Below are 144179 nucleotides of genomic sequence, written 5' to 3' on the forward strand. Positions count from 1 at the left end.
ATTTTCTTGGTCTTATGAGGAAATTCCTAGCATATATCCTTCTATTGTCGAGCATGAGATCAATATCTATGACAATGTTAGGCCTGTCTGCAAAAGACTCCAACCAGTTTACCCCCACAAAACTGTCGCTATCAAGACTGAGGTGGAAAACTTATTAAGTGCTAGTTTTATCTAAATGTTTCCCCTAACGAAATGGGTTTCCAATTTGGTTCTTGTAGACAAAAAAATAGGGTACCATCTGAATCTATGTCGACTACCAAGATTTGAACGCCGCATGTCCAAATGACAATTATCCGATGTCATTCATTGACCAGATCATCGACAATTGTGTTGGTCGCAAATCCTTCTCCTTCATGGATGGTTTCTCAGGCTACAACCAAATTTCCATAAAACCTGTGGACCAATAAACAACTTCCTTCATTTGTCCTTAGGGCATATTTGTGTATCAGAAGCTCCCCTTCGATCTGAAGAATCAAAGAGAAACCTTTCTGAGGGCCATGGACTATGGATTTAATGATATCATGCACATTGTTTAAGCTTACTTGGATGGTATTCTGGCTCACTCAAAGAAGCGAACCCAACACCTAGTTCATCTTCGAGCAATCTTTCTTAGGTTTTGGTACTATAACATTGGTCTAAATCAACATAAATGTGTATTATTTGTTGAGTCTGGATGCCTACTTGATTTAATTTTCTCTAAACATGGGACAAGGGTTGATCCCAATAAGGTAAAGGTGATTACTCAATTTCCCGTGCCAAAATTCATCTTATAGCTCCAAAGTTTGCAAGGGAAGGAAAAATTCTTACGATGATTCATCATTATCTACGCTAAACTAAAAAAAGGTTTTATGCACCTACTAAATAAAGGAGTACCATACTTGTGGGATGATCAAGCCCAACGATCATTTGATGCCTTGAAATACACACTCATATATGCCCCACTACTTAGTCATCCTGACTATTCGTAAAACTTTCTCTTATACCTAGCATCCTTGCCATCCTCCATTGGTATGGTGTTGGTCCAAACCCACGATGATCTCAGTGAGAGCATGTGATCTATTATATCTCGAAAGGCCTGGATGGGCCCAAACTCCGATTTTCACATGTGGAAAAGTTATCCTTGGCAGTTGTCTTTGTTGTCAATTTCTTCTGACATTACATACTGCAGCAATGGAGTACTGTCATTGGCTTGGAGAATCCCATGAGACATATTCTATCTCATCAAGTCATTGGAGGAAAATATTCCAAATGGATTGTTATCCTCCAACAATTTGATTTTGTTTTTGCCACTGCCAAGGCTAAAAAATCCTTAGTCTTCGTTGAATTATTGTTGGAACTTCCCATAGTCGATCCAGATGAGGTATCCCATGATCCTCTTCCAGATGAATCTGTATATCTGGTTGACTCAACTGATCCTTGGTATGGAGACATTCTTGTCTACCTCCAAATGCAACGGTTCTGCCCATATCTCTCGTCAGACGATCGTCATCACATCTTCCACCAAGATAGGCATTATTTAGTGTTGAATGGTACTCTATATCATCATGGCATTGATACAATTCTTCGATGTTGTCTCACTCATGTCGAGGTGGAACACGTTCTAAAAGACTGCCATGCTGGGGCATGTGGTGGTCATGTTTCTGGCATGGCTACCGCACAGACAATATTGCATGCAAGATACTACTCGCCAACCTTGTTTAGATATTGTATTATTGCAGTCCAACAGTGTCATCCTTGTCAAATATTTACCAAAAAAATGCACACACTCCTAACCCCCCTTCACTCGATTATCTCCGTCAACCCCTTTTCTAAATGGGGCATTGACTTCGTCACCTGCAACCCCACTTCCTCTGACGGACACAACTTCATTATTGTCATTGTGGACTACCTTACGAAATGGGCAGAAGCCATTCCCACTTTTTGCATTGATGGAGAAATTGTTGCGTTATTCCTATTCAATCAGGTAATTTGTCGTTTCGGCATGCCCTGCACGATCATTACAGACCATAATTCCCACTTTTATAAGCATATGATATCTAAATTAACATTTTTTCTAGGTTTTAGGAAAGAACATTCATCCTCCTAATACCCACGGGTTAATGGCCACGAGGAAGCCATCAATGGCATCCTAGAAACCATGATCCGTCGGTTAGTAGGCAATCATAAAACCCATTGGCACTGCATGTTATATCCTACTCTTTGGGCGTACCAAACATTAGTCAAAACTACTACAGGCTTTACATCATTTTAACTTTCTTTTGGTCTAGAAGCAGTTCTTCCTATCGAGTGCCAGATCCCCTTCCTAAAATTAGCGGTTGAACTCCTGCGCAACACCACAGTCGAAGAAGAGATCTTACTAGCACTTAATCAGCTGGATGAGACTTGTCGAGATGCCGCACTGGTTCTCGAATCACATAAGCATCGAGTCAAAGCCCAATATAGAAAAAAATGTCAAGCCTTGTTCTTATCAAGAGGGCGACCTTGATTTACTTTACGATCAAAAGCATGATCTCTTGGGGGCAGGTACACTTCAACAATTATGGGTTGGTCCATATGTTTTTAGTAAGCTCCTATCAAAAGCTTTTTATGAGCTTCATGAATGTGATGGAATTCCACTCGCGGAGCCCTGCAATGGGCCCTAACTGAAAAAGTATTATTCCTAGTGTTCCACTAGGCATTTGCTTTGTAATTTTATGTATATAAGTTTTTCTTATTTTGGTGTGTCTAGATTTTTTGGGTTATTTATGGGTATTTGTATCATACACGTCTCTCATTCCACAGATGTCCTCGTCACCCTTACCATACGTTGGATATGCACATGGTGCCAGTCATCACACATGGCACAATGCATCAGCTGCTTGGGTCATTTACACACCTGAGTTGGAACTACTTAGTTCCAGGGGAGTTTTTCTTGGAGCTGCCACCAACAATATTACTAAGTACAGGTCCATGATCGAACTCCTTACTGAAGCCTCATCTTGGGACATCACCAATTTGGTAGTAAAGTCAGACTCTCAACTAATCGTTACACAATTGACTAATCACTATCACATCTGCAATCCAATATTGTTACGTTACTATTTAAGGGTATGACTCTTGGAATGTCAATTTGAGTTTATTACATATGAACACATTCCTAGATAATCTAATGCATTAGCTGACTAATTGGAAAATTATATATTGGATTGGCATATGTCCCATTCTTTATAGTTACATGTATGAATGTAAAGTTTTCCATAGTTAAAATATTTATAAAAAATCAAAACAAGCATATACGCCATGAATCACCAAATATATATATATATATATATCGAGTCCAATATTTTACATAAAAAAAACCCAAAACTTGGGTGTTTTTTAAAGTACGAAATTGATGTACTAAGCCTTGCTATGACACCCGCTGGCTATACCCTACTCCTGCTAAGCCTGCTGCTCATGATAACTAATGGCTGCTCTAGCTAACCTCCTTAGAGGAACCAAAAATTTCTCTATCAAACCCACTGTGTGTCATTTCATATGAGTCAGTATCTCCCTCATGGGAATACACATCACACTCATGCTCAACCCTTCTCGGTTCCTAGAAACCTTGCGGAGACGATGTGTGTCATCTCCCTCTTCGGAGGTTGCTGCACCTACTGCTGCGCAACCCCCAGGTAGCTGATCACCCCATCTAGCATGGCGGGGCATAGGTGCAGGATGTACTGGTGCCACATTTGTGTCAAGAAAACATTTTATGTCAATACTTTCACCCATAAACAAAATCATTACATAAATTTCAACAGTTGAAAAATACTTTTTGGTACTTTAATCGATCTTTTTACCTATGGCCCCCACTAAGTTCCAGGTGGAAATATCAGTTTTGGATCCCCTGTATAATCCATGCTTGCATAATCATAATCATTAATCATCAGGATCTGGCCGCTAAGCCACTCGAAGAAGTGTCTAATCGATCCCCCTCTAGTACGAGGTGCTAGGGAATCCCATCACTCCTGTCTTGGATCCATGGGATATGCTATGCCCAGACTCATGCATGGCCTCATCATGGGTGATCTCTCAGGAATAAAGGACATGATCAAGGTACCGTATCCAAAATCCCTTTGGGCCTGAGTCTTACAAGCTGTCAGCTGTACTTTCACTTGACAGAGGACTCCCTCACACTAGTTGAATACCCGTGGCTGTAAGAAGCCTATTGCTAGTAGAAATTGGGCCTTTGTAGCTACGTGCTAGCTCTTGGACCCTACCAAGCAGATGATCATTCATAAAATGGTCCTCATCGACCTAGTTATGATATGCTCAATGGGAACCCTGTTGCTCACTAGCCCACTGCCTGGTCTATAGTGCGTCTGGACCAATTCCACGGTGATTCTTGGATCCACTCTCCCTCCTGTCACATTTACTCGTGCACCTCAGAACAATAAACTAGTAAGGAAGTAAATGTCATCTCTTTCGATCGATATCTCATGATGCCCAATCCAGGACACACCTTGGAATTCATCCCACTTTAGGATAATCCAGCTAAGTAGATCCTCTTGACCCTTCATCAGGTCTAGCCTGGCATATTTCAACAACCTACATCTTTTCAAAAATTTTAAGCAAACTGGATCATTTAGCATTTGTATTTCCTCAGCATCATGGGTTCTTTCCCTCCATAGTCTCATTTTGCACGCTTAATTCCTACATAAAAACACCCTTGAATTAGTCTTTTGCTTGATAAAATCCCTGGGAATGCAAGAAACCATGTTTTTCCTTCCTCTTGGCCGGCTAACGCGGCCCTCCAGAGCCCACAGGGCATGCTAATGCCCCTTCCTTTCACGGACAAGGCATTTAATGTGGCCCCTAGCCTGAGCGACCGTGTTAGCTAGCCAAGCCACCTAGGGCTTGCCCAAACCTTAAAAATTATCTCGGAAATTGGCTGAAAAAGGTATTAAAATGCAATCTAAGGATTAGGAAATATACCTGGAACTAATGGCGCGTCGAATGGTAGCTTGGATTGCTCGTAACCACTTAGGAAAGTATTACTTCTTTTTCTCTACAAAACACTCTCACAGAACTCAAAAGAGTGAAAATGAGGGCCTCTAACCCTTCTTATAGTCACTCTGGAGGTATGACTCACTCTAGCTAGTCATCAAAATTGATTTTTTTCATTCGTATATTTCAAACATTTTCCATATTGATATGATGTCAAAATTACTTGTGCTCTGATGATATTTTAGTTTCTCTCTACAGAATTGACCAAGTTTCACTCTAGATGAGCACTTTCTTTTTTGGGACCTTTTATCACTCTTGAAACTAAAAATCCCCAAGTTAACTTCTTCGGGCTCATAAAAATCCTATGAAGAAGATATGAGCACTTTATTTTTTGGGACATTTTCTCACTCTTGAACTGAAAAAATCCCCGAGTTATCTTCTTCAGACTCATAAAACTCCTACGAAGAAAGTCCGAGTAGTTCTTTTATCTCTTTTTCCTCACTCTTTAAACTGAAAAAGACATATCGAGCTTTCTTCATCTGACGCGTTAAAATGTTATGAAGATCTATTGATTTTTTCTTCGTCTGACTCCTTAAAATTCCACAAAGAATATTGAGTTTACTCTATCCCCTAGTACTCGTAACAAAATGAGACAGGCGTCTATTGAGCATAGGTTTATCACTTTATCCAGACTTGGTAGACTAAATTACGGAAAATGAACTATGACATGTATACTATTAAACCTTTGTCGCATCTAGTTATCAACCATGATAAAGGGACCCCGTCGAGTTTCTCTTTAAGACACAGAGTTTACCCATTTGGACTTGTTAAACTTAATCAGATGGGAACAATTGGACAAACTAGTGACTAAATATCTATATTCAGAAGGATTTTTTGGCAGAAATCTATCCCTTGAACATGGCACTCCCTCAGCAAACCCCTTTTTTCAGCCTCTCACTGAACCTTACCATCATATGAGTTTAGCCTTCATACTCTGATGTTCTTGCATCCTTGTATCCTAACACTCTTTGGTGTTCATGAGTCTAAATCTACCTGGTAAACCTTTATGTCATGCCTTTTATTGTTCAAGGGAACCATTTATCATCTACTTCCTGTATCGACCATCCATCATATACTTCAAAAATTCCCTCCATCTGTTTGACCCATGGATCAAAATTTATCTCTAAGACAAATCATTCTTGTCCCGTATCATGTCAACTAATGTAGGATACCTTACTACCTACCTTTTGACAGATCTCTTCATATCAACTTCAACACTCTATCTAGGGAGAAGATCCAGAAACATGTCAATACCCTGGAACTTGCAATCATTAGTTGTAGGTTACCTTGTGTGTTATTGGGGGTTTTCATCATCGGCCCCCAGTTGAATGATTCAACGACTGTTCGTTGACAACATCCTTTTCACACTCTCTAGATTGTATTGGGAATCTTGGAGACCATCATCATTATCGGTGGCCATCCTTGCGTCTGTTAACAATTTCCATAATTGACTCGTAATCAGATGATTTCTCATATTTTTGACTTCAACTCCTTTATTCACATGTGAAGAAATATGTTGTTTAGATAAACGATGACCAAGACCTTGGGTAGAGGCTTACATCACTCAGCCTTGTTTCCTCTCCCAAGTTATGTATACTATTTTCGGAGATAAATCATCAGGTTGATCATATTATGACATAGTTCCACATTGTGCTTATCAATACACATGATCGTAAGATCTCTTTTTGGGAAATCACTTTGACACAATTATTGAGCATGGGAATGCCCGACTCAAGACCAGATCTTATGTTTTTTAAGATATGTGGTTTGCTTTAGGTCTCGCATAGTCCCAAAGCTCCAATCCTCTCTCTCTTTTCCTACGTTATTTATAAAATATTTCAGTCATCATTTTCATCTCCGACCTCACACTTTAGGGGGCATCCGTTATACAGGAAAATGACCTCCTCATCAGCTCATAGGAGAAAGACACATTGGATGGAGACTAGAGCAAAATAACAGGCCTATTTTCTAAGGTAGCACACCCCAAAAACAGACAAGAAGAGTTGTAGTGCTCTCCATCTGTCAGCTAGGGGTGTTAGTGTTGGCATTATGATACAAGTGTTGTCCTTGATGGCAATTCACTCACATGTCAGTTCAGTTTCGATGAAAGGCAACCCACTATGTAATAGATCCATTCAGATGTAACAGGGCATTGGTATAGTAGAATAGGAAGATGGAACTAAAGTTTACTAATCAGAATGAAGAAGTTGATGGTAAAGGATGGTGAAAAGTAGTTTAAGATGTATTCGCAAGTCCACTTAGTCAAAACAATGTATACACATAGGTCCACAGAACAAAAAGCGCGTATACGTATACACACACTCCCGCAAGAGGAAAAGTTCGTGTAGGTTAGAAAATCAAGGAATTTCAAGAGTAGAGAATACTAGGGGTCAATACCATGGTGTTAGCCCATAATATTGAGTGGAGTAACGACTATTTGATCCCGCCCAATAATACCATGGGTCTTAAGTGGTTTTGGTATGAGGTATTGAGAAAGGCCTAGTAAACACATTGGCTAGTACAAGAGCTAAGGGGTTGTAGCTTCCTTCCAGTAGAAGCTGGAAAATGAGAGAAGGTTTTAGCCTTCTGCAAGTGGGTGCCTACGTACTGGTATGAGTCTACACCAATACAAGATTGTAAATAGATTTTCTTATTATTAAAAGAAGACAGAGACGACAGCAGTAGGTGGTTTTCACCAACATTGGGTTTCTACCTTAAATCTTGGTGTTCATGTGTGTTGCTTATGTGTTATGGTTTATTATGTTTTTACTACACTATTTAATAATTTACCGATGCACTGGTTATAGATCAACACATGATAAATTAACTAAATCACAAGTTCGCTGGGTATACACTGGTTTCACTAATCACAGTAGTGTGTTCACACTAGTTCACTTCACAGAAGTAGCGTATATAAATCTATTTGGGAAATGAAAAATTGTTGATCTGATAATATTGATTCACCCCCCTCCCCTCTCTGTATTATTTCCAATAATTGGTATTAGAGCAGGTCCTTCAGAAGAAGCTTGATTGCTTGAAGGAAGATATTTCAAGATGAATAATCATGAAGGCATGGGGATCCATCAGACCACCAATATTCAATGGGAGCAACTTAATATATTGAAAAATAAGAACCAGATCCTATCTACAATCGCTTGGAGCCGATGTTTGGGAAATTATGGAAGGAGTATATTAATTTCTAACAGCAATTCCTACAGACTCTGCCGGTAAGAAGTTATACGAAACCAATGCCAAAGTTGTCAATACGTTATTGGGAAGTTTGTCAGAATCAAATTTTGTCAAAGGCATGTAGCTGAGGACAACCAAAGAGATATGAGACAAAATCATTCAAAGCTATGAAGGAGACTCTCAGTTAAAACATGCTAAGCTTCAAACTCTTAGAATTCAGCATGAAACTCTTAAGATGCATAGTGATGAGAGTGTTTCTAGTTACTTTTTATGTATATATGAATTCTCTTAAGTGGCCTGCTTATATAAAACATGGAATATCCTCAGTACATCACTTTAGGTGAATAATAAATTTAGCACATTAAAAGATAACGTTACATTGCTGACTTTTTCAAAAAGTCGCATTATAGACCACTCCTTCCTTCTGTGGATCATAATAAATTTAGCACATTAAAAGATAACGTTACGTTGCTGACTTTTTCAAAAAGTCGCATTATAGACCACTCCTTTTCTTATCGCCCATAAAATTTGTACATAAGTCAAATTGCTGGCTGGACAGGCAGGTGAATAGATATGTGAAGATAAGGGTTTCCGCTGCACCGGGGTTCGAATCGCAGTGCAAGCTGCGTCACGGATGAGAGAGTTTAGGAGCAGCTGCGTGGAGGCTCGAGAGCGAGAACCATGATCGCAAGGAGAAGTTTCCGGAGTAATTTACAGATTGATAAAGGTTTGTCTTCACTCTCTAGGCTTATCGTGAGACCGATTACCATGTTCCCAAGCGGAAATTGCAGAGTAATTTACAAATTAATAAAGGTGTCAGATTTATAGATGACTTTTAACCTTTGACGTTGAAAGGTAAGCGCTTTGAAATTGCGGTTTGGGCGTTATGAGAGTTTGGTTTAAAAAATCAAAAAGAGACATTAATTTTATATATATATATATATAAATTTTTAAAAAATTATAATTTATAATTGTTTTTGTCATAATATTTTTTTTTTTACACATAATATATTTAACTTTTAAAAATATGTTCTTCAATGTAGTTTAATTTGTGATTAAAGTAATGTGAAATCTGTGAAAATTGAGAGATCCAAAATTCAAATCCTTTGTTTGTCACAAAGAGAAAGACAAAATGTAGAATTAAAATTTCTAAAAGTATCTAATTTTAATTGTTAAAATATTAAAATCAACCTACATCCATCTTAACTCCCAAGAATTGAGAGAGATCAAATCTTTCTCTTGAAATGCAAATCTCTTTTAGAATAAAAACAAATTTGATCCCTCTCCACAATTTATCTTTTATTCAAACTAATTTATAACACAAACAAATAATAATCTTATACTTCATTACACTTCCTACTAATATAACAAAATATAATGACATGAATATTATATAAATTACGAACCAATCAATTGTTTTCTTTACATTTAAACTCACTTACATTTACATTTATACTTTTCTATTATGTACATATATCCCTCGCTGAATTATCATCGAAATACTAATATTACTTATATTCTCACAAAAAAGGTTAGAGGAAATTACTTCAATGCTAAACTTATCTTAACTTTGTGTACTTACCCTTGTTAAGTCAAAGAGATACTAAGTATGCTAACAAGAAGCCCATGCACAAACATTCAACAACAATTTAGAACAAAAACTAATGTTAAAGTAGTCTTGCCATCTATAAACCTCTTTGTCTTGACCTCTCATAAAGGTTTTATAAAGTTTGATATAGATATTGTATGATTTTCTTTTTCCAAAGAAATATTCTGGCAGATCAACCCTAGATGGATCCTCGAATTAGTATGTCTCGTATCTACCCGTGAAAAGATCTCATTACAACGCTTGTTGTGAGGCCAGACATGGATTTGTCTGAGAATAAGTCACCCACATATATAAACACATAAAACATGGAATCCTCACCACAACAATAATGTTGCAAGCACATCTGTTTTCTTGAAGATAATGGAGAATATCCTAAAATAGGTAGAGTTGGTTCACGTAGCCTCAAGATAGGAATTGGTTTCTATCTCTTAGGATGCTGTTCTAACTTCCCTAAAACCATGTATTCTATTTAATGTGTACTATTGATGAACAATGTAGAGCGTTCTGCAAAGCCGGACTCTCCTGGTTCAAACTCTCTTTCGTAGAGCTGACCAGTGGGTTTTATTTTCTTAATACAAACATTACCATTCTTATCATGGTATCAGAGCGTCAGGGCTGAGGAACCTGTACGTTGGCTGGTGGGTGGTTCTTTGAACCGAAATCGTCGCAGGTTTTGAGTGGATAGCCGCGACGATAGCACTATTACACTTCTCGAAATTTTTATTTTTCGATCGTCGCAGTTTTTCAGTGTACAGCTGCGACGGTCTCAAAAAATTGATGTAAAACTACGACAGTCTCGGATATTGGGCGTATATCTGTGACGACGTCTCATAAAATTGATGAATATCTGCAACAGTCTCAGATATTGGGCATATATCTGCGACGATTGTGTAAATCAAATAAATTACATGAGGGAGCCAAGAACAAGGCTGTAGCTGTCAGAGAAGCTGAGTGGAGAAGCCAAGAACAAGACTGTAGCTGACAACAGGAGATTGTCTGGAGGCTGAGAAGAAAGCCACGGTGATCTGCGCGTGTGTTGCGAGATCAAACAACAGTGATCTGTCTCTGTCATAGATCCGGGGTAAATTTAACATCTTTTACCTGTCGATTTTTTTTTCTTTTCTAAATCGCCAAGATGAATAACAACATATTTGAAGCATGCATGAACGAGCATAACAAGCTCGATGGTTCCAACTATGCAAATTGGAAGTTTAAGATGCAGACCCTGTTAGGAGCGCAGAGTGCTTGGACGATTGTGAATGGGGATGAGCCAAGGCTCGCGGCTGGATCAACATCGGTCCCGGATTGGGAGAAACGAGAAAGCAGAGCAAGGACAATGTTAAAGATGTCAGTGAAAGACCGTATTATACCGCACATCAGAGAAGGTAAGTCAACTAACGAGATCTGGGGAATTCTGAAGGAGTTGTATGAGATCAAGAATTCAAATCGTCTTCTGTTCCTCAAGAGTAAGATCCTATCCATGAAGATGGAAGAGAATGAAACGATTGCTTCATTCGTAGCAAGGATCAAGGATCTGAAAACCAAATTATCAGATATTGGTCATACAATGGACGATACATATCTTGTGACCATTACAATGAATGGTGTCGCTGATGATTATCAGATGTTCATCACTGGGACCAATGCTAGAGAAAAGATCCTGCATTTTGAAGAACTGACAGGTAAACTGATGCAGGAAGAACAGAGGAGATCGACTCTGAAGCCCCAGAGTGTCGATCTTGCATTGGTGGTGAGGAAGAACTTATACAAAGGGAAAGGAGGTCCACAACAACAAAACGGAGCAAGTTCACATAAACGGCCAAATCTGACCCAAGGTATGCATCCGAATAAAAACTACTTTGAAACAAAATGTTTTTATTGTGGAAAGTTGGGTCATATTGCGAGGGAATGTAGGAAAAAGAAATATCATGAAGAAAAACAGAAGCCAAAGAGACACGCAGGTCATCTCGTGAACAATAATCAGGTGCAGAATTTGAGGTTGTTCATGGTAGATCGTGTTGAAAATGTTGATGCAGACATCTGGTATGTAGATTCAGGAGCGTCAACACACATGACAGGGAACAAGCACTGGTTGGAGGATTTTAAAGAGATCAACGAAGGTGCACAGATTTACTTAGGAGATGACATAAGTCATCAAATCAAAGGATGTGGGAAAGTTTTTGTCATTCTACCTGATGGTAGTATCAAACAAATCTATAATGTTATGTATGTGCCTAGAATAACAAAGAGCTTGATTTATGTATCAATGATTACAGATCAAGATTTGAAAGTTGAATTTTTAAAATCTAATTGCTACATTAAGGATCTGCTAGATGGAATGAAGACAATTGCTACAGGAATTCGAACAGGAGGACTGTACAAGTTGGATGTGAGACCTGCACCGGTTCGAGCATTGACAGTAGTGAGCCTGACTACAAAAGGGCGTTGGCACCAGAGATTCGGCCACATCAATTACGATGATTTGCTGTTACTACAGAGGAAAGAAATGGTAAGAGATCTTCTTATGCTAAAGCAAGTACATAATGATTGTGATGCTTGTACTTTAGGAAAACTGCATAGAGAAGAATTCCCTGTTAGAGTAGAAAAGAAACAGAGGGATATACTGGAGTTAGTGCACATAGGTCTTTGTGGTCCCTTGCAGACAAAATAATTAGGAGGTGCAGTGTATTTCCTACTGTTTATTGATGACTGTATGGAGTTTTCTTGGGTGTATTTCTTAAGTAAGAAGAGTCATACATTCGAATACTTAAGCAGTTTAAAAATATGATTGAAAGACAAACACGGAAATAGATAAAAATTCTCCGTTCTGATCAAGAGGGAGAATACAAGAAAGATGAGCTGATCAGATATTGTAAAGATCATGGAATTTTGCAGCAGTTTATAGTACCCCATACTCCACAACAAAATGGAGTAACAGAAACGAAAAACAGAACTCTGGTGGAATGTGCGAGAAGTATTCTTAAAGGTAAGAATCTTTCAAATGGTTTTTGGGCTGAAGCAGTGAATACTGTGGTTTATTTAAAAAATAGGAGTCCTACAAGAAATCTTGAGTTTAAAACTCCTTTTGAAGCTTTATATGGATATAAACCTGCAGTAAAACACTTAAGAATATTTGGATGTAAAGCATTTTCCCACATACCAAAGGAAGATAGAAAGAAATTAGACTCGAAAGCCATAATATGTACTTTTATAGGGTATTGTTCGTCATATAAAGCATACAGATTATTTAATCCCTCTACTCACAAGATCTTTGTTAGTAGAGATGTTAAATTCCATGAGTAGGATAATCAAGAAACTAATGAGCACTATGATGGATGGGACATCCCGTACTTTGAAGAAGAAGAAGTAGAGAACAGTCAAGGACAACAACAGACAAAGGCAGAGGATGAACAACAATAGCAACAGCAACAGCAACAACAAAGAGAAGTGTGGTATATAAACAGTGGAGCCTCGTGGCATATGATGGGAATCATGGAATTTTTCTTAGAATATCGAGAAGAGAAGATGAACTTTCAGATCACCATGGGGAACAAGGCAAAGTGTACTCCAGTAGGGAAGGGTACCATAGTCTTTCAAACAGAATCGGGAGAACGGTTCCGTGCTACAAATGTGCTGCATGTACCAGGATTGGAGATGAACTTATTTTCCGTGTCGCAACTTCAAGGCAAGGGCTATGACGTCTACTTCATCAAGGAGAAGGTATACGTCAAACACCCAAGCTGGAAAAAGAAAGTGCAGATCAGGATCAAAAGTAACAGGTTGTATAGATTACAACTAGAATCACCAATGGCACTAATAGGCAGTCATGGAGACAAGGACTTGAATGAACTATGGCACAGAAGAATGGGTCATTTGCACCATGGAGCTTTGAGAATTCTCAGGAGCACTGTAACAGGAGTTCTGAATCTGAGTACGGAACGAGATGATGTATGCAAAGGTTGCGCTTTAGGAAAGTATGCCAAGGAAACATTTCCTAGGAGAAAACATAGGGCCAAGAGTGTACTAGGATTGATACACTCAGTGCCGAGTATTTCCTTACTTTCATTGATGACCACTCAAGGAAAACTTGGATCTATTTTCTGAAAACCAAGGACGAGGTTTTCTGTCGATTCAAAGAGTTCAAGGCTCTGGTGGAAAATCTAACTGGGAAGAAAATAAAAGTTTTGCGCTCAGATAATGGTGGAGAGTATGTCGATAAGGACTTCACTGATTGTTGCGCTGAGGAGGGCATCAAAAGAGAGTGGACAACTCCCTACAATCTAGAGCAGAATGGAGTAGCAGAAAGAAAGAATAGGATTATTATAGAAGCAGCTAAGGCCATGATGTATGATCAGGATATGCCGAAATGCCAGTGGGCGGAAGCATGCAACACAACAGTCTATGTTCAGAACATGACTCCTCATCGAGGGTTGGGCAAGATTACTCCAGAGAAAGTATTCACAGGGAAGACACCTTAAGTCAGTCATTTCAGGATATTTGGGAGTTTAGCATATTGCCGTATACTAGAGGAAAAGAGGAAGAAGCTAGATCAAACTATAGAAAAGGGATATCTGGTGGGATATAGTGAGAACGCTAAGGCATACAGAATCTACCTTCCGGGGAGCAGCAAGGTAGTAGTTTGACGAGATGTAAAGTTCATGGAGGATAAGGCTTTCAGAAAATCTCGTGAGATGCCTTCTGAGGAGCACTCAAAAGAGGAGCCACTGGTCAAGCCTCTTCAACCAACGGAAGTAAAAAATTCTTCCTTGGGTCAGGAAGATTCTCAGGATGAGGAGGAGGAGCTAATAGAAGCACCTGTTGGCAAAGTAAGAACTAGCAGGGAACTTCGTTAGATTCTGCGAGATGTAGAGGACTTCATCGGTGCACTAAGAAACAATAAGAGGGAGCGAAAACAGCCAGATAGATATCAGGCATTAGTAGCTCAGGATGGGGAGCCTGCCAGTTTCAAGTAGGCAGCTCAACATCACGTTTGGATAGACATGGTAGAGGAGTACAACTCCATAATGGTGAACGATGTTTGGGAGGTATTGCCAAGGCCTCAAGACAAATTAGTGGTAGGTTCGAGATGGATCTACAAGATCAAATACGCTGCAGAAGATAGTGTTAAGAAATACAAGGCCAGGGATGTGGCTAAGGGGTATGCTCAAAAGGAAGGAATTGGCTACAAGGAGACCTTCACCCCAGTAGCCAGGTATACGTCTATTAGGACCGTGATATCTCTTGCAGCTTAGATGGGATGGGAGATTCATCAGATGGATGTCAAAACGACTTTTCTGAACGGGGTAATAGAAGAATAGGTATACATTGAACAACTAGAGGGATTTGAGACACATGAGAAGAAGTCTCATGTATGCCGGCTGAAGAAAGCCTTGTATGGGCTGAAACCGACACCTAGAGCATGGTATGGTCAAATCGATGGCTACTTGCAGAAGATGGGATTTGCCAAGAGTGACGCAGATCCAAATCTCTACTATCTGGTTGTAGAGAATAAGCTGCTAATCTTAGTATTGTATGTGGATGATCTCTTTTTGACAGGATCATCCAGGCTCATCGGGACTTGTAAGAAGAATCTAGCCACAAAATTCGATATGAAGGATTTGGGACAAATGTATATTTCCTAGGGTTGGAGGTTTGAAAGCAAAAGGGAGAGATCTTCCTTGGGCAAGGGAGATATGCTAAAGAAATCCTGAAGAGATTTAGGATGGAGGACTGTAGACCCATGGCTACTCCAATGATCACCAACTAGAAGAAGATCGATGCATCAGAAGACAAGGATGTTGATCCCACCTTATATAGGTAGCTCATAGGATCCCTGATGTATTTGGTCAATACCAAGCAAGACATTTGCTACGCTGTCAACACCCTTAGTCAGTTCATGGTGGAACAAAAGAGGACGCACTAGGCAACAACCAAACATGTTCTCAGGTATTTACAGGGAACAGTCGATTATGGACTCTTGTACACCAAAAGCAAGGATATCAGATTGAGTGGATTTACTGATGCAGATTGGGCAGGAAGTTCAGTGGATCGGAAAAGTACCTCTGGGTACTATTTCAACATTGGATCAGGAATGACCTCTTGGTGCAGTAGGAAACAGAAGTTTGTGGCTCTGAGCTCATCTGAGGCAGAATATATGGCGATAAGCACAACTTCATGTGAGGCAATATGACTTAGAAAACTGCTTGTGAACCTATTCAGAAAGAATATGGAGGCGACTAGGATCATGTGTGATAATCAGAGTTGCATCAAGCTCTCTGAGAATCCAGTGTTTCATGATAGGTCGAAGCATATTGATATCCGGTTCACTTTGTCAGGGATTGTGTCCAACGAGGAGTTGTATAGTTGAGCTACACTTCTATAGGAGAACAAGTGGCGGACATCCTCACCAAGGCCCTTGGAAGGAAAAAGTTTGACTACTTCAGGGAAAATATGGGGATGGTAAAGAACCTGTTTCAGTAGCAGAAATGGGAGTAATAACATCATGGATGCAGAGGGAGTTGCAATGTTGGGAGAAAGGACCAGCCCAGCCCAGAATACTCTGGACAAATGTCTCCCACTCCTCGAAGACTGCGTTTAGGGCGGTCCTCACCATCAACTCCTGATCCGGCATGGCCCCTATGGAAGTCAGTTGGTCCCAGATCTCCTTCAATCTACCGAGGAAGTGATCTATCTGCTCCCCCTTCTGCATCTGGTATGACCGCAGCTGATTCTCAAGTAACATCTTCCTCTGCACGGAAGTGTGCTCATACAAATTCTTCAAGGCGTCCCACATTTCCTTTGTCGTTTCCTTCTCGACAATATGCTGGACCACATGATCCTTGACCCCATCAAGGATGATGCATTTCGCCTAGCCATTGCTTCCTCATACATTTCATTGTCAGCTGGGTCAACTGGGATAGCCATTTTTCTCAAGGCGAAGGCCTTGATGCGATGTCTATCTAGAATGGACAGGATCCTGGCCTTCCAGACCACAAAATTGGACGCTCCGTCCAGCCTGTCCTAATCCCTCAGTCCATTCATGGCCATCTCTCTGCTCTTCCTTTCGACTCCTCCGAGTCTCTCTACTTCCCTCTGGAAGTTCTCTCTTCAACTCCCACTAAGTCTCTCTACTTCTCGCCTGGAATTTCTCCGCTAGACTCCCTCTGAGTCTCGATTTCCCTCCTGGAAATCCTCCTACCAATCATCAAGTCACACGTCTCCAATCTCCTATGCAACTGCAATACTGATCCGGATTCCTTGGCTAGAAATCCACCTCGGTAGCGACTCCCTCTACCTTGGTTTTGCCCCGCTAGGCACTATTCTGTCTCGGCAGCAACAACACCCCACCAACTTCACTCCTCGCAATCTGCCCACAGCTTCCTAAGCCCCAGCAACCGAAGGACTGAGCCTCTAGGCTCTGCGCAATCCTGGCACTGGCTGAAATGCTCCACTAGCCAACTGCGTCAACCCTCCTGGTCTCTGCATGGCTCTTTGTGAGCCTTTTCTGCCCTCCTCAGCCTCTGTGCTGACCTCTCTCTGGCCCTGAACTGATGACGCAGTCCCTCTGCATCAACCCTTCTTTGCTGCTTTCTGCTAGGAACAACTTCTGTCGCTCGGGACAGTTGTTTCTGCTGCAAATGCTCTGCTTCAGTTGGTGCCTTCAGCTCTCCTGTGATCTGCAACCACGCTCTGATACCATGTTGAAATTTCTAAGTCTAACCCGTTAGAAATTTTATCTGTATTCTCTGGTTTATTTCTCCTACTTGTTAATTACGAACAAGTTATTTAAACATATAAATATCGAAATAAACACAATACAGTCTCAACCATCTACAGATCAACAACTGAAAGAAATAGTAAACACACAAGTGACATCGTTATTTTTGGACAGCTCGTCCCTGCAAAACCCCAACTTGAAAATCGATGCGGCAATTCTGAGGGTTATTTTATTATGCAGTCTATTTGAGTACAACTGGGTGCCAAACTGGCTCACTCGACAGAGAAAACACTCTGGCAGTAATAACTCTCTATTCGGAAGCAGATATTCAGAAAATTAGCCCCACGAAACCCTCTCCAACAACCTCTAAAGCTCAGTGTCATCCCACCTAGCCTCTGCATCAGCCGAGAAGCCTCTGTGTCAACCCTCTGAGGCACTGCGCAGCCTCTCTGGCCCTCTGCGTCACTTTTGCAGCATCTACGTCAAGCACGCAAGCCCTTTTGGCCTCTGCGTAGTCACTGTTGACCTCTGCGTGGCTCCCTTTAGCTCTGCGTCTGCCTCTCTGCCTTTGCACTTGTCTTCTGGCACTATCTCTGCCTTTCTATCTCATACTGACTGCCCCTCGCTGCAACTAGTCATTGATTTGACTTTTCTTTGCAAACCCTGCTCCAGAAAATCAAACCAACTGATCACTCTGATGTATTCTCCAACTTACCCTCAAGCCTCCTCTTATACTTTTCTTGTTGGTCCTTCAATGGTCGAGATTAAATCTCTAATCAACGGCTAAGATTAAATTTGGCTTGATCCATGTCTTTTAGAACCTTCTAACCCAGTTTTATATTAATACCCATTAATATTTTATTTTTCCTAAGTTTAGACTTAGGAACTCCATTAAAAATATTAATTATTTTAATATCTCCTAAACTGGGTAGAATCTACCCAAACCATTTTCAGGTCTTGGAGATCTCATGTGCTTTAGCCTCTACGCCAATTTTCATGGTTAAAGCACATCTGATGCTACCCCAGATTTCGCCTGATATATTTAGCATGAGTAGTTCACCCTTGAACCAACATTCCTATCCTATTTTAGTTTAACAAAAAAGCTAAGTGACTGCCTTTTACACTGAAAAATTCATTTTTGACAGACGTTGCCATCACAAACTGCTCCAGCAAATTTTCTGTGGTGAGGAAAGAAAGCTTCAAAATTCATTTAAAGCTTGCCAATACTGCCTGAAAGCCGAACCAGTGTTCCTTCGCATGCAAGAATAAATGAGTAACTACCACATCACGCCTTACTTTATCGACAAGGGTAAACTGCTAATTCCATAAGAGACATTAAAACTCCTTTCCTTCTTGGTAAAACTTGGAAGGAAACTAGGGGTTAAGACAACAAAATTTACGTGTTGAAAGTGTCAAAAAATAGGGTTTGAAGCTCCAACCACTTGGAAACTCTTATAAATGTACCCCCCAACCAAACTGCCATGTGTCACATTGGAAAAGGAATTCAACTACTCAACATTGCTCCTAACTCATCATTCTCCACCGACTAAAACCTTAATGTATTCCCTCCAGCCAAACTGTCAAGCGTCACACTGGAAAAGGAAATCATCTTCTCAACATTCCTCCTAGAGTCCTAACTCATCATTCTCAACCCACCAGAATCTTAAACCACTTCACCACTACACAATTAGAACCATGACACTCAACTTATGTTTGTACCTGCCACAAATAGAAGCTACTAACTATAGACATGCCAAAAAAGCAATCTTCCTTCGGAAAAAAGCAAAAAAGCGGGAAGCAATGATCATGAAGGGATGGAGTAACAACCTATCTTCTAAAAAAGCAAAAAGAAAACAACAAAAAGCAAGAAAGGATGAGCATATCACATGCAAGCAAAATTATTCTCATTGGACCTGCTTTCTTAAAAGGAATCCAAATATGTGCCTAGAAACAACATGCAAGCCCTGAAAAGCACAGACCTAAAAATAGTAGGTGTCATGAACTTGCTTGCATGTTACCGAAAGGGCTCACTAGCATCATCAACATGCAAGGACCAATAATCCGTACAAATATGACATGCGGGGCCTACATCTCCAGCTACTAGAAAAAAGGTAAATTGCTAAAAATAGTAGTTTCTTAGAATCTAGTGAAACTAACTTAAAATAGCCTCTAACAACTCCAAATGTCTAGATGCTCATGTAATGGAGCTAGCTCGACAAAATCTCATTGGATTTTAACCCTCTACTTGCATAAGCAATCTAGGGGTTAACAATAGCGACTCAAGGGGACAACGTCCCCTTGTGGGGTGTTGAGAACCACTAAGTCTCTTGAGAATGTACTACTGTAGGATTCTTCTTTCTTTATGTTATTTTCAACATTTTCCAAGAGTTGCACTTGTTGACAAAAGTAACTAGTGTTGGTATTCATAATTATATTTGAGTCATGATGTAATAAATTTGTCAAAAGAAGGAAAAATAAAATTATTATAAAAAGATTTATTTTTATGTGTATGGGTTTCATACTCTATGAATTTTGTTTCTAGGTCAAGACTCCAATGAAGGCTTCTAGGGTTGAGTCCTTGTCATCATGTAATAGACCCTTATTGGGCTTCTTAGGTCAAGAAATATTTATTATTGGTCATGTAAACTCTCCTCCATCAAGTCGGCCTCAAGCATATCTAGTCGGCCTCAAGCATATCTAGTCGGCCTCAAGCACATCAAGTCGGCCTCAAGCATATCTAGTCAGCCTCAAGCACATCAAGTCGGCCTCATTTATGGAGCTACAAACAACTATAAATACAAGTGCTACTTGACTCATTTGGAAATCAATCAAACATACCTTCGATCTACAATTCTAAAAGAAGAGAAAGAAGTATGAATATCATGTCATGAAGTGAAGAAAAGCCTAGCAAAAGAAGAAGGAAGTCAGAAATATGTCTCTTGTTGTCACAAGTGTGAAAGGATCGAAGTACAACAGAGCCAAAGGTATAGGGTTATGATTGCAAATTAGAAATTGCAAAAGGACCGAAGCCTTATATGATTAGTTTAAGGGTTGGACTAAGTTATCTCTTTGATAGATTCTAGTCTTGGAGGAAAATTCATGAGGGTTGGCTTGATGGAGGAAGAGTCTTTGTCTAGATCAAAAGTTCAAGGATGTCTCATTTGATTTGGTTAATGAAAGAATAAAAGAATTTTGTTGTTTCTCCCCTATAAGAGGGGTTTTGCCCTTGCTGAGTGCCTACATCTTGTGTTCCCTTGTTGTCTTTGTGATCTTCATGGTTTTGGCAATTGCCTTGATGATGAACATATAATAATAAAGAAGAACAAATAATAACAAATCACAAGAAGTTGTCAAGATAAGAGAAATCAAATTTAAATAAAACCTAACGATGTTGCCCTAAGGATTTCTCAACATGGTATCAAACTTAAGGTCAGTGGCATAAAAGGCAGCTAGAAGATCACTGATGGTTGTGTTGCACTCAAATTGTCAAAGTCCCAAGGAAGTCGAAATACCATTTTTTTTCAACAAAGATCGGATCACATATTAGCAGTCCATGATTCATGGTTATCCCATTCTGCAAGTTATGTAATTTAAATGATCTTAAGAAAACCTTGAGTCCATGTAAAAACCTAGGTAATCCTATAATTTTGATGACAAATTCCATCCTAAAAGGTTTTTTAACCTCGTTGATTACCTGAGTTTTTAGACACAGCTAATCAGAAGAATTTTTTCCCTCCAACTTAAACCCCAAAGCTAGGGTGAAATATATTGTCAAATTATTAGGTGAGTCCTAGTGTTTTTAGTTGAGTTTAATCTAAAAGTGGTTTGGGAGGTAATTTAAACTAGTTGGCTTATTTATTTTTTTACAAATCGCTTGATTTACTAGATCATATTGTGTCGCAGATGGGTTATGTGTTTTGAGGGTCTAAGACAAATGTGTATTCCCTCTTTGAGTCTTCTACATGAAAAATCTTATGTATTAGAGGGTTGGAAAAATAATTAAATCCTCTCATGTGTAAATTAATTAATTTTTCCGGCAAAATAAAATTAATTCTTACACCAGAAAATTAATTAATTAGAATCAAATTTAAATTGGCTTAGGAAAATAAATTCTCCAAATGGAAAAATTTGTGGATCTTAAAAGAGAATTTTTAAAGGTCCTCCACCAAGGGAATATTGTACATTTCAAGAAAATTTGGACCCTTGGACTTTGGTGGTTAAGTCAAAGTCAATTTTTTTAGGAAATTAGCTCAAAATAATTAATTTTGAGCTAATTAAAATGGAGCTAAATGATAAATTCGAAAATTCCTCAAAAATAAAAATTCAAGGGCTAAGATTAAAAGATCTTGAAGTGTTTATCAACAGTCAAGATTATTTTAACAAGGATCAAAGAAACTAGCCGTTATTTTTCCATTTGGAGGATTTATCTATAAATTAGAGAGTCAATTGAGTCTCTAGTCATCTTGATCTCTGGATAGAATATTGTTGCTGAAGCATTTTGTAAACTATTGTCCTGTTGGGAACTATTTTTTTGCTATAATAAAAGAATTTGGGGTGCAACTCGAGGTGTTCTTGTTCGTTGATCTATAGTAGGTATTAACTACAGGTTTCCTATGTTGTGCTTTATGTGATTATTTTGAGATAATACATAGTGTTTGCGGGTACTCAATCCTTGGTCTCCAAGTTCACAGATGTTGGCAAGGATCATTTTGCTTGGATCCCTAGTTTTTATATAGTGGATTAAATTTATGCTAAAGCTATAGTGAGCTTAATTTTTTTGAAGCATTCTAGTCATTCTTCAAAGAAAAAAAATTATAAAAGTTATTCTCTCAAAATTCATTTAAAAACCCTTGTATAATTTGTAAAATAATTTTTTAAATTTATATTGTAAATTATTTTGCTAATTGGGGTTTGGGGATTTTAGATTTTTTGTATATATTTGGGGTTTGGGTGTTTTATTTTTATTTTTGCAGGTTGGAGTAAGAAATCAAGTGGGAGAAAAGCTAGATCTAGGCCCTTGTGGGTAAGATCTAGTCATCAAAAGGAGGTGTGCTAGACCTCCCAAAGTGTCTCAAGCTATGTTGCAGGAAATACCGAAAATAGTGGCATACCAGTACTTGGGACGGACCAAAACGTCGAAGCGGCCTTGAAACAGAGCAAAAACTCTGCCACCTATACCATTAGGCATTTCGCGATTTTGAAACGCCAATTGTACTGGCCGGTGATGTTTTGGCCTCATTTCGGCTACGTTTCGGGCAACAGAAAGGCAATTTTCATTTTTTTTCTTATCGCTTTCGGCCAACCCAAGGGATGAAGAAGGGTGTGGGCCCCATCTAACACCAAAATACATCAATACAACAATTTTTTCTCTTGATATTTGCGCCAGTGGTGATGCAAGTGCAACCAGAAGCAGTGTTTTCAAAAACGGTCGAGCTAACTCTGACTTGGTCGAGCTAGACCGAGCCAATGCCTATTCGTGTCAGCTTGGTGGTCGAAACGGAATGGCTGATCAGTTTGTTACCAAGTTGGCCGAGCCGTTGACCGGCTCGACCACCTTGGTAACAAACTAGTTAGCTCTGTTGAGCCCGAGTTAACTCGGTTGGCTTGGTCACCAACGCAAAAGCACGGACAACGAATTTTTTTGGGGAGAAAATTGGACCCCACAACCAATTCTAATTTGCCTTAGGATTATTTTGAGGTCCATTTGCCTCTCCCAACCCTATAAAGGCTACCCAAGCCCTCTCATTTCCTCACAGCTATCTCATTGCATTTGTGTGAGAATTTGTGAGGAGTTTGTTTTTGGAGCAGCAATGAGGAATCTTGGGCAAGCATTGGAGCAGCATTGAGGATTTGGTTTGTTGGAGCAGCATTGAGGAGGTGGTTTGTGCCTAGAGGTATTTTTTTTTTCACTTCTAAAATCTATTTTTTCTTATTTATTTTTTTCTGCAAATCTGGAAATTGAAAAGAGTTTTTTTTGTAAAAGAAATGAACATTGAAGCAATATATATATATATATATATATATATATATATATATATATATATATTTTAGATTTTTTTCCTTTCATTTCCAAGTCAAAAAATGGCTCCTAGAGTGAAAGATGTTGCTTGGGCATATGCTAAAATGGTTGATAATCAAATGCATTGCAAATTTTGCCAATAGAAAATTAAGGAGGGTCCTGGGGGCATTCATAGGTTGAAACAACAATTGGTTGGTATTAGAGGCCAAATTACTCTATGTGAATCACCACAAATTGGGGAGATTAGGAAGGAGTTGTTAAATAGCTTTGAGAAGTTTCAGGAAGAAAAAGCCAGGCAAAAAGAAATAGAGGCTGAAATTGGGAGGAAGAGAAGTATACAAAAAATGATGGCTACTAACCCCCATTTTGATTTTGAGGGCTCTTGACCTATACCTTGTACTAATGCATACAACCCCTTCCGCTATGTTCCTCCCTCTTTGGAGACCATGCAAGAAAAAAAGGGTAAGGGTAAAATGAAAAAGAAGGGTGATGTGAATATCAAAATTTATTTCACTGTCACACCCTCCTCTCCATCATATGCACATGGTCCTCATGCTAGTAGAAGTATATGCAGCCCACATTAGATGACCATTGGAAGAAAGAATTGAGGGAGACTGCTTGTGATTCCATAGCTAGATGGTGGTATGATGTTGATATCCCCTTCAATGTTTCCCGTTCACCATATTATGAGCCTATGTTTGATGCCATATTTGCTGCTGGAAAGGGCTTCAAAGGCCCTACTATGCATGAGTTAAGGGGGCTCGTTTGCGAAAATAAATTTCCTCCATTGATGAGTATTTGAAAGATTTCAAAAACACATGGGAAAAAATAGGATGTACCATCATGTCAGATGGATGAACTGATCAAAGGAACCGTACCATCATAAACTTTCTTATCTTTTGCCCACAGGGAACCATGTTTCTAAAATCACTTGATGCATCTAATGGGGTGAAAGATGGACAATTGTTGTTTTAGTTATTGGATGAGGTTGTTGAGGAGGTGGGGCTGGTTAATGTTGTTCAAATCATCACAGATAATGCCTCTAACTATGTTCTTGTTGGTAAACTATTAGAGGAAAAACACAACCATCTTTTGGACCCCATGTGTTGCACATTGCATAGATCTCATGGTTGAGGATATTGGAAAATTAGATTGGGTCAAGAACACTGTAGAGCATGCCAAAAGCATAACAAAATGTATCTACAACCATTCATGAATTTTGAGCCTGATGAGGAGATACACAGGGGGTAGGGAAATTATTAGGTCTACTATCACTAGATTTGCAACTCATTTTTTGACATTGCAATCTATGCTTTCCCAACATAGAAACTTGCAAAAGATGTTTTCCACTGATGAATGGAATGAAAGCCAATGGTCTCACAAACAAGATGGAAAAGTTTTGAAAAATAAAGTTAATGAAGAAATATTTTAGAAAAAGGCAACCGAGATTGTGAAGGTTGTTGAGACATTGGTTAAGGTGTTGCGGTTGGTGGATGGGGAAAGATTGGCTATGGGCTTCATTTATGAGGCTATGGATCAAGAAAAGGAGAAAAGAAAGAGAACATACAAGGATAGAGTGGCTAAGTATGGGCCCATTTGGGCAATCATTGATGAAAGATGGAACAATCAACTCCATCGCCCTCTACATGTAGCTGGGTATTTTTTGAACCAAAGGTATCATTATAAAACTCTGGAGGCAGGAGCTTTGGGTGGGGAGTTTACAGATGGATTGATTGACTGCATTGATCGCATGATCCCTATGGAGAGTGATCAGATGGAGATACACTGACAGATCACTTGTTTCAGCAAAGCCCCAAGTACCTTGGGCAAGAACCTAGCAAATATTACAAGGGAAGCAAATGAGTCAGGTAAACAAAAATTTCAATTTTCAAATTCTTATTTTGTTAAATTGTTTATAATTTGAAATTTGGATATAATTTTTTGAGCTAACTCATTACACTACTATGTTTTTTGCAACAAAATGGTGGGAGGCTTTTGGTAGTGATTGTCCTCAATTGTAGAAGTTTGCAATTCATATTTTGAGTCAAACTTGCAGTGCTACTGGGTGTGAGCGTAATTGGTCTGTCTTTGAGAAGATTCACAAGAAGAAGAGAAACCGTTTGGATAAAAAATGGTTAAATGATCTAGTCTATGTCCAATACAACCTTTGTCTCAGACGCAACCAATTGCTGAATAAAAACCTGATTCAGATCCCATTCTGTTAGAAGATATTGATCCAACATCAGATTGGGTAGTGGAGAGTCATCCAGCAGAGTTTGATTCTTATGGGGAACTTGATTTGGATTTACAAATGGAGGCATTAGTTGAACAAAATGTTCAGTGGAATGCAGTTCCATTTGTACCAGCCTCAGGCCTAGCCCCAAGTTGTAACAAACTAAATTTATATAAAAATAAACACAAATAATGTAAAAACAACAAATAAGATTAAATGATTAATTAGTTAGCAATTAATGAAAAGGTATGTCCCTAAAGGACATAACTGTTCGTGAAAGGGTACTTACCTGGCTATATATACAGGACCCTCATTCTCATTGTATCATCATTCTTCATACATTTTAATATATAATATTTGTATCCTCAATGGATATCTTTATATTCCAAGTCTTCTGGAGTATTTAATGAGAAGTACGAACTTTGTTCGCTTCATTTGGTATCAGAGCTTCGTCTGATCCGGCCTTTGGCTACCAACCTGTCGTCAACGGTGTTACTGTCCTGATTCTAGCGTTTCACTACTAGTTTTGGAGTTTCTCCAGCTTGCTGTTAGGCCTTTGGCCATTTAAAAAAAATAAAATTATATATATATAACAAAAGCCCAAACGCAAACATGTCTAAATTCTACCTGCGCCTTACATTGTCATCGTCGCAGACCACGCCGACCAGCTGCCACAACAAACTTCCCTCGGTCAAGTACACCCCAATGCTACCGCGACTCAACGTCACTCTGCGAACCACATTTTTGTAGAATTGAAAATAAGATCATTTGTCGCAGCAATCAAACAGTCGCCACTATCACCAGGGCCCCATCGCGGCACGCAGCCACTGGAGCCTCACCCCGTCACCCCGTCCGTCGACACAAACACCTCTTCCCCTGTGATAGTTCTCAATTCATCACTACTTACTAACCCTCAAATGTGGCTTACAAATAAGCCCTCGCTTCCAGACCAACTCGAATGACCCTGTTGCTATAGGGAAAAGACCTCAAAGGCACTTGCTGCCTCAGGTAGGGAACTATGTTGCCTTGAATGATTTTGTTAGCCACTAAGAAATCACTTCAAGAGGGACGCTACCACAGACCAGGGTATTAACCTTCGAATAACTCATTTTTTTTGCGGCTATGCTGGTTTCGTCGGAATTTAACCTCATCCAATGCAACCAACATGTTTCGTTGACCGCCCCATACATCCATGAAAGGTTGTTGTTCATTGTTCCACATCCAAACAATTCGTACAGTCGCCCTATTAAGTCAATCAATTCCATACAGTCGCAGATCAAAAGACGTGACTTACACCGTGTGTTTTTTATCTATACTTAATACCATATTTAACTAAGGTTTAAGGTTTATACGCTAGACCTACTCCATAAGAGACATAAGGGAATATAATAAAAAAATTTATTTAAATTATATATAAATATATATATCATAAAAAAAGGGTTTCAAAGCCTCAATTACATATGTATATAGAGGAGAGAGAGGTTGTTACTTTAAAATATTTATTAAAAAGAAAGTATAAAAAAATATTATTATTAATATATATATATATATATATATATATATATATATATATATATATATATATATATATATATATATATATATATATATATATATATATAATAAAAAAAAAGCGATTACATAATACCTTAAGTCATATCGAGGAAACAAATGGGATCAATCATTGAAACAAAAATGATGGAGCTCAATTTTAAAATGAGAAAGGAAGAAAGGTTTTCCTATAATGGTCTTTCAGTTATAGATCACGGAGTAATTACATTAAAGGGAAGTATCCAAGGAAGAGAAGTTAACGTCACTATCAGCCCAAGCAATGAAAAAAATTATATCAACATCAACTTGGCAAATCAGCTATTAATTCCAGAGCTAAGCATTCGTGTAATGAAAAATATTTTTGACCAAAAAGAGTATAAAATTAGTGATCTACAAGTGACAATAGGTCATTATGAGTACATATCTCAATTTCATGTTGTAAGGATGGATAAAAACACTAACATCATACTCGGTCAAACCTGGTTTAAGGATTTGGGTACATTCATGTTAAACATAGAGAAACAGGTTTTGATGGTTCCTTATAAAGGGAAGATGGTCACGTTTCAAGACATAACAAGTAAATCCAAATCAATAAAATCTTCATTAGAATACCTTAAGGATATCTCAAATTTGATGTTTCAAGATAGCGAAAAAAACTAGATCAAAGAAGCAAAATGAGCTTGAAGAAGTCATCTGCAGCAAAGACAAAGAAATTCTGCGCCTCAGAGATCACCAAGAAAAACAACTCAACAAGTCAAGAAAGCTAAAGCATCAAAGAAAGAACTCAAGGAGTGTTTGTTAGAACAAGAAGAAGGAAATTTAAATTTAAAATGCCCTCACCAAACATTAGTAGAACAAACCAAGTGTTTAAAAGACGAGAAGCGTGAAGGCCAAAATAAATTTTACTCAGAGAATGAGGAATGCTTACGTCTCAAAAATCATAATCAAAATCTGCTCAAACAGATTAAAAAACTTAAGGACGAAAAGAAATCATTGACAAATAGGTTGAAAGAACTTGTCGCAAAGGAAGCATCAAAATCTCCAGATGTAGCAGTACAAACTGAAGAAACAAACATCAATACCACTAGTCTCGCGGTTCAGGTAAATCCAAAAGTAAAAACGTACTCAGAGGTTGTCATTCAAACAGAGGACACCCCAAATAAAGATTCAGTAGGTAAGTCAAAACAACAATGCTTGATGGAAATCAAGAAACTTTCATAAAAACATTGAAGGAAGTTCAAACAAGAAAAATTTCATGTTGTAAGGATGGATAAAAACACTGACATCATACTCGGTCAACCCTGGCTTAAGGATTTGGGTACATTCATGTTAAACATAGAGAAACAAGTTTTGACGGTTCCTTGTAAAGGGAAGATGGTCAAGTTTTGGGACATAACAAGTAAATCCAAATCAATAAAATCTTCATTAGAAGACCTTAAGGATATCTCAGATTTGATGTTTCAAGATAATGAAAAAACTAGATCAAAGAAGAAAAAAGAGCTTGAAGAAGTCATCTGCAGCAAAGACAAAGAAAATTTGTGCCTCAGAGATCACCAAGAAAAACTACTCGAACAAGTCAAGAAAGCTAAAGCATCAAAGAAGGAACTCAAGGAGCGTTTGTTAGAACAAGAAGAACGAAATTTACATTTAAAGAGCCTTCACCAAACATTAGTAGAACAAATCAAGTGTTTAAAAGACGAGAAGTGTGAAGGCCAAAATAAAGTTTACTCAGAGAATGAGGAATGCTTACGTCTCAAAAATCAGAATCAAAATCTGCTCAAACAGATTAAAAAGCTTAAGGACGAAAAGAAATCATTGACGAATAGGTTCAAAGAACTTGTCGCAAAGGAATCATCAAAATCTCCAGATGTAGCAGTCCAAATTGAAGAAACAAACATCAATACCACTAATCTCGCAGTTCGGGCAAATCCAAACCCTATTGAAGAAAAAATGTACTCAAAGGTTGTCGTTCAAACAAAGGACACCCGAAATAAAGATTCAGTAGTTAAGTCAACAACAACAATGCCTGATGGAAATCAAGAAATTGCCATTAAAACGTTTAAGGAAGTTCAAACACAAAAAAATTTGTATCTACATCCGAATCACAAGAGTAGACACCTCAATAAATCTATAAATCTATATCACACAGAACATAAACAAAATTATGTTCCGAAGAATACTGAAATAAGCTCAATCTAGTCATACGATAACTATTTACCACACATCTCCAAGGGTCAGAAGATTTCCCAGAAGATTAATCTAGGATGGTCTGATCCATTTTCAGTACGACAATTCTGTCTATCACTCAGAACATCATATCGTCTTGTATCAACAAAGAAGAAAGCTTAGAAATAAGAAGATACGCTGATCAACAAAAGAGAATCGTTCCTTCATCAGTAAGCTTTGAGGACAAAGCTTTTTGGAGGGGAAGGCAATGTAACAAACTAAATTTATATAAATATAAACACAAATAATGTAACAACAACAAATAAGATTAAATGATTAATTAATTAGCAATTAATGAAAAGGTATGTACCTAAAGAACATAATTGTTCGTGAAAGGGTACTTACCTAGCTATATATATAGGACCCTCATTCTCATTGTGTCATCATTCTTCATACATTTTAATATATAATATTTGTATCCTCAATGCATATCTATATATTCCAAGTCTTCTGGAGTATTTAACGAGAAGTACAAACTTTGTTCGCTTCACAAGTCCTCCAGTTGCAGGTGCTTCCTCTACTCAACCACGACGGAAGCGCATATCTTGTCTATCTCAGCGTGCAGCTGCTGCGCAGCCTGCAATTGCTACCACTTCTACAATTGCAGTTGGAGATTATGATAAGGAGAAGCCATGGGTTTCCCTATCTGACTCTGATTCAAAGTTTGAGCCAAATGATGTTGGCTCCTCTAGCAGTAGCTAGTAGTAATGGTGACTAGTGATGTTTCACAGTTTACTTTTGTTGTAGAGGCCATTTCTAGCCTCCTTGATTATGTGTTTTCATTTTTATCTCTATATCATCATTCATGTATGTATTGGACAATGCACTGGGTGCCATTTTGATATAATGGATATATTTATGAGCCTACTTTGATCATATGTTGTCTTCTCTATATATTCTAAAGCTTTGTGTATGGAAACATGAATGAAAATCTTTAACATTATGTTTTTTTATAAAAAAATAAATATTTAAGATATTTTTTATAACGATCGAGTCAGTGAAATCAAACCGGCCAAGTCGATACCGAGTCAGAGTCAGAGTCGGAGCCGACCCTCGGTCGTTTCCTAACCAAAGTCGGAGTTTTAAAACATTGACTGGAAATACTAGAAGAGTTGCCTCTTCTACTAAACAAGCATCTTGTTCTATCTTTGCTGATGAGGATGAGGAGTTTTATTAGTACTGATATGTTAATGTAGCCATAATTGTCTTTAGCTCATGTTTTATTTCAATTTTAGCACCTATTCCATATAGCCTCACATATAAAGGTTGATTTTGGAGTTTTGGATGTAAAGCCTCATCTATAAAGGCTAATTTTGGATAATTGCATCATGTAACCATCTGTTGGAGTTGATATAAATTTGGGGGTCACATTTTTGGTCGTCCTCGTTTCAGAAACTTCTAAATGTTTCGGCGCTTCGTGCTAATTAGGTCTCAAGTGATCACCATCCTCATCTAGGCTCTGGAACCAGGCAACGCCCATCAAGAACGTACAAGGCCCGCCTAGGGGTATTCTAGGTCCACTGGGGCACATCATAAATTATGCCAACAACCAGACTTCTTTGCTCAACATTTCAACATATAGAGGTGTAACATGGGTCATACATCCATGTGGAGGCTACCCTAGGGCCAACGCTCATCTCTAGAGGAAACACTATGGTTGCAAGGGTACAAGTGCTCTTATTGTGAGCTAGACGTCCTCTTCAATGTGCTACAGAAGGGTCAAGCCATCCCTTAAGGGCTATCCAATGCATCTAAGATAAACCACATGAAACATGCCCTCAAGATCAAGTGAGATCAACATCAAAACCACATGAAACATGCCCTCAAGATCAAGTGAGATCAACATCAAAACCACATGAAACATGCCCTCAAGATCAAGTGAGATCTCTCAAGGAATCTCTGTCCTTTTTCCCACTTTCGGCACTAGGCATAAGCCTGACTCGGTCTGTATCCTAGTCCAAGGCTGGCCCACTCCCTCCACAACTACTAAGGTGCACAACCCCAAGCATCAAAGTCCTTTACATCCCTTCCAAGCTTCGGCATCCCAATCCAATAACAGGCACCTAGCCTAGAACATCAGGCACTTGGCCTCCTCAAGATGGTCCCATAGCCCTTCAAGAGCTATCCATCAAGAGCTACACAAGACAAAGGAACCACTGGCATATGTAGTGTTGATTGAGTTTGTCCCCAGCCCATATGGTGTTACTTATTCTCCCTCGTGTGTATGGGCTCGCATGAGATCATCAAATAAATCGGCCCTCTTGGCCCATTTGTGGAGTCCTGTCAATCATCACACCTCAACATGCAACCAATGCATTAGCTATACCATCATAGTATCATAGAAAATAATCCACATGCCAAGTTTTTCATGTCATCGTGAGAACATTCATCATTTTAATCGCAACATTATGAATGATAATGAACTGCATGCTCATGCATGTCATAAATTTGTACGCAACTATCACATGGATTCCTTCATAAGCAGAACATCAACATATTTGCATCAAGACATATCATGACTTCACATAATAACTAAACCACATGTCAATAACCTCATATTATAGCATCATAATTCCTATGCCATGTTATGCATATCATATCCATCATGAGTATTCAACATTAAATATCTATAATCACGTAGTAAATGAATATAACATCATAATACCTATGCATATCACTATCATCATAAGGATACATCATCACTATAAGAACCACATGTACATCATTATCCTCCTACCATTATATCATGAATCATCGTCAATATGAGAAATATCTCAATACTTATCCAATATAGAATAATACTCTATAAAAATTCTTATCATGATTCATCAGAAAAATCAATTTCATTTACTTTACAAACATTCAACTATGAACTAAGATTATTCAACATCCATCTAGGCTCTATGTTATCTCATCAGTGTTATGCTTTCATCAAGATACCAATTAGTTTCTCAATGATCCTTTCCACTTCTTTCAACATGCAACCATTTACACCATAGGTATAATCATCTACGTACATTGCTAAATCTCACATGAGCCTCATCATCTTGAGTCTTAATCTCTTCCCTAAGGGAATTCTGGTGAATTTCATTTTTTTTTAAGATATTACTAGTGATACCATCATTATTTAAATCATCTATCTCAGAATTAAAATCCCTTGATTTTACATCCATTTACCCTTTGGCTTACTGATTCCAATACCGCTATATGCAATTGCATATAAATACTAGGTCATCATGATTTAATTTTATATCATGCGTAATTTACTTGCATGAGGGTTTGTTGATCCATGTTGACTTATACCTACATCATTTAACAATTATCATTTTCATCTAAAAATATTTCCTTATCTCGTCAAGTTCCTATCTCAATACCACTTGATTGCTTTATCGTAAATTCACTCTTCATCAAGTTGGACAAGAGATTCTTGCTCATTAAATAGTATATTTATTTTAGATTTTGAAACAGTTGGAAATACTACTACTATCATTGTCCATGAAAAATTTAAATGTGTGGTGTTATGTGGAAACAATCCTCTTTTAATGCTTTGGGAACAAAATTTCTTCACATTTTGAACTATGTAGATCATCACTGTGACCATTACCAATCATGTTTCTCACTATCCCTTCAATATTAAATGGATACTATTTTAAGGGCTATAATTATTTCTTCCAATTTGACTTCATTTGACGTGTACTCCTTAGGGGAGTGTACTTCTATTCTCATAGTTGTGTAAGTAATCAAGTATGGTTCTCATAACCCGATAAAACCATGCAAATGACAACAAGAGAACCATACACCAACATGCAAATCCATGCATGTCTAAACCAACTAGGAAATCACACATGCAAAAGGTTACCTGCAAGTATTCATGTTGAAGTTTCTTGATCCTGCTCTTCTTCTTGATCCTTTCTTTCCTTTCTTTTCCTTTCCTTTCCTTCCTTGATCCAAAGCTAGAGTGCTCCAAGAAAACTCTAAGTGACCAAGAGTGATAAAGAGAGAGAGAATAATGAGAGAGATCCAAACTTGAACCGACAAAAGGTTAGAAAAATCTTGGACATTGATCCTCATAAGTTTTTTTTATTAATGAGGCCTCTAATTTCTTCATTTTCCATTATTTCCCTTCATTTTCCTCCTTACATGCAACCTGTGACCTTTCACCTTGCTTTTCTCATATTTTCCTTTATTTTGATTAATAAATGTGTCAAAATGCCTTTTTTCCTTTTAATGCCTTTGCCTTAGCATTTGTCAATTCTCCTTAGCCAAAACACACATCTAGTGATGCCTAATAGGATATTGTTTCCTAACATTCAGCTTGGAAAAAGTGTCCCTTAACCTTGGTCTTATTTTTCTTTATTACATTAAATTTTCACCAGGGCTGTTACAGAACCCTCCCCTTGGGTAACACCATCCTCAGTGTTAAACCACACCATGAACTCTACAAAACTACTGGAAATAAAACATACTGCCCATGGAGCTTTATAACTTAGCTCGTTGCAGTATTTACAATGAAAGACCTGCTCAAAAGAAAAACATCATGACAACATGACAATATAACAACCATAATAATATGACAACCATACCGCTTATTTGAGATTTATAACTTATCTGATGGTGGTATTTACATCCATATACATATACATACATATACCAAAACATCAACAAAACATATGCCAAACATATACCAACATCGATCCAAAACCTCTTTTCCTGAACCGGTAAAAAATGAAGGATAAAGGGCATGCAAATGATCCCCATCTCCCATGTAGCTTCTTCAGGCCCAAAGTGCTTCCGCTACACTTTAACTTGCTCTATGGCTCTATTACTGAGCATGAGATGTTTCCGCTACAATATGCATTGAGGCTTCAGCTGGAACTCTCCTTCTTGCTCCACCTACAATATAGACCAATCAACAACATGATCAACATCCTTTATATACTTCTTAAGAAATGAAATATGTGAAATATCATGGACTTTCATTGTTGAAGGCAACGCAAGTCGATATGCCATTGGTCCAATCCTCTCAAGGATCTCGAAAGGCTCGCAATACTGTGGTGCCAACTTGGCACATGAACCAATCCTCAAAGAGATTTTCTTGGGCTTGATGCACAAATACACATGCTCCCCAACCTAAAAATCCTTGAACGCCCTGTGTTGATCCACATAACTCGTATGTGTATCTTGTGGTTCCTTTATAATCTTGTTTATAACCTACATTTCCTACTCCATGTCTGCCAACATGTCTACTCCAATAAGTACCTTGTCCACTGGATCACTTCAGGTGATGGGAGTGTTACAACTCTATCCATACAATGCCTCTAAAGGATTCATCCTCAATGATTCCTGATAACCATTTTTGTATGCGAACTTAGCCAATGGAAGGCACTCCTCCCATTTCTTCTGCTGGTGCATCACGTACATCCCCAACTTATCCTCCAAAATCCCATTGACCCTCTCTATCTATCCATCTGTCTAAGGATGATAAGTTGTACTAAAGGCTAACTCTGTACCCAAACCTGGAAATAGTTCCTTCCAAAACTTGGAAGTGAACTTTGCATCCATGTCTAACACAATCTTCTTTGGAACACTGTGTAGTCTCACTCTCTCTCTAATAAACACCTGCGCTACCTCACTGGCTAAATATGTAGTCTTTACATGAATCAAGTGAGATACCTTACTGATCCAAAATGGATCCTAAAACCTCTAAGTCTTCATATATATTAACTATTGGAAACACTATTGGAAGGAAAAACAATGAAAGAATGGCGGAAAACAGAGCTAAGCAAAGGTGGAAGTAACGCTGCATAGAAGCTGTCGGATCGGATCGATCAATGGTCCAAATCTAATCGGAAATATCGCAATCGGAAGAAGTCTGCGGAATACATTGGAGAAAACCCTATGGAAATCGCAATAGTGATCAATGCGATTTAACGAGGACCGTTGACAGGGAAAATTTTAAGAACCCCCCTAAATTTATAAATATAATAAATGGGCGAATCTCCATGGTATATAGGAAAAATGGAAGGTGATTTTATCAATAATATAATATGTATATATAATTTTTTGGCGAATCTCTCACCAGGCATGGCGAATATTTTACTCAATTATAAAATCTTGTAAGATCTTGGCGAGTCTTTCACTAAATAATAAAACTTTGTAAAGTCCTAGTTAATCTTAGCATAGGCTACATGCTGGTTTAATTCCCCCATTTAAATAGGCTAAATTCCAAGTGAATACCATGGGTCAATACCATGTGCCATTTTGGTGAATACCATGGGTCAATACCATGTGCCATTTTTATTTTATTAGAATATTTTACTCAATTATAAAATCTTGTAAGATCTTTGCGAGTCTTTCACTAGATAATAAATCTTTGTAAAGTCCTATTGAATCTTAGCATAGGCTACATGCTGGTTTAATTCCCCCATTTAAATAGGCTACATTCCAGGTGAATACCATGGGTCAATACCATGTGCCATTTTGGTGAATACCATGGGTCAATACCATGTGCCATTTTTATTTTTATTAATTCTAATATTAGGGTTAATAATGGTTTTTTGCATGGTATTAACAATCTAGTCCATGGTATTTGTCCCATAGTATTTTGGCCATAGGTTTCACCTAAATATAACCCATTTTTTGAGTGTTCGTAAATATAAGGTGACTTATGGAGTAAATATAAAAAAAATGTTTTATTTGTTTACCATACCTCTCATTTATTTATATTTTTATTAATTTACCATACCTCTTTTACAAATATGGTATTTGGCCCATAGGATTCACTTAAATAAAACCTCTTTCTTGAGCCTTCATAAATAGAACGAGGGTTATGGGCTAAATATAAAAAGAGGTTTTATTTATTTACGATACGTCTAGTTTATTTATAAATTTATTTATTTACCATACCTTTTGAGTAAGTATAAAAAGATGTTTTATTTATTTACCATACCTCCACTTTACTTATATTTTATTGTTTACACCCTTACATGTATATAAGGTGACTTATGGAGTAAATATAAAAAATGTTTTATTTATTTACCATACCTCTCATTTATTTATATTTTTATTAATTTACCATACCTCTTTTATAAATATGGTATTTGGCCCATAGGATTCACTTGAATAAAACATATTCTTGAAAATGGGCGAATGGATTCACTTAAATAAAACCTATTCTTGAAAATGGGCGAATGGAAGGTTGTAAGTCCTAATTTGAAGGGCTAAATTTACCTTTTTTACCCTCTCCCTTAAAATAAGGTGGGCTATTTGAGGTGATTTGTAAAAATGTACTATGATACAAAATATTGGCCCACTAAAAATTTAAAACCCCTTAATTTCGCCAAAGGGCGAACATTCGCCCCTAAAATTATCCTTGACCGTTGATCAAGCGTGCAGGTCAACGACCCAGATCAAATTGCAATATCGCATCGCTATAACACAAAGGGAAGACTTACCGGAGGCCCGAAGACCATGCGATATGCGATTGCGATATATCGCATCGCAATATCACATCGTAGCGATACAAAGGAGCGGGGCCGATACAAACATGCGACTTGCGATAACCGGACCTGACGAGATTTATAAATGCGGCTTGATAAATTTTGAGTTCCGATAAAAAGGGATTTGTCGTGTTTTTCTATGTATTTACCCATTTTCGTTAAAAAACTGAAATACAAAGGAAATGCGCTCGAAGCGATAAAACCAAACCTGAAAGGTTTATAAAAGAAGCTTTATATTATTTGAGTTCCGTGGTAAGCGGGATTTCGGGCAGGCCTCAGGCAGTAAGTGGTATTGGACGGGCTCCGCCCGAACCCATCCACTGGCCGACACGTGGCTTGGTGTAGGAGAGAGAAAACCGCCTTTTCGGGCGAGTAATCTCCGTGCACATAAGCCGCCCGAAATGGATATTAGCCGTTGGATCAGAGATCACACAGATCAATGGTGGGCTTGTGATAGCAACCAAAGGCGGACCCGATAGGATTATAGGGCGGATTCGATATTATTTGAAGTCCAATAGAAAGCGTTTTGTCAGATTTTTCAGTGTTTTCTGTGTATTTCTCTGTGTAAACAGAGAAACGACTTTTTGGGATTTCACTCGCGCCAGTGGTCCTTTCCATTACAAACAGGTGGCCACCATACCTTAGGGCATTTAGCAATGATTGTTAAACACTCCAGAAGGAGAGGAAGGGACAGTGGCTAGAAGCCAGAGAGCCTGAAAGGTGAGACGAACAAACAAGCACCGATAGCATTAAAAGCCATTCAATGGTAGAGACGGAGGAGGCAGTTGTTGAGACAGAGAGAAAGCAGAAGACAGAGAGTAAGAGGGAGAGTCTGTGTACTCTTGTAGACTTGAGGATTTCAAGTAAATCCTTGTTATGTTGAGACTCAGTTTGAGCTCACACTTGTAATAATATGCTCTTGAAGACATAATATAGAGGTCGAACACTAAAAGCTAGACCAGGAGACATAGCCAGGAAGTCTGGTGAACTCCTTGATTATTTGTTGTGTTAATGTGTGTGACTGTTATGTTTTATAATTACTCATTGTCTATATTATTTGCAATATTTTTGATCCGTTGCACTAAGTAATATAGACATTCCTACACATGAGTCTGTAATACCTTTACATTGATTTAAGATCTCACTTTTAGATCAAGTGGTATCAGAGCATTAGGTTTTGTTAAGGTTAGACAAGCTTGTGCTAGATTTTGAATGCTAACTAGATTAAAGCTTAGACTAGGAGAAGGAGAACTTGTTGAGGCTAATCTAGAGATTGGAAGAGTCTATTCTCAGAGAAGAATGGCAGAAGAAACTCCATTGAGATCAGAATCTCAATTTATGGAAGGTTTTAAGGCCATGCAAGCCATGGTGGAAGAGATGTATCTGGAGTTTAAGAAGGGTCGAGGTGAAAGCACCTCAACACCTAAACCAGACAAAGGAGCAGAGGAACCTTTTCTAGTTGCCTCTCCAGAAGGCAAAGGAAAAGGAGAAATGCCTTCTCCACCAACTCCTCCATCATCACCTACCTCATCATCTTCTTCGCATAAAGCTAGCCCTGATAAGAAAAAGAAGAAAACTTCTTTGATTAAATTAGATGTGAAGTTTGATTTGCCAATTTATGATGGAGAACTAAATGCAAAGAAGCTAGATAATTGGATAAGACATATTGATGTATATTGCAGGGTGCAGAACATTGATTCAGAAAGGAGAAAGATTCAGCTGGCTAGCCTTCAACTTGGAGGAACTGCACTAGTATGGTGGTAAGGCAAGACCCAAGTTGATCTAAAAAAACATGGTAAAATCCTTTCTACCTGGAATGACTTTGTTTATGATATAAAAAATCAATTTTATCCTTTGGCTTACATGCAACAGGCAATGATGAGTTGGCAAACTCTTTGCCAGTTGAAGGGTCAGAGTGTACAAAGTTATACTCAGGAATTTAGAAAGAGAGATTTAACTCTAGGAATATTATTAGACTCACCTGAAACTTTATTGAAGTATATAGGTGGTCTTCATAGCTATTTAAAGCATACTATTCTCATGCTTAATTCCACTAGCTTAGATGATGTATCAGTTCATGCCACACATCTAGAAGCTAGAGGTAAGAATGTGAACCCAGATATTGGGGGAACATCTAAATATTCTGTAAGAAAGAGCAAGGAAAATAAGAAACTGAAATGGAAGGAGAGGAAAGCAAACACTGTAAAGAAGGATAAACCTTCATGCACTCATTGCAATAAAGAAGGACACGATGAGGCACACGATTGGTTTTTGCATCCAGAACTGAAACCAAAGAAGTTTGGTGGAAAGGAGAAGAAGAATGCTGCTTCTATTCAGAAAGACTTGGGGTCAAATTTAGGTGATGAAACAACAATTACAACCACGAGTATTAAAGGTAAATATTCTGAAGCATCCACTAGTAATTCTGCACAATACGTTAATAATGAAAGTAATGAGAGAGAAAGAAATGAGCTTTTTCATGTTAGAGTAATTTCCAAGCATAATAAGATTGATACTTTGTTTGACAGTGGATCACAAGTAAATTTGATTTTTGAAACAATTGTAAAGAAGTTGGGATTACAAACAAAACCTCATGAGAAGCCATATCCATTAGGTTGGGTGTGTGATAAAACAAAGCTACATGTAATGAGACAATGTAAACTTAGGTTTGCTATTGGATCAACATTTGTAGATGAGTTTGAGTTAGATGTAGTTCCATTAGATATATGTGGTATTATTTTTGGAAGTCCATACTTGTATGATAAGAAATCTATTTTCTATAGAGCTGAAAATAAGTATCAAATCACTAAAGATGGAATAAAATATTTTGTAAGAGCTCATAAACTCAAAAATAACTATTCTCTCATAAACTCAGGATATATGAAAAGAATTGTGAATTCAAGTAAGCAGTTTTTGCTTATGGTTGTAAAGGAAAAGGATCCTGAAAAATCCAATGCATTTGAAGGTTGTGATGCTAAACAGAAAGTTGATTTAGTTAAAGTTGTTTCAGAGTATGATGTTCTATTTCAAGAACCAAAAGGTTTGCCACCCAAGCAAGAAATAGTACATGATATTTGTTTGCAACAAGATGCTCCATTACCTAACATTGGAATGTACAGGGTATTAGCTTTAGAGAATGCAGAGATAAAGAAGCAGGCACAAGAGTTGCTCGAAAAAGGGTTTATATGACCAAGCACATCACCATGTGGATCTCCAATCATGTTGGTGAGAAAGAAAGATGGTTCGTGGAGAATATACATTGATTATAGAGCACTGAATAAAATAACGATCAAGAATCATTATCCTCTTCCTCGTATTGATGATCTATTAGCTCAATTGAAAGAAGCAGTTTACTTTTCTAAGTTAGACTTGCGAAGAGGCTATCATCAGGTCAGAGTTGCAAAACAAGATGCATGGAAGACTGCTTTCAAGACAAAGCAAGGACTGTATGAATGGTTGGTTATGCCTTTTGGCTTAACTAATGCTCCTGCTACGTTTATGAGAGTTATGAATGATGTACTTAGACCTTTTATTGATGATTTTGTAATTTGTTATTTAGATGACATTCTTGTTTTTAGTAAGACATGGGAAGACCATGTAAAGCAGACTTTAGATGTTTTAAAAAGAGAAAATCTCTATGTAAAACTATCAAAATGTGAATTTGGAAAAACATCTTTAAATTATTTGAGTCATATTGTAGGGGGTGGTGAATTGAAGATAAATCCCTCTAAGGTTGAAGTCATTGTGAACTGGCCTAAACCCAAATCTGCTACAAAGGTTAGAGGTTTCCTAGGGGAAGCACAATATTGGAGAAAGTTTATTGCTAACTTTTCATTGATTGCAGCTCCATTACATGCTTTAACAGGATTGAAACAGGTGTTTAAGTGGGGAGGCAAACAGCAGAAAGCCTTCGACACCTTAAAAGAAAAAATTAGTACAACACCAGTACTAGCACTGCCAGATATTCAACATCCATTTGAGATTGAGACAGATGCCAGTGACTATGCCATGGGAGCAGTGTTGATGCAACACGGTAAACCCATATGTTATCATTCTGAGACATTTACTTCTGCAGTAGTTAATTATCCCACATATGATAAAGAATTGTATGCATTAGTACAAAGTGTGAAAAAGTGGAAACATTACCTAATGGGTAAGGAAACAATCATACATAGAGATCATCAACCACTTCAATATTTGCACTCACAAACTAAATTGCAACAATCAAGACATTATAGGTGGATGGGTTTTCTATAGCAATTTCATCTTGTCATCAGATATAAGAAGGGCATACATAATAAGGTTGCAGACATGTTATCAAGACCAATCATAAATGCATCTACTATACATAAGCATAACTCAGTAATGCATGAAAGTTACATTGAACCATATGCTCAAGATATAGATTTTAAAGATGTATATGCAGCTTTAAGTCATGGCAAGCAAGTAGAAGAATTGGATTATTATGTAAAGGACCAACTCTTATATCATTTGGGAAAGTTATGCATTCCACAAAATGAAAGAGTTTACATGATTCAAGAAGCACATACTTCTCTAATATCAGGTCATTTTGGTGTAAGTAAAACAGTTTCACAATTGCAAAGGTTTTGTTATTGGCCAAGAATGCATGAGACAGTTTATAGATATATCAAAGGGTATACCATGTGTGCTACAAGAAAGCCAAGTAATAGAAAATTAGGCTTGTACACTCCACTTCAAATTCCTTCTCGTCCTTGGGAAAGTGTTTCCATGGACTTTGTTGGGGGATTGCCAAAATCTAGGAAGGGTCATGATTATTTGTATGTTGTTGTGGATAGGTTCAGTAAAATGTGTATTTTAATACCACGTAACAAATAGGTTATAGCTGAACAAACAACCAAGTTGTTCTTTCAGAATGTATGGGTTCATTTTGGTTTACCCACTTCTATTGTATCTGATCGAGATTCTCGATTTGTTGGGAAGTTTTGGTCAAATCTATGGGAGTTGATGGACACCACGTTGAAGAAGAGCATAGCATTTCATCCACAAATAGATGGTCAGACAGAGGTGGTCAACATGACAGTGATCCAGTTGCTCAGAGGCTATTGCAGCAATCATCCCAAGCTTCTGGATGAGCATTTGTGGTATGTGCAGCATGCTTACAACCGTGCCAAGCACTCTTCTACTCAGAGATCTCCTTTTGAGACTTGTTTTGGTTTTATACCAAAGTCTCCCTTGGATTTTGTCTTTGGTAAAGACATAGCAGTTGATGGACACAATGATGTGGACAAAGCAACCAAGTTCATTGAGCAAATCCAAGAAATTCACCGGGCAGTATAGGAACAACTGGAAAGAAGTCAAGCCAAGTACAAGGCAAGACATGACAAGCATCGGGTTGAGCATAGTTTCCAAGTTGGTGATCAAGTCTGGCTGTACATCAGCAAAGACAGAATGCAAGGTGAAGGTAAGAAGCTAAAACCAATAAGGTATGGACCTTTCAAGATACTTGATAAAATTGGTGAAAATGCTTTTTGCCTTGATTTGCCAGCTTATATGCAGATCTATTCAGTCGTTAATGCAGAAAACTTGAGATTGTATGAACCTTCATTGATTGAAGATCCTGAAGAGCAAAGTCAGTTGCCTTCTATTGAGGATTTGTTGCCTGAATATCTCAATGAGTTACAAGAAGATACAGTTCTAGACAAGAAGGTGAGAACTATGTGTGGAGGGGATGTTGAGTACCTGAGAATAGGGCTCAAAGGTTCAAATCCAAGAAAAGCACGATGGATAGAAGTTAAACAAGTGAGGGAGTTGTATCCTCACTTGATTGATGCCTAAAAACCAACTTTTGGTGGTCCAAAATCTTTTCAATGGGAAGGCGTGATCCAAAATGGATCCTAAAACCTCTAAGTCTTCATATATATTAACTATCGGAAACACTATCGGAAGGGAAAATAGTGAAAGAATGGTGGAAAACAGAGCTAAGCAAAGGTGGAAGTAACGTTGCACAGGAGCCGTTGGATCGGACCGATCAACGGTCCAGATCTAATCGGAAATATCGCAATAGGGAGAAGTCGGAGGAATACATTAGAGACAGCCCTATGGAAATCGCGATAGCAATCAACACGATTTAACGAGGACCATTGATCAAGCGCGTAGATCAATGACCCAGATCAAATCGCAATATCGCATCACTATAACACAAAGGGAAGACTTACCGGAGGCCCAAAGACCATGCGATATGCGATTGCGATATATCGCATCGTAGCGATAGAAAGGAGCGGGACCGTTACAAATGTGCGACTTGCGATAACCAGACTTGACGGGATTTATAAATGCGGCTTGATAAATTTTGAGTTCCGATAAAAATGGATTTGTTGGGTTTTTCTATGTATTTATGCATTTTCGTTAAAAAACCAAAATACAAAGGAAATGTGCCTGAAATGATAAAACTGGACCCGAAAGGTTTATAAATGCAGCTTTATATTATTTGAGTTCTGTGGTAAGCGGGATTTCGGACGGGCCTCAAGTAGTAAGTGGTATTGGACGGGCTCTGCTCAAACCCATCCACTGGCCAACACGTGGCTTGGTGCAGGAGAGAGAAAACTGCCTTTTCGGGTGGGTGATCTCCGTGCACATATGCCGCCCGAAATGGATATTAGCCATTGGATTGGAGATCACGCAGATCAACGATGGACTTGCGATAGCGACCAAAGACCCGATAGGATTATTGGGCGGATTCGATATTATTTGAAGTCTGATAGAAAGCATTTTGTCAAATTTTTCAGTGTTTTCTATGTATTTATCTGTGTAAACAGAGAAACGACTTTTTGGGATTTCACCCGCGCTAGTGGTCCTTTCCGTTACAAACAGGTGGCCACCATACCTTAGGGCATTTAGCAATGATTGTTAAATGCTCCAGAAGGAGAGGAAGGGACAACAGCCGGAAGCCAGAGAGCCTGAAAGGGGAGATGAATAGACAAGCACCGATAGGCTTAAAAGCCATTCAATGGCAGAGACAGAGGAGGCAGTTTCTGAGACAGAGAGAAAGCAGAAGATAGAGAGAAAGAGGGAGAGTCTGTGTACTCTTGTAGACTTGAGGATTTCAAGTAAATCCCTGTTGTTTTGTCACTGTTGTGTTGAGACTCGGTTTGAGCTCACACTTGTAATAATCTGCTCTTGAAGACATAATATAGAGGTTGAACACTGAAAGCTAGACCAGGAGACGTAGCCAGGAAGTCTGGTGAACTCCTTGATTATTTATTGTGTTAATGTGTGTGACTGTTATGTTTTCTAACTACTCATTGTCTATATTATTCGCAATCTTTTCGATCCGTTGCACTAAGTAATACAGGCATTCCTGCACATGAGTCTGTAATACCTTTGTATTGATTTAAGATCTCATTTTCAGATCACTTACTCAACCTATAAACCATGACCATAATAGAAGCATGTTGCTTTACTGTCCTTGGAAGAACTATGATGAAATCTGTTAGTGCCAGTCTTTCCAGCCTTCCTCCAGTGATCAAATCTGCTCTTACAAAGTGATTTTGAAGTGTCAAGGTCAAATTTTGTCATTTCAAAGAGTTTTCAAGCAAAATTTGGTCACTAGGCATTAGGTCTAGGGTTTGCTTTCACTCCTTCTAAAATTGCCCAAATTCCAATCTATGTCACTATTCAGCTGAGTCTATCATCATTCATAGGGTTTTCATTATCATGTCAGTGTCTAATGAGTCATTTTACACCTTGTCCATACTTCAGTTGCGCCTAGGTAAGGTCATTTCCCTCTCCTAGGGTTTTGAAAGCTAATTTCTCTTGGACGGTCAAATCATCGGCAAAACTTGTATCCAGATGTTGATACACCTTCCCCTATCCTTCATATACCTTATCAAATGCTTCCCATCACTGAGATCCCCCAAAATCCTCATTTTTGCACAAACCCTAGTTTCTAGCTACAACTTGGCAATTTTCTAGGTTGGGCCTGTGTTTTGCCCTTTTGGACCCCTTCCCCTCACTCAATCTCTGAGATTCCACTTTCCCCTGCTTCCTAACATCCCTCCCCACTCCCAAAAATTTCCCCAAGAATTTAGAAGCCCCCTATCCCCTTCATTTCGCTTCATTTCCACAAAATCCCTTGTTCCACACATCGGGATCAGTCTCACTCAAAAACCGTTTTAGAGCAATAAAAAATGAATTTTGGAAAACTAAGAGAGGTTTTTGTCCACAACAGGCCAAGGAAGAAAAACCTCCTCCACTTTTTGCACAGGTGTCATGGTTTTAGAGAAATTTCAAAATTACAATCGCCAGATCCAAGGAGGTTGGCCAAGGCACTAAAACGACGGAAAAGGCCCGATCCCCTTCACATCTTGGCTGAGGCTTCCTTGAAGGAGCATGATATTAAATGACCTCACTACAGCACAAATTTCAAAAAATTTTGAGCATTTTTGTTCACTTATGAATTTTTGGGCAAAAAACAGGTTTTTCTCCTTGATAGGTCGCGCGCCGCGCGCGACCTATTCGATGGGCAACTTCTTTTTGGAAAAACTCAGCATTTCTAGATTTTTCATGCAAAGATACACCTGTTCAGCAATTACCAAGAGACTTCATCAAGTTTTGAGCCTCAAGAAGGTCAAAAAACATGCAAAAATTGACTTTCTGCCACCTTTTTGACAAATAGGGAGCAGTCTTGGGAGTTTGGAGGGGAAAATGGCCACCAAATTCATAAATTCTAGTTGGGTTGGAAAGTAGACATCCAGACCTTTCCAAAAATCCCACTTTTGCCTCATTTGGACACCTGGAAGTGCCTCAAACGAAGCTCCAAAGAAGCACGACCTATCAGGATTAGGGTGCGACGTATCAGGCAATTTTCATAATTTTTCACCTACAGCTCAGGAATTCGCCCAACTTTGGCTAGTTTTGACTTGGGATGGGATTTTTCACCCTCTTTGATGTAATTAATGTATTTTCATGTTGATATGACACTTATTTACCTATTCTAGAATATTCATTCATGAAATAGCAAACATTTAATGAATGAATTGGTTTCCTAGCTTATAGAGGCAAGTTGTTTTGACTGCCTAGATTTTAGTGCTTAGTTTAGAATTAGTTGAAACAACTCCTAGAAGGATGAGCTCGACCCCTAGAGGCAAGGAAAGATGTTAGATTGCCTATATTATGTACTTTCTTGGTCATTTTCATGGTTGGACTCTTGAGGGAGAAAGCTCTTTTGTATTATTCATTGTATCTCTGCAATTTTGGCAAAGGAAGAAAGACCAGGGTTTTGCAGTCCTTTTTGGGATTCCTGTGGTTACATGTATTGATGGTGTGCTTCTCTTTGTACTTTTAAGTGTGTTATGTGAAATCATCCTCTTTCTTTTTCTTCTGAAATTAGGCAAATGAAGTGTTAAAGTAGAATTCATGATTTCCATGCTCTGCTTTTAAATTTGCTTAATATCAATGTTTTCAACTGTTTAAGGGGAATTCAAGGTTATTGCTTGCTCTCCTTAACTCCTCACCGGTCATTCTCATCCATCCACCTCTATCAAAGGCATCAATACTGTCTCCTACCTTGCCCCAAAGAACCCCCTGCAAAAACTGTGTCCAATCCCCGCACCCGAAATTGCCATTCCCCAATTTTCCACCAAAAACCTAAAAATCCCAAATCAAACCTCTTGATCAGTTTACTAGCCTAAAATCAGTGTTTCCCTATTGGTTATCTCGCCCATTGAAGATCTTTACCGAGATAAACCGGAGAGAGCCCTCTCCTGCCCCGTAGGGCTAGCTACGAGGCTAAGTGGTTTGATGTTGCCTTGGAGTTTACCTTTCTCAGCCTGAGGTGAAATTTCAAGCGCTAACAAAATCCATGGAAATGACCTCCCATTTCCATTCTGGAATCGTTATAGGTTGTAGTAAACCACTTGGATGCTTTCATTCCACCTTGACCTGCTAATAATATAAACATCTAGCAGCGAACTCTGCCACTTCCTTCTTCAGATTCAGCCAATAGTAGAACTTATTTACCCTCGTCAATGTCTTTTGATATCTTCGATGACCCGAGCATGGCTTGGGATGAAATTCCCTCAAGATAAGCTTCTTGAGCTCACTGCAATTTAGCACATAGATCTTGTCTCTAAATCTCACCAAACCATCTGCCGTGAGACGATAGACTGCATCCTGATCACCTGTACATGTACATGTACTTGTACCTACACCTATACATGTATCTTCCTCCTAAGAGCATATGCAACCGGATTCTCCTTCCCTTTGATGTATTTGATCTCGAAGTCAAGATCACTAAGGGTAGCCAACCATCTAGCTTTCCTGGCATTCAGATTTGGCTAATGAAACAAATATCTCAACCCACTTTGATCGCTTATCAATGTAAGTCTCCAGTCAAGAAGATAGTGCTTCCACATATTCAATGCATGTATAATCGTTGCTAGCTCAAGATCATGCATTGGATAGTTCTGCTCGTGCTCATTCAATTTTTGTGACTCATAGCACACTACATGTCCTTCTTGCATGAGAACTCCACCAAGTCCTCTCTTGCAAGAATTTGTACACACTACAAACTCATTGTCCGGATCTGTAATCTTTAATGGTGGTGCATGTGTCAACACCTACTTAAGCTGCTCAAAACTAGCCTCACATTATTTTGTCCATTCGAACTTCTTACCTTTCCGCTATAATGATGTGATAGGATATGCAATTCATGAGAAGCTCCTGATGAACCTCCTATTGTAACCTGTCAATCCCATAAATGATCTCACCTCATCCACATTCTTAGGAGCTTTCCACTCCATGATGGCCCTTATATTTTTTGGATCCATTGTTATGCCATCATTGGAGACAACATACCCCAAGTAATGTACCTCAGTTTGAAAGAAGCCGCACTTGCTAAGATTAACATACAATTGATGCTCTCTTAGCAATCTCAACATTATTTCGAAATTCTCGGCATGTTCTTCCTCATTATTAGAATATACCAGTATGTCATCAATGAATACAATAACAAAGTTGTCTAGATAAGGACACAACACACTATTCATCAAACACATAAATGTAGTTGGAGAATTAGTCAAACTGAATGGAACAACAAAAAACTCATAATTCCCATATTTGGTCTTGAATGCAGTCTTGAAGATATCCTCTTCCTTGATGTGTACCTGATGGTATCCCGATATCAAGCCAATCTTAGAGAAAACTACTGCTCTCTTCAATTGATTAAACAAATCATTAATCCTTGGTAATGTCTACCTGTTCTTGATCGTTACGTTGTTCAACTACCTGTATTCAATGCACAATCTAATAGTACCATATTTCTTCTTCACGAACAACACTGGTGCACCCCAAGGCGATACACTCGGCCTAATGTACCCCTTGTCCAACATTTCCTTCAGTTGCAAATTTAACTCAACCAACTCAGGTGTGCTCATCCTGTAAGGTGCTTTTGATGCTAGGGTTGTCCTTGGCACCAACTCAATAGAAAAGTCTACTTCCTTGGGAGGTGCAAACATTGTAATGTCCTCAAGAAATACACCCCTAAACTGTTGTAAAACCTGGTACTTGCTCAATACATCTGCATGCTCAACCTCCTTACCCTTGTCACTAGAAATGTGTACTGCAAGCATCACACAACCTTTTCTACAACTATGCATAGCCTACATAGTGGTAACCATCCTCACTGATGTAGGATTCTTCTTCCCCTGCAGATTCCTCTTTTCCCCATTATCATCCACACAGTCAATGGCCTTGTCGAAGAAATCTAGTTTGGTTCTGTGAAGGTATATAATATCCATACCCAAAAGAATATTATACGAATCCAATGCTAGTACATTCAAATGTGCTCCTGTAGGCATGCCATTTAACTTAAATGCACAAGATTTTACCTAATGGTGAACTCTCTTCTTCGTACTTGTAGCCAACTGTACCAACCAAGATTCTACATGCACTTATTTTCTCAAACCACACTTATCCATGAGGTTAGGATTAATATAACTATCTTTAGATCTAGGATAAATCAAAATAGAAAAAATGGATCACAAAGCTTACCTTTCATCTCAATAATTGATGCCTGATGATCCACCTTCCTATTGTACACAACTGCATATATTTGAGGAATGTTATGACCAACATCACCATATGTGCCTCCTAAGCAATGTAGATCTGGGGTCTACCACCACTCTGATACTACAGACACTCCCTCTTACGATGATCCATACCACATATCCAACACTACAATGGTTCCCTACCACCACCTCTAGCTTGTTGCTCTCCATGTCCCTTCTCAGCTGTATTGAATCTCTTATAAGGAACTACATTTTCTTTCTCACTTTCATCCTGAGGTCTTCCTCTCTTTGGTGTACATTTTCCTTTAGCTTTCTCATTTCTTTTCAAGTCATGCTTAGGCTCAACTTGGCACTTCGACTACTCATAACAATGCTTCAACTTTCAAATGGCCTCCTCCAACAATCTAGGCTCATCAAACTCAATATGGTCTCTATATGTAGTTGGAAACCCACTGATGAATCTCTGAACCTTGGCCTTCTCCTCCTTGAGGTAAGGCACATATCTCAATAGTTCCAAAAATATGCTAGTATACTCATCATTTGTCATATAACCCATCTGCAACTCATAAAACTCCTTAGATTTGTCATCATAGTACCTTTTAGACAAGTACTTATTCTTGAAAAGCCTTTCAAATGCATGCCAAGTCAAATCCTCCTCATATATAACTTTGACATTCTTCACGTCTTCCCACCAAATATCTGCTTTACCTTTGAGATTGAAAGTGGTTATCTTTGCTTTCATGTTTTCTAAATAATCATGCAATCAAAAGAATTTCTTCATACCAAGAAACCATGCTTTTGTATCCTGTGACTTCTTCATCTCTCCATAAAAAGTAGGTGGCTTTGAATTTTTAAAATCATCCTACAAGTATCCCCTATCACTCCTCTTGTAAGGATGATAATGATGATGTCTATTAGAACCAGAACTGTAATAGTGCCTATGCCAATCACCTCTTCGATCTGTAGTGTCCAATAGCCTGCCATCCCTAATCGTGTCAGATATATCTAACCTATGTCTACTAGGAGACCTACTTCCATATGCCCCATTATTTTTGTCCTCATTTCCATGGTTGATCGGAGTGGTCCTTATCCTTGCAAACCTGACAAACTCTGAAGTAGTATCACATTCACCTCTGCTTGTTTCTCTTGTGCCTTCATGATTTTGTCATTGTATATTTTGTAACTCCTTATTTCTTCCTTTAGGCTTCTCAATGTGTCTTATAAGTTATAAGAGTGCCCCATACCATGATTCCCATATGATGCATAGGGAGGTTCTATGTAATGTACCACCTTGCTAGCCATCAGATCTCTTTCCCAAAAGCATAATATGTCCATTAAAATGCTAGGTCCCTAAACTACTAGTGTAACCCCTTATTGTTATTAGTACAACCCACTAATTATATTGTTGTGCCCATGTAGTTCCCATATTGTTATTATTGTGCCCCATAGAAGCCCACTATTGTTATTATTGTCAATGTTTTAAAACTTCGACTTCGACGCTGACTCGGCCGAGGGTCGATTCCAACTCCGACTCCGACTCGGTATCGACTCGTCCGGCTCAATTTCAATGACTCGGTCATTATAAAAAATACATTAAATATTTTTTTTCTATAAACAAACATAATTTTAAAGATTTTCATTCATGTTTCCAAACACACAACATTAGAATATAGATAGAAGACAACATATGATCAAAGTAGGCTCATGAATATATCCATTATATCAAAAATTAAAATGGCACCCAATGCACTTTCAATACATATATGATGATGATATAGAGAACAAAACAAAAACACATAACCAAGGAGGCTAGAAATGGCCTCTACAACAAAAGTAAATTGTAACCAGTACTACTGGCTAGTGGATATTGCTAGAGGAGCCAAGATCATTTGGATCAAACACTGGTAGCATATATACATGCTTCATAGTTTGTAACTCATTTTTAATCTTGTACCTTCATCAATCATCTTAGACCATCTCACCAAGATGGATGTTAATAGATGTATTCATGAGAAGAACTACAAAGCAAATTGTATGTGACACAGTCTACAGATCAAGATATAGGATCCCTAATGCCAAAACTTCTGCATCCACATCTACATGCAGTCATGACAGACCCATCTACACTCCATAAAATATTTTGTGTCTATTCTCTAGTTTTAGGATCCCTTGGGGCAACTTCAAGTTTGTTCCCATCAACTTTGTAATATGTATAAAGATAAACTGCTATCTTCCAAGAGAGAATTGCACCTATAAACATTCTAACTAGGATCACATGTCTGATTCGCATTCCAATTTCATGTGCCCTCTTTTTTACATGGTTCTCAGATAGTATCATTGTTTACTTAGAAATTCACATTGTTCCTTGAGGAATTTTATACAATGAAGGCAATAGATGTCTTGCTCCATTCTTACAGGAGATTTCATGTTCTTGGCAGAAAGTTCACAACATTAGATCCTATCAAATTGCCAGCACCAGACTCATCACTTTCTATTTTCAAGAACTAAACGATTCATGCCATAGGAAGCCGAGTGAACAAGTAAAAAAGCCTATGAAAACAATCAGCTAATGTGGAATTCATGTGTTCGCCAGCTTTTAACACAAATCTCTTCACCAAAAAGCAAGTAAAAAAAAATCGTTGTTTTTTTGAGTTTTCAGGCCATTGTTACTGAGCCGGCTGAGTAGGCTCGGACTCGACTAAGCCGGCCGAGTAGGCTCGGACTCAGCTGAGCCGGCCAGGTTATTACCAAGCCGCCCGAGTTGTTAGACAACCTAGTCGGCTCGGTAATAACCTGGCTGGCTGAACTGGTTTGATAGCCAAGTCGACCCGTTGAGGGCTTGACTCAGACCAACTCGGTTGAATCGGTTCTGAGCTAGTCAGTTCTTAAAACAGAGATTATTGTGCCCTCACATTATTATTGTTATGTCGGCTCTGATTGTATTATGACCCCTTAGACTCATATATATAGAAAGGAGGTTTTGTCATTTGTATCATCTAAGAATTGCTCATTTGTGTAATGTAAAGGAGGTTTCCCCCTCGAAGAGGCTTATTTCTAAGGTATTGATCTATCTTTTGTATCTTTTTGTGAGCTGGTTTCATAACATTTGGTATCAGAGCTTTGGATTCTAGGGTTTCACTTTTCCAAACAGGTCATCGTCACATGTTTACTATAACTTTTTTTCTGCGACATTTCAGAAGATAAAAAAAAACGCATTTGAGTCGAAATCTCGCTGAACCTCGGGTCCGAATGTCAAATCTTGTCTCACCATATTTTTGGAGATATGATATAAGGTAGGGTTTTTGCAAGCTCCAAAATCTCATCTAAAATAGGTCATCGTGGAATTTTCGCTATAGTGTTTTCGCTACAAAGTTTGAAATGCTAAAAGAAACCATGTGAGAAGAAATTGATCTGAACCTCAGGTCCGAATTTCAGATCTTGTCTTGCTATATTTTATGATATATGATCTAAAGAAGTTAGAGTTTTTGCAAACCCTCGAATTACATCCTAAACATGTGACCTTGGTAAAATCGTCATAACTTTCTTTCTGAGCATCAGATTGAAATTTCGTAAGAAGTTACAAAAATAGGACGGACTGTATTCTGTTTGGTTACAATTTTCAGAACCTAAGGTTGAAACAGTGACACGGGGAACATCGTACAAATTCACTCTATTGAAGTATCCTATAACTAGGTCATCGCGAGAGATTGGAAATAAATATTTTTTTGGGAATCCAATTGCGATAAGAATTCTTGAGTTAGAAAGAGAACTTGGAGGGCTATTACAAGCCAAAATTTTAGAACTTAAAGATCTGAAATGACAGAGTTACAGTCGTTTCACGATCGAGCTCGTAAAATTAAGAAAAAGCGAGACGAGGAAGTTTGATGTCAAGGATCCGGTAAATTGGATACTACAGATGGAGAAATATTTTGATTTACATGGTGTACCACTGTTACAAAAGGTACGTATTGCATATAATTATTTAGAACCAGATCAATTTTTATGGTATAAATGGTTTTATTCTCGTAAACCACTTGTTACGTGGTCAATTTTCACGGAGGAAATGATAGCACATTATGAGGATACAAAGCGAAACACCTTCTTTAGCCAGTTGATAAATCTCAAACAAAAGTGTTCAATGGTAGAGCACATTGAGGAATTTCAAAAATTGAATATAAGAGAAGATGATCTTCCAAAGAAGTAGAGGATTGATGTCTCTGTAGGGACTTTAAAGGATAACATTCAACATGAGGTTCGTCTTTGGGAACCCGATTCATTGGAGAATGCATTCAGGTTGGAAAGAAAAGTGGAAAGCAAAATTATGGCAACAAGGAAGTCTACCCCTCACAACTATAAAGATGGAAGTGTTGTTTCTCCTAGTCTTCTAGAACCTACAAGGTTGACACCACAACAATTGGAAGAAAAAAGAGAAAAAGGGCTTTGTTACAATTGTGATAACAAATACATTAAAGGTCATAAGTGTGCTAAGAAGAAATTATTTTACATTGATTGTGAAGAGGATCAAGAAAAGGATCAAGAAGCATAAAAAAAGAGAGGATATACACCACAAATGAACCCCAGAGAAAGAAGAAATGAATCCGACCATATCTTGTAAAGCATTCGGAAGAATTACCACTCCTCAAAGTCTCAAGATAGAACAACATATCAAGAAGAAAAAGGTTCAAGAAGTGAAAGATCACGTTGAGAAAGAAGAAATGAATCCGACCATATCTTGTAATGCATTGGCCGTAATTACCACACCTCAAACTATCAAGATAGAAGGACATATTAAGAAGAAAAATGTTCAAGAAGTGAAAGATCACATCGAGCATCAAGAAATGAATCCGACCATATCTTGTAATGCATTGGAAGAAATCACCACTCCTCAAAATCGCAAGATAGAATGACATGTTAAGAAGAAAGTGAAAGATCACTTCGAGCATCAACAACAAGTTCTCCAACTTTTAAAGGATAATGCCACTTTGGTGCAGAGTCGAATGAAACAACAGGAAGATCAACATCATAGTGAGAGAAGTTTTGATGTAGGTGATTGGTTATTTTTACGGCTACATCTCAAGCAAGCTATTTATGAGAAGGAAATGTTGGCAATACTACATGCACTTAAGAAATGCTGACCTTACCTAATGGGAATACACTTCAAGGTAAAAATGGATCATGATATTCTTAAATACTTTTTAGAACAACGATTATCTTTAGAAGAAAAAAAAAATGGGTCACAAATATGTTGGGTTATGACTTTGAAATCATCTACAAAAAAGGGAAGAGAAATGTTGTTCCAGATGCACTCTCAATGAAGGATGAGGGTGTGGAGGCATTGTTATGTGTTATTTCTATTAGCCAACTAGATTGGATAAACAAAGCAAGGGATGAATTGTAGAAGGACAAAGAAGTGTGGCCACTCTTTCAAAAGTTGCAGAAGCTCCCAGTTCAAACAATATTACCAGAACTTGAAGAGGAAGGAAAAATCATATTAGAACCTGGAGCAATCACAGAAAAAAGAACCCGACAACTATGAAATCGATCAATTTCAGAGTATCTCATCAAGTGGAAGAACTTACTCGTTGAAGATTCCACATGGGAGGACAAGAATTTTATACAGAAGCATCAAGAACTACTCAAGCGTTGAGGACAACGCTTTTTGAAGGAGAGGGGCATGTTAGGTCCCTATACCAATAGTGTAACCCATTATTGTTATTACTACAACCCCCTTATTATATTTTTGTTCGCATGTAGTTCCAATATTGTTATTATTGTGCCCCATAGAAGCCCACTATTGTTATTATTGTGCCCTCACATTATTATTGTTATGTCGGCTCTGATTATATTATGACCCCTTAGAATCCTATATATAGAAAGGAGGTCTTGTCATTTGTATCATCTAAGAATTGTTCATTTGTGTAATGCAAAGGAGGTTACCCCCTTGAAGAGGTTTATTTCTAAGGCACTAATCTATCTTTTCTATCTTTTTGTGAGCTGGTTTCATAACATAAAACAAATCACAATAAACCATTGTACCTTAGCATAATTCGAGGAGGATACCTTGTCTACAAGATCATCAAATTAGTGTGATACATGTATAACATTATTATAACATCATATAGACATATATCGAATAAGTGTATCAACACATAAATATCATTCTAGATAGGGTCAAGTCATCAATGCAAGGTCATATCAATAATGCATGTTATGACTTCATGCATGACAACAAACATTACTCCATTGCACACATTGCCACATGCAACTATCAGCATGCATAAGCAATTCCTAATCAGCTACACATGCGTATGAACGCATGTAGTTGAGCATAAGTGATCAATTATTGTAATCAACCTAGAAGACTGATACATGTAATAAAAACATTCAGGAATGCACCTGACATACAAGGATGTATTCAAGTGACATATAATCAACATGTAAGTGACATATAACCATATGAAACCAGTCATAAACTTCCAACGATGCATTCCACAAAATCACATCAGGCTCCTCATGATAACCTTACTACAGCCATGATCAAGATTATGCAATGCACCAAGCACATGGAATGCAAATGTAAGAGACACACTTGCGATTGACATGCACACATGACTAAGGAGACATGTCAGCCACTCAGACAGCCTGTCCCCGAGTCCCACTAATTATTTAATCCTTTTAACCCAAAGTCTCTCTCATGCTATAGGCATGACAACGACCAACGACTCAAAGTCACTCTCATAGGCCTTTGTGCCAGCGACTATGGACTTTTCTCAACAAACCTGTGCCAGTGACCCTGAGATTTGAGCCACATTTCTAGCCCAGAATCTTGGCCTTTATTTTATAGGAAAATGACCTCCTCATCAGCTCAGCGGAGAAAGAAACATTAGATGAAGACCAAACAAAAATCACAAGCCTATTTGTGAGGGTAACACACCCTAGAAATAGACAAGAAGAGTTATAACGCTTTCCATCTATCATCCAAGGGTGTTAGCACTTGGGTTAATGCTCTATTTTTCCTAAAGTGTAATGTTATTGAATATTTGTGAGATCCCGGAGGTCAAATTACAAGTTAGCTAACTGACACTCCGCTTTTCACTCAAATGTTAGCTCGAAAAGCAGGAGACATCTACTTCTGACCTAACTATGGACATTGTTATTTCTAACAGAGTCTCATGGAAAGGGAAAGAGAAATAAAGCAAGGAAATATCCTAGCTTTTGACTCAATGGAGCTCATGAAATAATTGGCAAGGATAAGCCTCTCATCATCTATATATTTGATGCTTGGTCATTGTGAAAGGGGTCGAATGGTTATCAAAACTTTGAAAGAGATTTAGTATTGTTATGCTACCAAGAAGTTGCGAGAGATAGAGAGGGGCCAAAGGACTAGAGCAGGCTTGATCCTTTGGGACCAGTTTTGATTCAAGTAGCACCTGTACCTATCATGTCTTCAACAGTACCAACATCCAACATCCCCCCGATGACTAATGGGTCATGTTATTTTGTGGACAACTTTGGGCCACAATCACTTCCCTCGCCAATAGTCAGTGACACACAACTGATTGGTTACCCTACTATCCAGACTATCCCAAGTCTGAGAAACCTAGTTACACCTACTATGAGTGGAACCCAATACATGCCAGTTTCTACCCCTTTTGTGTCTACTCCTAGACCTTTGGCTATCACTCCTAATAGCGTAGTTAGCACGACTACCTTTAGTAATCCTTTTGGTTGGAACCCTTTGCTAAGTTCAAACCCCCAGGCTCAAATGCTTGGGGGAAATGTTCCCAACATGCACATACCGGTCGGGGGCATCACTATTCCCCCTCCACCTATAGGACAACCTGGACCATCATTGATTGACTTACCTCCCCCAAGTGGACATTATTCTAGTGTCAGTCATGTACCTATGGAAAATTATATGGCTAGTGGAATCCCTCAACCAGGTCCTGCTCTGTCTATTTAGGCACCCCCTCCTCAACCTCAATTGAGTCAAGGGGGCACTCTTTATCCTAGGAGAAACCAGTCTTTTTCCCCCTAGACTACTATCCCTTATGGACCGCCACTGTATATGAGCGTTACACCACGTAAAGCAGGCTATTATCTAATTAATCTGATGTATCCTATTGAAAACAACACGATGGGTGGACCTTAGAGTCCTTCAAGTCATTCTTCATCACCCTGGTCAAAATTGGGGGGCACTAAACACTTTTCCTTTCTTGGATACACTTGATATCCCTGATATGTATAAACTTACTAATGATCCCATCTACCATAACCTGCATTGGCCCCCAATCACACAAACAATACCTGCCAACATCACAAATTTTTAAGGGAAACAAGGGGATGATCATGGTACACATGCCACCACCTACCATCTATGGTGCATATCGAACTCCATGGTGGATGACAATATCTGGCTCTGGCGCTCTCCCCACACCCTTACTGGCAATGTTGCCAAGTGGCACATTGAGTTACCACGCACGTCAGTTAATACCTTTAGTGCCCTAGCAATGAAATTTTTAAAGTACTTTTAGCTTCCCATTTGCTACGAAACCGGAATGAAATTCTTACTACCCTGTGCTAAGACACTTCCATGCACATCTCTAATCACATTCATGAATGGAGATGTAGGCGGAGGTTAGTCAAGGCCACCATTCCAAATAACCTATTAGCAAATTGGTTCTGCAAATTTCTTCTTCCCCAAATTTCCAAGGATGTTTCCTTAGGTGGTGCGGTCATAGAAGACTAATCCATTCGTCATTCCTAACACTTCGATAAGATTTATTCATAGTTAGGCACACTATATGATGCAATCCACAATTCCTCCCGAACTTCCAACACCCTCACTACTTAGCAACAAGGTGCGCATGCTAACAGTCCCACCAACGAAACCTTTGGGACTGTTGTAAAGTAACTTAGCGGGAACATTCCCAAGTTGTCTGTCGATACCACTACTTATACCCAATAGACTGCTCTTCCAGCCACTGTTATAAAATTTGTGCATTCTACACAAAAACCCAATCGAAAGAACAAGAAGAACAAGAAAAGGACATCTTCTTCTAAAGAGCATCCCGCTACGTAGCCCAATCCCAAATAGAAAGTTGCTCCCAAATGTGAGAGTGGAAAGGAAAATGTTTTCAAGTTCCCTTGCAAAATTTATGTGGAGGACCAGATGACACACAAATTTCCACGTCTCCAAGAATGCACAAATCTTCTTGCTCAAAAGGATATTAGTCAGACCCCAACAAGTCCTCACAACCCTTTTCCTGATCAACAACAACAACATCTTATTTTGAACTCACCGCAACCCCCCCAAGGGGAAAGCAACATTTCAAACCGTCCTTCCTCTAGTGAAGGATTTTCAACTGTTTACACCTTTGAAATGGTTTATCTTCAAACACGAGCTAAAGCTTATGGAAATTATGTCTCTAGCACTTTGGACACTACCTCGAGTTTAAATCCACCACCGCCTAACAATCTTCATATCGAAAGGCCTGTCGTTGATCTTGTGATTCACCCTCCTAAAGGGGCACTTCGCCACATGACACACGATACCTCTACATGTGCTACTGATAAATATAGTGTTGTAAAAGATTTGGCATAATCACCATCAACCATGTTTGCACTTGACGTATTGCAAACCTGTCTAGCACAATAGAAAGCTTTGCTTTCGGCCATTAGTGGAGTTAACCCTCAGAATTCCATGCTAGAAATTTTCAACATGGATAAATCTAAGCCTCACCTTTTGCACCAACTTGCATTTCAAGTGCAGGTTATTTCAAAAGGAAGAGCTATCCACATAATGGACATTGACAAAGGAACTTTGACCTGCATCATGTCTAATTCATGTTGGCTCGCCTTGGCTTCTCCAACCCTAGCTCCTTTGTCAAATTCCCTTAAAGAATTCGATGCCCATACATTCATACCAAAAGGATACCTTACCATCTACCCCATCACTCTGAGTTGGAAAACCCTTAACAATGGACATTGAAGTCATAGATCATCATAATCTTCTTTTGGGGTGTAGTTGGACTTATGCCATTACTGCCATTGTTTCTTCGGTCTTCTGCCTCATCCTCTTTCCATTGGATGGGAGAATTGTCACAGTGGACCGGAATTCCTTATGTACCCTAGATTACTCCCCATTACCTAGCGGCAACGTTCCCTTAGTGGGTGGCATACCTGACTCTTACGTCAGTGTTGGTACTAATCTTCTAAAGGGTTCCTCCCTGTTGGGTTGCTTTACACTCCCACCACCAGAGGTTCCACAGATCGTTTCTATGGTCTCCATCATTCCTCATGAACCAACCGATCCCTGGATCCTCTTGGCCCCTTCATACATTAACTCTTATGGAGAACAAATGCCACTTTCACCAGTCGAATTGGCTTATCAAGCCATTCAATCTGCATCTGATTCTTCCACTACTTTGGTTACAACCAATGGTACCACCTCCTCTCCCATAACGACTCCCTCTAATGATCTCCTTAATCAATTCCTACCTTCAGACGAAGCTATTCGAGATATCATGTCTTTAGAGGAGCGACCTTGGGAAATCTCTCACCATCGCGCTTTGATATCATATTCAGACACGACATTGGTAAAAAACCTTCCTTATGACCCACCTAATGTTCTTCCCTTGATGTATACGATTGTCCAAACTTTGGATTCAGAAGGGAACATGGGAAATATTTGAAAAACAATGCTCATCGATATCTCAGTCAAAATTGGTATTGTGGAAAACATTCAGATCAAAGTTGATTGCAATCCTGAAAAAATTGCAAGATTCACCTTCCTTTTCAAAGAATTCCGCGATATATTTTCTTGGTCTTATGAGGAAATTCCTAGCATATATCCTTCTATTGTCGAGCATGAGATCAATATCTATGACAATGTTAGGCCTGTCTGCAAAAGACTCCAACCAGTTTACCCCCACAAAACTGTCGCTATCAAGACTAAAGTGGAAACATTATTAAGTGCTAGTTTTATCTACCCCATTCCCTTAACGAAATGGGTTTCCAATTTGGTTCTTGTAGACAAAAAACCAGGTTACCATCTGTGCCTATGTCAACTACTCCAAATGACAATTATCTGACCTCATTCATTGACCAGATCATCCACAATTGTGCTGGTTGAAAATACTTCTGCTTCATGGATGGTTTCTCAAGCTACAACCAAATTTCCATAAAACCTACCCACCAACAAAAAACCTCCTTCATTTGTCCTTGGGGCATATTTGTGTATCAGAAGCTCCACTTCGATTTGAAGAATGAAAGAGAAAAATTTCAAAGGGCCATGGACTATGCATTTCATGATATCAGGCACATCGTTTAAGCTTACTTAGATGATCTTCTGGTTGAATCCAAGAAGTGAACCCAACACCTAGTTCATCTTTGAGAAATCTTTGTTATGTTTAGGTTCTATAACATTCATCTGAATCAACATAAATGTGTATTATTTGTTGAGTCTGGATGCCTACCTAGTTTCATTTTATCTAAACATGGGACAAGGGTTGATCCCAATAAGGTAAAGGTGATTACTCAATTTCCCGTGCCAAAATTCATCTTATAGCTCCAAAGTTTGCAAGGGAAGGAAAAATTCTTACGATGATTCATCATTATCTACGCTAAACTAAAAAAAGGTTTTATGCACCTACTAAATAAAGGAGTACCATACTTGTGGGATGATCAAGCCCAACGATCATTTGATGCCTTGAAATACACACTCATATATGCCCCACTACTTAGTCATCCTGACTATGCGCAAAACTTTCTCTTATACCTAGCATCCTTGCCATCCTCCATTGGTATGGTGTTGGTCCAAATCCACGATGATCTAAGTGAGAGCATGTGATCTATTATATCTCGAAAGGCCTGGCTGGGCCCAAACTCCAATTTTCACATGTAGAAAAGTTATCCTCGGCAGTCGTCTTTGTTGTCAATCGCTTCTGGCATTACATACTGCAGCAATGGAGTACTGTCATTGGCTTGGAGAATCCCATGAGACATATTCTGTCTAATCAAGTTGTTGGAGGAAAATATTCCAAATGGATTGTTATCCTCCAACAATTTGATTTTTTTTTTGCCACTGCCAAGGCTAAAAAATCCTTAGTCTTCGTTGAATTATTGTTGAAACTTCCCATAGTCGATCCAGATGAGGTATCCCATGATCCTCTTTCAGATGAATCTGTATATCTGGTTGACTCAACTGATCCTTGGTATGGAGACATTCTTGTCTACCTCCAAATGCAATGGTTCTGGCCAGATCTCTCGTCAGACGATCGTCATCACATCTTCTACCAAGATAGGCATTATTTAGTGTTGAATGGTACTCTATATCATCATGGCATTGATACAATTCTTCGATTTTGTCACACTCATATCGAGGTGGAACACGTTCTAAAAGACTGCCATGCTGGGGCATGTGGTGGTCATGTTTCTGGCATGGCTACCGCACAGACAATATTGCATGCAAGATACTACTCGCCAACCTTGTTTAGATATTGTATTATTGCAGTCCAACAGTGTCATCCTTGTCAAATATTTACCAAAAAAATGCACACACTCCTAACCCCCCTTCACTCGATTATCTCCGTCAACCCCTTTTCTAAATGGGGCATTGACTTCGTCACCTGCAACCCCACTTCCTCTGACGGACACAACTTCATTATTGTCATTGTGGACTACCTTACGAAATGGGCAGAAGCCATTCCCACTTTTTGCATTGATGGAGAAATTGTTGTGTTATTCCTATTCAATCAGGTAATTTGTCGTTTCGGCATGCCCTGCACGATCATTACAGACCATAATTCCCACTTTTATAAGCATATGATATCTAAATTAACATTTTTTCTAGGTTTTAGGAAAGAACATTCATCCTCCTAATACCCACGGGTTAATGGCCACGAGGAAGCCATCAATGGCATCCTAGAAACCATGATCCGTCGGTTAGTAGGCAATCATAAAACCCATTGGCACTGCATGTTATATCCTACTCTTTGGGCGTACCAAACATTAGTCAAAACTACTACAGGCTTTACATCATTTTAACTTTCTTTTGGTCTGGAAGCAGTTCTTCCTATCGAGTGCCAGATCCCCTTCCTAAAATTAGCGGTTGAACTCCTGCGCAACACCACAGTCGAAGAAGAGATCTTACTAGCACTTAATCAGCTGGATGAGACTTGTCGAGATGCCGCACTGGTTCTCGAATCACATAAGCATCGAGTCAAAGCCCAATATAGAAAAAAATGTCAAGCCTTGTTCTTATCAAGAGGGCGACCTTGATTTACTTTACGATCAAAAGCATGATCTCTTGGGGGCAGGTACACTTCAACAATTATGGGTTGGTCCATATGTTTTTAGTAAGCTCCTATCAAAAGCTTTTTATGAGCTTCATGAATGTGATGGAATTCCACTCGCGGAACCCTGCAATGGGCCCTAACTGAAAAAGTATTATTCCTAGTGTTCCACTAGGCATTTGCTTTGTAATTTTATGTATATAAGTTTTTCTTATTTTGGTGTGTCTAGATTTTTTGGGTTATTTATGGGTATTTGTATCATACACGTCTCTCATTCCACAGATGTCCTCGTCACCCTTACCATACGTTGGATATGCAGATGGTGCCAGTCATCACACATGGCACAATGCATCAGCTGATTGGGTCATTTACACACCTGAGTTGGAGCTACTTAGTTCCAGGGGAGTTTTTCTTGGGCCTGCCACCAACAATATTACTAAGTACAGGTCTGTGATCGAACTCCTTATTGAAGCCTCATCTTGGGACATCCACAATTTGGTGGTAAATTCAGACTCTCAACTAATCGTTACACAATTGACTAATCACTATCACATCCGCAATCCAATCCTGTTACATTACTATTTATGGGTATGACTCTTGGAATGTCAATTTGAGTTTATTACATATGAACACATTCCTAGATAATCTAATGCATTAGCTGACTAATTGGAAAATTATATATTGGATTGGCATATGTCCCATTCTTTATAGTTACATGTATGAATGTAAAGTTTTCCATAGTTAAAATATTTATAAAAAATCAAAACAAGCATATACGCCATGAATCACCAAATATATATATATATATATATATATCGAGTCCAATATTTTACATAAAAAAAACCCAAAACTTGGGTGTTTTTTAAAGTACGAAATTGATGTACTAAGCCTTGCTATGACACCCGCTGGCTATACCCTACTCCTGCTAAGCCTGCTGCTCATGATAACTAATGGCAGCTCTAGTTAACCTCCTAAGAGGAACTAAAAATTTCTCTGTCACACCCACTGTGTGTCATTTCATATGAGTCGGTATCTCACTCATGGGAAGACGCATCACATCCGTGCTCAACCCTTCTCGGTTCCTAGAAACCTTGCGGAGACGATGTGTGTCATCTCCCTCTTCGGAGGTTGCTGCACCTACTGCTGCGCAACCCCCAGGTAGCTGATCACCCCATCTAGCATGGTGGGGCATAGGTGCAGGATGTACTGGTGCCATATTTTTGTCAAGAAAACATTTCATGTCAATACTTTTTCACCCATAAAGAAAATCATTACATAAATTTCAACAGTTGAAAAATACTTTTTGGTACTTTAATCGATCTTTTTACCTATGGCCCCCACTAAGTTCCAGGTGGAAATATTAGTTTTGGATCCCCTGTATAATCCATGCTTGCATAATCATAATCATTAATCATCAGGATCTGGCCGCTAAGCCACTCGAAGAAGTGTCTAATCGATCCCCCTCTAGTACGAGGTGCTAGGGAAGCCCATCACTCCTGTCTTGGATCCATGGGATATGCTATGCCTGGACTCATGCATGGCCTCATCATGGATGCTCTCTCAAGAATAAAGGACATGATCAAGGTACCGTATCCAAACTCCCTTTGGGCCTGAGTCTTACAAGCTGTCAGCTCTACTTTCACTTGACAGAGGACTCCCTCACACTAGTTGAATACCTGTGGTTGTAAGAAGGCTATTGCTAGTAGAAATTGGGCCTTTGTAGCTACGTGCTAGCTCTTGGACCCTACCAAGTGGATGATCATCCATAAAATGGCCCTCATCGACCTAGTTTTGATTTGCTCAATGGGAACCCTGTTGCTCACTAGCCCACTGCCTGGTCTATAGTGTGTCTGGACCAATTCCACGGTGGTTCTTGGATCCACTCTCCCTCCTGTCACATTTACTCATGCACCTCAGCACAATAAACCAATAAGGAAGTAAATGTGGTCTCTTTTGATCAATAGCTCATGATGCTCAATCCAGAACACACCTTGTTATTCATCCCACTATTGGATAATCCAGCTAAGTAGATCCTCTTAACCCTTCATCAGGTCTAGTCTGGCATATTTCAACAACCCACATCTTTTCAAAAATTTTAAGCAAACTGGATCATTTAGCATTTGTATTTCCTCAGCATCATGGGTTCTTTCCCTCCATAGACTCATTTTGCACGCTTAATTCCTACATAAAAACACCCTTGAATTAGTCTTTTGCTTGATAAAATCCCTGGGAATGCAAGAAACCATGTTTTTCCTTCCTCTTGGCCGGCTAACGCGGCCCTCCAGAGCCCACAGGGCATGCTAATGCCCCTTCCTTTCACGGACAAGGCATTTAATGTGGCCCCTAGCCTGAGCGACCGTGTTAGCTAGCCAAGCCACCTAGGGCTTGCCCAAACCTTAAAAATTATCTCGGAAATTGGCTGAAAAAGGTATTAAAATGCAATCTAAGGATTAGGAAATATACCTGGAACTAATGGCGCGTCGAATGGTAGCCTGGATTGCTCGTAACCACTTAGGAAAGTATTACTTCTTTTTCTCTACAAAACACTCTCACAGAACTCAAAAGAGTGAAAATGAGGGCCTCTAACCCTTCTTATAGTCACTCTGGAGGTATGACTCACTCTAGCTAGTCATCAAAATTGATTTTTTTCATTCGTATATTTCAAACATTTTCCATATTGATATGATGTCAAAATTACTTGTGCTCTGATGATATTTTAGTTTCTCTCTACAGAATTGACCAAGTTTCACTCTAGATGAGCACTTTCTTTTTTGGGACCTTTTATCACTCTTGAAACTAAAAATCCCCAAGTTAACTTCTTCGAGCTCATAAAAATCCTATGAAGAAGATATGAGCACTTTATTTTTTGGGACATTTTCTCACTCTTGAACTGAAAAAATCCCCGAGTTATCTTCTTCAGACTCATAAAACTCCTACGAAGAAAGTCCGAGTAGTTCTTTTATCTCTTTTTCCTCACTCTTTAAACTGAAAAAGACATATCGAGCTTTCTTCATCTGACGCGTTAAAATGTTATGAAGATCTATTGATTTTTTCTTCGTCTGACTCCTTAAAATTCCACAAAGAATATTGAGTTTACTCTATCCCCTAGTACTCGTAACAAAATGAGACAGGCGTCTATTGAGCATAGGTTTATCACTTTATCCAGACTTGGTAGACTAAATTACGGAAAATGAACTATGACATGTATACTATTAAACCTTTGTCGCATCTAGTTATCAACCATGATAAAGGGACCCCGTCGAGTTTCTCTTTAAGACACAGAGTTTACCCATTTGGACTTGTTAAACTTAATCAGATGGGAACAATTGGACAAACTAGTGACTAAATATCTATATTCAGAAGGATTTTTTGGCAGAAATCTATCCCTTGAACATGGCACTCCCTCAGCAAACCCCTTTTTTCAGCCTCTCACTGAACCTTACCATCATATGAGTTTAGCCTTCATACTCTGATGTTCTTGCATCCTTGTATCCTAACACTCTTTGGTGTTCATGAGTCTAAATCTACCTGGTAAACCTTTATGTCATGCCGTTTATTGTTCAAGGGAACCATTTATCATCTACTTCCTGTATCGACCATCCATCATATACTTCAAAAATTCCCTCCATCTGTTTGACCCATGGATCAAAATTTATCTCTAAGACAAATCATTCTTGTCCTGTATCATGTCAACTAATGTAGGATACCTTACTACCTACCTTTTGACAGATCTCTTCATATCAACTTCAACACTCTATCTAGGGAGAAGATCCAGAAACATGTCAATACCCTGGAACTTGCAATCATTAGTTGTAGGTTACCTTGTGTGTTATTGGGGGTTTTCATCATCGGCCCCCAGTTGAATGATTCAACGACTGTTCGTTGACAACATCCTTTTCACACTCTCTAGATTGTATTGGGAATCTTGGAGACCATCATCATTATCGGTGGCCATCCTTGCGTCTGTTAACAATTTCCATAATTGACTCGTAATCAGATGATTTCTCATATTTTTGACTTCAACTCCTTTATTCACATGTGAAGAAATATGTTGTTTAGATAAACGATGACCAAGACCTTGGGTAGAGGCTTACATCACTCAGCCTTGTTTCCTCTCCCAAGTTATGTATACTATTTTCGGAGATAAATCATCAGGTTGATCATATTATGACATAGTTCCACATTGTGCTTATCAATACACATGATCGTAAGATCTCTTTTTGGGAAATCACTTTGACACAATTATTGAGCATGGGAATGCCCGACTCAAGACCAGATCTTATGTTTTTTAAGATATGTGGTTTGCTTTAGGTCTCGCATAGTCCCAAAGCTCCAATCCTCTCTCTCTTTTCCTACGTTATTTATAAAATATTTCAGTCATCATTTTCATCTCCGACCTCACACTTTAGGGGGCATCCGTTATACAGGAAAATGACCTCCTCATCAGCTCATAGGAGAAAGACACATTGGATGGAGACTAGAGCAAAATAACAGGCCTATTTTCTAAGGTAGCACACCCCAAAAACAGACAAGAAGAGTTGTAGTGCTCTCCATCTGTCAGCTAGGGGTGTTAGTGTTGGCATTATGATACAAGTGTTGTCCTTGATGGCAATTCACTCACATGTCAGTTCAGTTTCGATGAAAGGCAACCCACTATGTAATAGATCCATTCAGATGTAACAGGGCATTGGTATAGAAGAATAGGAAGATGGAACTAAAGTTTACTAATCAGAATGAAGAAGTTGAAGGTAAAGGATGGTGAAAAGTAGTTTAAGATGTATACGCAAGTCCACTTAGTCAAAACAATGTATACACATAGGTCCACAGAACAAAAAGCGCGTATACGTATACACACACTCCCGCAAGAGGAAAAGTTCGTGTAGGTTAGAAAATCAAGGAATTTCAAGAGTAGAGAATACTAGGGGTCAATACCATGGTGTTAGCCCATAATATTGAGTGGAGTAACGACTATTTGATCCCGCCCAATAATACCATGGGTCTTAAGTGGTTTTGGTATGAGGTATTGAGAAAGGCCTAAAACTATATAAGGAGGAGAAGATCATAAGGCCAAGGTGTGCAAGTGAAAAGGGTTTCTAAGGAATACTTCTATCTGAAGTATATTTTATGTTGCAGGGGCTATGTTGGTGATTCGATCTGAAATATTTTGTGCACCTTGAATTCAATGTTGGATTAGGATCATGAGACCTGAAATGACTTATCATTGAATTATCTGATATTAGTTGGGCCAGATCTAATTGTGTACACCTATTTTATTCTTTTAATGTCATGATCTGGGTTTGTCTGAAGCCCAGAATAGCAGTGAAGTTATGAGTTAATATTAACAGATCTGTACGCTAATTCGCTTTGATGAAGTTGTGTATACACATCAGTTAAGCTCTTCCCCGTAGCATATGCAAAATAAAAGTTTCTAGCTTCAACACATTGTTCTGGTGACAGTGATCTCATTGTTCAGATTAACTGGTTGTTGGTTGATGTAGTTTGAGTTTCAAAGTTTCTGATGGGTCCAGTATGAAAATTTGATGAAATGAGGCCTTCATGTGTATTGTTGTGTACCAGGAGCATCCAGTCTGAAAATTTATGAAACGTGGTCCCTGGAGGAAGAGAGAAGGTCGTAGCCTTCTATAGGTCGGCGCCTACGTACTAGTAAACACATTGGCTAGTACAAGAGCTAAGGGGTTGTAGCTTCCTTCCAGTAGAAGCTGGAAAATGAGAGAAGGTTTTAGCCTTCTGCAAGTGGGTGCCTACGTACTGGTATGAGTCTACACCAATACAAGATTGTAAATAGATTTTCTTATTATTAAAAGAAGACAGAGACGACAGCAGTAGGTGGTTTTCACCAACATTGGGTTTCTACCTTAAATCTTGGTGTTCATGTGTGTTGCTTATGTGTTATGGTTTATTATGTTTTTACTACACTATTTAATAATTTACCGATGCACTGGTTATAGATCAACACATGATAAATTAACTAAATCACAAGTTCGCTGGGTATACACTGGTTTCACTAATCACAGTAGTGTGTTCACACTAGTTCACTTCACAGAAGTAGCGTATATAAATCTATTTGGGAAATGAAAAATTGTTGATCTGATAATATTGATTCACCCCCCTCCCCTCTCTGTATTATTTCCAATAATTGGTATTAGAGAAGGTCCTTCAGAAGAAGCTTGATTGCTTGAAGGAAGATATTTCAAGATGAATAATCATGAAGGCATGGGGATCCATCAGACCACCAATATTCAATGGGAGAAACTTAATATATTGAAAAATAAGAACCAGATCCTATCTACAATCGCTTGGAGCCGATGTTTGGGAAATTATGGAAGGAGTATATTAATTTCTAACAGCAATTCCTACAGACTCTGCCGGTAAGAAGTTATACGAAACCAATGCCAAAGTTGTCAATACGTTATTGGGAAGTTTGTCAGAATCAAATTTTGTCAAAGGCATGTAGCTGAGGACAACCAAAGAGATATGAGACAAAATCATTCAAAGCTATGAAGGAGACTCTCAGTTAAAACATGCTAAGCTTCAAACTCTTAGAATTCAGCATGAAACTCTTAAGATGCATAGTGATGAGAGTGTTTCTAGTTACTTTTTATGTATATATGAGATTTTTAATTGTATGAAGAATCTAGGTGAAGAGATAAAGGAAGCTACTTTAGTTGAGAAAATTTTTAGATATTTTTCTTCTAAATTTGAGTCAAAAGTTTCTGCCATAGAAGAAAAATAGGATCTTCAAACTATTACTGTGACTCAACTCCATGGAATCCTAACTACCTTTGAAATGAGAAAAGGAGGTCCATTAGATATGAGAGAAGCCGCTTTTAAAGTGTTAGCAAAGGGAAAATAAAAGGAAGAGCACAATGAATCAGAACACATTTTAGAAGAAGAAAATGAGGTAAATTTTTCCAAGAAGCTTCAACGAGGTTCCAGAAGATTTGGAGGTAAGATACTTTTCCAATGCTTTTCTTATGGTAGAGTCGGCCATTATGCTACCAAATGTCCTCATAAAGATAAATATGAAAAAGGAAAGGAATATGCAAAATGAAATAGAAAACAGGTTGTGAATAGAAGGAGTTACTATACGCATGAAGATAGTGATGGCTTATCCAATAGTGATGAAGATGAAACTGACCAAGATTATAGACTACTCATGGATTATGAGAATGATGATTTTTTGGATGCCTTAGAAGAGGAAGACTTTCTTGAAGAAATTACTAAACTCAAAATCTTTTTAGAAGAAAAGAATATGCTCATCGATACGTTGACACACCAACTCATTGAAAGAGAAAAACACAATGAAAATCTAGAATGTGAAATTGTGGTTTAAGAAAAGAACATGAGAAGACAAAATCTCTTAATATTAGATTTCCTAAGGGATCTGAAACTTTAAATGAAATCATCAAATTTCAGCGTTCACCGTTCTCCTCTTATAAAGACAGGTCTTGGATATACTGAAGAATCATCTCAAACACAGAAGCCGTCAGCCTCCACTAGAAGCTGTCTTGATGCAACAAAGACCAGTGAATAGTGTGTCAATCGTCAGCAAGGGCCTAAAATTACTCATCAATTAAATCATACCCAATTCACTCCAAGGATGAATATCTGTAGAAGCTTCAACCAACAAGTAAACAATGCCAAAAGATTCTATGATCGCAGAAACTTCTTTAAAGGGAAATGTTTAACGATTTGATGCTCTCAAATTGTTAAACGATAATAAGAATATTATTGTTCTCAAAGCCGACAAAGGTGGTGTTGTGGTTATTATTGATAAAGATGATTACCATCGAAAGATGTTGGATCACCTCCAGAATAGCAGGAGCTACAGGAAACTCAACAAGGATCCTCTGAAGAAGATTTCCAAAAGTGTGGAGCTTGCAAAAACCCTACCTTAGATCATATCTCCAAACATATAGTGAGACAAGATTTGACATTCAGACCCGAGGTTCAGCGAGATTTCGACTCAAATGCATTTTTTTTATCTTCTGAAATGTCGCAGAAAAAAAGTTATAGCAAACATGCGACGATGACCTGTTTGGAAAAGCGAAACCCTAGAATCCAAAGATCTGATGCCAAATGTTATGAAACCAGCTCACAAAAAGATAGAAAAGATAGATCAATACCTTAGAAATAAGCCTCTTCGAGGGGGAAACCTCCTTTACATTACACAAATGAACAATTCTTAGATGATACAAATGGCAAGACCTCCTTTATATATATATGAGTCTAAGGGGTCATAATATAATCAGAGCCGACATAACAATAATAATGTGAGGGCACAATAATCTCTGTTTTAAGAACCGGCTGGCTCAGAACCGATTCGACCGAGTTGGTCCAAGTCAAGCCCTCACCAAGTCGACTCGGCTATCAAACCAGTTCAGCCAACCAGGTTATTACCAAGCCGGTTAGGTTGTCTAACAACTCGGGCGGCTTGGTAATAACCCGGCTGGCTTAGCTGAGTCCGAGCCTACTCGGCCGGCTTAGTCGAGTCCGAGCCTACTCAGCCGGCTTAGTAACAATGGCCTGAAAACTCAAAAAAACAACGATTTTTTTTTTACTTGCTTTTTGGTGAAGAGATTTGTGTTAAAATCTGGTGGACACATGAATTCCACATTAGCTGACTATTTTCATAGGTTGTTTACTTGTTCACTCAGCTTCCTGTGGCATGAATCGTTTAATGCTTGAAAATAGAAAGTGATGAGTCTGGCGCTGGCAATTTGATAGGATCTAATGTTGTGAACTTTTTGCCAAGAACATGAAATCTCCTGTAAGAATGGAGCAAGACATCTATTTCCTTCATCATATAAAATTCCTCAAGGAACAATGTGAATTTCTAAGTAAACAATGATACTATCTGAGAACCATGTAATAAAGAGGGCACATGAAATTGGAATGCTAATCAGACATGTGATCCTAGTTAGAATGTTTATAGGTGCAATTCTCTCTTGGAAGATGGTAGTTTATCTTTATACATATTACAAAGTTGATGGGAACAAACTTGAAGTTTCCCCAAGGGATCCTAAAACTAGAGAATAGACACAAAATATTTTATGGAGTGTAGATGGGTCTGTCATGACTGCATGTAGATGTGGATGCAGAAGTTTTGGCATTAGGGATCCTATATCTTGATCTGTAGACTGTGTCACATACAATTTGCTTTGTAGTTCTTCTCATGAATACATCTATTAACATCCATCTTGGTGAGATGGTCTAAGATGATTGATGAGGGTACAAGATTAAAAATGAGTTACAAACTATGAAGCATGTATATATGCTACCAGTGGTTGATCCAAATGATCTTGGCTCCTCTAGCAGTATCCACTAGCCAGTAGTACTGGTCACAATTTACTTTTGTTGTAGAGGCCATTTATAGCCTCCTTGGTTATGTGTTTTTGTTTTGTTCTCTATATCATCATCATATATGTATTGATAGTGCATTGGGTGCCATTTTAATTTTTGATATAATGGATATATTCATGAGCCTACTTTGATCATATTGTCTTCTATCTATATTCTAATGTTGTGTGTTTGGAAACATGAATGAAAATCTTTAAAATTATGTTTTTTTATAGAAAAAAATATATTTAATGTATTTTTTGTAATGACCAAGTCATTGAAATCGAGCCGGCCGAGTCGATACCGAGTCGGAGTCGGAGTTGGAATCGACCCTCGGCCGAGTCATCATCAAAGTCGAAGTTTTAAAACATTGACAATAATAACAATAGTGGGCTTCTATGGGGCACAATAATAACAATATGGGAACTACATGGGCACAACAATATAATTAGTGGGTTGTACTAATAACAATAAGGGGTTACACTAGTAGTATAGGGACCTAACATTTTAACGGACATATTATGCCTTTTGGGAAAGAGATCTGATGGCTAGCAAGGTGGTACATTCACAGCACATTACATAGAACCTCTCTATGCATCAGATGGGAATCATGGTATGGGGCACTCTTATAACTTATAAGACACATTGAGAAGCCTAAAGGAAGAAATAAGGAGTTGCAAACTATACAATGACAAAATCATGAAGGCACAAGAGAAACAAGCAGAGGTGAATGTGATACTACTTCAGAGTTTGTCAGGTTTGCAAGGATAGGGACCACTCCGATCAACCATGGAAATGAGGACAAAAATAATGGGGCATATCGAAGTAGGTCTCCTAGTAGACATAGGTTAGATATATATGACACGATTAGGGATGGCAGGTTGTTGGACACTACAGATCGAAGAGGTGATTGGCATAGGCACTATTACAGTTCTAGTTCTAATAGACATCATCATCATCATCCTTACAAGAGGAGTGATAGGGGATACTTGTAGGATGATTTTAAAAAGTCAAAGCCACCTACTTTTTATGGAGAGATGAAGAAGTCATAGGATACAAAAGCATGGTTTCTAGGTATGAAGAAATTCTTCTGATTGCATGATTATTTAGAAAACATGAAAGCAAAGATAACCACTTTCAATCTCAAAGGTAAAGCAGATATTTGGCGGGAAGATGTGAAGAATGTCAAAGTTATATATGAGGAGGATTTGACTTGGCATGCATTTGAAAGGCTTTTCAAGAATAAGTACTTGTCTGAGAGGTACTATGATGACAAATCTAAGGTGTTTTATCAGTTGCAGATGGGTTATATGACAAATGATGAGTATACTAGCATATTTTTGGAACTGTTGAGATGCATGCCTTACCTCAAGGAGGAGAAGGCCAAGGTTCAGAGATTCACCAGTGGGTTTCCAACTACATATAGAGACCAGATTGAGTTTGATGAGCCTAGATTGTTGGAGGAGGCCATTCGAAAGTTGAAGCATTGTTATGAGTAGTCGAAGTGCAAAGTTGAGCCTAAGCATGACTTGAAAAGAAATGAGAAAGCTAAAGGAAAATGGCCACCAAAGAGAGGAAGACCTCAAGATAAAAGTGAGAAAGAAAATGTAGTTCCTTACAAGAGATTCAATACAGCTGAGAAGGGACGTGGAGAGCAACAAGCTAGAGGCGGTGGTAGGGAACCATTGTAGTGTTGGATATGTGGTAAGGATCATCGTAAGAGGGATTGTCTGTAGTATCAGAGTGGTGGTAGACCCTAGATCTACAGTGCTTAGGAGGCACATACAGTTGGTGATGTTGGTCATAACATTCCTCAAATATATGCAGTTGTGTACAATAGGAAGGTGGATCATCAGGCATCAATTATTGAGATGAAAGGTAAGCTTTGTGATCCATTTTTTCTATTTTGATTTATCCTAGATCTAAAGATAGTTATATTAATCCTAACCTCATGGATAGGTGTGGTTTGAGAAAATAAGTGCATGTAGAATCTTGGTTGGTACAGTTGGCTACAAGTACAAAGAAGAGAGTTCACCATTGGGTAAAATATTGTGCATTTAAGTTAAATGGCATGCCTACAGGAGCACATTTGAATGTACTACCATTGGATTCATATAATATTCTTTTGGGTATGGATTTTCTATACCTTCATAGAACCAAACTAGATTTCTTCAACAAGGCCATTGGCTGTGTGGGTGATAGTGGGGAAAAGAGGAATCTGCAGGGGAAGAAGAAGCCTACATCAGTGAGGATGGTTACCACTATGCAGGCTATGCACAGTTGTAGAAAAGGTTGTGTGATGCTTGCAGTACACATTTCTAGTGACAAGGGTAAGGAGGTTGAGCATGCAGATGTATTGAGCAAGTACCAGGTTTTGAACAGTTTAGGGATGTATTTCTTGAGGACATTACAATGTTTGCACCTCCCAAGGAAGTAGACTTTTCTATTGAGTTGGTGCCAAGGACAACCCCAGCATCAAAAGCACCTTACAGGATGAGCACACCTGAGTTGGTTGAGTTAAAGTTGCAACTGAAGGAAATGTTGGAGAAGGGGTACATTAGGCCGAGTGTATCGCCTTGGGGTGCACCAGTGTTGTTCGTGAAAAAGAAATATGGTACTATTAGATTGTGCATTGAATACAGGTAGTTGAAAAAAGTAACGATCAAGAACAGGTAGACATTACCAAGGATTGATGATTTGTTTAATCAATTGAAGAAAGCAGTAGTTTTCTCTAAGATTGACTTGATATCGGGATACCATCAGGTACACATCAAGGAAGAGGATATCTTCAAGACTGCATTCAAGACCAAATATGGGAATTATGAGTTTTTTGTTGTTCCATTTGGTTTGACTAATTCTCCAACTACATTTATGTGTTTGATGAATAGTGTGTTGTGTCCTTATCTAGACAACTTTGTTACTGTATTCATTGATGACATACTGGTATATTCTAAGAATGAGGAAGAACATGCCGAGAATTTAGCAATAATGTTGAGATTGCTAAGAAAGCATCAATTGTATGTTAATCTTAGCAAGTGCAGCTTCTTTCAGACTGGGTACATTACTTGGGGCATGTTGTCTCCAATGATGGCATAACAATGGATCCAAAAAATATAAGGGCCATCATGGAGTGGGAAGCTCCTAAGAATGTGGATGAGGTGAGATCATTATGGGATTGACAGGTTACAATAGGAGGTTGATTAGGAGCTTCTCATGAGTTGCATATCCTATCACATCATTGTAGCGGAAAGGTAAGAAGTTCGAATGGACAGAAGAATGTGAGGCTAGTTTTGAGTAGCTTAAGTAGTTGTTGACACATGCACCACCATTAAAGATTACAGATCCGGAAAATGAGTTTGTAGTGTGTACAAATTCTTGCAAGAGAGGACTTGGTGGAGTTCTCATGCAAGAAGCACATGTAGTGTGCTATGAGTCACAAAAATTGAATGAGCACGAGCAGAACTATCCAATGCATGATCTTGAGCTAGCAACGATTATACATGCATTGAATATGTGGAAGCACTATCTTCTTGACTGGAGACTTACATTGATAAGCGATCAAAGTGGGTTGAGATATTTGTTTCATTAGCCAAATCTGAATGCCAGGAAAGCTAGATGGTTGGCTACACTTAGTGAGCTTGACTTTGAGATCAAATACATCAAAGGGAAGGAGAATCCGGTTGCATATGCTCTTAGGAGGAATATACATGTATCGGTGTAGGTACAAGTACATGTACATGTACAGGTGATCAGGATGCAGCCTATCGTCTCACGACAGATGGTTTGGTGAGATTTAGAGACAAGATCTATGTGCTAAATTGCAGTGAGCTCAAGAAGCTTATCTTGAGGGAATTTCATCGCAAGTCATGCTCGGGTCATCAAAGATATCAAAAGACATTGACGAGGGTAAATAAGTTCTACTATTGGCTGAATCTGAAGAAGGAAGTGGCAGAGTTCGCTGCTAGATGTTTATATTATTAGCAGGTCAAGGTGGAATGTAAGCATCCAAGTGGTTTACTACAACCTATAATGATTCCAGAATGGAAATGGGAGGTCATTTCCATGGATTTCATCATAGTTCTTCCAAGGACAGTAAAGCAACATGCTTCTATTATGGTCATGGTTTATAGGTTGAGTAAGTGATCTAAAAATGAGATCTTAAATCAATACACAGGTATTACAGACTCATGTGCAGGAATGCCTGTATTACTTAGTGCAACGGATCGAAAAGATTGCGAATAATATAGACAATGAGTAGTTAGAAAACATAACAGTCACACACATTAACATAACAAATAATCAAGGAGTTCACCAAACTTCCTGGCTATGTCTCCTGGTCTAGCTTTCAGTGTTCAACCTCTATATTATGTCTTCAAGAGTAGATTATTACAAGTGTGAGCTCAAACCGAGTCTCAACACAACAGTGACAAAACAACAGGGATTTACTTGAAATCCTCAAGTCTACAAGAGTACACAGACTCTCCCTCTTTCTCTCTATCTTATGCTTTCTCTCTGTCTCAGCAACTGCCTCCTCTGTCTCTGCCATTAAATGGCTTTTAAGCCTATCAGTGCTTCTCTATTCATCTTCCATTTCGGGCTCTCTGGCTTCCAGCTGTTGTCCCTTCCTCTCCTTCTGGAGCATTTAACAATCATTGCTAAATGCCCTAAGGTATGGTGGCCGCCTGTTTGTAACGGAAAGGACCACTAGCACGGGTGAAATACCGAAAAGTCGTTTCTCTGTTTACACAAATAAATACATAGAAAACACTGAAAATTTTGACAAAATTATTTCTATCAGACTTCAAATCATTTTGAATCCGCCCTATAATCCTATCGGGTCCACCTTTGGTCGCTATCGCAAGCCCACTGTTGATCTGCGTGATCTCCAATCCAACGGCTAATATCCATTTCGGGCGGCTTATGTGCACGGAGATTACCCGCCCGAAAAGGCAGTTTTCTCTCTCCTGCACCAAGCCATGTGTTGGCCAGTGGATGGGTTCAGGCAGAGCCCGTCCAATACCACTTACTACCTAAGGCCCGCCCGAAATCCCGCTTATCACAGAACTCAAATAATATAAAGCTGCATTTATAAACCTTTCGGGTCCAGTTTTACCGTTTCAGGCGCATTTCCTTTGTATTTTCGTTTTTTAATGAAAATGCATAAATACATAGAAAAACCCAACAAATCCCTTTTTATCGGAACTCAAAATATATCAAGCTACATTTATAAATCCCGTCGGGTCTGGTTATCACAAGTCGCACATTTGTAATGGTCCTGCTCCTTTGTATCGCTGTGATGCGATATATCGCAATCACATATCGCATGGTCTTTCAGCCTCCGGTAAGTCTTCCCTTTGTGTTATAGTGATGCGATATTGCGACTTGATCTGGGTCGTTAATCTACGCACTTGATCAATGGTCCTCGTGAAATCGCGCTGATTGCTATCGTGATTTCCATAGGGTTGTCTCTAATGTATTCCTCCGACTTCTCCCAATTGTGATATTTCCGATTAGATCTGGACCGTTGATGGGTTCGATCCGACGGCTCCTGTGCAGTGTTACTTCCATCTTTTCTTAGCTCTGTTTTCCACCATTCTTTCACTATTTTTCCTTCCGATAGTGTTTCCGATAGTTAATATATATGAAGACTTAGAGGTTTTAGGATCCATTTTGGATCACACCTTCCCATTGAAAAGCTTTTGGACCACCAAAAGTTGGTTTTTAGGCATCGATCAAGTGAGGATACAACTCCCTCACTTATTTAACTTCTATCCATCATGCTTTTCTTGGATTTGAACCTTTGAGCCCTATTCTCAGGTACTCAACATCCCCTCCACACATAGTTCTCACCTTCTTGTCCAGAACTATATCTTATTGTAACTCATTGAGATATTTAGGCAACAAATCCTCAATAGAAGGCAACTGACTTTTGTCTTCAGGATCTTCAATCAATGAAGGTTCATACAATCTCAAGTTTTCGGCATTAACGACTGAATAGATCTGCATATAAGCTGGCAAATCAAGGCGAAAAGAATTTTCACCAATTTTATCAAGTATCTTGAAAGGTCCATACCTTATTGGTTTTAGCTTCTTACCTTCACCTTGCATTCTGTCTTTGCTGATGTACAACCAGACTTGATCACCAACTTCGAAACTATGCTCAACCCGATGCTTGTCATGTCTTGCCTTATACTTGGCTTGACTTCTTTCCAGCTGTTCCTATACTGCCCGGTGAATTTCTTGGATTTGTTCAATGAACTTGGTTGCTTTGTCCACATCATTGTGTCCATTAACTGCTATGTCTTTACCAAAGAAAAAATCCAACGGAGACTTTGGTATAAAACCAAAACAAGTCTCAAAAGGAGATCTCTGAGTATAAGAGTGCTTAGCACAGTTGTAAGCATGTTGTACATGACACAAATGCTCATCCCAAAGCTTGGGATGCTCGCTGCAATAGCCTCTAAGCAACTGGATCACTGTCACGTTGACCACCTCTGTCTGACCATCTATTTGTGGATGAAATGCTATGCTCTTCTTGAACCTGGTGTCCATCAACTCCCATAGATTTGACCAAAACTTCCCAACAAATCGAGAATCTCGACCAGATACAATAGAAGTGGGTAAACCAAAATGAACCCATACATTCTGAAAGAACAACTTGGCTGTTTGTTCAGCTGTAACATGTTTGTTACGTGGTATTAAAATACACATTTTACTGAACCTATACACAACAACATACAAATAATCATGACCCTTCCTAGATTTTGGCAATCCCCCAACAAAGTCCATGGAAACACTTTCCCAAAGACGAGAAGGAATTGGAAGTGGAGTGTACAAGCCTAATTTTCTATTACTTTGCTTTCTTGTAGCACACATAGTACACCCTTTGATATATCTATAAACTGTCTCATGCATTCTTGGCCAATAACAAAACCTTTTCAATTGTGCAACTATTTTACTTACACCAAAATGACCTGATATTAGAGAAGTATGTGCTTCTTGAATCATGTAAACTCTTTCAGTTTGTGGAATGCATAACTTTCCCAAATGATATAAGAGTTGGTCCTTTACATAATAATCCAATTCTTCTACTTTCTTGCCATGACTTAAAGTTGCATATACATCTTTAAAATCTATATCTTGAGCATATTGTTCAATGTAACTTTCATGCATTACTGAGTTATGCTTATGTATAGTAGATGAATTTATGATTGGTCTTGATAACATGTTTGCAACCTTATTGTGTATGCCCTTCTTATATCTGATGACAAGATGAAATTGCTGTAGAAAACCCATCCACCTATAATGTCTTGATTGCTGCAATTTAGTTTGTGAGTGTAAATATTGAAGTGGTTGATGATCTATATGTATGATGGTTTCCTTACCCATTAGGTAATGTTTCCACTTTTTCACACTTTTTACTAATGCATACAATTCTTTATCATATGTGAGATAATTAACTACTGCAGAAGTAAAGGTCTCAGAATGATAACATATGGGTTTACCGTGTTGCATCAACACTGCTCCCATGGCATAGTCACTGGCATCTGTGTCAATCTCAAATGGATGTTGAAGATCTGGCAGTGCTAGTACTGGTGTTGTACTAATTTTTCCTTTTAAAGTGTCGAAGGCTTTTTGTTGTTTGCCTCCCCACTTAAACACCTGTTTCAATCTTGTTAAAGCATGTAATGGAGCTGCAATCAATGAAAAGTTAGCAATAAACTTTCTCCAATATTGTGCTTCCCCTAGGAAACCTCTAACCTTTGTAGCAGATTTGGGTTTAGGCCAGTTCACAATGACTTCAACCTTAGAGGGATTTATCTTCAATTCACCACCCCCTACAATATGACTCAAATAATTTAAAGATGTTTTGCCAAATTCACATTTTGATAGTTTTACATAGAGATTTTCTCTTTTTAAAACATCTAAAGTCTGATTTACATGCTTTACATGGTCTTCCCGTGTCTTACTAAAAACAAGAATGTCATCTAAATAAACAATTACAAAATCATCAATAAAAGGTCTAAGTACGTCATTCATAACTCTCATAAACATAGCAGGAGCATTAGTTAAGCCAAAAGGCATAACCAACCATTCATACAATCCTTGCTTTGTCTTGAAAGCAGTCTTCCATGCATCTTGTTCTGCAACTCTGACCCGATGATAGCCACTTCGCAAGTCTAACTTAGAAAAGTAAACTGCTTCTTTCAATTGAGCTAATAGATCATCAATACGAGGAAGAGGATAATGATTCTTGATCGTTATTTTATTCAGTGCTCTATAATCAATGCATATTCTCCACGAACCATCTTTCTTTCTCACCAACATGATTGGAGATCCACATGGTGATGTGCTTGGTCATATAAACCCTTTTTTGAGCAACTCTTGTACCTGCTTCTTTATCTCTGCATTCTCTAAAGCTAATACCCTGTACAATCCAATGTTAGGTAATGGAGCATCTTGCTGCAAACAAATATCATGTACTATTTCTTGCCTGGGTGGCAAACCTTTTGGTTCTTGAAATAGAACATCATACTCTGAAACAACTTTAACTAAATCAACTTTCTGTTTAGCATCACAGCCTTCAAATGCATTGGATTTTTCAGGATCCTTTTCCTTTACAACCATAAGTAAAAACTACTTACTTGAATTCACAATTCTTTTCATCTGTCCTGAGTTTATGAGAGAATAGTTATTTTTGAGTTTATGAGCTCTTACAATATATTTTATTCCATCTTTAGTGATTTGATACTTATTTTCAGCTCTATAGAAAATAGATTTCCTATCATACAAGTATGGACTTCCCAAAATAATACCACATATATCTAATGGAACTACATCTAACTCAAACTCATCTACAAATGTTGATCCAATAGCAAACCTAAGTTTACATTGTCTCGTTACATGTAGCTTTGTTTGATCACACACCCAACCTAATGGATATGGCTTCTCATGAGGTTTTGTTTGTAATCCAAACTTCTTTACAATTGTTTCAGAAATCAAATTGACTTGTGATCCACTATCAAACAAAGTATCAATATTATTATGCTTGGAAATTACTCTAATATGAAAAAGCTCATTTCTTTCTCTCTCATTACTTTCATTATTAACAGATTGTGCAGAATTACTAGTGGATGCTTCAGAATCTTTACCTTTAATACTCATGGTTGTAACTGTTGTTTCATCACTGAAATCTGACCCCAAGTCTTTCTGAATAGAAGCAGCATTCTTCTTCTCCTTTCCACCAAAATTCTTGGGTTTCAATTCTGGATGCAAAGACAAACAGTGTGCCTCATCGTGTCATTCTTTATTGCAATGAGTGCATGAAGGTTTATCCTTCTTTACAGTGTTTGCTTTCCTCTCCTTCCATTTCAGTTTCTTCTTTTCCTTGCTCTTGCTTATAGAATATTTAGATGTTCCCCCAATCTCTGGGTTTACATTCTTACCTCTAGCTTCTAGATGTGTGGCTTGAACTGATACATCATCTAAGCTAGTGGAATCAATCATGAGAATAGTATGCTTTAAATAGCTATGAAGACCACCTTTATACTTTAATAAAGTTTCAGGTGAGTCTAATGATATTCCTAGAGTTAAAGCTCTCTTTCTAAATTCCTGAGTATAACTTTGTACACTCTGACCCTTCAACTGGTGAAGAGTTTGCCAACTCATCATTGCCTGCTGCATGTAAGCCAAAGGATAAAATTGATTTTTGATAGCAGAAACAAAGTCATTCCAGGTAGAAAGGATTTTACCATTTTTTTTTAGATCAACTTGGGTCTTGCCTTACCACCATACTAGTGCAGTTCCTCCAATTTGAAGGCTAGACAGCTGAATCTTTCTCCTTTCTGAATCAATGTTCTGCACCCTGCAATATACATCAATATGTCTTATCCAATTATCTAACTTCTCTGTATTTAGTTCTCCATCATAAATTGGCAAATCAAACTTCACATCTAATTTAATCAAAGAAGTTTTCTTCTTTTTCTTATCAGGGCTAGCTTTATGCGAAGAAGATGATGAGGTAGGTGATGATGGAGGAGTTGGTGGAGAAGGCATTTCTCCTTTTCCTTTTCCTTCTGGAGAGGCAACTAGAAAAGGTTCCTCTGCTCCTTTCTCTGGCTTAGGTGTTGAGGTTCTTTCACCTCGACCCTTCTTAAACTCCAGATACATCTCTTCCACCATGGCTTGCATGGCCTTAAAACCTTCCATAAATTGAGATTTTGATCTCAATGGAGTTTCTTCTGCCATTCTTCTCTGAGAATAGACTCTTCCAATCTCTGGATTAGCCTCAACAAGTTCTCCTTCTCCTAGTCTAAGCTTTAATGTAGTTAGCATTTAAAATCTAGCACAAGCTTGTCTAACCTTAACAAAACCTAATGATCTGATACCACTTGTTCTAAAAGTGAGATCTTAAATCAATATAAAGGTATTACAGACTCATGTGTAGGAATGCCAATATTACTTAGTGCAACAGATCGAAAATATTGCAAATAATATAGACAATAAGAAATTAGAAAACATAACAGTCACACACATTAACACAACAAATAATCAAGGAGTTCACCAGACTTCCTGGCTATGTCTCCTGGTCTAGCTTTTAGTGTTCGACCTCTATATTATGTCTTCAAGAGTAGATTATTACAAGTGTGAGCTCAAACTGAGTCTCAACATAACAAGGATTTACTTGAAATCCTCAAGTCTACAAGAGTACACAGACTCTCCCTCTTACTCTCTGTCTTCTGCTTTCTCTCTGTCTCAGCAACTGCCTGCTCTGTCTCTACCATTGAATGGATTTTAATCCTATCGGTGCTTGTCTGTTCGTCTCCCCTTTCGGGCTCTCTGGCTTCTAGCCACTGTCCCTTCCTCTCCTTCTGGAGCGTTTAGCAATCATTGCTAAATGCCCTAAGGTATGGTGGCCACCTGTTTTTAATGGAAAGGACCACTGGCGCGAGTGAAATTCCAAAAAGTAGTTTCTCTGTTTACACAGAGAAATACACAGAAAACACTGAAAAATATGACAAAACACTTTCTATCGAACTTCAAATAGTATCGAATCCGCCCTATAATCCTATCGGGTCCGCCTTTGGTTGCTATCACAATTCCACCATTGATCTACGTGATCTCTGATCCAACGACTAATATCCAGTTCGGGCGACTTATGTGCATGGAGATTACCCGCCCAAAAAGGCGGTTTTCTCTCTTCTGCACCAAGCCACGTGTCAGCCAGTGGATGGGTTCGGGCAGAGCCCGTCCAATACCACTTACTGCCTGAGGCCTGCCTGAAATCCCGCTTACCACGAAACTCAAATAATATAAAGCTGCATTTATAAACCTTTCGGGTTTGGTTTTATCACTTCGGGCGCATTTCCTTTGTATTTCGGTTTTTTAACGAAAATGCGTAAATACATAGAAAAACCCGAAAAATCCCTTTTTATCGGAACTCAAAATTTATCAAGCCGCATTTATAAATCTTGTCAGGTCCGGTTATCGCAAGTTGCATGTTTGTGTTGGTCCCGCTCCTTTGTATCGTTGCGATGTGATATATCGCATATCGCATGGTCTTCGAGGCTCCGGTAAGTCTTCCCTTTGTGTTATAGCGATGCGATATTGCAATTTGATCTGGGTCATTGATCTGCGCGCTTGATCAACGGTCCTCGTTAAATCACGCTGATCACTATCGCGATTTCCATAGGGTTGTCTCCAATGTATTCCGCCGACTTCTCCCGATTGCGATATTCCGATTAGATCTGGACCGTTGATCGATCCGATCCGACGGCTTCTATGCAGCGTTACTTCCACCTTTGCTTAGCTCTGTTTTCCGCCATTCTTTCATTGTTTTTCCTTCCGATAATGTTTCCGATAGTTAATATATATGAAGACTTAGAGGTTTTAGGATCCATTTTGGATCAGTAAGGTATCCCAGTTGATTCATGTAAAGACTACATATTCAGCCAGTGAGGTAGCGCAGGTGTTTATTAGAGAGAGAGTGAGACTACACAGTGTTCCAAAGAAGATTGTGTTAGACATGGATGCAAAGTTCACTTCCAAGTTTTGGAAGGAACTATTTCCAGGTTTGGGTACAAAGTTAGCCTTTAGTACAACTTATCATCCTTAGACAGATGGATAGACAGAGAGGGTCAATGGGATTTGGAGGATATGTTGGGGATGTACGTGATGCACCAGCAGAAGAAATGGGAGGCGTGCCTTCCATTGGCTAAGTTCACATACAAAAATGGTTATCAGGAGTCATTGAGGATGAATCCTTTAGAGGCATTGTATGAATAGAGTTGTAACACTCCCATCACCTGAAGTGATCCAGTGAACAAGGTACTTATTGGAGTAGACATGTTGGCAGACATGGAGTAGGAAATGTAGGTTATAAGCAAGATTATAAAGGAACCACAGGATACACATACGAGTTATGTGGATCAACACAGGGCGTTCAAGGAATTTTAGGTTGGGGAGCATGTGTATTTGCGCATCAAGCCCAAGAAAATCTCTTTGAGGATTGGTTCACGTGCCAAGTTAGCACCAAGGTATTGCGAGCCTTTCGAGATCCTTGAGAGGATTGGACCAATGGCATATCGACTTGCGCTGCCTCCAACAGTGAAAGTCCATGATATTTCACATATTTCATTTCTTAAGAAGTATATAAAGGATGTTGATCATGTTGTTGATTGGTCTATATTGTAGGTGGAGCAAGAAGGAGAGTTCCAGTTGAAGCCTCAGTGCATATTGTAGCGGAAACATCTCATGCTCAGTAATAGAGCCATAGAGCAAGTTAAAGTGTAGCGGAAGCACTTTGGGCCTGAAGAAGCTACATGGGAGATGGGGATCATATGCGTGCCCTTTATCCTTCATTTTTTACCGGTTCAGGCAAAGACGTTTTGGTTCGATGTTGGTATATGTTTGGCATATGTTTTGTTGATGTTTTGGTTTATGTATGTATATATATATGGATGTAAATACCACCATGAGATAAGTTATAAATCTCAAATAAGCGGTATGGGTGTCATATTATTATGGTTGTTATATTGTCATGTTGTCATGATGTTTTTCTTTTGAGCAGGTCTTTCATTGTAAATACTGCAACGAGCTAAGTTATAAAGCTCCATGGGCAGTATGTTTTATTTCCAGTAGTTTTGCAGAGTTCATGGTGTGGTTTAACACTGAGGATGGTGTTCCCCAAGGGGGAGGGTTCTGTAACAACCCTGGTGAAAATTTCATGTAATAAAGAAAAACAAGACCAAGGTTAAGGGACATTTTTTCCAAGCTGAATGTTAGGAAACAATATCCTATTAGGCATCACTAGATGTGTGTTTTGGCTAAGGAGAATTGACAAATTCTAAGGCAAAGGCATTAAAAGGAAAAAAGGCATTTTGACACATTTATTAATCAAAATAAAGGAAAATATGAGAAAAGCAAGGTGAAAGGTCACAGGTTGCATGTAAGGAGGAAAATGAAGGGAAATAACGGAAAATGAAGAAATTAGAGGCCTCATTAATAAAAAATCTTATGAGGATCAGTGTCCAAGATTTTGCTAACCTTTTGTCGGTTCAAGTTTGGATCTCTCTCATTATTCTCTCTCTCTTTATCACTCTTGGTCACTTAGAGTTTTCTTGGAGCACTCTAGCTTTGGATCAAGGAAGGAAAGGAAAGGAAAAGAAAGGAAAGAAAGGATCAAGGAAGAAGAGAAGGATCAAGAAGCTTCAACAGGGATACTTGCAGGTAACCTTTTGCATGTGTGATTTCCTAGTTGGTTTAGACATGCATGGATTTGCATGTTGGTGTATGGTTCTCTTGGTATCATTGGCATGGTTTTATCGGGTTATGACAATGGTTTTCATCCTAGACAAAATAAACAAAATTATATTTATCTTTATGATTATTATATATTTATGATATTTATGTTTGTATTCATTCATATGTAATATTGTGCAAAAATAGAATTTGATGAGAAGTAATATATGTTTATATGTTTGTTTGCTTGTAGTTCTAGCTGTTAGATTTGGAATGCAACGTAATTTTTTTTTCTACTTTTTCAACATGGTCTATATACTACGTGAGATACTATAAGTTCGAGGTGATTAACAATATTGTAAGTTTGAGGTCATTAACAATATTGTATGGCTGCGGAAAAACACTTTGTTTACCCATTCATACATATCTTTATTTATTTTTAGTTTATAGCTTTTAAAGTTCAATAACTAAACTAAACAGTTATGTAACGTTGTTTAGTTCAAAGTCTTCCACTTTCAATTGAAATTAACCAATATTGAATATTATATATTTAAGATTACTTACCTTTTTAGGTTAATAATTTTTTTATTACAAACTAATTTATTACCCTTACTCTCTGAGAAATATATGGAAAAAGTTACTATGACATTTCCTATTTACTATGGTTTTGTTTTAATTATTTTTGTCGTATTATCAACCATATCTCGTTTACAGGTTTTACGAAACTGTGATTGGTTTTGTGTAGGATTTCTATAAAAACATATTTGAAAATGATGTTTTTTTATTTAATGTTAAAAAGTTATTTATTTTAAATTTATTGTGTTTAGAGGTATTTTATATTTTAGTATGATGAAGATATTATAGTGCTGTAAAAATGAATGATTAAATTAAAATATCATAATAATAAAATATAATATTGACTCAATTAAAAAATAAATTGTAAAAATAATAATTTACTATAATGTGATTTTGTTTTTATTAATAAAATTATAAACATATTTTTCATTAAAAATGAAAAATCATGATATGAATCATATTAAAATAAATCTAAATATAACTATTCATATTTGGAACTATGATATTTTAGAATATATAGTTAAAAACTATATAAACACTTTATAAATTTAGATGTAAAATATATATAATATAAACAACAACTATGAATTAAGATCTATTTTACCATATGTGTTAAAATAATGATTCATATATGTAATGATTATATTTCAAAATATTGTATTTGAATTCAATTAATAAGCATATAAAAATCCATACTTACTATAATCTTTCTTTATATATGTAATGGATGTTATGCATCTCACATTAAAATTAAATTATAAGATATGTCAAAGAAATTGTTGAGCTCATATATATATTCTTTATTCTAGATTTGAGGTGTTTTATTTTTTTGTTCGAAGTGATGCATTATATTAACATCATTTTTTTTGCTTCTTTCCACATGTCCTTAAAAATGAGGTGTCTAACGAGTAGAAGCTTTCAAGCATAAAAGATGGTTTCTTAGTCTCATCACTTATATGTATATCTAAGCATATTGTCGAGTGATTAGAGGCTCCACTAGGAAGGTTATATCTTTCAATGGAGATTTCTTTTGTTAGTATCTCTTTTGTGACTAAGAAGCAATCCAGGTGAGGCAATTTGGTGCTTACCTCATTGTTATAGGTGAATATTCCATTGATAGTTTCCACGTCTACCAAATTTAAATGGTTAATAATATTTTTAAAGGAAGTTGCATCTATGTAAAGTCTCGTTATACGTCCTTTATTTTCATCTATAGTTTTAATCATATTGAAATCTCCTCCAATTATCCAAATATGGTATGTCACCATGGTCTCCGGATTATTGAGAGTATGGAGAAAATGAATCTTCTATTGTGCCAAGTGTGAGTCATAAATGTTGGTAATGAATTATATTTCCATAGACCCATTCATTTGGAATCTAGTTGATAAAATTCTAAGGTATGTGGGTGGGTCTAAGATGATTACATCATTCAAGTTTTAAAGCATAATTGTTATTTCTATATTTCTTAAAAAGTTCAAGGATGTGAATCTACAAGATTCCCAAAAGTTGAGAAGCAATTTTAGAAACTTTACTGGTACTACATTTTGTATTTCAAGAGTCTTTTCTTTCACTTGCATTTGAGACCTCTGAATATTCTAGGAAATGATATTCATTTATATCTTAGGCGAGTGGGAGAGAATTCCTTCGTCATTTCTGTGATCTTCCCTAATTGACTTAATATTCTCCTAATTATTCAAGAAGGTTATTATTTGAATTATTCCCCTTTTCCTCTGAAGTTTAAGGACTTTTAGAGTATATTTGAAACAAGGAATGTGAATTCCAAGATTAGGGCTAGCATAAGTGCTACAAAGGGATTCAAGTTGTCACTTCTTCTTGGCTTTGTGGAGGGCTTAGTGAATCAGTTAACTTGTTATTTTGAGATCGAATGCATATAATTCCCATGCAAGGAGATTTCCATATCTACAATATGTGGGTCATCCAAATCCATGTCATCTAGGTGGTGTTATGGAGGAATTGATGGTATTTCTTCCCATGTCATCTAGGTGGTGTTCTGGAGGAACTGTTGCTATTTCTTCCATAGTAGATTCAAGAACTTCTAGTTTTGTTTTGTCATTTCCCTCAGTTTTTGGAATTGAGGTTGAAGGTTAGGGATGCTATGAGACTTCCTTTCCTTTTGATCTAGTCACATATGCATCTAGTGAAAATTTTTTGGGCTATTTTTTGCCTGGAATGGCTCAATTTTCAAAGTTATTTCTAGTTGTGGGAACAATGTTATTCTGTGTTTCAAATGGAGCATGCTAGTTTCTTTTCTTCAATGTAATCTTCATGAAAAACTCTTCTTTAGGGTTCAATTCTTGGGGAGGTTTGTTACGGACAAGGCAATTTTTTTTGAAGGGATGGTCGTACTCATGGCAACAATGACAATGAAAAGGAATATACTCATAGTTGAGTGGCTATTTCTACATCATATCTTGGTAATAAATATCAATGTAGGATAGAAATGGCTACAATATGTCCATAGAAATGAAAATTATCACATAAAATGTATACCTCCACGTTCTAGTTATTTCTGAGATCTTGACAAACTAGACCAAGGAATTAACAATGCCTTAGACAATTTCATCTACCTAGAATCCTCTTAGGAGGGAGAAGAGATGAATCTAGACTTGGGTGGCTTAGAATTATTCCTTGTTTGAGTTGAAGCATTTAATATAATAGAAAACACATCAGAGTTAAACAAATAAGATCTTATTTTACAAGAATTCATTTTTATCTTCTAGGTTGGCAATAATAGTTATAAAGAATTCCTTGGCTCCTAATTCTAGGTCCAAATTTTCCTTGGTTTCCATTTGTTCTAAATCCACGATATTAGTGACTTTAACTATGCCTAGAGCTCCAGGAATTTTTTGATCACGACATGGTCTTACATAAATTGGATGTATGCTACAATTTTGTTGGATTTAACTTCAAATTTTGGATCTTCGGTTTCATTTGGGAGGCAACATCCACGAATTGGATGTATGCTACAATTTTGTTGGATTTAACTTCAAATTTTGGATCTTCGGTTTCATTTGGGAGGCAACATCCACGATTCATGTGCTACCAAGATGAGTTGATTAGCATGCCGTTTGGAGGTGCCAATCCATTTTTTTGTCTTAAATCTTTGTCATTCATAGCTGAACAGGAGTTAGTGCTCTTGTTAAATTGATCTTGGCAAGAACATTTGTCATCATTTTTCATGATATTTTGATAGGAAAGAGATGATGACACCCTTGTACAACATACAACATGTGTCTAAGGACCATATCCACTTTAGAAAGCCTAATAAATAACTTTCCAAAAATATATATTTAAATATTAAAATAATTAAAATAAAAATACAATTAATTTAAAAAAATTTAAGCTACTAACAATTTTATGTTTAAAATAAAATTATAAAATAATAATTATCCAAAATTTAAATTTAAAATGAATTTAAAAAGATAAAATAAATATAAAACCTTTTTATTAATAAAAAAAATAAGACAGTGAAATTAAATAAAACCCACTTGTAATAATTGGATTATTTTTTCCCTTCTACCAGACAATAAGCTATCATTTAAATTTTAACAAAATACATTTGCATGGGTTTTCATGTTTTATGAATGATAATTAGTGTGAAGTTATTATCATGATTTATAATTATTAATTTAAAATATCTTTAAATGAGTAGCATAATATAATACTTTAATCTATAAATTAATCTCAATTTAAAAAAAAAAAGAATCAAAATATTTATTTACTTAAACTAATCTATAAAATTACTAAATTAATAATTATTAAAAATATAATTTATTTTTATTTTAAAAATAAAAAATCAATTAAAACACACTTCAAATTTTCATAAATGATATATGATTTTTTTTTAATCTGGAAAACAAATTCTGTCATGCACATATTAAGAATCCATTTAAGAATCCCTCCACATTGCTTGTTGATTTATTCGGTCTAATCACACGTTTAGTAAAAAAATGAAAATTAAAAATAAAATACAATTTCCAACTTTTTATAGTTTTTTTTACCGCATATTCACACATGCATATATAGTCGTTGTGTTTGTAGATATCAAATCATTTAAACATGTATCATATTGTAGTCGAGGATTGTTGATATTTAAAATTTTCGTAAATGAAATTAGCTTAACGATCTAATCATTTATGTATAGGGAAATATGGAATTTAACCCTTCTTATATGATATAGAAAATTTAATGAGGGAAAGAAAACATACAAGTCACCCTTTGGTTGTATATTTAATTAAGAAATGTAGAGATCATAATGTCACTAAAGATTGTTGGATGTTTATAATTTTTTTCATATAATAAATTAAAAATAGAAAGCATTGATATAATATGATGGTTGCAAGTTCGTTAAGGGAAAGAGAAAACAATGTACACAGAGGATAAAGGAAGAACAACAAACCCATAGGAAAACAGTTACTTATTTCCCTCTATTGCTAAAATTTGAACTTGGATTGATTGAGAATCAAATGCTCTAATTGAGTTAGAGAAACCGATTATGAATGCTTCTTCTTAGTAAAGAATAAAATTATATATTCTAATTTTAAAAAGTCATGGCTTTTTTTATTAGTCCTAGTTGGTAAGATAGTAGGAGCTTTCTACTGGATCTATTTATTTATATATACAAATCATAATTTAGAATACAATATGGGAAATTATTCAAAACCATTCTATATTAATTCAATAATCAAAATTTCCCAAACTTAAATTTAAAATAAAAATAAAAATTTGAAAATCAAATAAATGATAAAACATAACCTATTTATGCAAATGGCTAAATTATAAAAACATAAATCTTACCTTTCCTTTTCTTTCCAGCATCTTCCTAATGTACCTCGATTAGTGCCAAGACCATTACCATGGCCCACACCAAGAGCTATGAATAAGCTCACATTGTTTAAACTTATACAATTTGAATAATTAATTATAGGATTGGATGGTGTGTTTTATATAGGGGTCTTCTACGGGTCAAACTAAGATTTAGTAAAAGTTAGGGGTGAAATTGTGATTAATGGAGCTTGATTCCATAAATTCGAAAAGAATGGGAAGAGCAATGGATAAACTTCTCTTTATTTATACCATGTTTATTTTTAATATAATATATATATATATATGAATGAATCTATGATGAGTGGAGTGGATTCTATAACATAGGAATAAATTTGAAGTATTATAGAATTGATTTATGGGATAAATTTATTTTTAATGTGATATCATAGTTTATATATGAAACATATAATAAAAAATTGGGTGAAACCTTAGAAAATGTGTAATATTAAAAAAATACACTTTTGAATTTTTAATCATTGAATTTTTTTTATAGGAAAAAAAATTGAAATTATTTTTTTATTTTTTTTATTTTATTTTTTATGTTTTTATCCCTTTCGCTTTATCCCCATCTACTACTCCCCTATGCCTACCTCAATGTTTCCCTCCCTTCATTGCTCACCCGCTCTCCATAGACACTCCTCTATCCATATATCTCCCATTCTCTCCCCCCTTCATATATACCTCTCTCTATCTATATTTCCCTCCCCCTCTCTCCTCCCCTCTCTCCTCCTCTCTCTCTCTTCCCCTCTCTCTCTACCCTTTGATATATTTCTCTCTCGCTATCTCTCTCTCTCTCTTACACACACACACACTCTTTGTTGGGGTCCTAATATCGGTTTATAGATTCAGTCCCTCTTACATTTCTTTGTCAATCCGGGGTCATCTGATTATTTCAAGGTTATCATGCAAGGTCTATAAAAGCCACAGTTTCCCTACCAAGTATTGAGCAATTACAAAATACAATGCCCAAAGCGTTCTATAAATCAAGTAACAATAAATTAAAAAACACCAACTCTATGTACCATCAATCCGAAGTAACAACAATTCTAAAATAACAACAAGATAATAAAGCAACAAAGAAATGAAAAAAAACATAAAGCATTAATGATACAATTGAAAGGCATACCTATCCACACAAATTGTATCCAACAACACCTTATCAAAAGAGTGGTCGAAATTTCACTTAAGAAAAACTAATTTGGTCTGTTTTGCACGAAACCCGTGTCTCGGATTTTCAAAATTCATATTCATTTGCCCAAAAATCCCAACGTAAAACTATCACTTTTTATCCCAACGAATTTCTAAATTGGAATATTTGATTATGAGTTGAAGATCAAATTTACAATCTGGAAGGGATCTTGGAGGCTAAAATCATGGGTGATGTTATAAAAAAATCATTAACAAACCATCGTTGGAAAAATCATGCATATTAATCATCAATTTATTAAAAATAAAGGAGAACAAGTATTACTTATTGACAAAAGAATAAATAATTATCAAATGGAATTATGTAATAAATAATGTGATAATGGATGGTAGAAATGGATGAAATATATGTCAGGAAATGGTAATAATAATGATAAATTATTGTCCCAACACTATTGGCCCATCTCTTCCACCCCTTTTCTCCCCCCTCTCCTTCTCACCCTTTGTCCCACCACCCCTCACCCTCTCTCATTCTCTCTCCCTCTCTCTCTTTCTCACTCTCTCCGCCATTTGTTGTCTCACTCCCCCTCTCACTCACTCATTTTCTCTCTCACTTTTATCCTCTCCCCATCTCTCTTTCCTCCAATATCTTTATCTATTTATCCCCCCTCTCTCCCAATCTTCCCTTCTCTCCCACTCTCTCTTCCTTCCTCACTATCCCCCTTTCTCTCTCACTCTCTTGCTTTACTTCCCACCCACTTCTCTCTCTATGTCTTTCTCCCCATCCCTATCCCCATCTCTTTTAGTATTTGTCTATCTCCCACTATTATTCGCTCTCTCTTTCTCCCTTCCCCCCTGCCACTCACTCTCTTTCCCTTTATCTCTATGCCTATTTTTTTCACCGTATTTATTCAACCCCTACTTCAATTTGTCACTCTCTCTAGCTCTAAATTTTCTCCCCTTTCCCCCTATCTCTCACTCCACCCCTTGTCTCTCCTCCCCTATTTCTCTCTCTCACTTCCTCATTTCCCCTCTTAGTCTCACAAATTCTCTCTCCCCATATTTCCCACACTTCTCCCCCTTCCTCCCTCCCTCACTATATTTCTCTCCCTCGCCTCCCACTCTCCCTCTCACCCCACACCTCTCTTTCTCCACACCCCTCTATCTTACTTCACCATACTCCTATCCATCCTCTCCGTTCCCCTCCCTTAATATCCCTTTATATTTCTATTTATCTACCCACTCTCAATGGTCCCCTATTCTCTCTCCAAAACCCCACACTCTCATACCCCACTCTTTATCTCTCTATCCCCCCCACCCACTCTCTCTCTCTCTCTCTCTCTCTCTCTCCAAAATATCCCTCTCTCTAAACACAACTCACTCTTTCTAACACCATCTCTCTCCCTCTCTCTCTCTCATGCTAGCTCCCCTCACTCTCCCCCCTCTCTAATCCTCATTGTCTCTCCATCCTCTCTTTCCCCTCCCTCTCTCTTCTTCCCCATCCCAACTTATTACCTATGTCTGGACCCATCACACACACTCTCTCTAATGTTCTCCACTCTCCCTCTCTCTATAACACCCCAATTCTCCCTCTCTCTCTAACTCTACATAACACCCAATCTCTTTCTAACTCCCCACTTTCTCTCTCTAACCCTGATTTCTCTATCTTTATAATTCTCCACTCTCTCTCTTTGTAACTCCCTACTTTCTCTCTAACCCTGATTTCCTTATCTTTGTAAGTCTCCACTCTCTCTCTCTCTAACCTCCCACTCTCTCTCTTTGTAACTCTCCGCTCTTTATTCCCACCCATCTTTCCATCTCACTTACTCTTTCCCTTCCTCAACCTCTCCCCCTTTCCCCTCCTCTCCCTTTCGCCACCTCTTACCCCCCTCACTATTTAACTCTCCCCCTCTCTCCCTAATTATTCCCTCCTTATTCACCCCTTTCTCTCTCTCTCTCTCCCTCCATCCCTTCACCATCCTCTCCCCCCTCCCACGTGCCCTTACTCTCTCTCGACACCTTTCTCTATTCATTTCTCTCACCTACTTCTATCTCTTTATATATCTCTCTTTCTCTTCCCCCCATATCATTGCCCACTTCTCTTTCTCACTCTTTATCTATCTATCCCCTATCTTTATCCTTATGTATTTCCCCTCTCTCTCCCTCTCTCACTTTGTCTCACTCTCAATCTCCCCTATTTTCTCTCTCTTTCTCCCCCCACTTTCACTCACTCCAACTCTATTTTTATCTCTGCCTCTCTCCCTATCCCTATTTCTCACTCACTTTCTCATTACCCTCTCATTCTCGCTCTCACTCTCCACTTCTCTCTATCCATCTTTATTTATCTCTTTCTCATTCCCCCTCTCATTGACTCTTACTTTTTCTCTCTCTTCCCCACTCCCTACCTATCTCTCCCCATATCTCACCCCCTTCTCCTCTAACCCTTCCCTTCCATTATGCCATCTTTCCCCCTCTCTTATCCACTCACTCTCTTTATCTTTCTGTCAAATCTCTCTTTTATTCTCTATTTCTCTTCCCCATCTCTCTCTCCCCCTCTCATTCCCTCTAGTTCTCTCTGGTACCCTCTCTCTCTCTCTCTCTCCACCTCTTTCATACCCTATCTCTCTCCCTTCGCCATTCTTTCACTTTAGACTCTCTCACCCCTCCCCTCCTCTCTCCCTCTCCTTATCACTCTAAAACACTCTTTCTCTCCCATTCTGCCCCCCACTCTCTCCCTCCCCAACTCTCGCTCACCCTATCTCCCTCCACGTCCTTCTGTCCCACATCCTCCACATATCTCTTTCTCCCATCCCCATTTTCTCACTTTCTCTAACCCCAACCTTACTTTCCCTTCCACCCTCCTCTCACTTCCCCCAATATCTCCCACCTCTCTATCCCCTTTTATCTCTATGTATAACACCTCTATTCTCTCTCTAAAACCCTCTTCATAATACCCAAATCTCTCTCTAACCCTTACTCTATAACCTCCATGACTCTCTTTCTCTCTACCCTTTTTTCCCCACAACACACACTCTTTCAAAACTCGACACTCTCTTTAAGCCTCAAACATCCCCCCTCTATATCACTCTCTCTCTCTTTCTCATCCTCCCTCTTCCCCCCTCTCTCTCCTTTTGTTCCTCCCTCCCTTCCCCACTTTCTTTCTTTCATCATGGCCCTTATCTTTCTTGACCACAACCCACACCTACCCCTTCTCCCTCTCCCTCTCTCCCCCTCACTCACTCTCTAATCTCCACCCATTTCCTAATTAACTCCCCCTATCTCTCTAACTCCCTCACTACCTCTCTAACTCACTATAACATAAACTCTCTTTCTCCCCCTTATCTCTCCCTCTAATTTCTTCCACTAGCCCCCCTTCTCTCTCTTCATGCCACCCTCATCCCAAACCCCATCTCCCTCTCCATTTCCCTACTAACACCCCCTCTCTTTGTTTGAGCCCCACTCTTTGTATCTCTATATCTTTGTCACACCCTACTTATCTCTCTCTCCCCTCTATCTTTTAACTCCCTCCCTCCCTTATTTATCTCCGTACTCTCTTTAATATCCCTAAAGCCTCAATATAATGTTTACCATTTTTCAAATATTATTTTTCTAACTCGATTAATGTGTGTTTAATCTATTGGAACGTTACGATTAAATCAACAAGAAGTTAGGGTTAACATTTCCTGGTAATGACCTTTTCATTCATTATTTACTGAGGATCTATGCACTAAATTTTTTTACTGAGTGATGATGGAAATCACATATATTGATGCATGTTCTCCATTAAATCTGTATGCCAAAGCTTTCTTGGTGTAACATTCTACCAATTCCTTTCTTTTTGACATGAATCATGATTAATCACATAGATTCACAATACGCTCTGAACCATAAATGCATGAGAAAGTCATCTTCTTAGGGAAAAAAATGCTAATTCATGTGGAAGATTGCATGTGGAAGATGGTGTTTGAGGGTGAAAATTTGATCATCTCTCCAATTTTATCGTTGAGTTGGAGACCTCTAACATATTTTTACCAAAGGACTGGGGCTCCATATATAGCCAATGAAACTATAGAGACTATGACCTAACCCTTTGTAGAGTTGGTTATGTCTATGATTAATTGACAGAATGATCCCAGTGCATTGAAGCTACAACATATGGGGATGGAGGTCAAGCCTTGATGATGACATGAAATCATGACATAGTAGTGAAAAAATGTTGGGTATGGTAAAAACAATAGGAAAATCAACAATCCCATGGCATTTTGTTCAAGAAATAGGTAATTGTGATTATGGTTGGTGATGATTCTTTGTTAATCAAAGCTTTGTCCTCAAAATTAAATCATGAGCATGACTCTTGAAGGATTTGCAATGAAGTGAAATATGGAGCATGAAACTATAGAAGCCTCCATGCAAATAGTGAACATAGTGGTTTAGCACGTTTGAAAAAATATAAATTCTCTTGAAAAGATAATTGTTTTCATTCGAAAATTTAACCCATGTTCTTGAAAGAAAATAAAAACATTTCATGTGAATCATTGCATAAAAGATTAGCCGCATTTATTCTTGGACTTTGCTAATCTTTCGAAAAAGAATCTATTATTTCTTGGAAGGAATGTAGATATTGTGTGTGAAAAGATAAATTAGTTTCCTATCTCTTTAGAATTCTTGAAAATAAATATATGGTTGCATGCAAATAAATAGTGCCTATGCATTTAATTTCTTAAAAAAGAAAAACAAATTACAGGCAAGAAATAAAACTACCATGTATTTGAGTTTTGGAAAAGAATACTTGAAACCCTCCATACAAAAATATAGAGTGCCCATTAAAAAAAAAACGTATGTAAGATTTGTTTAAGAAAGGACAAAGAAAATAAGTTGTTTCATTTACGAAATTATCGGGGATATTATCATGATGCTTATGCACTAGGTTTCTAAAGAGAAACACTGGACTTTTAAATAGAATATGTGTTTATGTGCATAGGAATAATATCTATTATATTAGATCTACTGGAAATGAATATGTGAATTTACATGCATGGAAAATAATAGTTTTGGTATTAGATTTCTTTTGGGAAAATACTATGTATAGTGATTGGGTTAGATCTTTTGGTAAGAGAAAAATATCGGTTTGCATGCATGAAAGGATGAATGTTATGCATTTGTTATGCATTTGAATGAGTGCACACACTTCCTTGTCATTCTTCCATTCATCCCTTGCATCGATTATCCAATCTAGTTGGATAACAGAAATGGCGCAGAGAAATGCTTCCACATCATCATCCTTTCTTGAGAGAGTGCATTTGCCACAACATTTTGCTTCCCTTTTTTGTAGATGATTTCAAAGTCATAGCCCAACATCTTTGTGACCCATTTTTGTTGCTCTTCTAAAGATAATATTTGTTCTAAAAAGTATTTAGGACTATCATGATCTATTTTTAACTTGAAGTGTCTTCCCATTAGGTAGGGTCGCCATTTCTTAAGTGCATGTAGTATTTCCGGCATTTCCTTCTCATAAATAGCTTTGTGTAAATACTTTCCTTTGATTGGACGACTTTCGAAAGCAATGGGTCTTTATTCTTGCATTAAAACAACACCAATTCCATTTCCTGAGGGATCACATTCCACAATAAAGGCTTTTGTGAAGTCCGGTGTAGCTAAGACTGATGCTTGGCACATTGCCTCTTTAAGATGTTCAAAGACCTTTGTTGCTTCTGGAGTCCATGAGAATGCATCTTTCTTCAATAATGTTGTTAGAGGTGCTGCTATTCTCCCATAATTCTTAACAAACTTGCGATAATACCCCGTTAACCCGAGAAATCCTCATAGATGCTTTATGGATGTGGGGATTTTCCTTTCATTAATGGTTTTGATTTTGCTAGGGTCTACCTTAACACCTTCATGAGATACAATATGACCCAGATATTCCACCTCTTGTACTCCAAAGAAACATTTGGAGATTTTTGCATATAATTGTTTCTCCTCCAATAGTTTGAGCACCATGTCAACATGTTGGACATGATCCTTCCAAGACTTGCTGTAGATTAGTATATCATCAAAAAATACTAACACAAATTTTCTAAGGAAGGGTTTGAAAATGGAATTCATCAAACCTTGAAATGTAGAAGGTGCATTAGTAAGGCCAAAAGGCATGACCAAAAATTCATAATGACCCTCATGAGTTCTAAATGCTGTTTTTGGAATGTCTTCAGTCTTCATTCTAATTTGATGATATCCTGAACAAAGATCCAACTTGGTGAAGTAAATTGATCCACACAATTCATCCAATAATTCATCAATGACATGAATGGGAAATTTATCTTTAATAGTGAGCTTGTTGAGTTCCCTATAATCTGGACACATGCGCCATGATCCATCCTTCTTGTGAACCAATACTACTGGAGCAGAGAAAGAACTTTGACTAGGTTGAATTATACTAGCCTCTAGCATTTCTGCAACCATACGTTCAATTTCACTCTTTTGGACATAGGGATATCTGTAAGGCCTGATGTTTGGAGGAATACTTCCTGGAATCAAATTGATAGCATGATCATGATCACGAATAGGTGGGAGGCCTTTGGGAGTCTCAAATACCTTGGAATGATTGTCCAAGACTTTTTGGAGATCTGGAGAAATGGATGATTTCGATGTGGGAACCTCTAGTGAACATAATTGTGCAATTATGCCTCATTGTTCTTTCTTTAGAAGCTTTGTCATTTTGTTAGAGCTGATTATCTTTCCCGGTTTCCCTGCGATACCCCTTAATTCAACTTCCTTTTCTTTTGCAAAGGATTTCATGAAAAGTTCTTGAAAATTAAAAGCTATTGTACCCAAGGATTGTAGCCATTGGACTCCTAGTACAACATCAACACCACCCATTGGAATGGAAAGCATTGGGCTATTCAATACATATTCTCCCATGGATAGCTTGATATTATGGCACTTTCCTGAGCAATTTATGGTTCCTCCACTTGCAACCATCACTTAACACTTTGGTGCTGGATATAGGAAGCAATTCAATTCCTTGGTTATCTTACAATGAATAAAATTATGGGTACTTCCCGAATCAATCAACACTATTACCTTTTTCTTCTTTATATGCCCTTCTATCTTGATAGTTTGAGGAGTGGTAATTCCAGCCATTGCATTACAAGCTATGGTCAGATTCATTTCTTCTTTTTCTAGGGTTTGTTCCTGGTGTATATCCTCTTCTTTTGATGTTTCTTATTCCTTTTCTTCCTCCTCTTCACAATCTATGTAAAATAATTTCTTCTCGACACACTTATGTCCTTTAGTGTATTTGATATCACAACTATAAAAAAGCCCTTTTGCTCTTTTTTCTTCCAATTGTTGTGGTGTCAACCTTGTAGGTAACACTTCCATCTTTATGATTGTGAGTGGTAGGCTTCCTTGTTGCCATAATTTTTCTTTCCATTTTTCTTGCCAACCTGAATGCCTTCTCCAATGAATCTAGTTCCCAAAGGTGAACCTCATGTTGGATGTTATCTTTTAAAGTCCCTATGAAGACATCATTCCTATGCTCCTCTGGAATATCTTTTACCCTTATATTCAATTTTTGGAAGTCCTCAATGTGCTCCATCATTGAACCTTTTTGTTTGAGATTTATCAATTGGCTAAAAAAAGTGTTGCTTTTTGTATCCTCATAATGTGCTATCATTTCATCTGTAAAAATATCCCAAGTGACAATTTGTTTACGAGAGCAAAGCCATTAATACCATACAAACTGATTTGGTTCCAAATATAAAGTTGCAATGCATACCTTTTGTGTGTTTTGCACATTATGGAGATCGAAAAATTGCTCCATCTGTAGTATCCATGTTCCAGGATCCTTGCCATGAAACTTCCTCATATCAATCTTTGGAACATGGTGGTTCTTTGATCCAACATTAGAGTCTATGAAATCATGATTAAAATTTATTTTTTTCTCATCATGAGTTTCCTTTACTACCCTTTCGCCATTAGTAAGCATTTCTTGTAGAAACTTTGTCAAATCTGTCTTCAAATTTGTCTTCAAATCTGTCTTCAAATCTTCCATGCCTGTCTTCAAATATGTCTCCAAATCATCAATCTTAGCTTCCACGTCATCCATCTTAGCTTCCACGCCGTCCATATTAGCTTCCACGTCATTCATCTTAGCTTATACACCTTTCTTTAAACCATCCATCTTAGCTTCCATGCCTTTCTTTAAACCCTCCATCTTAGCTTCTACGTCTTTCTTTAAACCATCCATCTTAGATTCTGTTACTTTTTGTGTGAGTGACACTTGTTTCACTTGGTCTCGTAATTTTGATATATCATGTTGCATTTCTTCCTCTTCTTCAGGTCTGAAATTTCTTCCTGTGGTAACCCTCTGAGTAATATTTCTAACTCCGCAAGTCTGATCAAGATTGGATTCTCCAATGAAGAGTTATGCCAAATCTCCCACGATGACCTGAGTATAGACTTATTCAGTAGAGCGAACTTGTACGACGCGCCGCTGGTCACTATTTCAACCTTAGGTTCTGAAAATGGTACCTACAAAACTGCAGTCTGTCCTCTTTCTGCAACTTCTTACAAAAATTCAATATGATGCTTAGAGAGAAAGTTATGACGATTTTCCCAAGGTGACCTGTTTGGAATGTAATTCGGGGGTTTGCAAAAACCCTAACTTCCTAAGATTATATCTCTGAAAATATAGCGGGACAGGATCTGAAATTTGGAGCCAAGGTGCAGATCGATTTCTTCTCAAATGGTGTTTTTTTTATCTTCTGAAACTTCGTAGAGAAAGCGTTAAAGTGAACATCCCACGATGACCTGTTTTAGATGAAATTTTGGAGCTTGCAAAAACCCTAACTTCCTCAGATCATATCTCCGAAAATATAGCGATACAAGATATGAAATTCAGACCCAAGGTTCAGCAAGATTTCGTCTCAAATGGGTTTGTTTTTTTTCTTCTGAAATGTCGCAGAAAAAAATATAGCAAACATTCCACGATGACCTATTTGGAGCAGCGAAACCCTAGAATCCAAAGCTCTAATACCAAATGTTATGAAACCAGCTCACAAAAAGATAGAAAAGATAGATCAATGCCTTAGAATTCAGCCTCTTCGAGAGGGAAACCTCCTTTACATTACACAAATGAACAATTCTTGGATGATACAAATGAAAAAACCTCCTTTCTATATATAGGAGTCTAAGGGGTCACAATATAACCAAGCCGACCTAACAATAATAATATAAAGGCACAAAAATAACAATAGTGGGATTCTATGGGGCACAATAATAACAATAAGGGATACAATGATAATAGTAATGGGGGAATCACCAGTATTATAGGGACCTAGCATAAATTTGGATCATGCAATTTCATTAATGGGTGACATCTTCAATGTTTGAATAATTGTGTGTGGAAGCCTTCCTTAATCATTCTCTTCTTGCGATACTGGCACCAACTTTGTTCTATGGGGATAGTTCTGACAACAAAGGAAGATAATTTAGTTTGGGAAAAACACATTCCCGAGGGAAACATCTCAGTGAATGATACATATACTTACATCTCCCAGACCTCGAAAATAGAATCCAATGATGAATGGCTAGAAAATATTTGGAAGTGGAATGGTCCTCTCGAATTAATATGCTTCACATGGCTTGTCTACCACAATAAGTTATTGACATGGGAGAACCTCATTGAAAGGGTATTCCACGGGCCGAGCATTTTCACTCTATGTGGACAGTTGAGCGAAGATATTGGGTACATTTTCCTTGAATGCTCCTTTTTCATCTCCATTTGGGTTGATGTGTTTGAAACCTTTAAGCTAAGTCTAGTCATCGACAGATCCTGCATTGGCTCATGCATTTATAGCTAGATAGTAGTAAGTAAAGACTATAGAACACTCGCCATATATATTTTATGATATCTGGAGATACAAGGATTCCTCTATCTTTAATCATTCTGAGCCAGTTGTGCGCGAGACATGCATGAAAAGTGGTGGTTATTTCCAAGAAACAGGTCTATGACGATGAAAATCGCTTTGTAGGTTGTATGTTCATAAGGAGATTACATGGGTTTCCTTGATCAACTTGTTTGATGGCGCCTCTCTAGAGCATGTTTACATAGGTTGGGATTCCATTGCGATGAATTTATACATAGAGTGTTGTTTCTACTAGAATGCGGGCCTTGGTACTAACAACAGAGTTGAGATGATTGCGTTGTGGGGGTTATGAAATGTGTGTCCTAGTTAGATATTGAGGAAATTATGATCATAGGTGACTCCATATCTATCATTGATTGGGCATAGGGTGGGGTCCCTTCCTTATCCCATTGGATGGGACCAATTCAAGCATTGTTAGGGTCCTTCCAGCACATCTCTTTCTCTCACTTTTATCGTGTACAAAATTTTCTACCTGATTCTTTGTCAAAAATAGGTAGTACTATTTTTCCAAGGGCGATGAACTTTTCAGATATTGTTGATGGCTCTATTTGTGGGACTTGTGCCTTTGCATTATAAGTGTCAGTGCTTTTTCATTTTTTTGTTTCTAACTTGTTTATTTGTAGTAGGATCACGCTACTTATTAGGCTAGTGATTTCCTTTATTGTTCTAGCCATTGATGTCACTGAACATGCCTGTCATTTTTTGATCCCTTTTTTTAACTAGTTGTAATATACGTTGGTCGGTTTTCTTGTGTATGCTGCTAAATGCAAGACTTGTTGGACCTATGAATGATGTAGTCTATTGTGCAGATCGTTTCCTTGGTAGGATGGTCTATAGATATTAGACCATGTAACCTATTTTGTTTTACATAATAAAAGACTCTTGTTTTTTCTTCATGAAAAAAACCATTCTCTTGCTACGAGATATACAAATATTTTTTGTTTGCATTGAATGTTCAAAGTCATTGTATTAATGCATTGGAGTTTAAGAAGAGTATAGATTGGATCCTGCATTGAGACATTATGTGTCGATGCTAGAATGACCAATGAATGTGTGTGTGAATTGTATCTGTGCATGGAGTAATCCATATCTTTTGTGTAACAGCCTGTGCATGGAATAAGTCGGAGTTGTGGTATGCTAGTGGGGAAGATTTCATATCAGTATGTGATCAGATTGCTCTTTTTTTCTCAGCATGGAAACCAACAACTTCTATAAAGTATTGAGTAACATTCGCTAAAGTGGAGTGCAGTGTGTTGAGATTCTTGTGGAGAATAGGTGAAACGTAGTGGATGAGTGGAGGTTGAGAATGTTGTAAGACCTCACATGGTTGCTTTTATTTATTTTGTTTCTTTGAGCTGTATTGTGCGATGTTGGTTAAAAAATAAAGTATTCAACAGTCACTGCAAACTGGAGATCACTTTGTGGTACAAAACGTCATTATCATATTAGTTAAATTGCTTTGGTACTCAGAGCTCAAGTGGATTTGGTCATTGCCCATTTTTGTATAGGAAATCCCACTCATGCTTTGTAGAATAATTACAAGCCATCGCAAATACTGTTGAAGGCGTGGTGCATGTGAAAGAGTCATGTGTGGGGAAGACAATTGGAAATAAACATTAAAACACAAACCTGAGTGAGATCTTAACTGCTAGAAGCTAGCTGAGATCACAAAACTGTATGAATCTAAGCGGAAGTGGAACTCTTTGCAAGAAATCTTTCCTGGATATGCGAAGTTCACTTTTAAACACATAAGGAATAACATGGTTAATGTCTACAAAAGAGTACATCTTTCTGATTTCCATGGATGGAGGTAAAAATAATATTAAAAGTTTTCATTGAGAAAATTATATATGACAGAAGGGAGAGTTTGAAATTAATTCTTTTTTTGCTAAAGCAAGAGTCGTACCTTCTATTTCATTGAATCAAGCATATTTTACATTATATACAAACGTCCACCATACTCTGTGGACTAAGGCAAAACATGAAGTTGCCCGACTGAAACAAAACCCTCCAGTCCCCAAAAAAGAACCCTCCAAACCCTAAAGATTACATACAAAATTATGCAACGGGAATAGCCGGGAATGTGAACCCTCCCCACAAAAACCCGCGCCAACGTACATCTAACCTGCCTCTTTAATCGCTGCCGTCCATTTTCCAATCTTTATCTGACGTCGGAGATACATATCGCTCCTGGAAGAAGCAAGATGGTTAACCCCCCGACCCCACCAAACCGCACGATCATTCCTGATCGTTGATCTGCCTTTCGAAATCGGACGGCTGAGCTGAATATCGCACGGCCTAAGTCACCGAACTTTAGTGTGCGATGAGGGTGGTTTTTGGACCCGGCCCTCATCCACATGTCATGAGTTGTATGGCATCGCTGCCAAATCTCAAAAACCATTTTTTGCATGAAAGCGGTGCGATCGACCAGAAACCACTTGGGAAGCGGTTTTGTCTCGCAACTCTGGGAATTTGGAAAATGTTGCCGCCAAAACCGTTGCTGCCGGTTATTTCTCCAAACCTTTCGCAGGACTGCAAAAAAATTTTGCCCCACTCCAGGGATTTTTGGGGTAGAGCTTACCATAGCTGTTGTGGCCAACCATGGCCAGCCTCCCACCTTAGACCTATCGGACCAAAATTTGTGAATCATGCAGAGATCTATTCATTGCGACTTGGCTTCCTTAGTTCTGTTCCGATACACATCTTTATCCTCTTCCGCTTGGTTGTGGCAAAGATCTTTTAGGTTGCTCTAAGGCATTGCGAGCCATTTCCTCGAAAATCTGCTATCCTTACAGCTGACACCTTGGTTGGCCAAAATGTCTGCCAATTTGTTGGCCTTTCTATGCACATGGTTGAAACTAAGCGTGCGTAGTCCCTGAAGATGATCCTGTATTTTATGGAGAACACGTATCAACCTCCAGTGTTTTGAAACTTTCTCCGGCCCTGTTCCATGACTAATTCTCTTGGCTGAGTTAATGACTAACTCTAAATCAGCTTCTATTATCACATTGAGGCAGTTATCCTGTTTCAGAAATTCTAAGCATTGCCCCAAAGCCATTAATTCTGCCATGTTGTTGGTGGCTTTCCCTAAATGACAATGGAAGAGGAAGAGAATGTTTCCAGTTTCATCCCGAAGAACTCCTCCAAAGCCTGCCATTCCCGGGTTACCTTTTGAAGCACCATCTATGTTGTATTTCAAAAAACCTTTCGGTGGAGGATTCCAGAACTCATTAACCATTTCCCTTATGATTACTTTCTTGTCCAGACCTTGTGGAATGAGACCCTGCATGCCTAACTTCCTGAGAATTCTTAAATCAGCTTCTGAGGGAGGATTTTTGGGGAGATCCCTTACTATGATTCTGACTGTCTCCTTAAGCTGTTTTAAGATCTGCTCCAATAGGTGAAGAGAGGGATTTTTCTCTTCTTTGAAGATCCTTTTGTTTCTTTCTTTCCACACATTCCATATAATGAAACTTGGCAAAAGAGCCCAGGCAGAGTTAAGCACTTCTGAATCCGAAAATTTTTTCCTCCAATTGCTTAGGGTGTTAGTGATACTTTCTTTGTCCCTGTCGGACTATTTGAAGATGGTGGCAAAAATATCCCATAACCTGGATGTGAAAATGCAGCTATTGAGAAGATGTTCCATTGTCTCCTCTTGGGCTTCACAGAGCTGGCATCTGGAGGGTCCCAGCACACCCCTCTTTCTAATATTATCCTAGGTCAAGATTTTCCTGTGATGAACCAGCCACATAAAGAGCTTGATCTTCATCCAGCCTTTGTGCCTCCATAGATTCTGCCAGATCCTATCCGGAGCTTGGGACTCCAGCCCAAGGAGAATACTTTTTTCTTCCTTAATATTAAAGTTTCCCTCTTTGTTGTTGCCCCATCTTAGTTGATCCTGCCCTTCAGTTACTAAAATCATCCTCTGATCCAAAATTCTCTTAAGGGTTTCTGCTCTTCTGTTGAGGGTTCTGTCCTCTCTTCCATCTATTTTCCTCCAGGTTCTCCATTTTCCTGTATTGTGAGAATGCTCCCAAAAGTCCTTTACCTTTACTAATCCTTGGTTGTCTGTCTCATGCTTGAGGCTCAAAAATTCCTCTTTCAATAGTGTTGGTTCTTGTTGCCACTTGTCCTCCCAGAATAGAGCAAGATCACCCTCTCTGATTTCCCAGAAACTGTTTTTTTGAACCACACCTCTGTTCTCCCAGGCCTTGTTCCATATGGGTGAGCCCTTTATATTTCCAGACATTCTTATGATATCAGAAGAATGCCAGGAGCTGGCATATTTTTCTTTCCAGATGCTTGCCCATTGAGCCTTTGGATCCTTGACCCACCTCCACCAAAGTTTGGCCCCTAGAACATTACTGAGAATCTCTTGATCATCCAATCCTAGCCCTCCTTGGTCCTTAGGTTTACAGATCTTCTCCCATGAGACTAAAGCCCATTTTTTCCTCATTTCCTCCTTGCCCCATAGAAAGTCTCTTTGGATATTTCTAAATTGCTGTAAAACTCCTTTTGGAGTTGGGAGTGCTAATAGCATAAAGACAGGGATAGCTTGGAGCACTACCTTTGTAAGTACCAATCTACCCGCCAGATTTAAAGATCTGATGGTCCATTTCCTGACCTTATCTTGCATCTTAATGATTAACGGCTCCCAAATGCTCTTGTGCAAGGGTTTAGCTGTGAGAGGAACTCCTAAGTACTTAGAGGGAAGGGACTCTCTTTGAAAGCCAAGAATCCTGGAGACATTTCTTTGAATGGCAATATGGGTGTTAAAGAAAAATATTTTTGATTTGGAAAGATTAACTTCCATACCTGTTGCCATAGCAAAGTCATTCAAAATTTGTTTGTATGCTAGAGCCTCCTTGACTGTGGGAATTCCCTGTAACATAGTATCATCTACAAATTGTTGATGAGTCAGAACTTGTCCATTCTCCGATAGTTGGAGACCTTGAATCTTTCCCGTTGCTCTAGCATGCTTGATGGACCGACCCAGTCCTTCCATCATGAGGATGAAGAGAAAAGGAGAGAGCGGATCTCCCTGTCTGAGGCCTCTAGAAGGAAGAAAAATTTCAGAGGGAGAGCCATTAACTAGTATTGAAAAGCTGGAAGAAGTCACCAGGGCCATGACCCATCTGACCCAGTTATGATCAAAACCAAACGCTGTAAGCACTTTCCTTATATATGTCCAGTTCACTTTATCATAAGCTTTGGCTATGTCCAATTGCATGATCATACCCGCTTTCCTTTTACTAGTTAACGAGTGAACCACCTCGTGAGCTTGAATGATGTTATCTAATATTTGTCTGCCTTCCACATAACCAGATTGTTCCCCCGAAACAAGCGTAGGCAGCAGAGGTTTGAGTCTATTGGCCACAACCTTGGAAATTATCTTGTATACTACATTGCATAAAGCAATGGGCCTATACCTTTCTGGCGTTTGAGCATTATCCTGCTTGGGAATCAGGGAGATGAAGGAGGTGTTGAGTGCCTTCAAAATAGTTCTGTTCAGCCTGGAATCTTCCACTACCTTTAAAATATCCTTTTTAACAATATTCCAGCAAGCTTTGAAGAAATCCACATTGAATCCATCCGGACCTGGAGCCTTGCCATTTTGCATTTCCTTGAGGACCTCACTGACCTCCTTTTCAATTACAGGTCTGTTAAGATTAAAGTTATCCTCTCTGGTTACCAGCTTAGGGATATGTTTGGTTAAGTCCTTGATGAAAGGTTCCCTTACTGGAATGTTTTCCTGGGCAATGCCTCGGAAGTGCTGAACTAACACTGCTTCTATCTCCTCATGGGATTGATGAATCTGCCCATCCTCGTCCTTGATCGAAGAGATCCTGTTGTGAGTCCTGTTCGCAATAGTGGATCTATGGAAAAATTTAGTGTTACACTCTCCTTCTTTTAGCCATTGTACTCTAGATTTTTGTCTCCAAAAAATTTCCTCTTGTTTACACAAATTTTCCCATTCTTGATGATGCTTCTCCACTTGATCATTTTTGTTCTTATCAAAGCCTTCCTTGATCATAGCTTGGTTGAGCTCCTGAATTTTATTTTCCACCGATATCTTTCCTGCAAAAATGTTACCAAATTCATTCTTGTTCCAAGTTTTTAGCCTCAACTTGATGTGCTTTAATCTTTTGTGTAGCAGGAACATTATTGATCCCTGAATCTGCAAATCCTCTGTCCACCATTTTTCAATGTTGTTGATGAATTCTGGGTGTGAAAGCCAAATATTCTCAAATCTGAAAGGTCTATTCCTTGGGGTACCTATGCCCTTGATCTCCATTTGAACCAGCCAGTGATCTGAGCCTCCAAAAGGAAGAACTCCTGCTATTATTTCCTTGTCTATAAGCATGAGATCCTCAGAGATCATGAATCTATCTAACTTGGAGGCTACCTGGGAATCCCCTCCTCTTTTATTGTTCCATGTGAAGAGGCCATTGTTTGTCTCAATGTCAACAAGCTTCATGTTTTCTGAAAATATTTGGAAGGCTAAAGAATCTTTACTTAGAGCTCTTGTACCCCCTTTTTTCTCCGAGAGAGATCTAATCATATTGAAGTCCCCTCCCATGATCCAGGGTATTCCTGCATGTCTGACCCGGAGATCCCCCAAGGATTCTATAAACCTGAATTTGTCATCTATCCTTTGAGGGCCATAAACATTCGTGACTAGATAAGTGTCCCTGTCTCCTACAGGTTGTATAACTACTGATAAATAATTCCTCGATGCCTCCGCATCAATTATGCCAATTTTTTGGGGATTCCAGAGAGTGAGGATACCCCCTGCTATATTTTCTGCTTTAACTTCTAGAAACTCAAATCTACTGAGCCAATTACTATGGATTTGCCTTAACTTTTGAATGGAACATTTCGTTTCTTGGATGAAAATTATATCCGGAGCTACCTGTTTCATTCTATTACTCAACATTCTCTGTTTTCTTTTGCTGCCTAGACCTCTAATATTCCAAGTTGTGAACTTCATAATTAAAGATTGGTAAAGGAGTAACTGGTTAGATCTTTCATCTTACCTGAGTCTATCATAAGCTTTCCACACTCCATCAGTAGCTCGTTCTGCTTTTTCCTGCCTCTTTTTTTTCCTGGATTTCTTAGTGCTAACCCCAGAGTCATTTTTACTGTTTTCACACCTTCATTACTCTATCTTTCAATGTTGTTTACTCCCTCCAAACCCTTTGCCTGAGTTTTCCATAAGAATAATTGTTGTATTCTATTTAACTCTTCTTGTGGTAGTGATTCTACCCCGCCAGTTGTTCCCTGAATCAAGAACCCTTCTAGATCAAGGTTTTCTCTGTCAAGAATCTCCTGTAGCTCATGGTCCTCCATTTCCATCTCACTCTGGGTCATTTCCTGATCCATTTCCAATTCTGTATCACTCATCATGATCCCTTTCTATTTTTCATTTTCCTGTGTCTGTTCACGATTTTCTTCCTTCTCTTTCTCCTCGTATCCTCCATTCATTTCTTGATCTTCTACTGCTATTTCTTCATCCTCTTCGAGAACTTGGAACTGGTTCTGACTAACCTTTTGTCCTTCATTTTGGTGTTGCTTTGGCCCTTTTTTGCCGCTTTTTCCTTTATGTACTACTTTGTGAAAGCTGTCAGTGTCTTTCATTGTGTTAGTTTTACTTTTGTTCTCCGCTTTACTGAGAGGGCAGTCTCTTAGAAGGTGCCCATGTTCATGGCATCTACGACATCTAAATGGAATATGCTCGTAGTCTACTGTTTGCACCCATTCTTCATCAAAAACCTCCAAGATGACCTCATCCAGAAGAGCTCCGGATAGATCCATTTCCACACATATCCTTGCAAAGGAGGTGTATTTTCCCCTCCTTGTGGCTTTAGAAGCTTTGACAAACCGACCTAACTTATTGCCTATGGCAGCTAGCGATTCTATTTGCCAATAATCAAGTGGTAGAGAATAGAGTCTAACCCATACCGGGACTGAAGTAAAAGTTTCCCGCTCCGGTACAAAGTTCATCATCCATGGCCACATATAGAGACCTGTTGCTGCATAGAAGTAGGGCCCACCTTCAAACACTTTGTCTTTATCTTCAATGTTAGTGAACACCACCGTGAAGAATCCCTTGGACCCCAGATGAAGATCAATGCTCCCTTTAGGCTTCCAGTGGTATCTGATCCATGTTTGTAAAGCTTTTTCAGTGGGCCATAATCCCATGAATTTGCAGATGATTGCATAAGTCCGCATGTGATCCCTGTGCGCCTGTAGCACTGGATCATTTAAAACTACTCTAGGAGTGATTTCAGCTTTGGGTTTACACGGTCCCTTCTGCTTTTTGTCTTTTATTCCCTGTTTTTTGTCATCTTCCTCCTTGTCTTTTGTGCTGTCATTCTCCTTCATTTTGGTTCCTTCTGTTTCCTCTTCCCTATTTCTTCTTCCTTCCTCAACAGTACCTCTGCCATTTTCTGGAGGTTTCTTGCCCTTATTGGCCACAACCTCCTTGTAGGAGGGAGTGGAGCTCCCTCCTCTGCGCCCTTCCATGGAGAAAAACTTCTTCAGCAAACTAAAACCCTAGTTGCGCTTGCTCCGCTCCGCTCCTTTCCTCCCTATCCCAGTGAAGTAATATCAATCGGGTTTGAAATTAATTCATTAGTGGTATGTTGAGCTAATAAATTCAAGCTTTTAAGTTCAAACAGATAAAATGTGATTTTGAATGTCATCGAGTTTAAAAATAATTTTAATTAATAATTATTAAAAAAGGGTTATGAAAAGAATCTCAACTAATTATAATATATTTATCAAAGCGATGGATGCTATAATTTGAAGTTAGGGTTATCTATGAAAATAGGATGAGCAGTTGATTTATATGGTGAAAATATTTTGATATAAGGTTAAGAGAGGGATATCCTTGTGTCATTTTGGTACCTGAGAAGTGCAATGGAGGCATGGTGAGCACATTGTAGAAGGCACAAAAATATTATGAAAGAAATGGATAGAAAAATTAAGAGCTCAATCAAATTAAATAATAGGAATAATGAGAAAGAGATAATAGAGTTAAAAGAAAGATTCAACATTTTAATAGAATTGTTAGGAGAGAGTTTGAATTATGGTTAGAAGCTTAGAAAAAAAATGAAATGTCTTATTGAGTATTTTGATGGAATTGCTAGAAGAGAGCCTGGAGCTTAGAAAAAGAGTTAGGTGGCTTATTGTAAAATTGTATGCAAGAAAATTGTACATAGGTTGAATGTCCAACATAGAGGCAAATATTTATGTAAAGTCAAGGAGTTTTAATATGTGAGCTAGTGCAAGGAGTAATGTTTAGAAAATATGATGAAGAAGATGAGAGACTTGATGAATATCTTACCGAGTGTTGGGAGGATTTAGGCCAACACAAGGAAGAGATACTAGAGGCATCAACAAAAACCAAGGTGTCTCATGATTTTGAAACTAAGGCTTTGTGTGTATATGTAGGTTACGAATATGGACAACCACTAAAGGCTATCATAAAGGAAGATAAAAATGTAGAATTGTCTCAATTGGGCAAAAGTGAAAAGGATAGAGACAAGAAAATATTAGCATATGGGATGAAAGGTAGCAACTTTGTGAAGGAGAATGAAGATGTTGAAGCTGAAGGACAACACTCAGATGAGTGCCAATTGATTATGATGAGGAATTGAAGCATTGTGGGGTATTGGATAAAATACACAAGATGGATGATAATTTAACCATAAGGTCACATGTAGTAGATGAATATGATGATAGAATGAAGCAATTGACAAAGGATGCAAAGGATGAAGCCATGGCAACAACCATGATGTGCTTTTATATAGGAATGAAGCAAAAATTGTAGGATATAAGTATGAGACAACAAAAAACAAAACTTGATAATGAGTTGGATGAGTTATGGAATATTACGATAAGCTCCTTTAGTAGAGGTACAATGAGGTAAAGACGATAATCAACAATAAAATATGGTTGGTTGAAAGGACTTATGTAAGCAGAGCATGTGGACAATAGCAACACAAACTATGGGATCTAAGTAAAATGTGGCAAGGAAAAAGGCCCATGGATAGGATTCCATAAGATTTTTGTACCTAGGTAGTTTGATGCAAGAGCAGCTCATTGTTATCTTCAAAATGTAATTTTCTAAGTCTAGGAAGTCTCTAGAATTTCTAGATTATGTTAAAAAAATATGTAATCGAGAAAATCTATTTTATTGAGGAAAAAATTATGATAGGTTCCTAAAATTAAGAATATTTCTCTCAACTTCGTCTGAGTATCAAAGACAGGGATTATCTCTTCAGAAAGTGTAAGTCATTCCTTAATATCTATGAGAGGATTTGTATTTTCAAAGCAAGTTAACTGAAGTGAAGAGATATATCACTTTTTTATTCAACATTAGTTTTTTTCTTAGTTTATTTATCCATTAACAATTATAACATTTATAATATATACAAATTTATTATTTAAAATATTTATTTTAGTTTATTTCAACTTTTTAATTTATCATTTAAAATATAAATATTTTATATGAAAAAAATAAATGAGTGGTAATTTTTTAATATATTTTATCTGTAAATTCTGTTACATTAACATTTTTTTTTCTAGAATGTAATATTTATAAAATAAATCATAATATTAAAATCTTATTCCATAGACTTACTGAGTGTAATTTGCAAAACTTTCATGATCATTTCAATTTTTAATGTAATATACTTTGATTCATATATTTTATTAATATATTTTCATCTATATACTATATTTTATTAATATATTTTCATCTATATATTATATTTTATTAATATATTTTTATTAATGTATTTTATTTTATTTTTTTATATTTTTCAGCATTGTTTAATTATTTTTTGTTTGGAGTTTTTGGTTTGAATTTGAGGAAATTATTTTTGGTAAGTTTTTGTTATTTAAAATATGTTTTTGAATGCATCAATTACTAGGGTGTAAATTTCATGGGCATGCCCACTTGTCAAGTAAATTCTTGATCATGGGTTTCCTTTTAAAAGTGTCCTGCACATGGCTTTTGATTTTTACTTTTACCCATCATTTAAACATCATGTATTATTTTTTTTTGTTAGTAAGATTAAAAGTAGGGACTTAACTTCCATGGAATATTCTAGAATGTTGATAATAGTATACACAAATCAATGGTTGAGATTTATCTCAAAAGTAGTTATGCTCTTTTAACCATTTTAATTAAATTGATTAATTAAAAAAATGCCATATGAAGTGAGTTGTGATTTTTGGGACATGTGGTATTGATAAGGCATGGTATTGTCCAATGGGATTGTAACAAAGCCTATTTATAGATTAAGATTCTCCAATGTAAGGTGGAGGTAAATCTCCATGATTAAGAATCTTATTCCATGTTTTTTAAATGTATGTATGTTTAAGTTATATATTAATTATTTCTATAAATAATAATAATACTTAAAATAAGGATAATTTGTTTAGTTTTTATTATTTTTTACTTCTAGGAACATGAGATGCATATGAAGCAATTGTTTTGATTCTTATTATGGATTGTTGAAAATATGTTTTTACCATCCATCTCTCTCTCTCTCTCTCTCTCTTTTGCATATCTCTCTCTCACCTTCCCTCCCCACTCTCTTCCAACTCATCTCCATCTCACGATACTTCCCCTTCAATTTATCTCCCCATCTGCCCCCTCTCCTTCTCTCTTTATCACCCCACCTCTACCTCTCTCTCCTCCCTCCCTCACTCTATCCTTTTCTCTCAATCCTTCCATCCCCCTCTCCCCCCTCTCTTCTACATGTTCTCGATATCTTTCTCTCCACACCCTTTCTCTCAGCTTCCCCTTCTTATTATCTCTCTCTATCTCCCATGCCCTATCTATCAAACCGTCCCTATTTTTCCCATATCTCTCTCTCCCTCTCTCTCTCAAGCCCTCCCTATTTTCCCATCACTCCCTCTCTCTCTCTCCCTCTCCCTCTCTCCCACTTCTCCATGTCCATCTCTGTTTCACAACTATCATGCTCTTCCCTCATCTCTCTCTCTCATGCTCCCTTCTTTTCTCTCCACCGTCATGCTCCCTCTCTCTCCCCCCATTCTCTCCCTCCCTCCGTTGCGCTCTCCCTCAAACCCTCCCTATTTCCCTCCTTTCTTTCTACCCCCGCCTCTCTCTCTCTCTCTCTCTCCATCATTGTTTGCCTTCCTCCCTCGACCTCCCTACCTCCCTCCCTCCCTCTCTTTCTCTCTCTCCCTCTCCTCTTTTCTCTCTCTCCCCTCTAACTCTCACCCCTCTCCCTCCCTCTCTCTCTCTTGCTCCCAGCCCCCCTTATCCTATCTCTCTCTCACGTGCCCTCCCTCCCTCACTCTCTCAATCTCAGCCCCCCATATCCTCTCTCTCTCTCTCTCTCTCACCCTCCCTCTCTCTCTCTCTCTCTCTCACACACACACACACTCTCTCTCCCCCACCTTATCTCCCTCTCGCTATCCTTATCTCTCTTTCCCTCCTATTCTTTATCTCTCTCCCACAAACCTTATACTCACTTTTTCTCTCCCCTTCTCACTCTCACCCTCCCTATCTCTTCCCCTCTCACTCTTTGCCCCCTTCCCCTCTCCCTCTCTCTTTTTCTCTCTTGCCCCCCCACCTTTCTCTCCCTTACATTTTCCCTCTCTCTCTCTCTCTCTCCACTTAACTCTATCTCTCTCTCTCCCCACTTAACTTTCTCTCTATCCCTCCCTCTCCTCCTTTCTCCCTTTCCCACCCTCTCTTCCGCTCTGCCTCCCTCTCCCTCTTTCTCTCACTCTCTCTCCCACTCCCTCCCTCTTTTCCACACTCTCTCTATCTCTCTCCCTCCTACCCTTCCTCCTACCTCCCACTACTCTCTCTATCTCCTACCCTCTCTTCCTCTCTCTCTCTCTCTCTCTCTCTCTCTCTCTCTCTCTCTCTCTCTCCGCCTCCCTCCCTCTTTTCCGCACTCTCTCTATCTCTCTCCCTCCGACCCTCTCTCTCCCCTCCCTCCTCTGCCTCTCTCTCCCTCCCTTCTTCGCCTCTCTCTCCAGCCACCGCCTCTCCCTCCCTTCCTCTTTTTCTCTCTTCTCCTATCTCTTTGTCTCTCCCTCCTCCTCCCTTTCTCCCACCCACCATTCTTCCCTCTCCCTCTCTCTCCATCCCTACTCCCTCCCTCTATCTCCCTATCTATCTCTTTCTATCCATCCCTCCTTTATATGTCTCTCTACACCCTCGCTTTCTCTCTCCTCTCCTTCCCACTCTCCCCCCTCTCTCCTTCTCTATCCTTACCCCCTCCCCTTACATGTTAATTTTTTTTTTTTAATCAATAAAGCAAACACAGATATAAGAAAAACAATATAAATATAGACATATATTAAAAACTACAATTCATGATTATTCAAATATATATATATAAACATTTGATTCGTTGTCATACCAGGTTAGGCTTATATAACATAGCATGCACCAAAAATTGAGAGGCACTCTTTCAAACTCACTCCTACATTTGAGTTTATTTTATTTTAGAAACACCTTAAACAGACCATTATGAAAACAAAAATTTTAAAAACTTGGAAGGACGACACGAAAGCATACATACTTGGAAGCACGAGACAAAAGCAGAGAGGTGGTTAGAGAGCGGAGCAGAGGTCCAATTCCATTTCCCCAGTAGAGGTGGTTCGAAAGTAGAGTCGAGGTCCAATTCCATTTCCTCCTCCTCTATCATATGGACTCCACCAAAGCGGACTCAATCTCGGATGTGTGGAGCGCTTCCAACACAACACAAAACAATGGTGTCAAAGTGGAGATAGAATATAAAGAGTTGTTTCACAAATCGTTTTTATCGCTTCTCTATGCATCAACTATTTTTATAAATTGCTTTTCTTCTTTTTTGTCTAACTTTCCTTGCTTTTCTCTCCATCATTAAAAATTGTTTTTCTTGATTTTCTAACCGTTATAAATTGTTTTCCTTTCTTTTTTAACTATTTTTGCTTTTCTCTCCTTAAAAATTGATTTTCTTGCTTTTCTAACGTTTCAATTTTTGGTGTGTGGAGCTTGGAGGGTTCGAAGCTGAAGTTGAGGGCGAGAAAAGTACATTTGAACTTCATCTGTGCACTTGGAGTCTTGGAGGGTTCGAAGCTGGAGTTGAGACGGTTTAACTTGGGTGAGAAAAGTACATTTGAATTGTTAGAAAACTAATAAACTTAAACAGCAATTCTGCATGCGGAAAGAACTGAAAAGAATCACTGAAACTTAATGCCCAGGGATACGAATTACCTCTAGCCATTGGTGAAACTGTTGATGCAATTTCCTTCTGAAACACCACGCTCCAGCTGCGCAAGCAAAAAGGAAAGAGGACAGCTGATCTGAAGGCACTTCCAAGCTCTGCTATCTCAGCTAGATGGTGTAGAACTGAAGGGGATTGAGATATGAGCTTGGGGACCAAACAGATGAATATATAGCTAAGCTTCCATCAAGCTTCTAAAAGTTATGTGTTAGAAAAACCACAAATCAAGGTAGAGATCAGATCAAAGTGATGGACCACTTTAGTAGCTCCCAATTATAAATTTAGTAATTGCAGTTGATTTTCTTAACTTAAGGAAACTACTGCAGTTGGTTTCCATAAGTTAAGAAAAGCTGCAATTCCATAAATCAAGGTAGCTTTTGTGTAAAATCAATGGAGCTTAACATTCTCCCACTTGGTCCATACTTCCAAACTTAATGTCTCAACTTAAAAACCATTGATAATCTGTATTAAGTAATAGATACATGAATCATGGCGATAAGTCCTCTTATTACGAGTATTATCTTCCATGTATTACTATGCATTTATTCTTATTATAATTTATGTGGCAACAATATCTTAATGAATAAACCTTATGTTTATTCTTGGTCCTTCTTAAATGAATTTTCCCAAATCAACTTAAAGTGCACATAAATATGAGAAAAAACATCACAATAATTAAGAATTTCATCATTGTCCATACAATGAAAAACTTCATAATGGAACCAAGTCCCATATTCAATACATGATCCTTGAATTTAAACGGTGGCATGCCCTTAGTCAAAGGATCAACGATCACTAACTCAGTGCTGACGTGCTCAATGACCACTTTATTTTCTTTAACACGTTCCCTTATAGCTGAATACTTAATGTCGATGTGTTTATTTCGACTCCCACTTTTTTAACCATAAAACCAGCAGCTGAATTATCACAATATATTCTCAATGGCTTAGATATAGAATCCATACTTCTAAGCCAAGAAATGAAATTCTTAAGCCATACACCATGTAAAGCCTCAAATAGGATATACATAAGCATGTAGTCTTTGGTCCCTTGAAGGTACCTCATTACTTTCTTTGCAGCTCTCTAGTGGTCTAAACCTGGATCACTCTGATATCGTCCCAACAAATGCAATGTCAGGTCTTGTGCAGACTTGAGCATACATTAGGAATTGCTGATCTCTTAGGTCTAGTAGATCTTCTTAATGTTGTACCATCATCTTCCCGAGAAGTATGTGGTTCAACTTGTTGTTCAAAAGTTCTTGGCAACTCTTGAACTCCTTGATCTACTGGAATATCGTCAGCAGCTTGTGGAACTTCAACAATTGGTTGTTCAACACCAGTTTGTACTTGAGGGGTGCTATGAATAATAACCAATCTATCACTTGAAGTGGAAGGTTGAGATTCTGATGATCTTTCTCAGAAACTACGTTTCTGGTTTGATCGCTCCCACTGATCAAGTCATTTTCAAGAAACTTTGCATTTCTTGATTCCACAATCCTAGTGCTGTGAGATGGACAATAAAATCTGTAAGTATGTATGATTTCTAATATGTCTGAACTCCTATTGGCACCTTTCTTTGACTTGTTGGTCTACTTTCCCTTTATGTAGTCCACACAAGTCTCAAGATCAGTAAAATCTAGAGTATTAAGTATTCCTTCATTTACCAATCTTTTAATTCCATCTATGGAGATATGACCTAGTCTCCGGTGCCATAATTTAGAGGAAACTTCATTAATAACACATCTTTTAGTGCCAGTGTGAACACGCATTGAATCATATGCGACATTGTTTTGTAAATTAATGTAGTAAAGACCATTAGACAAAATACCATTCCCAACATAATCAGATTTATAGAATAGACTGAAAGATTTTTCTGAAAAGTTTAAGGAATATCCAAAAGGTACAAGCCTTGAAACTGAAATCAAGTTTCTAGAAAAACTTGGAACATAAAAGGTCTTTTCTAACTCCAAAACAAAACTACTACTTAAAGCTAAATAACATGTTCCTATAGCTTCCACATGCGAGCCCATCTTGTTTCCTGATAAGATGCTTTGCTCACTTCCCACTCGCTTCCTTAGGTTCTGCAAACCCTGCAAGGAATTCAAAATGTGAATTGTTGATCCAGAATCAATCCACCATGTGTTAATATTAACATTAACCATATTAGATTCATAACAAAAAAACGAGATTAAATTACCTTTGTCTGCAAGCCATTTCTGATATTTGGCGCATTCCTTCTTCATGTGTCCCTTCTTCTTACAGAAAAAACACTTGGAAACCTTCTTGATATCGGCTTGGGGAGGTGCTTTACCTTTCCCTTTTCGATTGGCTTGAGATTTGCCCTTTCCACGCGTTGCCAGCATTGCACTCTCTCCCAGTTCCATCACCAGTCTCTCTTCCTCTTGAACACACATGGTCATGAGTTCATTAATTGACCATTTATCCTTATGTGTGTTGTATGAGATTTTGAAAGGTCCATATTGGTGCGGAAGGGTGTTCAGGATGTAGTGCACTAGGAAGGACTCTGATATTTCAACCTCGAGTTTCTTCAATTGAGCCACAGTGTCCCTCATCTGCATGATGTGCTCGCGCACACCTTTCACACTGGTGAGCCTTAGGGATGAGAATTTCATGATTAGGGTGCTTGCCAGTGCCTTGTCTGAAGAGATGAATTGTTCATCAATGGCCTTCAACAAGTCTCAGACCTTTTCATGCTGATCAACGGAACCTCGAATACCAGCTGAAATTTTAGTCTTAATGAACATCATGCTTAGAAGATTGGATCGCTCCCATCGTTCATAAAGCGCGATGTCCGCTGCAGTGCTGGTATTAGTGAGTGCCGATGGTTCATCTTTCCTGATAGCATAATCTATGTCCATCCACCCTAAATGAAGGAGAATCCTCTCCTTCCAAATTTTATAGTTATCTCCCTTAAGTTCAGGAATGTCACAACGAATTTCAGAGAAATTTGCAGGTTGTACTACTGCATCAAAATAAAGAATCACATGCTTATGTTGAGGCTTAATAAACTTTCATGTTTTACCAATGTAAAACATGCTAAAAAGAATTGAATCAAATGACATGAAAATTGCCTGTGGGCTAAATTTTCAATTCAAACAGATTCAATAAAACTTTATGATAAAACTTATTAATTCATAACTCCTGTGGGTAGGTTATGAAATTTTATCCTATTTTCAAGCAGAGGACTCGCACATACAAACAACATATATATCCATCGTCATCAGTTATATAGGCACGCACCATGAGATCGGAATCTCTGCCTGTACTTGTATCGATATATATCTAACATATATACACTTGAATGCCATTAAAAATTTTAATTGCACCATTAATTAAAAAAAAAATTTGAAGTTCCCGTGTTGGGAAAAATTTTATACGATTCTAAGCTGCGAGCTCGATCACTACCCACCTCATTCGAATTCAAATCTCGGGTATAAAGCATAATTTCGGTCTCACACAGCCACTAAAATCGCATGAATAATCAATCGGTCTTCCAAAAACATTTCGCCCTATAGCCAAAAGCGAGATATGTCCAATGCAATTCCATGCGTATGGCGGACCATATCTCGTCAGCATGCTTTGACTACTCTGACAAAATAGACTGATTGTTTCCCAAAATTCATGGCTGATAGGCACGTTCTCTTTATGATGTATGTGCATATCAATATAAGAAAATTGTGTGAAGAAAGTGAAGGTTCGAAACTAACTCCACCATTAAAACAATAAGGGGAGAAGAAGAACAACAGAAACAACACCAGCGAATGAAATGAAACGAAGCAATACAGAACTGACGATGAGATTCAGTCGAATAAATGAAAATAAAAATCACTTCAAAATATTCGAATCACACCAAGGCAGAGGTAAACCTCGCTCTGATACCAACTGTTAGAAAACTAATAAACTTAAATAGCGATTCTGCATGCGGAAAGAACTGAAAATAATCACTGAAACTTAATGCCCAGGGATACGAATTACCTCCAGCCATTGGTGAAACTGTTGATGCAATTTCCTTCTGAAACACCACGCTCTAGCTGCGCAAGCAAAAAGGAAAGAGGACAGTTGATCTGAAGGCACTTCCAAGCTCTGCTATCTCAGCTAGATGGTGTAGAACTGAAGGGGATTGAGATATGAGCTTGGGGACCAAACAGATGAATATATAGCTAAGCTTCCATCAAGCTTCTAAAAGCTACGTGTTTGAATTTCAGCTATAGTTCTCACTATAGTTATATTTAGAAGTTACTACTCTTGAAATTGGGGTTAGTTTTGTGCATGATTTGGTCCAAAATTGATTTGATTAGATGCCTTTTCTAAAATGCAAATGGTTTGTTAATTTTAAATTATGCCATATTGCATGTACATATTTTTGTATATAATACAATTGTTTCAAAACATGAGGTTTAAGTTTAAATGGTATTTATTTCCTTATTCACGGAAAATCAAACTTTGAAATTGTCATCCTAGTCTAGGTTAGGTTAGGGTTGTGCCATTACAATCTATTTATTAGGTATTGCTTTTGAATCTTACACTTACAATATGTCTTGTAGGTATACTTTCATTGTATTTACAATATTATGGGAGTTATATTTTTATTTTACTCTAATTAATGGTTTTTAACTATAAAAAGAAGACATAGAGCAATAACCTACACATAATAAATCGATATTTAAGTTTATCATAATCAATTTGCTTCCCAGCAATAGATATATTGTAATATCATGTTTGGCTTGTCTTTACTAGTGCATAAAACTTTTTGGTTCTCTCTAATTACATTTAAAAATAAATAAAAATAACAACTAAAGTTAATAATTAAAACAACATTGAAATAAAATAGTCAATTTACTCTTTTAGGTTTTAACAATTTTCAGCTGGCTTTTCCCTAATATTTGTAACCATGGTTTTTCCCAAAGTATTAGCCTTTTTAAAGGCATAAAATTCTAATGAAATTTATATTTTTCTTACCAAAAAGATTTGGCTGGGGATTTGAGTGTTATTTTCCAATCTAGGGACAAAAAACCAAGAGGCCTATGGAATTGAGGGTTGAATTACCAATTTGTAATTTTAATTCACTGCCATCATGCTACCCCAATTCGCCACCATAAGCCTCAGAAGATTATTTGCAAGAAGCTCTTAGTAATGAATGTCTCATCCACCCCTAAACTATTTCCACCATTTCCCTTTATCTCCACATTCATATGTTGTGGAGCTTCTCCATATAAGCATCTTCATATGTTGTAGAGCTTTTCCAAATAAGAATTTTTCACAAGAACTTGATTCTCAAATTCTAAAAATTAATATTCCACTTATCCATTCTCTCATAATGATACTTACATTTATGATAACGTTCCACAATGGGTAATATGTTCACTTTTTAAAATTAAACTTTGAGTTGTTCTCTCTTGGAATATTGTTTAAGATATTATAATTCAAGGAGAAGTCATTACTCATCAAAATGTTATTTCATTTTATGTGTTTAGACATTAATTTAATTGGGATGATTTTTATACAAGTAAAATTGGTTGAAGATTATACTCAAAAAATGCTTTAAAATGTTAAATTACGACTTTAAATTCAATACTACACAACTATATATGAGAATATGTTTCACATTTTAAATCAACAAAAAATATTTTAATCATATTTTAATATATAAATATACATAATTTAAAGAAAAATTTATGAAATTCCTTAATCATAATATTTTTAATAGAAACTAATAATTAAACCAGCTTAGACACATCTTAACTTTGGATCTACCAAGGGACGAGAGGGATCAAATCTCTTTTCACTCTAAAAGAGGTTTGTACCTCAAGAGATTTGATCCCTCTGGGTTTGTACCTCAAGAGATTTGATCCCTGTGGGTGCTTGTAGATCCAAAGTTAAGATGAATTTAAAGGTTTAGTAGATCCAAAATTAAAATGAATCTAGGATAGTGTAATTTATAAAGAAAAATACATATTAAATTAGAATAACGGTTAAATTATAGTTTTAAAAAAGAAAAACATATTCCAAAAATAAATTAAAAGAATTTAATTTTTTTTATAATAGAGTAAAATAACCAGTAACATGAAAAAAAAATCATAATAAACAATAACTATTTGAAAATAAAGATTCAAAAGCAAAGTTGAGACTCTTTGCAAAAATAAATAATCTAACCAAAACAACATAAGCACAATTTAATAATAATAAAAAAAAAAATGAATGATAAATGCAACAAAAGTTATGTCAAGTAGATGCATCTCCTCATATTTTAAAATATTAATTAATTGAAATTGGGCCTGGCCGATGACTAACCGCTACTGAAACCAAATTAATAAAAAAGTGTGAGATCTATCAAACCAATCATGAAAGGTTAAACTACTACAATAATCTTAAACAATATATTTTGAAGATATGAATGTATACCAAAAATTGAAATGACTATAACTTATTACAAGAATTATCCACATAAAATATGGTTTGTAGCACCAGCGATAAATTAGGAATCATAAAAGGCTAAACATTACGCCCTAGACCGATTGTAAATATATGAACATAGGGAGCTCCGTGCCAGAAGGAAATTGTAGGAAGGGTTGTGATTAGTAGCACCATAGAGAACTCAAAGGAGAACTCTTAACAATAAACTTTAGCAAACATGAGTAAGACATTGTACACTAAACTAAAAAACATTAGTAAAGTGTTGTGCATTAAACTAAATATAATAAACCTAGGTAAGGCATTGTACACTAAAATAAATACAGTAAACCCTAGTAAAGAATTGCAATTGCCTGAAAAGACGGTAAAGAAAGAGATGAACTCCTAGACTAAGAATATTGCTAGCAATAAACTCCATGCAGAGATGCATTCAACATATGTTATTTGTACTCCTAAATCAACCCTAAGATGAATCCATGGCGGTAGGACATGTACGTGGACGGAGAAGGGAGAAGGCGAGAGACATTTAATTTTGTAGTTACGCACAAAATGAGAGAGGAGGATTAATAATGAAGGATTGGTGGTCAATAAAATGATAAAATGATACCAGGTTCTGATATATAACACAGCATGCACCTAAAATGGTGAGGAAACCTTTCAAACTCACTCCTACATCTAATTTGATACTTTGTTAGATGTCAATGGGCTACTTAATGGATATTTTTCTCGTAATGGTATGTATTTCATTTTAAGCTACACTTAATTTCATATATTTCATTTTAAGCTACTCTTAATTTCATATTCTCTCTCTTAAATATTTAGCTCACATTTTTAAATTTTAAATCTGATCTATCTTAGCTTTTAAAATTTCATAGCTTTTTAAAATTCTTTTTGTTTGTGTGGTCTACCCTAGTATGTTAGGTTATTTGAAATCCCATTTTCAACCCTCCTACCACATTCACAACAACATACCAAAAATGGAAAAAAAACATCAATGCCAATGCAAGGAATGAATAATTTGACATCATTTATTGTTGGTCAAAAGCTTCACAAATTAATGTAAATTCTTTCTTTAGGTATGCATGCATCTCTCTTGTCATGTTAACCCACCTCTTTTGCATTTCCAATTTTTTTGTGCCTTTTTTGTTCCACGTGTTACTAAAATAAAATGAAATCAAATCTAAGAATGAGTTTCTTAGATTATCAAAGGGAACCATTTCCAATACATGTTGTATATGACAAGCGTGGTATCATTTTATCAATACCATCTCTTCTGTTATTATACCTTCTATGAGATTTTATCTATATGTTGACAGTAATTATGACTATAGTCAGTTTGGTTTAGTGGAGGCTTTCTTTTTGAGAGGGGGACTCTTGAGAAAAGAGTGCTCTCTTCCACTGGATATTAATTCTCCACTATCTTATAGCCCCATTGCATCTGGGGGTCCACGAGGAATAAGGGTACCCAAGAAGTAGGCTAGGAGGTAAATCGATAAGTCATTAACATTTGGTCAAAACACATCAACATTCACACATATACGTGGATGAGGGCAAGGGAGGGCAAGAAACAACAGCCAATCTGAGAACCAAAACTCCACTCCTTGGTGAATGGTACATTGTGTATTAATAAATTTTGTTATATTATTAATGATGTATTTATAATGACCGAAATGTAATGTGAATGTCATGATGATTGAATTTCAGAATATGACTATTGATGTATGTACCTCAAATTTATGTGTTTTCAATATTGATGAAATTTCATAATGGTCATGGATAACAAATGACTAGTTGATTAGAATGTTTATTTACTTATTATTATAGTATTGTAACTTAAATAGGAATTTCTCCCTATACATAGTAACCTGATTTCTACTCCAATTAGTAAAAAATAATGGCATTAGAGGGAGTGTCCCCAGGCTTCCCTAAACTTGGTATCAAAGTCATAGATCTAGGACCTATGGACCCATAAAAAAATTAATCACTGGTAACAATTTTTATCACCCATTTAATTTATATAACTATGCTAATTAATATGAGTAATCTTATTTTATCATCCACCAAGCTTCCAATTGTCATGTTTCTCTATAATTTCTTGATTGTGCTACATTCTCTTTGTCTTCACTGTTAATTTGATGTTCATAACCCTTGCATTATGCAGGTTTACATTCCTGTTAAGGAATAATGTTTATAATACTTTTATTACTAATTTTTTTGTTCAAATACATAGCATTATGTTGTTTGATTATGCTACATTCTCTTTGTCTTCACCGTTAATTTGATGTTCATAACCCATTATGCATGTTTACATTCCTGCTAAGGAATAATGTTTATATTACTCTTATTCCTATTTTTTTGTTCAAATAAATAGCATTTTGTTGTTGTCAACCTTGGTTTATTTCCACAATGCTTGAAATACCTAATTTATCTCTATGAAATAATGTATTTTGCAGTAACATTTATAATTGGTTGAATTGATGTTTAAATTTTATTTTAATAACCATTAATTATTTGTCATCTTTTATTCCAAAAATATTTGTTTTCAAATTATGAGATATCACTTATTTATTTGACATCACATTTTGTTTGCAGCATCTATTTGGTTAATTTTTATTTTACAAAAATAATTTATTTGGTTAATTTTTATTTTAAAAAAATATTTATATTTTCAAAGCAAGTTAATTGAAGTGAAGAGATATATCACCGATATATTACCTTTTTATTCAGCATTAGTTTTTTTCTTAGTTTATTTATCCATTAACGATTATAACATTTATAATATAGAAATTTATTGTTTAAAATATTTATTTTATTTTATTTCAACTTTTTAATTAAAAAAATAAATGAGTGGTAAATTTTTAATATATTTTATCTGTAAATTTTGTTATATTAACTTTCTTCTTTTTTTGCAAAATGTAATATTTTCTTCTTTTTTTGCAAAATGTAATATTTATAAATAAATCATAATATTAAAATCTTATTCCATGGACTTACTAAATGCAATTCATAAAAATTTCATGATCATTTCAATTTTCAGTGTAATATAATTTGATTCATATATTTTATTAATATATTTTTATCTATATATTGTATTTTATTAATATATTTTCATCTATATATTATATTTTATTAATGTATTTTATTTTAATTTTGTATCTTTTTCAGCATTCTTTAATTATTTTATGTTTTTGAGTTTTTGGTTTGAATTTGAGGAAATAATTTTTGTAAGATTTTGTTATTTAAAATGTGTTTTTGAATGCATCAATTACTAGGGTGTAAATTTGATGGGCACTCCCAACTGTCAAGTAAATTCTTGATCATGGGTTTCCTTTTAAAAGTGTCCTTCACATGGCTTTTGATTTTTATTTTTACCCATCATTTAAATATCATGTATTATTTGTTTTTGTTAGTAAACTCAATAGTAGGGAATTAACTTCCATGGAATATTCTAGAATATTCATAGTAGTATACACAAATCAATGGTTGAGATTTATCTCAAAAGTAGTTATGCTCTTTTAACCATTTTAACTAAATTGATTAATTAAAAAAAATCATGTAAAATGAGTTGTGATTTTTGGGACATGTGGTATTGATAAGGCATGGGATTGTAACAAAGCCTATTTATAGATTAGGATTCTCCAATGTAAAGTGGAGGTAAACTTATATATTAATTATTTTTATAAATAATAATAATATTTAAAATAATGATAATTTGTTTAGTTTTTATTGTTTTTTACTTCTAGCAACATGAGATGAATATGAAGTAATTGTTTTGATTCTTATTATGGATTGTTGCAAATATGCTTTTACCATCCATCTCTCTCTCTCTCTCTCTCTTTTGAATGATCTCTCTCACCTTCTCTCCCCACTCTCTCTCAACTCATCTCTATCTCATGATCCTTCCCCTTCAATTGATCTCCACATGTGCTCCCTCTCCTTTTCTCTTTATCCCCCCACCTCGACCTCTCTCTCCTCCCTCCATCACTCTATCATTTTCTCTCAATCCTTCCATCCCTGTCTCCCCCCTCTCTTCTACATTGTCTCCATATCTTTCTCTCCACACCCTTTCTCTCAATCTCCCCTTTTTATTCTCTCTCTCTATCTCCCATGCCCTATCTCTAAAACCGTCCCTATTCTCCCCATATCTCTCTCTCTCATCCTCCCTATTTTCCCATCACTCCCTCTCTCTCTCTCCCTCTCCCTCTCTCCCCATTCTCCATGTCCATCTTTGTCTCACACACTATCATGCTCTTCCCTCATTTCTCTCTCCCCTCTCTTTCTCTCTCTCATGCTCCCTTTCTTTCTCTCCACTGTCATGCTCCCTCTCTCTCCTCCCCATTCTCTCCCTCCCCCCCATTCTCTCCCTCAAACCCTCCCTATTTCCCTGCTCTCTTTCTACCACCTCCTCTCTCTCTCTCTCTCTCTCTTTCTCTCTCTCTATTGTTGTTTCCTTCCCTCCGTCCCTATATCCCTCCCTATATCTCTTTCTCTCCCTCCCTCTCCTCCTTGCTCTCTCTCCCCTCTAACTCTTACCCCTCTCCCTCCTCTCTCTCTCTCTCTCATCCCCCCTTACCCTCTCTCTCTCACACACTCTCTCTCCCCCACCTTTAGCTCCCTCTCCACATCCTTATCTCTCTTTCCCTCCTACTCTCTATCTCTCTCCTCCCAACCTTATACTCACTTTCTCTCTCCCCTTCTCACTCTCACCCTCCCTCTCTCTTCCCCTCTCACTCTCTCCCCTCCTCCCGACCTTTCTCCCCCTTACACTTTCCTTCTCTCTCTCTCTCTCTCTCTCTCTCCCCCTCCTTCCCTCCCTCCCTCCCTCTCTCTCCCTCCTTCCCTCCCTCCCTCTCTCTCCCTCCTTCCCTCCCTCCCTCTCTCTCCCTTCCTCCTTCCCTTTCCCACCCTCTCTTCCGCTCTCCCTCTTTCTCTCACTCTCTCTCCCCCTCCCTCCCTCTTTTCCACACTCTCTCTATCTCTCTCCCTCCTATCCTTCCTCCTTCCTCCCACTACTCTCTCTCTATCTCTCTCCCTCCTACCCTTCCTCCTTCCTCCCTCTACTCTCTCTCTATCTCCTACCATCTCTTCCTCTCTCTCTCTCTCCTTCCCTCTCCCTCCTTCTATCACTCTCTCTCCCCCTCCCTCCCTCTTTTCCACACTCTCTCTATCTCTCTCCCTCCCACCCTTCCTCCTCCCTCCCTCTACTATCTCTCTCCCTCCACCTCTCTCTCCAGCCACCCCCTCTCCCTCCCTTCCTCTTTTTCTCTCTCCCCCTATCTCTATGTCTCTCCCTCCTCCTCCCTCTCTCCCACCCACAATTCTTCCCTCTCCCTCTCTCTCCATCCCCACTCCCTCCCTTTATCTCCCTATACATCTCTTTCTATCCATCCCTCCTTTATATATCTCTCTACACCCTCACTCCCTCTCTCCTCTCCTTCCACTCTCCCCCTCTCTCCTTCTCTCTCCTTACCTGCTCCCCTTACATGTTAAAAAAATGAATCAATAAATCAAACACACATACAAGAGAAACAATATAAATATAGACATTTATTAAAAACTGCAATTCCTCATTATTTAAATATATATATATAAACATTTAATTCACCATCAATCAAAATCAATTTATTTAAATTAATAATAAAACACTTGCAACATAAGTACATATAAAATTAGAATAACAATATATTATAATTTAAAAAAAAAAATTAAAAAAAAAAAAACCACATTCCAAAAACAAACTAAAAAACCTTTAATTTTTTTATAATAGAGTAAAATAATTACTAACATTACAAATATATATATATATATATAGATATAGATATAAAATCAAGATTCATAAACAAAATTGAAAATTTATACAAAAATAAATAATCTAACTAAAACAATTTAAGCACATTAAAAAATAAATTAAGCACCTTAAAAAATAAATTAAGCAAATAATGAATGTAACAATATAATCAATATTCATAAACAAAATTGAGAATCAATTAAAAAAATAAAAATAAAAAATATATAACCAAACAATTTAAGCACATTAAAAAATAAATTAAGCAAATAATGAATGTAACAATTTAAGCGCATTAAAAAGTAAATTAAACAAATAATGAATGTAACAAAAGTTATGTCAAATAGATACATCGCCTCTTATTTTAAAACATTACTTATTTTGAAACATCATCGGGATCTTTAAAGAAAGTGTGAGATCTATCTCGCGAATCCTTAAAAGTTAAACAATTACAATAATCACAAACCATATATTTTGCATTGAGATTAACATAATGTATTGTAAGCATTATCCCAATATTATTGTGAAAATTATATCTAAAGTTAATAATTAAAATAAAATTGAAATAAAATAGTAAATTTACTTTTATAGGTTTTCACAACTTTATGTTAGCTTTTCCCTAATATTCTTAACCATGGTTTTCCTCATAGTATTAATCTATTTAAAGGCATAAAATTCCAATGAAATTAATTTTTTCCTTACCAAAAAGAATTTGTTGGGGATTTGAGTGTTATTTATCAATCTAGGGACAAAAGACCAAGAGGCTAGCGTTATTTACCAATCTAGGCACAAAAAACGAAAAGGCCTTTGTAATTCACTGTTGCATTACCAATTTGTAATTTTAATTTACTTTCATCATGCTACCTCAATTTGCCACCACAAGCCTCACAAGATTATTTGCAGGAAGCTCTTCGTAATGAGCGTCTCATCAACCCATAAACTATTTCCACCATTGCCCTTTATCTGCACCTTCATATGTTGTGGTGCTTCTCCAAATAAGCATCTTCATAGGTTGTAGAGTTTTTCCAAATAAGCATTTTTCAAAAGAAATTCTCAAATTTTAGAAATTAATATCCTACTTATCCATTCTCTCATAATGATACTTACATTTGTGATAACGTTCCACAATGGGTAATATGTTCACTTTTTAAAATTAAACTTTGAGTTGTTCTCTTATAATATTGTTTAAGATATTATAATTCATGGAGAAATCATCACTCAGTTTAATTTTGTGTGTTTAGGAATTAATTTAATTATGATCTTCATCCATTCACAATCCTACAATTTTAATAGGAAATAAAATATATAGATATGCATGGGTATAATGAAATCTTCCAAACAGCTCTATTTAGCCTCTGCCTAAAATCAAGGTTCAAATACTTTATAAAATTGTGCCACAATTGTAATAAACAATTTTTTTAATAATTGTTTCCTTCTTATAAAATAATTTTAATTTTACAATATTTTATTAATTACAATTATTTGTCATAAATTTTCTATATTTTAACATTTAAAAAAAAAATTATTTTAACAATGTTGTATTTTTTAAACTTCATTTTGTAAATACTCCACCTATTATCATCTACCCCTTCAGATGTTGTGGAGCTTTTCGAGAAAAGTATTCTTCACGTGAAACCCTAATTTTTAGAGTTTGAGAAAAAATATGCTTAGTATCAATTCTCTTATAATGATACCTAGAAATTTTTTATTTAATTTTATGTGTTTAGACATTAATTTAATTGTGATAATTTTGATACAAGTAAAATTAGTTGAAGAATATACTCAAAAATGCTTTAAAATGTTAAATTACCACTTTAAATTCAATACTACGCAACTATATATAAGAATATGTTTCACATTTTAAATAAATAAAAATTATTTAAACCATCTTTTAATATAAAATATACATATTTTAAAGGAAATTTTATGAAATTCCTTTATCATAATATCTTTAATAAAAACTAATAATTAATCCAACTTAGACACATCTTAACTTTGGATCTACCAAGGGACTAGAGGGATCAAATCTCTTTTCATTTTAAAAGAGGTTTGTACCTCAAGAGATTTGATCCCTCTCGGTGCTTGGTAGATCCAAAGTTAAGATGAATTTAAAGACTTTGTAGATTCAAAATTAAAATGAATCTAGGCTAGTGTAATTTATAAAGAAAAATACATATTAAATTAGAATAACGGTTAAATTATAGTTTTAAAAAAGAAAAACATATTCCAAAAATAACAAGCAACACTGAAAAAAATCATAATAAACAATAATTATTTGAAAATAAAGATTAAAAACAAAGTTGAGACTCTATACAAAAATAAATAATCTAACCAAAACAACATATGCACAACTTAATAAAAAATAAATAAAATAATGAATGATACATATGCTTACATCTCAGTGAATGATACATATGCTTACATCTCTCAGACCTCCAAAATAGAATCCAATGATGAATGGCTAGAAAATATTTGGAAGTGGAATGGTCCTCTCACATTAATATGCTTCACATGGCTTGTCTACCACAATAAGTTATTGACATAGGAGAGCCTCATTGAAAGGGTATTCCACGTGCTGAGCATTTTCACTCTATGTGGACAATCGAGCGAAGATATTGGGTACATTTTCCTTGAATGCTCCTTTTTCATCTCCATTTGGGTTGATGCGTTTGAAACCTTTCAGCTAAGTCTAGTCATCGACAGATCCTGCATTGGCTCATGCATTTCTAGCTGGATAGTAGTAAGTAAACACTATAGAACACTTTCCATATATATTTTATGGTATCTAGAGATACAAGGATTCCTCTATCTTTAATCATTCTGAGCCAGTAGTGCGCGAGACATGCATGAAAAGTGGTGGTTATTTCCAAGAAACAGGTCTATGACGATGAAAATCGCTTTGTAGGTTGTATGTTTATAAAGAGAGTACATGGGTTTCCTTGATCAACTTGTTTGATGGCGCCTCTCTAGAGCGTGTTTACATAGGTGGGGATTCCATTGCGATGAATTGATACATAGAGTGTTGTTTTTACTAGAATGCGGGCCTTGGTACTAACAACAGAGTTGAGATGATTGCGTTGTGGGGGTTATGAAATGTGTGTCCTAGTTAGATATTGAGGAAATTATGATCGTAGGTGACTCCATATCTATCATTGATTAGGCATAGGGTGGGGTCCCTTCCTTATCCCATTGGATGGGACCAATTCGAGCATTGTTAGGGTCCTTCCAGCACATCTCTTTCTCTCACTTTTATCGTGAACAAAATTTTCTACCTGATTCTTTGTCAAAAATAGGTAGGAATATTTTTCCAAGGGCGATGAACTTTTCAGATATTGTTGATGGCTCTATTTGTGGGACTCATGCCTTTGCATTATCATTTTTTTATATGTAGTAGGATCATGCTACATATTAGGCTAGTGATTTCCTTTATTGTTCTAGCGATTGATGCCACTGAACATGCCTGTCATTTTTTGATCCCTTTTTTTAACTAGTTGTAATATATGTTGGTCGGTTTTCTTGTGTATGCTGCTAAACGCAAGACTTGTTGGACCTACGAATGATGTAGTCTATTGTGCAGATCGTTTCCTTGGTAGGCTGGTCTATAGATCTTAGACCATGTAACCTATTTTCTATTACATAATAAAAGATTCTTGTTTTTTCTTCATGAAAAAAACCATTTTCCTGCTGCGAGATATACAGATATTTTTGTTTTAGTTGAATGTTTAAAGTCATTGTATTAATGCATTGGAGTTTAAGAAGAGTATAGATTGGATCCTGCATTGAGACATTATGTGTCGATGCTAGAATGACCAATGAATGTGTGTGTGAATTGTATCTGTGCGTGGAGTAATCCATATCTTTTATGTAACAGCCTGTGCATGGAGTAAGTCGGAGTTGTGGTATGCTAGTGGGGAAGATTGCATATCAGTATGTGATCAGATTGCTCTTTTTTTTCCAGCATGGAAACCAACAACTTCTATAAAGTATTGAGTAACATTCGCTAAAGTGGAGTGCAGTGCGTTGAGATTCTTGTGGAGAATAGGTGAAACGTAGTGGTAACAATCACTGCAAACTGGAGATCGCTTTGTGGTACAGAACATCATTATCGTTTTAGTTAAATTGCTTTGGTACTCAGAGCTCAGGTGGATTTGGTCATTGCCCATTTTTGTATAGGAAATCCCACTCATGCTTTGTAGAATAATTACAAGCCATCGCAAATACTGTTGAAGGCGTGGTGCATGTGAAAGAGTCATGTGTGGGGAAGAGAATTGGAAATAAACATTAAAACACAAACCTGAGTGAGATCTTAGCCGCTAGAAGCTAGCTGAGCTCTGTGCAAGAAATCTTTCCTGGATATGCGAAGTTCACTTTTAAACACATAAGGAATAACAGGGTTAATGTCTATAAAAGAGTACGTCTTTGTGATTTCCATGGATGGAGGTAAAAATAATATTAAAAGTTTTCATTGAGAAAAATGACAGAAAGGAGTGTTTGAAATTAATTCATTAGTGGTGTGTTGAGCTAATAAATTCAAGCTTTTAACTTCAAACAAATAAAATATGATTTTGAATGTCATCGAGTTTATAAAAAAAATTAGTTAATAATTATTAAAAAAGGGTTATGAAAAGAATCTCAACTAATTATAATATATTTATCGAAGCCATGGATGCTATAATTTGAATTTAGGGTTTATCTATGAAAATAGGTTGAGCAGTTGATTTTTATGGTGAAAATATTTTGATATAAGGTTAAGAGAGGGATATCCTTGTGTCATTTTGGTCCCTAAGAAGTGCAATGGAGGCATGGTGAGCACATTGTATAAGGCACAACAATATTATGAAAGAAATATTATGAAAGAAATGGATGGATAGAAAAATTAAGAGCTCAATCAAATTAAATAATAGGAATAATGAGAAAAAGATAATAGAGTTAAAAGAAAGATTCAATATTTTAATAGAATTGTTAGGAGAGAATTTGAATTATTGTTAGAAGCTTAGGAAAAAAGTGAAATCTCTTATTGACTATTTTGATGGAATTGCTAGAAGAGAGCCTGGAGCTTAGAAAAAGAGTTAGGTGGCTTATTGTAAAATTGTATGCAAGAAAATTGTACATAGGTTGAATGTCCAACATAGAGGCAAATATTTATGTAAAGTCAAGGAGTTTTAATATGTGAGCTAGTGCAAGGAGTAATGTTTAGAAAATAAGATGAAGAAGATGAGAGACTTGATGAATATCTTACCGAGTGTTGGGAGGACTTAGACCAACATAAGGAAGAGATACCGGAGGCATCAACAAAGACCAAGGTGTCTCATGATTTTGAAACTAAGGCTTTGTGTGTATATGTAGGTTAGGAATATGGACAACCACTAAAGGCTATCATAAAGGAAGATAAAAATGTAGAATTGTCTCAATTGGGCAAAAGTGAAAAGGATAGAGACAAGAAAATATTAGCATATGGGATGAAAGGTAGCAACTTTGTGAAGGAGAATGAAGATGTTGAAGCAGAAGGACAACACTCAGATGAGTGCCAATTGATTATGATGAGGAATTAAAGCATTGTGGGGTATTGGATAAAATACACAAGATGGATGATAATTTAACCATAAGGGCACATGTAGTAGATGAATATGATGATAGAATGAAGCAATTGAAAAAGGATGCAAAGGATGAAGCCATGGCAACAACCATGATGTGTTTTTATATAGGAATGAAGCAAAAATTGTAGGATAGAAGTATGAGACAACAAAAAAACAAAACTTGATAATGAGTTGGATGAGTTATGGAATATTATGATCAAGCTCCTTCAGTAGAGGTACAGTGAGGTAAAGACGACAATCAACAATAAAATATAGTTGGTTGAAAGGACTTATGTAAGCAAAGCATGTGGCCAATAGCATCACAAACTATGGGATCCAAGTAAAATGTGGCAAGGAAAAAGGCTCATGGATAGGATTCCATAAGATTTTTGTACCTAGGTAGTTTGATGCAAGAGCAGCTCATTGTTATCTTCAAAATGTAATTTTCTAAGTCTAGGAAGTCTCTAGAATTTCTAGATTATGTTAAAAAAATATGTAATCGAGAAAATCTATTTTATTGAGGAAAAATTTATGATAGGTTCCTAAAATCAAGAATATTTCTCTCAACTTCGTTTGAGTATCAAAGACAGGGATTATCTCTTCAAAAACTGTAAGTCATTCCTTAATATCTATGAGAGGATTTGTATTTTCAAAGCAAGTTAACTGAAGTGAAGAGATATATTACTTTTTTATTCAACATTAGTTTTTTTCTTAGTTTATTTATCCATTAACAATTATAACATTTATAATATATACAAATTTATTATTTAAAATATTTATTTTAGTTTATTTCAACTTTTTAATTTATTATTTAAAATATAAATATTTTATATGAAAAAAATAAATGAGTGGTAAATTTTTAATATATTTTATCTGTAAATTTTGTTATATTTACCTTTCTTTTAAGAATATAATATTTATAAATAAATCATAATATTAAAATCTTATTCCATGGACTTACTGAGTGTAATTTGCAAAACTTTCATGATCATTTCAATTTTCAATGTAATATACTTTGATTCATATATTTTATTAATATATTTTCATCTATATACTATATTTTATTAATATATTTTCATCTATATATTATATTTTATTAATGTATTTTATTTTATTTTTTATATTTTTCAGTATTGTTTAATTATTTTTTGTTTGGAGTTTTTGGTTTGAATTTGAGGAAATAATTTTTGGTAAGTTTTGTTATTTAAAATATGTTTTTGAATGCATCAATTACTAGGGTGTAAATTTGATGGGCACTCCCACCTGTCAAGTAAATTCTTGATCATGGGTTTCCTTTTAAAAGTGTCCTGCACATGGCTTTTTATTTTTACTTTTACCCATCATTCAAACATCATGTATAATTTGTTTTTGTTAGTAACATCAATAGTAGGGACTTAACTTCCATGGAATATTCTAGAATGTTGGTAATAGTATACACAAATCAATGGTTGAGATTTATCTCAAAAGTAGTTATGCTCTTTTAACCATTTTAATTAAATTGATTAATTAAAAAATGCCATATGAAGTGAGTTGTGATTTTTGGGACATGTGGTATTGAAAAGGCATGGTATTGTCCAATGGGATTGCAACAAAGCCTATTTATAGATTAAGATTCTCCAATGTAAGGTGGAGGTAAATCTCCATGATTAAGAATCTTATTCCATGTGTTTTTAAATGTATGTATGTTTAAATTATATATTAATTATTTCTATAAATAATAATAATACTTAAAATAATGATAATTTGTTTAGTTTTTATTATTTTTTACTTCTAGGAACATGAGATGCATATGAAGTAATTGTTTTGATTTTTATTATGGATTGTTGAAAATATGTTTTTACCATCTCTCTCTCTCTCTCTCTCTCTCTCTCTCTTGCATGATCTCTCTCTCACCTTCCCTCCCCACTCTCTTCCAACTCATCTCTATCTCACGATTCTTCCCCTTCAATTTATCTCCCCATCTGCTCCCTCTCCTTCTCTCTTTATCACCCCACCTCTACCTCTCTCTCCTCCCTCCCTCACTCTATCCTTTTCTCTCAATCCTTCCATCCCTCTCGCCCCCCTCTCTTCTACATGTTCTCGATATCTTTCTCTCCACACCCTTTCTCTCAACTTCCCCTTCTTATTATCTCTCTCTATCTCCCATGCCCTCTCTCTCAAACCATACCTATTTTTCCCATATCTCTCTCTCCCTCTCTCTCAAGCCCTCCCTATTTTCCCATCACTCCCTCTCTCTCTCTCCCTCTCCCTCTCTGCCACTTCTCCATGTCCATCTCTGTCTCACACACTATCACGCTCTTCCCTCATCTCTCTCTCCCCTCCCTATCTCTCTCATGCTCCCTTCTTTTCTCTCCATCGTCATGCTCCCTCTCTCTCCCCCCATTCTCTCCCTCCCTCCCTTGCACTCTCCCTCAAACCCTCCTTATTTCCCCCCTCTCTTTCTACCCCCACCTCTCTCTCTCTCTCTCTATCTCTCTCTCTCTCTCTCTCTCTCTCTCTCCATCATTGTTTGCCTTCCTCCCTCCCTATCTTCCTTCCTCCCTCGACCTCCCTACCTCTCTCCCTCCCTCTCTTTCTCTCTCTCCCTCTCCTCTTTTCTCTCTCTCCACTCTAACTCTCACCCCTCCCCCCCTCTCTCTCTCACTCTCAGCCCCCCTTATCTTGTCTCTCTCTCACATGCCCTCCCTCCCTCACTCTCTCGATCTCAGCCCCCCATATCCTCTCTCTCTTTCATGCCCTCCCTCTCTCTCTCACTCTCACATTCTCTCTCCCCAACTTATCTCCCTCTCGCTATCCTTATCTCTCTTTCCCTCGTATTCTCTATCTCTCTCCCACAAACCTTATACTCACTTTCTCTCTCCCCTTCTCACTCTCACCCTCCCTCTCTCTTCCCCTCTCACTCTTTGCCCCCTTCCCCTCTCCCTCTCTCTTTTTCTCTCACCCCCCCACCTTTCTCTCCCTTACACTTTCCCTCTCCCTCTCTCTCTCTCTCTCACTCTCTCTCTCTCTCCACTTAACTCTATCTCTCTCTCTCTCCCCACTTAACTTTCTCTCTCTCCCTCCCTCACCTCCTTTCTCCCTTTCCCACCCTCTCTTCCGCTCTCCCTCCCTCTCCCTCTTTGTCTCACTCTCTCTTCCACTCCCTCCCTCTTTTCCACACTCTCTCTATCTCTCTCCCTCCTACCCTTCCTCCTACCTCCCCCTACTCTCTCTCTCTCTCTCTCTCTCCACCTCCCTCCCTCTTTTCCACACTCTCTCTATCTCTCTCCCTCCAACCCTCTCTCCCCTCCCTCTACTATCTCTCTCCCTCCCTCCTTCGTCTCTCTATCCAGCCACCACCTCTCCCTCCCTTCCTCTTTTTCTCTCTTTTCCTATCTCTTTGTCTCTCCCTCCTCCTCCCTCCATCCCACCCACCATTCTTCCCTTTCCCTCTCTCTCCATCCCTACTCCCTCCCTCTATCTCCCTATCTATCTCTTTCTATCCATCCCTCCTTTATATGTCTCTCTACACCCTCACTCTCTCTCCTCTCCTTCCCACTCTCCCCCTCTCTCCTCCTCTCTCCTTACCCCCTCCCCTTACATGTTCAATTTTCTTTTATCAATAAAGAAAACATAGATACAAGAGAAACAATATAAATATAAACATATATTAAAAACTACAATTCATGATTATTCAAATATATATATATATATATAAACATTTAATTCATTGTCAATTAAAATCAATTTATTTAAATTAATAATAAAACACTTACAATATCACATACATATTAAATTAGAATAACAATAAATTATAGTTTAAAAAAAAAAAAAAAAACTATATTCCAAAACAAACTAAACCTTTAATTTTTTTATAAATAGAATAAAATAATTACTAACATTAAATATATATATATATATATATATATATATATATATGAGAAAGAAATTTATTTGAAAATCAAGATTCAAAAACAAAGTTGAGAATCTATGCAAAAATAAATAATCTAACCAAAACAATTTAAGCACGTTAAAAAATAAATTAAGTAAATGATAAATGTAACAAAAGTTATGTTAAATAAATACATCGTCTCATCTCTTAAAACATTACTTATTTTAGAACATGACGATCTCTAATAGCGACTGAAACCAAATTAATAAGAAAGTGTGAAACCTATCGAGCCACTCATGAAAGGTTAAACAACTACAATAATCCACGTAAACGAGGGTTTACACATGTTGACACCTAATCTTCATGATTGGGGAATTTGTAAATAAATAAATCAAGAATGTGAACAGTCATCGGAAGATGAACTGAACAATCACTCCTAATGTATATAACAATAACCTACCTATGGAATAATCAGACGAATCAGTTTTTTCTACCTTTGGAGAGTTACTGCCTGGCCTGACATGGTATCAGAGCCAAGTTCTAAAAATAGTTGTAACTCCCTTCATTTCTGCCACTGCCTCTGTCCTGATCATTTCTGCCACTGCCTCTGTCCTGATCATTGCTGCCACTACCTCTGTCCAGAGTGCTGCTCTGCCTCTGCCTCTGTCGCTCTCTGAGCAGTCAGACCATGTCATAAACGTTTCAAAAAAAAAAGGGCCGCCTTCTACAATTCAACGCATGTTAGAATGTCTTCCTCGTAATGAAATGCATATGGATTTTGTACTGTGATTTATCGGGGCCGCTTTCTATGATCCAGCAGATATGCCATAATTTCTTCCTCACCCTCTCTGGTTAAGGTGGCACGCAGGCTTTGTATTTTTTTTCTCGAAATAGTCGTGGCCTTCCCATGCTTTTTCCATGGTTCCTGTCTATGATATCAGAGACTGTCTATAGTCTAGCCTTTCATTAGACTGTCATATCTCCTAGCGTGCACGCTATTGGTTTTGCAACTTGCTAGAAATGGGTTTTTGTTCTACTTGGCTTCGATCATGACAATTCGGAGTGGTCTTCTCCATGCCACCTGCCTTCATCAACCAGCTGTTCTCCATTAGCTCTTCATTAACCGGCCGGAGTAACATTCCGTTTGTTGTTCCTCTTCTGCAAGCGAACGCGTCCCTGTTTATCTGGTCATTTTCTGCAAGCGAGCGCTTCCGAAGATTGCTGGCACCCGATGCCGTCGGCACCTGAATTCCGATTTTCTTGAGATGGATATTGGAATTGAGGGTAACATGAATCACGACTTAAACGAGGGCACCAGGTTTTGTATTTTCAAAGAAACGCTGTCGTTCTAGAATTTTAGAAGTCATGCTAGAAAACATGTACATTTGACCATCGTATTTAAAGACAAAGAAGATGGCGCCGTCTGTGGGAAACGAACCCACGAGTATCTGAGGCTCCTGTACATTTTTTCGTTTCTAAGAATGTCTGTACAGAGTGTTGCTTTGTGAAATAACTGAAAGTAACCGTCTGTATTCTTGTGGCGATTGGAATTAATGCGAAGACTGTAAAATTCTTTAAGAAGTAACACTATCAGCTTTTGCAGAAAACTTCTTTTACCTTTGAATGGCCGAGGCTGGGGCTCCACTGCATGGGAATGTGAAAAGATTGATGCGTTGTTTTTGCTGATGCGTTGAAGCATGACATCGTATGCTGCTCTTGATGCGTGGTTTTTATGTGCTGCTTTGAGACAGCTGATACGCGTGGTTATGTGATTATCTTTTTGATACCTCTGCGTTAGATATGACTTGAAAGGAAACCATATGTATTTTTAACGTTGTCCCCCATATACCACGACAAAATAATACCTATGTTTTTTAATATATCTGAGTACAATTTCACTATACATCAGTAGAAGTTTTTTATCAGCGGAAGTTTTTTTTTTATCAGCAGAAGTATTTTTTACAAAATGCATTCAATCATCTCTATGGTAGGAATAGTTCTCACTGGCAAGGAGAACTATCCTGAATGGTCCCGGATGATAAAACACACCCTCATCTTCAATGAGTTGTGGAAAGGAGTGTGTGTCGGAGAAGGAGACAATGACCCAGTGCAGCCTACATCAGACAAAGAGCTCGTCATTTGGGAAAACAAGAACAGCAAAGCCTATGCATTAATCGCAGCATCTGTAAATGAAGAGGTGAGTCGCCATATTTCATCATATTCAACTGCCTTTGAAGCTTTACAAAAGCTGAAAGAACTCTATGACTCACATTCTGCACTTGAAGTTGTTCAGCTCATGATTAAACTCTTCACTCTTGAACTGAAAAATAATGATCCTCTTGCTCTTGCATCTGAAGTAAAGTCTATAATGCATGATATCAAATCCACTAAGGTTGAGCTGGATATCCCTCTTATTGCTTTTCTCAAGGCACTCTATCCTACCTATTCCAATTATCTTGAGTCTTTACAAGCAAATGGAAATCTTAAAGATATAACCTTTGACTCTCTTGTGAAAAATTTTGCTGAAAGAGAGAAAGCCTTTGGAAAGAAGATAGTCCCTGAATCTTCTAAAGAGACTGTTTGCCTTGCTCATAAAGAAAAGCATCCTGCTCAAGATTCTACAAGAGGAAGAGGTGGACGAAGAGGAAGAGGAAGATACTTCAGAGGCAGGGGGGGCAGACATTTTCAAGGAGAAAAGGCAGATCTGCATTGCATTCGCTGCAAACGAAATGGATCACATGATGCTTCTACATGCAAGCTACCATGGGACAAAATTGAGCAGAAAAGAAACCAGCAGAAAGGTAAAATTGATGATACAGACAAAGGTAAAGCACCTGAATCCACTCACTATATTGAGGCACAATGTAACATTGGAGTAAATGAAGATTTGTTTAATGCTTCACTTGCTTCTTCGAAAAATGATTGGTTGCTTGATTTAGGAGCAACCTGTCATATGACTCATAGAAAATATTTTTTTGAAGATTTCACTGACAATGTTGATGGAGCAGTATACTTTGCAGATCAGTCAAAAATCAAGCCATCAAGGCTTGGCACAATCAGGCTTAAACTACCTGGTCTTCCAGACTTTCTTCTGGATCATGTTCTATATCTCCCACAGCTCAAGAGAAACTTGATGTCCTTGGTCCACATCCGCCAGCAAGGTCACTCCATTCATATGTTTGATGGCGAGCTTGAGGTAAGAAAAGCATCTGACCACTCACTTGTCATGAGGGGAATAGAAGAAGAAAGACTTCTCAAACTGCAAGGAACCTCTGCTCATGCACAACATTTCTCATATATTTCTCATCATGAAGCAGGTACACTTCCATCAAGTTTATTATGGCATGCTAGATTTGGACATTTAAACTATGACAGTCTCCGCTTATTGAAGAAAAATGGTGTTGCTGGTTTGCCTACAATTCCTAGGAAACATAAGCAATGTGATGCTTGCATTCTAGGAAAGCATAGCAAACAGTCTTTTCATGATTCACATTCAAGAGCACATAGGAAGCTTGAACTCATTCATTCAGATTTATGTGGTCCAATGCCTGTTCCTTCTGCAAATGGAAATAAATATATCATGACATTTATTGATGATTACATCAGAATGTGTTGGGTTTATTTATTGAAGAACAAATCTGATGCCTTTCAAACATTCAAGAATTTTCATAAATGGATTGAAAATGATGCACAATCTCATATTGGGTCTATTCGCACTGATAATGGAAAAGAATATACATCAAATGAATTTGAAAACTATCTTCACCAACATGGGATCAAACATCAAACAACTGTGCCTTATAATCCCCAACAGAATGGTGTAGCTGAAAGAATGAATAGAACAATCTTGAATATGGTACGATCCATGCTTTTCTTCAAAAATGTAAAGATAATGTTTTGGGTTGATGCTGTTCTATGTGCTGCATATATAAAGAATAGATGTCCATATAATGCTATAAGAAACAAGACTCCTTATGAATTGTGGTATGGACATGTTCCTTCGGTAAAACATCTCAGGGTCTTTGGTTCCACCTATTATGCTTTGATACCAAAGGTACATAGAAACAAACTTGGTGCTAGAAGTCGTAAGTGTATCTTCCCGGGGTATTCAAACACCTCCAAAGCATACCGTCTCTATGATGAAGTAAATAAAAAGTTTGTTGTATCTAGAGATGTAATTTTGCTTGAATCATCCAAATCTGACAATGTTGTTGAGCGGCAACTTGATCGCTTGGATAGATTCGCAAAAACGAAATCATTTCAAGAGTTTGATAATCAGATTCCACATCTTGAAGGGGGGATTCCTATACTAGAACAACATGTGGAATCTTCTTCTGAAGAACAATCTCCTCTGCATGAAACTCCAACAACAGATGATGCTTTAAGTGATGTAATTGATAGAATTGGGAGACTCAATCTTGATTCAGTCCCAACTCAATCAACAGAGCAGCCTGGACCATCTCAGAAAGGTCCCCCAAAGTGGCTGACAAAGACACTTGAAAGTGTTCATCCTGATGAAATTGGAAAAATAGGAACCAGAAATTCAAACCGACAAAATCGAGGTGATGTAGATGACTCTAATTCACCTGTTGATATGGATGTTACTTATGATTGTGAATTGAACTTGTCTACAAATTTTGAACCAAGTTCCTTCAAAGAAGTTGCTTCTCATGATGAATGGAAAGAAGCGATGCAAAAGGAGTATGATGCCCTCATAAAGAATGGCACTTGGAAGCTGGTTGATCCTCCATTTGGAACCAAACCAATTGGCTGCAAGTGGGTCTACAAGAACAAGTACAAAGCTGATGGCTCACTTGACAAGAACAAAGCTAGGCTTGTGGCAAAAGGTTTTGCATAGAAGGAAGGGGTCGATTATGAGGAAAATTTTGCCCCCACAGCAAAATGGGCCACCATCCGGACACTCTTTGCACTAGCAGCTCAGAACGGTTGGAAAGTCCATCAAATGGATGTAAAAACTGCATTCTTGAATGGAGATCTAAAAGAGAATGTTTTTATGTCCCATCCTGAAGGATTTGTTGTGAAAGGACATGAACATAAAGTATGCAAACTTGTGAAGTCCTTGTATGGCCTCAAACAAGCACCACAAGCCTGGTATGAAAAACTAACTGAGCATCTTCTGAAACTCAACTTCAATCATTTTGATCTGATGATGCAACTTTATTTGTCAAGAAAGTTGGAAAAACAGTTGTGTATCTTGTGGTATATGTAGATGATCTTTTAATGACAGGGAACAATGAAAGCTACATTGCATCCATAAAGAAGGAATTTGGGAAAAGTTTTGAAATGACTGATTTGGGCTATGTTCATTACTATCTTGGCATTGAAGTAACCCAACATCCAAAATCCATATTTCTTTCTCAAAAGAAATACATTGGAGATTTGTTAAATAGATTTGGCATGACAGAGTGCAATCCTCTTTCTACTCCAATGGAACAAAACTTAAAGCTCACATCTATTGAAGGAAAGGAATTTGAGGATGCAACAAAGTATAGACAGCTTGTAGGAAGTCTCATCTACCTCACTACTACCAGACCAGACATTTCATTTACTGTTGGAATCCTCTCCAGGTTCATGCAAAAGCCTTGTGAGGGACATTGGTCTGCTGCAAAAAGAGTTCTAAGGTACTTGAAGGGAACTCAAGACCTTGGAATCAAGTATACACAGGTGGACGACTTCAGCTTGATTGTATACTCTAATTCAGACTTCGATGGAGACAAAGAAACTAGGGTATCTACTTCAGGATATGCTATGAGTCTTGGATCAGGAGCTGTCTCCTGGAGATCACGCAAACAATCAGTTCCAGCAGATTCCACAACTGAAGCAGAATACGTGGCAGCAGCTGAAGCAACGAAAGAAATTGTGTGGCTCAGGAAAATCCTTGAAGATTTGCAGGTAAAACAAGTACAATCAACTCCACTCATGATTGATAACACCTCTACAATAAAGTTGGCCAAGAATCCAAAGTTTCATGATCGAACAAAGCATATCAATACTAAATATCATCTGATTCGACATCATGTTGAGGCCAAAACAATCCATCTCCGTCATTGTTCCACAAATGAGCAAATTGCAGACATCTTCACCAAAGCACTTAGAAAGGAAAAGCTTGAACGATTCAGAATGATGCTTGGACTCACCAACATCCCTTCAGATTAAGGGGGGAATGTTGACACCTAATCTTCATGATTGGGGAATTTGTAAATAAATAAATCAGGAATG

The sequence above is a fragment of the Pinus tabuliformis genome, chromosome 9, assembly GCF_031772625.1.
Source record: "Pinus tabuliformis cultivar Carrire ecotype Pingquan chromosome 9, CPIR1, whole genome shotgun sequence".
NCBI lineage: Eukaryota > Viridiplantae > Streptophyta > Pinopsida > Pinales > Pinaceae > Pinus > Pinus tabuliformis.